At 40.2% G+C, this 114,482-nt stretch overlaps 3 protein-coding genes across 3 annotated transcripts; 2 read left to right on the top strand and 1 right to left on the bottom strand.

Annotated features, from left to right (window-relative positions):
* Positions 1–4,481: 4,481 nt before the first annotated feature.
* UBA6 (ubiquitin like modifier activating enzyme 6) lies at positions 4,482–34,729 on the top strand. The gene is made up of 33 exons (XM_069855467.1): positions 4,482–4,602; positions 6,821–6,883; positions 8,243–8,337; positions 9,128–9,156; positions 9,848–9,942; positions 10,468–10,579; positions 11,616–11,696; positions 12,247–12,369; positions 14,461–14,584; positions 15,769–15,872; positions 16,733–16,795; positions 17,851–17,927; positions 18,589–18,655; positions 19,043–19,186; positions 19,830–19,897; positions 20,205–20,283; positions 20,491–20,571; positions 20,933–21,010; positions 22,194–22,375; positions 22,968–23,073; positions 24,025–24,114; positions 24,224–24,304; positions 24,901–25,029; positions 25,935–25,986; positions 26,092–26,155; positions 26,683–26,752; positions 27,406–27,477; positions 28,665–28,782; positions 29,745–29,938; positions 30,920–31,047; positions 31,752–31,839; positions 32,157–32,251; positions 34,510–34,729. Exons 2-33 carry the CDS (start codon positions 6,843–6,845, stop codon positions 34,643–34,645), a joined length of 3,066 nt encoding a protein of 1,021 aa, XP_069711568.1. The 5' UTR covers positions 4,482–4,602; positions 6,821–6,842; the 3' UTR covers positions 34,646–34,729.
* Positions 34,730–37,792: 3,063 nt separating this feature from the next.
* Positions 37,793–44,099, bottom strand: STAP1 (signal transducing adaptor family member 1). Its single transcript, XM_069854975.1, is given in 7 exon segments — positions 37,793–37,921; positions 38,733–38,802; positions 39,442–39,570; positions 40,182–40,342; positions 41,256–41,312; positions 41,449–41,649; positions 43,962–44,099. Coding segments are annotated over 7 exon segments (885 nt in total).
* A 2,004-nt stretch (positions 44,100–46,103) lies between these two features.
* CENPC (centromere protein C) lies at positions 46,104–72,326 on the top strand. The gene is made up of 22 exons (XM_069854974.1): positions 46,104–46,118; positions 48,485–48,595; positions 49,695–49,782; positions 49,891–50,110; positions 50,918–51,088; positions 51,687–52,045; positions 52,679–53,513; positions 54,095–54,156; positions 54,477–54,574; positions 55,674–55,761; positions 55,870–56,089; positions 56,897–57,067; positions 57,666–58,024; positions 58,658–59,492; positions 61,216–61,280; positions 62,151–62,219; positions 63,416–63,520; positions 64,344–64,442; positions 66,166–66,261; positions 66,577–66,728; positions 67,213–67,303; positions 68,408–72,326. The coding sequence occupies exons 1-22, from the start codon at positions 46,104–46,106 to the stop codon at positions 68,482–68,484; spliced, it is 4,386 nt and encodes a 1,461-aa protein (XP_069711075.1). The 3' UTR covers positions 68,485–72,326.
* The last annotated feature ends 42,156 nt before the right edge of the window (positions 72,327–114,482 follow it).

Here is a 114,482-nt window from a genome sequence, read left to right as displayed (position 1 = left end):
GCAGATTTAAAGCATCAAGAAATGTGTTCCGAACTTCCAGCAGTTCAAATCAAGTTGTTTGAGGCTTGCCCCATGCTAATTTTTGGCTAGGAGCATGAGTACTGAAAACTACAAGAACTAGTTCTGTTCAAACCTCAGGAAGAAATTCATTTGTTGCTCGTTGATCGCTGTGCTGACTGGTCTAGGAACATATTAGAAATTCAGGGTTGGAAGGTGCTCGTGTACAGGCATCTGGGAAAAAAAAAATGACAGGTTTAATTATATTTATTTTTATTAACTACTTCTTCCAAGTTATAAAACAGCCCTTACTTCCTTGTATGTATGTGATGAGTAAGAAAGAAATAAGAGGCTGATTGCACAAGGCCTATTCATGTGAAGAGGTCTGATTGAATGACATCAATCTGTCACCAGGATTCCTTATGTAAGCAAAGCTTGTAGAAACTCCAATGCCATATCTGCTGCTTCTGTTAACAAATTAGAAGAGTTGGAGTCAAAAGTTATTATTTAACAATGAATATTTCTCTGGCAACTCACAGCCTGTGTTAGAGATGCACGTGCAGGGAAAAGCTGGCTCTTACTTTTGGAAATGCATTCATGCATATGTGAGTGTGGAATCAGCTTAAGTAATTGGTGTTCTTGTTTATCTGGATCAGGGCTTTGACAACATTGTTAACATGTTTTCTAGAAAGTTGTCACTTGCTAGAGCAGCCTTAAGTGAAAAGATCCTTTGGCCCACACCACTGGGAAGCTGGAGTCCTTTTAACCATGCCAGCAAGGCACTCCTACACCACATGTTAAGCCAAAAAAAGGAGGCAAAGCCTTCCCAGTCAGCACCTCACTTCTGCAAGAGCTGATGGCAAGCCACGGCCAATGGCAGGATGTTTGGAAACCTACTGCAGGATGTTGGTGTAAATTTATGGTCATTTCTGCACTGGCCTGTTTGCTAAATCAATTATGTTGGATTAAGACCTTAAAATAACACATTTTTAGGGAGAAAACTACATAGAGTTTTGTCTGCTAATTTGCTAATTAAATAAATAAATCAGGGAAACATGTGCACCCCCTCCAAATCCACACTTTGGAGTCCCCATTAAGAATGTTAAATAGTGCATGGAAATCAGGAAAATTAAAATCTGGAAATTAAAAGACTAAACAGAAATCAGCCAGTAATCAGCCAGTGGCTGGGATTGACTGATCGGATGGAAGAGATTAAAAGCTATATTAGCTTCAGCTGTGTTTCAAAATACTGGCTCTAAAGATCTTCAATACCTGCATGTGTAATGAATCTACAGGATTGCACATAAATTGAATTTATGGGGATTTTTGGCACTAATAGGCTCAAGTCCAGAGATGGTGGTGTTCTGACCACAGCCATGTACCATTCATTACTTCAGCAAATCAGTAAACTGACAGCCTTGCTTTATAAATTTTGCCAATCCCGAAAGCTACAAATGACTTTAACATAGAACAAATATGGAGTTGGGATTTCCTTTAAAATTAATTTATTTAACTAAATTTACTAAGAAAAATCAAATGGCTCCAGATGTTTCAAATTCTGCAGTACTAGAAAATAAGAGAAAACCCTGTATGTTTTTATATTTTGTACCATCAACCTAGAGGGCTCCTGAGTAGACCTACTAATTGATGCATTGGAGAACCAATTTCTCTGTCTTCTGGGGTAAGAGTATCTGTCCACTTTTATTTGGAAATTTATCTTAGAATGCCCATCACAGTTTCGCTGATGGTTAGTACCTGCTTAATTACAGCTAAACTGTTAAGTGAGAATTAACTGGATGTTGTTTTCTGTATTCACTGCAACTATGCAAAATCTGTTTTATGTGACATCACATTATATGAAAGTGACTGGTATTTTAAAAAATGGAATGACTGGGACAGAAAGATGGTAGGCAGCAGAAATATTTTTTTCCTCCATACATTTAATTAAGTTCTTAACGATAAGAACTGTTAGCTTAACCTTAAAAAAAAAAAAAAGAAAAAAGAAAAAACCAACCAAACAAACAAAACCCCCATCCATTTTCAAGGAAAGAAATCACAAAATTAAATGTAAAAATACTGACAGAAATAAAAATTACCAAAGTGACAAAGCTGAAGTTGACATTTTTTGCTGTCTTTGAACTCTCCACTTTTCCCCCACCTTTTACTGGCATGACTCACGGCTAATTCTGCTCATCAGGTATGTGCATTGCTCATTGAAATTACTTTAGTGAAATAATGGAAATAATCCCATTCTTGCATTTTCTGATTTTTATGTGGGAAAGCTACAAACCAAATACCAGCCTTAAATAACAATTTCTTTACTCGTCAGGATTGCATTTGTCATTCTCAAAAATTGAACTGCTTTCTGCCTTTAGCCCACCCTGCAGCCCAGGGTTTCAGACTGCTAGTGGCCCCTAGTGGTCCTTTGAAATTTGCCCACGTCTTTGATTATTTCTGTGTGTCACAAAAAGGCTGAGTAGGACTCAAGTACTTTCATCCTGATCCTGCCAAAGCACAGGCCATGTTTGAGCGAGAACAGTGTTGTCCAGTCTTTGTTACTAATTCAGCAGAAAAGCTGTGTGCATTGTTGGGCTGCGGTGTAAATCTTGAGGAAGACATGGAAAGTTGCTAGAACTCGGAGAGACATAAATGCTAGAATATTGCTCTGGACGCTCACGAAGAGGACAAAACTTGGGCTATATTGCCCCTAGAAGGTGCCCCAAACCCAATCAAGACAGAGAAAAGGCTTGCTTTTTCTTCTTCTCTGTACTATAGAATATAGATAATTGGTTTGTTGTTTGTGGGGTTTTTTTTTTTTCAAAGTGACAAATACAAACTATAAGGGAGTATTCTCTACTTACTGTATGCAATGATAGTTTTCAGTCGTTGCTTGTGCAGTAGTATAAATCCTTCCTATTCTACCTAAGATGTGCTCACAGCATCAAGAAAGGTTTAAACTTCTCTCCGACCACAGTGACTGGGGGTAACAAAAGGGAAGGTAGGGTTTAAGTTAAAGAGAGATGAAACTGCCTGATGGGGAGGCGGGTGGTGCTGGGGTCTTAATGAGACCTTGGGAAGCGGAAGAAACAATATTTATAGGAGGTGACGTAGAGCTGGTGGTGGAAGCTGAGTGACTGTTGCCACAGCTTGTTTTCTCCTGGGTAAAAGCCACCAAAAAAAAAAAAAAAGGTAAAAGGTTTCCATAAGCCTGTATATAACATTGGCATGAGATTGATGTTAGTTTTGACCACTTTTTTCCCCCCCAAACTGTGCTTCTCTGCAGCCTTGGATGCCCTTTGGCATTTTGCAGCTTTGCTTCCTAAAAGCAACAGGATGAGAGGGAATGGCCTCAGGTTGCACCAGGGAAGGTTCAGATTGATCACTGGGACAAGTTTCTTCTCCAAAGTGTTGCCGGGCACTGAAACATTTGCTGAGGGAGGTGGCCGAGTCCCCATCCCCGGAGGGAGTTTAAAAGACGGGAAGATCAGGCGCTCAGGGATGCGCTTTAGTAGTGGACACGCGCGGTTGGACTCCATGATCTCAAAGGTCTTTTCCAACGATCCTACGATTCCCTAGTGCCTTTTGATGGAAATTTGCCTGTTTTTGAGCTAGGCAGCACCTCGCAGGCGACTGAAAACTGCGAACCTCTGGACAGGGCTCAGAGTCGCTCTCGATCTTAAGCCTAACGGGGTTCTTTTTCCTTTCAACCCCGCCGAGCCTTCCTTCCGGGCCGGAACGCGCCGCTTCTCTCATTTTCCAGGAGCGGCTCCCCCCGCCCGGCCCTCAGCCCGGCCCCTAGCGTCGGCGCAGGCGGGGAAGCGCCTCCCGCCCCTTCCTGCCGCTCCCGGCAGCGACGCGGCCTCCATCGCCCGCACCGCGGGGCTCGGGGCGGCGCGGGGGGCGGCAGCCGGTCTGGCTCGGCGGGACGCGGGGCCCGGGACGGGCTGCAGCTGGTGCGGCTCTGCAGGACCCGGGGCATCGGGGCTGGGGTCGGGGGGAGGCGGCTGTAGCCCAGTCTGGCTCCGCGAGACCCGGGGCACTGGGGGGGGGGGGGGGGGGGGGGCTGCAGGACCCGGGGCATTGGGGGGGCTGCAGGACCTGAAGCATTGGAGGGGGCTGCAGGACCTGAAGCATTGAGGGGGCTGCAGGACCTGAAGCATTGAGGGGGCTGCAGGACCTGAAGCATTGCGAGGGCTGCAGGACCCTGGGGGCTGGAGGGTGCAGCCGGGTTTGGCTCTGTAGGACCTGGGGCATTGCGGGGGCTGCAGCCGGGTCTGGGTTTTTGGGGCATCGGGAGGCTCTGCGGGACCTGGGCCGTCGGGGTTGGGGGCTGGAAGCGGCTGCAGCCCGATCTGGCCCTGCGGGAGGTGGGGCCTTGGGGTGTTTGGGCTCCAGAGGGCTGTTTCTCGGTTCTCCTGTGTCTCCGTGGTGCTGTCCCCTGGGCACAGGGGCTGACCGTCATCCCTCTCTCCCCTGCCCGACAGGGAGCCTGTGTGGACTGGGATCTGCCTGTGGAAACCCTGGGGAGGGGGGATGAATCCAGGCCTCCCGGCCATTCCTGAACATTGAGGAATTAATACTGCTTCGGCCTGAGCTGTCTTGGAGGTAAGACACACCAAAACCTGCCTGCCGCTTCTATGCCTTCACCCGCTTCTATGCCTTCACCGCTCTTTGGAGCATCCTGATCCTTCTGATAAGCTTCCCAGTTTGTCCCTGGATTATATCCCACAAGCAGCTGAGGCCTTAAAAAATAAAGGACATTACTTACACAGTTAAGTAGAAGTTTGGAATTAAAACTGATAGCATTGGCTTGTAATGGGAAACAGGCAAGTGTATAGACGTTCAGGATCTGGTATAAACTAGGACATGATGTTGGAACCCTCCCCATAATATGTGCCTTTCTTTGAGACAGATTCAATACTGGTTGAGCTAAAATAAGAAATACAACTTGGCTGCAGAAATACATTAGTAAAACTTTGTCCTACAGCCTCTCGACAATAGTACCACTGAGTCCTCTTTTGGAAGGAAGTGTTTTGCCTTGCCTGATGGGAACACAGGCAGCAGCTCAGTGCCGAATGAAGATGGAGAACCGGGAATTGATAAATATATTGGAAGAACCACTGTCAAAAGAGTCTATGTGATATGGAGGGAGGGACAAGGTTCTTTCTTGAGTTGATCACACATCTTTGTTTACAAAAGGGAAGGCGTGCTGAGATGGTCATCAGCAGCCATAGCAGAGGAAGCTGGATGTTATTATCCGAGGGCAGATTGTCTTCCCATCTTAGTACCACAATCTGTTTACGTTGGACAGTCCCACAGTGCCTGTGCTGTTTGTGACGGGTGATCATGGAGGAGCAGGACAGCTCAGGGATGGTTGCTCTAGGCTGTTAAGAGATGGCACTGGCTTGGTTTGAGGGGAATTTCCAGTCTCGTGTCATGGGCAGTGGCTGAAATTAAGGCTTTTACCTAAGCAGGGACTGATGTGTTGCTCTCTGGCTTGAGATTGGTGTATTAGGATGATCTGCTAACACTGGCATTGCTTGTCTTCATGTCTTGTGTAAGGCCACAGGATCTGCAGTGAAGTGCCTGGTGGTGGAGGTCTTTCACCGTTGATTGTCTTGTGTGCTAGCTTACGTGTAAGAGTTAGTATGCACACTGTGGAAGAACTTAACTGGTTAGTTTTGTGGCCTGCTTTCAGTGCAACCGTCCCTTGCTCCACTACTTCAGCCCTTTTAAACTCAGCCTAAAAATATCAAAAGGACGAATTTCATGTCAGAATGTTGTAGTCTCCAAGTTATGACAGGCTGTGGGTGATGGACTTAAGAAATTTTAACATGCTTGCCAAAAACACTTGAACAGTAAATAGGAATTAACCTTTGAGCAGGATTGCCTTGAAAGCTGTTTTAAAGTGTATCTGTGCTCTCAGAGGAAAGTTCTTAGTATGTCTCAGCCTTTACTTTTCAGCCCCTTATGAGAAGGGACTAGCCATGGCTAGTTTCCAAAGCAGACAGCAAGGAGTGGAGGTGTGTACCTTTCTAGCAGTGATGGGAACTGATGGTGTGGGTCAAACATGGGATCTGTTTTACTTGTTCTGTATTTGGTGGCAGTCACCTACCAGGTCCCGGAAGCACCGATTCCAAGCCTGCATAAACTAAAGCAAGCTGCCCAGTGGCAGTTTGGTCCTAGTTCTAGTGCTTAGTTATCACTAAGGTAACTTAATGAGAAGAAAGTCTTTGGTAATGACTGAAGGCCTTAATAGCACAAATTATGCTTTTTCTTAAAATCCTATTGAGTTGTTTAACTTGATGTCTTACTTAAATGTTACATTAATTCAGATCTTTGGGTATTGATTTCTTTACTTAGTTAAAGCAGTAACTTGTTTCCTAAGGACTTTCAATTAACATAGAAATATTGCAGCATTAAGAATTATCCCTAGTCAGTCGGGAATCTTCTGTCTTCTCTTAATAAAAAAGCACCAGTCATGTAGATGCAAGTTAAACAGCTTGGAGCTGTTAATATAAAATGAAATTGTACTTTTAGTAAATCTAATTGTCACAGATACAAGAAGTCTTACATCTTGTCAGTGGAGAAATGGGTAGTATTTTGAAATCGTGTATTGAAGGTTTAGTCTCTGGCCTCCTTGTGTTTTAATTACTTAGCTGCTGCGGTGTTCTATAGGCTGCTTAACATTCAAAGTTATTCCTATGTAACACCACTTTTTGTGGTTTTCAGTTCTGTTGAAGAAATAAGTGGGGCATGAAGGGGGGCAACTGTGAAATTGCATCCAATGTAATCATGTTCTTTCTTTTTATAACCCTTCTAGTGTAAACAAACCACATTGCATCATGGCAGCAGACTCTATGGAAATTGATGATGCTTTGTATAGGTAAATATCTGGTTTTTAAGTGTTCCTTTTGAGTTTTCAGTGACATGTTCAGTAAAATGAAAGACAAGACTTGGTAATGCTAGGTACTGCTGGTTAGGTAAAGGTGTGTGTACATGGGCTACCATGTCCCTCCTTTGTAGGGCAAAAAACCCCTGAAGTGTTCAGCAAGTGAAACTAACTTTCTAGCAAAGTTAGTGATTGGAACCGGTTGAGTTGAAGATACGATCCATCTTTCTGTAAAACTCTTCCTTTGTTGGTCTCGTAACAGGTGTTTTCTGACCGTTATTAGTACTTGACCCATAAAAAGCATAGGTAAATACTATTTACTTGTGTACAAAGTTCCAACAGTATCAATAATGTGTGCTTTTTGGAAAAAAGGAATAATATTTCTGCTTGCAATATGGATTTTTGTTCTGCCTTCAAATTGCTTCCCCCTTGACAAAGCAGATATTCCTTTCTTGTCTTCTTTCACTATCTTCACCTTCCTTCTCAGCATTTGCTAATTTCTCCCCTTCATAATTTCATTTATTCCTCAGTCTTTGCCATACTTCTTAGTTTTCATGAACATCATTAGTATGTCCATTATCCACCAGATTTCAAGGCTGTTGGGTTTTAGGTTTTTTGGTTGATTTTATTATTATTATTTGGGGTTTTATTACTATTTTTGTTTTTAATTTGTTGTCTGGAAGTGGCTCGAGATCACTGGGCATGGCAGTAGTTCAGAGAGCCTATGCTGGAACAAATGGCAATGCTTCCTGTGTTGCATGCGTCATTTTAGTTTCTGGCACTAGTCTTATGAAAGTCATGGTGGTATTTAGAATGGTTTGAGTTTAATTAAAGAGTTTGAAACTAAGAGTGTTTCAGAGCTCAGGATCTGACTACAGAAGGTGCTGCACCCTCTGATTTGAAGAGTTCTGGTAACAAAGAAATTCTTTGGCTTGCTTGTATCTTCAGTATTTACTTCCAAAAGCCTACTATCCTGAATAGGTTTTACACTGGTTTAAAATTAAAAATTGTTTCTTTTCTCTAAAAAATGGCACTGAATGGCATTTCTATACTAAATGCATTTCACAATTTTGGTTGTGAGTACAAATAATACATGTGATATATGTTTATTTGCTAAAGCAGTATACAGTTTGAATACATGTGCATTATGTCCTTCGTTGCTTATTGAATGGGAGGCTGGTAAATAGAATGGTGGGACATGCTTATCTGTAGAACTTGGCATTGAAGATGGTGGGGATGATAGAATAACAGAAAATATTTCACCTTTTTTTGGAAATATCTGGGAATTCTTGTTTTCACATGCTTTTGACTTTATTTGTATCTTGTTTTGATCTGAATTTATCTTCGCCGTAGTCGCCAGAGGTATGTTCTTGGAGACACGGCAATGCAGAAGATGGCTCAGTCCCATGTGTTCCTGAGTGGTATAGGTGGTCTTGGTGTGGAGATCGGTAAGTTAGGTAGCATCTAGTTAAGCAGACACAAGACACAACTTGTAAAGCTTATTTTAGATGTTGTAAGCATGTCTGAAGTATCCAAGTGACTTTATATGTGCATGATGCGTATGAGTACGGTAGCAGATGCAGGAAAGATCCTGGACTTTTCTCTGAGCTGTTTACTACAGCACCTTTTCAAATTTTACTTTAAAATGTTCTTCCATGGGCCAGATTGCTTTACCCATAATCTTGTGTCTTGAGTGAAGTCTGAGCATAGTTAATCTAAGTTATCAATGAATGTAATACAGGAACATATGAATATAGGCATAACTTGAATTATCCCCATGTAGGAAGTGGGGAGGTGGGAGAACAGATGCAATTTGATGAAAAATGCATAACTGCTCTGGTGGAAGAATATCCTTAATAATTTCCCTTACTCTTTATGAACAAGGCTTGTCTTGGCTGCTTCTTACCTGGGATATTACCCTTTCAGTTGCCTTTAATGCTACCCTGCACCAGATGCCTGAACAGAGTCATGAAGTTTTGCAGTTTGTCCTTAGTATCTCTGTTTTCATGCATGTGGGATGAACAGCTGACAAATGTAGAGAGACTCTTTAACCTCGCTCTTGTTAGTCTGCTTTCAGTGGTGCTGTAAAATGCTTGAACTGAATTTAAAAAAGAACAAACCCTTAAGCTCTGAAGGTCTTAGCGATGATATACTGTTATTGTCCACCCACATAACTATTCAATTACAGACTTGCAAGAAATCTGCAACAGTCCCTCTCTCTCTTTTTTTTTTTTTCAGCCAAAAATATAATTCTGGCTGGGGTAAAGGTATGTAAAACATTTCTGTTCTTTGATATTCATGCGTGAGCAGGGGAAGGAGCAATACTACTAGCTAAGAAGTATTCTAATCTTAAGTTTATGAAACTGTCCTTCAGCAGAAGGACTGAGTACAGTCTGAGTCTCTCATTAATGTCCACTGCCCTCTGAAATACCTTATGTAAGAGTTTAGCCAGCTGCTGGTCAGACATGGAGTCCTTTTGTACAGAGTGGCCTCTCCTGAATGGTATAAACTCAAAAGCCATACTATTCAAAATATATTATCCTATTCATTTGTCTGTCAGAATCCTTTTGTGTAGATATTAGAATGGGTGGATGTTTTAATCCAATGACTGCTTTTGTACTGCCGGGATTAATTTTATTAGAGAAGTCTTTTAAATTTCTTCCAATCAAAAAACTCCCTTGTTTATAACTTTAGGAGTCCGTTAATTTACAGGTCTCAATTGCTTCTTAATGGCACTTTGGCAAAAATCATACTCAGTATTTAAATGGTCTCATCACTGCAAGATGGGAGGAAAATGCCTAATAAAATGCAGATTGCAGATGCACTTGTGTCTCAGTGGTACAACTGTCTTCTGCAGTGCTGGTCCTACAGCATTTTATATGGGGCTTAAGCCATCCTTTTGGGTGCTGTGACCATCTGTGCTTCTTTTAGTAAGTGTTTTTTGCTGTACTTTCTTAGGCTCTTACAGTTCATGACACCAAGCAGTGCACGAAATGGGATTTGGGGACCAATTTTTTTATCCATGAAGATGATATTACCAGTCAGAGGAACAGGTTAGTGAAGTCTTTGGAATGAGGAAGGACTGAACTTTGCTAGGAGTAACAGTTTTATCAGTGGTGGAAAAAACAGTTAATTGTCAGAGCTGCTAATACATACTAAATGCTTGTTAAACCCTTTCTCTGGAGGTATTGGCTTTGAACGCAGTGCCAGGTAGATATTAGAGGAACTCTAGATTGGGACTTGAGTTCTGTCTGAGTCAAACACCTCACTGCTTGCAGTTGGGAGCTTGTAACGTAAATTTAATAGTGGGGAAGGGTGCATTTCTTCCTTGGGCTTTCTCAGCCATCCATGTGAGAGTAGAAAACAGCCATGATGCCTGATCATCAATGAGTCCTGTTGTATATTGGACAGAGCTGTTTCCCTCAGACCTGCTAGGAACAAAAGTGTGAGCAATGGAGTTGGTGCTTGTTACCAGAAGACTTCTGAGAGACTCTTTTAGGACATGTGTGGCTTGAACTTCTGTATTGAAAATACAAATTTGTAGGTGCATGAAAATTTTAAATTTGCCATTCTTTCAGGGCTGAAGCAACACTTCATCGTATTGCAGAACTCAATCCATATGTCCATGTAGCTGCATCAACTGTGCCACTAGATGAAATGACAGATCTGTCTTTTCTAAAGCAGTACCAGGTATGTCACCCTTAAAGCAGTTGTATGTGGTATTTTGCTCAGAGCAAACACTTAGGGTTTTTTTTAATATATAAGTAAATAAAGTTAAGACAAACTTTAAAGTACATTTTGAGATGATGAAAGAAGTAGGTCTTATATTTGAATTAATTAAATAGTCATGCTTGTTTTTTTTCACAGCTGAAATAGTGGTTTTGGATTCCTAGCCCTTTCTTATGACTTTTTTTACTGTCATAGTAAATTCTATAATTAGCTAAGTGAGATTGGAATACAACTTTCTTGTTGTTCAAAGGTGAAACTGTGACTTTTTTGCAGCTATATAGAAACTCAGGCTATATAATTAGAAAGATCATTTATGTGTGGCTAATGAAATGTGAGCTCCTCTGTGGTGGAATAAGGATGTTTTCAGTTGTTCAGTCAGCTGTCTCCTGCCTGCATGCAGGGCTCAGTCTGAGTTGCAAACTTTTACTGTGTGGCTGTTGGTTATACCCAGGTTTCAGAATGTCCTATAATAAGCCATGTATAACTGAATGGGACACTGTGCATATACTTTGTAATCCAATATTATCATAAACTTTAGAAGAATGCTTGCAGAAATTTTAAGTCTGTAATTTGGTGAGTGCCAGTACTTGAAGCTTGTGTATACTTCTTGATATGCACTGATGACTGTCATTTGTATTTGTTTTGCTAACTTTAATATTCAAGATCTACATTTTCTCTGAGATAACATTTTTGTTCAATAACTTTTTTGCTAAGTATTCTAATCGGGTTTTATGTTTCACAGCCGCAGTAATTAAAATAATGAGAGTAAGAATTTGCTGTTCATGCTTTTGCTCGTCTTGTTTCCCAAACTTGTGGAGCAGTAACCTATCTGTTCTACTCTGTAGTGAGAAAACAGACTGAATGCTGCTTTCTCTATTTTGTGTCTGGGAAAGGAATTGGGTCACCTGAGTAACTTACTGTTAGCACTGCGTTTTCCATAGCCTGAAGATGTTGGTTGCTTTTGGTGTCTTATATTTATTTCTGTTCTTGTTCACAGTGCGTCATATTGACTGAAGTAAGTCTGTTGCTGCAGAAGAAGATTAATGAGTTCTGTCATGCTCAGCAGCCACCTATTAAGGTAACAGAAAGAATTAAACACACAAATAATCTGTACAGTGAGCATTCTGGACCTCCAACATGTTCTGTCCAGAATTTGAAAAAGCTAATTATGGGGAACATAGTTCTATGCATTTAGAACATTGACGGAACAGTATGAGTTTTGGGAGGATGACGATGCTACTTTGTGCGTGTGTCTGGTGTTATCTGGATACCAGCACAGACAACAATAGCTTTGTTCCTTAAAAAAAAAAAAAAAGAAATAGTTTTAATTTTTAACTCATGATGTTTTGAAACAATATGCTGAGACCAAATGTAACAGTAGTAGAAATGGCAGTATGTCACTGCGTTAAGGATGTGATTCTTGGGTTTTGTGTAAGGGTTCTGAAATGCTCATGCAGGTTCAAAGCCTGTCATGAATGCTGTGCTGTATAGTCAGTTGCCTGGGTGCACCTGACATGTTTCCCTTGTGGAAGTTAAACCTGCTAGCCTCGGACAAGGCCAGATTGAGAGATCATTCCTTTGGCTTGTGCTGTTTTAGAGATATTCATGATTTTTACTTTCTCTTGTAGTTCATTAGTGCAGATGTATATGGAATATGTTCACGTTTATTTTGTGACTTTGGTGATGAATTTGAAGTGCTGGATACAACAGGAGAGGAGCCAAAGGAGATCTTCATTTCAAATATAACACAGGTGAGGGATAGAAGATATTGTGCTGCTTTATTTATTTATTTTTCTGGAATGACTAATTATTTGCAATGTGACCAAACAGAGTGTTTCACTTAGCAGCCTACGAAGCAGTTGAAAATTGGCATCATAGCAGAGGAAGAGTTACTTTCGTCTTGTGTGTTCATCAAAAACAGTCATAACATGCTAACATTGTAGAGTGTACTAATGCCTCCTAGTTATTACTTACAATATAACATCACAATATTGAGTGGCTTTTTTTGAGAGAGAGAGAAATGGGGAGATGTAGAGAGAAGAGGACACAACCTTAGTGTGGAAATAGGTTAAGTCTTCTATGGAAGACCTGAAATAGCAATGAAAATAGCCCTTTTTTATCAAACTGCAGCATTACTGCAGGACTGCTGGAATGATCAAGGGAACTGAGAGCCTGTTTTGAAAAGAAATTTAAGGGTTGTCTTAACCTACCAAAGCAGAAGCAACGAGAGGTGGGTATTATTGCTAATACTTCCCAGTGCAGAATGTAAGAGAGGATGTTCATTTGATCTTATTGTTTTAGAAATGGAAATGACCGTAGTTCCTTCTCTCAGTTCTGGAAGTCCAGACTATAAACTCACTCATCCAGCAACAAGCATTTTGTTCTATCTCCAGTCTGGATGTAATAATAAGCAAACTGGAAGGAGTTGTGTAGCAAGCTGGGTTTGACCTGAGTTAAAACTCATAACGTGATGATTTGGGTAGCCTGTTCTTTGGTATCTTTAAAAAGGGAATGGATGACTTGATTGTTTGCAGTTATGTTTTATGGCTTGTGCTGATTGCCTGCCAAGTCAAAGAATGAATGTGTATCTGCATTAGTATCTTGTGATTCATAACCTGATAGTTGAGTTTAGTTCTATCTTGATTCCATTCTCTGAAGTGTAAAACTGACCAGAATTACAAATCAATACCAAACCCACTGTCAAGTGGTGGTTCTTATCCTGTGGACAGGGTCAAAGTGGCATTCTGTCCCTAAATCAGAGAATTTGTCATTCTTCATGCCTTAGAGAACATAGCCCACTGCAATTATGTTTTATGCTACTTAACCAAGATCTTCCTAATACTGGGAGTTCAGGAAGGGGTGACAGGAGACTTTACGGCGAAGGCTTGCTTGCAAGTCGCCTAAGTTCCAGCCTGAGCTACTCCACAAGGTCTTGATGAGCTGTTCTTAGACTGTAGAGGGCTCTCTGTATGAATAGGAAGTTGGCATGACACATGCTGTGACAGATTGAGATGATGACCAACGTGCCTGCAAGTGTAAGTTTGTTTGTGATCTGCTTGAGGCTGTGGCTTTCCTGTATTCAAAGATATGCAGCTTCGTAAGCTTCCTTGCTGTCAAGAATGAGTCTGAGGTATCCTTTTTAAGGAAATCAGATGAAAAGGAAACATGGAGTAATAAAGTTTATTCAGAAGACCTTACAGGCATACCTAATTTACTTATGCTTCACAGGTATTGCATTTTTTATTGCACCATTTTTTAGCCAGGAAGTATTTTTTAATTGAGGTGGGTACGTAGTTTTTTTTATGCATAGGGTTAATGCACCCTTAATAGACTACAGTATAGTTTAAACGTAGCTTCTGTATGCACTGGGAAACCAAAAAAGTCATGCGACTTCCTGAACTGTGATATTTGCTTTATTGCTTTGATCTGGATCTGAACCCACAATATCTCCAAGGTATGCTTGTATTTCTTAATGTCTAATAAAACGTATTTGTACCTATAGTCTGTTTTTTGGTTTGGAAAAAGGAGATACATTTCTTGCTACTTCAGAACAGAAGAGTGAATTTGTCTGCTAAGTACTCAGCATGTTAGCAAACTGAATTGTTAGAACTGGAAAAGGTAAAAATGAGAAAGTTTATGTTCTAAAAACACTGTTAAACTGAAAATAACAGGTCTGAAAAAGTTATCTTAGGGTTACCTCCTTGGTATGGCAGAACTGAGGTATTGCTGAAGGTGTTAGAAGCTGCAGTTTCAATAAACAGAAGCTACGTGTCTACAATAAAGCATGACTTCTTTACACAAGACACTTTCCTCCTTGCTAACATTGCCATTTTCCCTTTCAGTCAAATCCTGGTATTGTCACTTGCCTTGAAAATCATCCACACAGGCTTGAAACAGGACAGTTCTTAACCTTTCGAGAAGTTAATGGCATGTCCTGCTTAAATGGGTCCACTCACCAAATAACAGGTAAACTGTTGCTGACTCATTTGCAAGGTTTTTAATTTTTTGGACTTCTGTAGTGTTAGTTACTGTAGCCAAAGGAACTTTGAGTTTTGTAGACCTCTAGTGAGTTTGCACCAGAAAATTGCTTTCTGGTGGAAAGGTCTTCCTGGCTTTGTCTTGACTCCATTTCCACTTGAAGTCTTTCCAAACTCGTCTTGCTTCTTAAGGAGCAGTGGGAACTCTCAGCTAGTGGATACTGATTGTCAATCTCTGAGGTTCCCATTGTTACTGTGCTGATGAAACCATTTTGTTTTTTGGAGGGTATCATACTGCCTGTGCTTCTGTCATGGTTTTGGAGTAAATAAACACCATGTTGCCTGTCACCCTTTGCCTTGTAGTTTTTTGGGTGACAATTTAAGTGTTACAGCAATGTGTTGGCATTGCTTGCGTGCTTTTGAAATTATTCTCGCATGTACCCTGCTTTGATCTGCACCATACATGTCTCAAGACATAGTGCTTGGTTCCTTTTGGTTACTGGGGAGCTGCCCAGCTCCCAGGTCTGGAGGCCTGTTTGTCTGGAGCAGAAGAGGGAGTAGGTGGGTGGAGGTTGGTTTTTTAACTATTCTGTGATGTGAGACAAAAATGCTACCCTTGGAAGATGTGGTTGAGCCCATTTTCTTTAGACTTTCTTGTTTTGCTAGTGCTAATACCGTATTCACTTCCTTGTTCTTAATCATAGCCCAGTTTTTAGTTTCAGTTTTCTGTGGGTTTTAACAATTTTTGTGTCTTATTGCTTTATCTGAATGATGCTACAGGTGGTGTTAGAGGAAAGGAGTGACTTAAATGCTCTAGCTGCCCATTTTGGTTGCCTGTTGTTATAGTCACAGGGCTAAAATCCTTCTCTCAGCACTATATCGGACACTGCTGTGCACAGTGTGAGTAAAGCTGAGTGTGATTTAAATCTGCTGCCACTTTAAAAAGCTTATTTCATAACAGGTCATGTGAAACTAATACTTTAGCCCAGAAACTGGCAGAGAGGGACAATCCTGTTAGCAGGATCAGCTGTGTTTATGCTGTCAAAGCAAGGTTGCACACTACAAAATTACAGCATAAGAAGCATTGCCAAACTCCCACTTTGTTGTATACAGAACTGTAGTGTCCAGTAATGCTTTTAATTATCAGTCACTGTTTATTCTCTTCTTTTTCAGTGGTGTCCCCTTATTCCTTCAGCATTGGCGATACATCAGATATGGAGCCTTACCTACATGGAGGCATAGCTGTCCAAGTGAAAACACCCAAGATGTTTTATTTTGTAAGTGTGTGCTTGATGTAACCAGGTTCTTGAGTTTTAATGACCTGAGCACTGGAAGCAGAGTTCAGCAGGTGCTTGATTTGGTATCCTGCAATTTGGGTTTGTACTAATTTTATTGGGTAATAATAACAAAACTGATTTACTAAACTGTAAAGAATAGGAAACGTTTCAAAGTTACGCTGCCAGTGTAGAGGGAAAAAAAAAATTGTGGGCAGCCTATCCCTGTACTCCTGAGAACTCCATGAATGTCTACAAACATGAGGCTTCTTGGCAGCCTTCTGAGAGAAGAGGCAGTTGGATGAGTTTGTATAAGAGGGATTGCAAGGTACGTGGTGCCTTGTGCCTTTTTGGGCCTGTAGAAAGTAGATCCTAACTGCCCTCAACCATTCCCTGCCCATGGCAGGGGGGTTGGAACTGGGTGATCTTTCCAACCCTAACTATCTTATGATTCTATGATTCTCCTAAAAAGCTAGAAGCCAGAACCAACTCCTTCTGATATGAGAATGCACAGCTTAGTATCTTGTCTCTGTGAAGCAGTAGCTTTCTCTTCTCCCCGAGAAATTCTCCAAGCCAACAGCCAGTTGCCTATGAAATCTCTGACAGCCAACCTTGGAACAGCTTAAGAAATAAGTGTTGCCCCTAGAATATGAAATATCTCTCTGACCTTTTTGGTTGGCAAAACTTGTAGTAGATGACTATTTTATGTGTCTTTTGTATCATCAGTAATGGAGAGATTAATGGCAATGCTAGTAAGAAAGGATATTTGTTCTTGGTCTGTCCAAGACTATTGTTTTGTCAGGTAGCAGTGACTGTTGTGCCCTTAAGTGGGTGTGTTGTTATTATGAATTGTATTTTTCCAGGAACGATTGGAGAAGCAGATAACAAATCCATTATGCCTCGTTGCGGATTTTAGCAAGCCTGAGGTAATTGGCACGTGGGGGTTTGAGTGTAATTGCTTTTATGTTAAAAAGGCATGGAATGTAATCTGCAGCTTTATGTGTAGAGCTATATAATTTCCTAACTATTCTGTAGAAGTTAAATATAAGTTTAAAGTGAGAAGTAAGAGTGAGGTATCAGTTTATGTGGTCACACAGAGTATACATTGTGGTTTAGATCATCATAGAGGCTTGTTATGAGTGTTTTGCATGAAGTCAACTGTAAATACTTGGCTAATGTATTTCTGCTGTTTAATATCTTGGTTTCTGGTAAGTCTTTAATTCATGGGAGTGTAAATTTTGCAAGTAACACAATGATTTTTTCTGTATTTAATGATATTGCTTAGTAAAAATCATACTGGCATCAGAGTTGGAATAATCACAAAAGGTGATTGTAGGTTGGTTGGAAACTGGATTTAACAGTGTAAAACTATATATATACTTTTTTTTCCCAAAAAATGATTCAGATAATTTTAATATTAGAGGCAAATATTGCTAACTTCCTCTCCATCACAGTTTTAGTTAGGTGTTATGGACATGCAAGGCATCTAAGTTTCAGGCTCATTAAAATCTAAAACTAAAAATAATGTTGATCTAATGGGGTTTTTTTGTTTGTTTGTTTAATAATGTAAGGTCTGACTTGCCTGTTCATATTTTCTGCTTTTGACTCTTAATGTGGAGCTTTGGTATTGATGTTTGGCAAAATAAAATGCATTCTGATGTCTAGGTAAAAGAAGTTTACCACATTTTCCAATTTCAGTACTAAATTCTCTTGGGGACTTTTTAGTTTGACTTAGTAGGTGCTGAATGTGCATTAAGTATATTGCATCGCTACTACGCAATACTTTATAAACCCAGTTTGTAAAAATATTAGTGTAGGATATTTCAAGTTCACTTTTTAATGCTATTTAAAAATGTTTATGGACTGGTATGGTTAAGAGACAAGGGAGTAAAATGTAAAGGGATGTGTTCAAATAATTGCTTTTGTTTCCTTAAGTTTTCTCAAGTTTGTAACTGATCAACAGCTATTGTTTTCTTAATAGGCACCTTTACAGATCCATGTTGCCATGCTTGCCTTGGACAACTTTCAGGAGAAAGCTGGTCGCAGACCAAACATTGGGTAACGCAGCAGTCTTGTGTTTGCTAAGCTTTGAATCAGAGTGATCTCTCCTTTTAGTGTAGTTCCTCATCTGATGTGCAGGAGGGTACCTTGTCCATCTCATACCTAATAGATGACATAGAAATGAAAAGTTGAAATCTCTAGATGAAAAATGTTACTTAGCGCATGTTTGGGGTTTGTAACAGGGCTTTCCCAATACAGCAGTGTCACTTTCTGTGCCATTTCTGGTTAGACAGAAAATGCTTCTGGAGGAAGTCCTTCTCAGTTCCATTTTTTTCAGCTTATGATTTTAATACGGAAAAGTTGTTTCAGTGCCTTCTGAATTATCCTCTAGCTTATGACTGTAAAAAGAAAAAACATTCTAAAGCATTTTTCCTCTGCAGTATATTTTTTAGCTGTAGTTCTTGATGTGCATAATTTTGAGTTAAACGAGACAGAATTACTTATGAGCTATAAGTCCTAAGACTGAACTTGCACATGAGCTGCTCCACTGAGACTCTGTTCTTGAGCTAACTAACATTTAGAAGAGCTTGCTGTTAAAGCCAGTATACATTTCCAAACTCTTTGTACTGTATCCAGTACTTTTTCCTCTGTTGACTGTGTTTCTAGAAGGACTCTGGAATGTTTAAGCGATCATTACTGTTTCTACCCTGGTGTCTAGATGTCTTCAGGATGCTGAGGAAATGCTGAAAATAGCCATGTCTATAAGTGAAACACTGGAAAACAAAGTAAGGAATAATCATCATTATGAGTAATTTTTTATAAGCATATTATATGCCTAGAGGTCATGCTTTAGTTTATTTTGCTTGTTCTAGTCTTTGTATCCATCTTTAGATGGATCAGCTGGCTTTCTGAAGGCCATGTGCTGAAACGGAATCATGTTTCAGCACAGATTCAATTGAACATTAAGCTCACGTCAAGGCTTAATGGCTTGTGTGAATGCAGTTTTATATAAGTGCATATTACAAGTACAGGGTATGCAATGGTTCTATCTTGGCTGGAACTCTCTTTGCTAGAGTAAAATAATTTTTCGTCTACTGAAGAACAGGAATCTGTGACGCTGTCAAGCACTGATGAATGGATAAATATGTTGTTATTATGTCTTTATTTTTCAGCCTCAGGTGAACGGAGATGTAGTCAAATGGCTGTCTAGGACTGCTCAGGGGTTTCTGGCTCCCCTGGCTGCAGCAGTGGGTGGTGTTGCTAGCCAGGAAGTCTTGAAAGCAGTAACAGGAAAATTTTCTCCATTGCAGCAGTGGGTAATGCTATCTTTGGTTTTGGATCTTTATTTTGACAGCGGTGTTAGAAATGCATGGTTATGTGTAAATGCTGTGTGATCTAAATAGCCTGAAAAGCTTCTATAATGGGATGAAAGGGAGAGATTTGAGACTGAATTTAGGAAAAAATATAATGTTTCTATGGGTACGATAAAAACGCAGCCAAGCCGAGTTAAAATTTGAGGTTCAGACCTTTTCCTACAAGCAAGGAGAGCATTGGCCTGTTAGTGCATGGCTGCAAAGGTGTGATGTGGTCCAGATGAGAGCTTAAGTTACTGTACGTAAGAACAGTGCTTTCAGATTCTCAGGGTAAAGTTAGATTTTAAAACTTCACAGTCTAATCTGGAGAGGTTACATGCCAGTCAGAAGTTAAAAGCTTATGTCTCACGTTACAATGAGCCTTTTTCTCTTCTGTGTCCAAGTGCTTTTTACTCTCCACTAAAATTGTGAAGTGAACTGCAGGGAATTAATGCTATATGGTCTTCCACTGACTGTAAAAGCTTAATGCATCTGTATTTCTAGATTCCGCTGAACTTAGAAAATATTTACTTTGCTTTTTTAAGTGATGATGTGAATGTTCTTCACAAGTTTTTATTAGTTTTTTTTTCTTTTTTTTTTTTGACAGCTATATATAGATATGTTAGACATTGTAACACCTCTAGAAAAGATGGGCTCTGAAGAATTTCTCCCACGGTAAATATCACTGCAGTCTGTTGTTTTATATACTGTTCACATTTGAATCTCAAGCAGGCACAGAAGATGTCATAGAATCATTGTATGATCTATGGTTGTGTGTCTTTTAAAGTTAATTCAGTGCTGTTTGCTGGAGGGAAAGGTTTGGGGTTGAGAATGTCCTATTTGAGCATGGGAGGAATAGGAATTATAGGGGACTTGGTCTGATTTACTTAGTTCTTGTCAAAGTGCAGTTTGATATCAATGATACTACAGTGATAAATGGCAAATTACTAGTCTTCTGTTTTTATCCCCTATGCCTGCATAGGGGAGATAGGTATGATGCCTTGAGGGTTTGTGTTGGAGACTCTCTATGTCAGAAGCTGCATGATTTGAATGTTTTCTTGGTGAGTATGACTTGATGCTGTTATGCTTTTTGCACGTGCTTTATCGCTACAACTCAAGTCCACTGTCTTCAAAACAGTGAGGGCAGCCCTGATGCTATGTGCCGCTACAGAATAAATGGTCCAAATTAATAATGGGACTTGTCTGTTAAACTTGTCGTCTTCATGGTTTTCACTTAGGATTCTGACAGAAAATGTCATTTACTTTAGGTTGGCTGTGGGGCGATAGGCTGTGAGATGCTAAAAAACTTTGCACTTCTTGGTGTTGGTACTGGGCAAGACAAAGGATTGGTAAGTCACTTATTAATCTCATTTTGCTTGGTAAAAACTAATGTGACAAGTAATAAATAAATGGACTACTTAAAAATGTTAAAAGTCTATGCCTTGTTTCAAGTGGATCTCTGTGCAGAGGGTAAAATGGCTTCAGCATAGAGTGAAAATAGTGTGCAATTAGAAGCAGAACACACTTGGAGCAGTCCTGTTGTGTTTTGGTTTTGGAGCAAAGTTTAGTCAGTATAGGCTAACAGCCACAGTGGTTGCTACCAGCAGTACTTTGTTTTGACAAGTTTCTGTAGAGATTTCATCAAGATTGTCGCTCAGAACTGCATTTAAATTGTAACTTAAGCTGTTGCTTTTTCCCTTTCTGACTTAGGTTACAATTACAGATCCAGACTTGATAGAGAAATCCAACCTGAACAGGCAGTTTCTTTTTCGACCTCATCACATACAAGTAGGTTTTTCTTGTTCAATAAACTTTCTGGACTGTTTTTCTATTTCCCTGTCATGTCTACCCACCAAGAACTGAACTTGTGAATGTATGTACTTCTGTACAGAAAAGACATAAAGATGGAAGTGACAGCCAGTATCTTTTAAAACAATACCTAGAACTTTGTTGGCATCCCGCTTACCACTAGTATCAGCTCAGTAAAATTGGCTGGTCTGATGTTAATTTGTACTGGTGTATTTGACTAATGAATTCTCTTAAACTTGAGAATCGGATGTGGAATGCTGTATTGCATAAGAAACTGCCATTGGTTAATATCCCAGAAATGGTTTACTATACCACTGAAATTCAGGGAGAATAAAACTAAACCAAAAATAGACAGCACAAGCAGAAGTGTTCTCAGTCAAAGAGCTACCGCTAATGGAACTTAACCAAAGTTGCTGACTTCTGTCTTAATTCAGTCTTCATTAAGCTGCTAAGTTGCTCGTCAAAAAAAAACCATGTCCATTCAGTACATGCATGATATAGAAACTGTTAATTCCGTAGATGCAGGGAGAATATCCCTGTTCTTGTAAACACAGCAAAAATAAAAAAAGGTGGCTCAGATCTTGACAGCAGTGGGGAAAAGGGATTCCCCTGCCCAAAAGCCAGCTGAATTTTTTGCCTCCTGTTTATGGCTAGCAAATCTGGGAACAGATTACATTTTGGATGGATAGGTAAATGGCAGGTGAACTCTGCAAGCTTTCAGAAGCCACACTGTCTTGCGTTCTGCTGTTCTAAGTGCTGGTCCCTAGGTAATTGAATGTAGTATGACTTAAAGTGTCAGGTAGGTTAAGCTTCTGAAATAGGCTTTGTGTGGAATACCTTGCAGTAATATGATTATTCACAGGTGTTTGTCTATGCTGCATAGACATAGTCACAATAACTGTTGCGTTTATCCTCTGGCAGTCATGAACTGCTCCTTTCTTACAGCATTTTGAGAGCCTGAGAGGCAGCACATGACATCAGTTTCAGTTGCTCGATACAATTCTGCTGCACTATTTAAGCACTTTCACCTTGTGGTCTCTGATGCACTATTTTAAAGAAAACTAAACGTAAAATCAGATTGTGTGATCAGCAAATGTTTATTCTGTGTCACAGGTGCTCTTTATCTAATATTGATGGTATATGTATATATTTTTACTTTCAGAAACCTAAAAGCTATACTGCAGCAGAAGCAACTCTGAACATCAATCCTTGCTTAAAAATTGACTCGTATATTAATAAAGTTTGTCCAGCCACTGAGAACACTTACAGTGATGAATTCTTTACCAAGCAAGATGTGGTTGTGACTGCTTTGGACAATGTTGAGGCAAGGAGATACATTGATAGGTAGGTTGTGGAAAGGAAGCAAGGGCTTTTTTTCATGTTCTTATGCGAACTTGGCTTTTTCTATTCTTAATCTTCCTGATCTGCAACTGCTTATAAGATCTGATAACTAATTGCTCAGATCTGTCTTGCTCCTTTATAGGGATGCTGGCTTGGGGGAGAAAAGGCGTTTATACATGTAGTGGAAACCAACTCTACTGTTGTGTGGCTGCTACTGTTCTCATGGCAGAGATCCTTGGAGTGAGTTCTTGGAAACGAATAGCTGACAGGGTCTGATGCAGGGGAGAAGGCTGTGGCAGCCCTAAGATTGAATTACTTATGCGTAAGAATGTGTGTTTATATTTATAAGTAGGTATGTTTACGTTTATAAAGAATCACTAATGCTTCTAATCCAGGTAGGCTGAGGTTTATTGATCCTGATCTAAGTTGAAATAGCTCTTCTTGTTTAATCACTTTTCTTCCTGAGTTTGGTGTAAGCTTTCCACTCTTCTGGAAGTGCCTGGTTTCAATTCTGGAGTGTAACTCCAGTAATGTCTGCAAGGCAAGAGTGTAGTGATTACGCCGTGTTCTGATAGCCTGTGTCTTTCCATGTCAGTCGTTGTGTAGCAAACCTGCGTCCTCTTATAGACTCTGGAACTATGGGAACGAAAGGACACACAGAAGTTATTGTGCCCCATCTGACAGAGTCCTATAATAGTCATGTAAGTGTTTTAAGACCATTGCTTCTCCTCTGTAGCTAATCTCTTACTGCCCTCTTATTCTTTAAGCCTTTATGTATTTATCTAAAATAAATGATCTATTTGAGTACTTTTAGGAAACAATTACTTATTTGATTTCTGAAGAAAAGCTCACAGGAAATAAAATTTAAGCAGACTGGAGACATCATGTCTGCTGCGTAGCTGATGATTACACCTAGGCTAATAATTAAAAACAACTACTACATGAATCATGAAACATAAGCTTTGGGAAAAGTCCTAATTCTGAAGAATTTCCAAGGGACGGACTCTCCTTTTTTTTTTTTTTTTTGTTCCTTAAACTCCCTTCTAAATCAAAATCTAATCCCACAATGGCATTGCAAACTGTCTTTTGCAGGGGTTTCCTTAGAACTGCTTTCTGCCTACTTATTCTTTTCTTGGTGGGTATCACCGCCACAGGTAGATATGAGAAAGACAAGCCTCTGTAGCAGGAATTAGTCTGCTAGTTTTTACAAGTATACCCAAAAGTTCTGTTTGAATTGGAAAGGGGAAGGTGAACCTTCACATTCTTGCAGTATCCCTCTGTTTAAGTCCTTGTGAAACTCCCTTTACAGGGTCCGTAGAGAACAAAGTCTGTCTGGCCTTGAATGAAAGGGCCATGTTGAGAGTTTATCTGAATATGAACTGCACATCTCGGAGGAGATGGCCAGCAATTTCTTCTGTCGTTTGTGTTTCAGAGTTCAGCTTTGCTTTCCAGTGTTGAGTTTAGACTATTCTTCATAAAAAGGAAGTTATGTGTTAGTGTTTATAAAACAAATATTGTTCTAAGCATAAATAAACCACCTTGTGTTTTATAACAGTGGGGTTTTAAACTTCTGTAGTCCAGGAACTCTTTATGCTGTTATTAGCAATAAACTTAATAAGCCTACATTTACTCACAACTCTTCTTAATTATAGCGGGATCCACCAGAAGAAGAAATACCTTTTTGCACCTTGAAGTCTTTCCCAGCTGCCATTGAGCATACGATACAGTGGGCAAGAGATAAAGTAAGGGAATAAGCTTTCTGGCATTCACCTAAATTAATGTGTATTTGGAAAGGTGGGGGATCTGATTCACTTCTTCCAAAATGCCATGTTTGTTCTTTTCATTTTCTAGTTTGAAAGTTCATTTTCTCACAAGCCTTCGTTGTTTAACAAATTCTGGCAAACCTATTCATCTGCAGAAGAAGTTTTACAGGTAGGGGAATATTGCCAGGGTATAATACAGGGTTTAAACTAACGCTCTATGGATTTTGTTTCTATCTAAGTTCAGTGAGATTTGGGTTATTTCTGACTTTATTTGGCAAGCCTGAAGATTTCTGTGGCCAAGTCATTAGCAGATCTTTCATGGGAGCCAGCAGTATTCTTGGTGTGTCTCATAATTGAGGGCTGCTACTCTAGCTCGTGTGTGCTGTGTACACGATGTAGAAATAACCAAAACACTGAGGCATTGCTAGCAAGTCTATAATGAATGTCTCCCTCATGTGCAACCAACTAGGAAGAATGAAGGGAAGACCTGGTTTCAAGTGAATTCAACTATGTGATAAGTTAGACTCGATTGCTTAATATCTTTTCTTGTGAGTCTATAATGGCCTATGATCCATAGGGGTGGGTGAAAATAAATAGACCACAGCACCTGGGGAAGAACTCAGTGGAGAGGAGAACATAAAGGATAATGTTTCACAAAGCGACCCTTTGTTTCCTTTTGCCTATAATCTAGTAAAAAAGTATTTATTGTTTGACTACATTGGGGGGGATCTTGTCTAACGTTTTCATGTTTCCTTCTCTATCTAGAGAATAAAATCAGGAGAGAGCTTAGAAGGTTGTTTTCATGTTATTAAAACACTCAGTAGAAGACCCCGAAGTTGGACTCAATGTGTAGAACTAGCAAGAGTAAAATTTGAGAAGTATTTTAGCCATAAGGTAGGTAAGACCTGGAAATAGGGTGGCTCTAGACTAATAAGGGTTTTGGAACACTTGGTAGCCCTGATAAGTAGGTTTCCAAGTCTTTGCACTCACTTTCATCTGTTCATCAATAACGAACCATACTTGAAACGTAAAAAATGCTGCATACCTTCCTCTTCCTACGGTAGTGCTTTTAAGTCTGGTTTATTAACTTGTACTGGCTCAGTTCAGTAGTTTCCATGCAGTTTTCTTGGTACTTTTCTAGCTGACTAGGTATTATATTCTTTCAGAGCAGCAGGATGATCAGGTGTCTTTTACTAGAGGACAGGGGCTTTCGTTTCTCTCATTAAATTTTGTTACTGAACTCATCTTCACATCCCTGGTTTTCCCAAAGGTGTGAAAGGAAAGTTGTCTGAAATAAGAGCCAGTTATTCTGAGAATTGTTACTTAAAGTGTGTGTGTATCTGATCTTGTAGGAAAGATGTTAAGATGACGTTGTGTCATATCTGTGCTTATGGAAGCTCTGGTGGTAGCTGTCACATTGAGAAAATGTTGCATTCCCAATTGTGAACCAGCATGCAAGAATCCTAAAGTGACAAGGGGTGGGGAGTGGGGGGAAATGCTTTGTTTGTTGGATTAAGTGTCTTGGTTGGACTTTGAATGAGGTAACGTTGTCATCTTTGTCCTGTGAATGAATGGGTAGGTCACTCTGTCTAGTAGTAATTATATCTCATTAAGCTTCCCATCTTATCACAGGCGTCTTAGATTTTTCTTAATTCTTTATATTACCTCAACTACATATTAGACTGTCTTAAGAGCTGTATCAAGATTTCACATCATAACTAAAAGCAGGACTTGATTTAGTGTGATCATGACAATCTGTATATGATAGATTACAAAAGCTTCTCTGACTTTTCCTCTAGGCTCTTCAGCTCCTTCATTCATTTCCCCTTGATACACGATTAAAAGATGGAAGTAAGTACAAATGCCTCTTTGTTCCTGTTGTGCATTCATAATGTACCTCATGTGTTGCTCTTCTAGATTCCTTAGGATTTCATCTTAAGTCTGTCTTCTTACCAGGTTTGTTCTGGCAGTCACCAAAGAGGCCACCTTTCCCAGTGAAGTTTGAATTTAGTAATCCTTTGTAAGTATGGTACTGACGCTGATGTGTTTTATAGATTCCTTTAAAACTCCTGCTACGGCAGGAAAGCGCGAGGCTTTATAGCAGCAGATGCTGAACTGGTACTTGATAGGTACTAGGGCATAGTCTTACACTGTAGCAGGTTTGGTGAGCTACCTCATACTTTCACTGCAGGTAATTTAACTTTCACTGATGTGAAACTAAGATCATAGCAAATATAAAAGTATTTCTGAGGTGAAGCTTGTTATCATACTGATGTCACGTGAGTGTAGTTGTTTTCTTGATGGCAGAGGTTAAGGAAATGTAGTTTTCATTAAATGACTCATCACTCATCAAAGTTTGCTTAGTTTTGGGGAAGATTTCCGAGTCCCTCAAAATCTATCATCTCTTTTTGTACTGTGTACACTGAAGGGTGGAAAGTTGGTTTCTCTGTGTGTGTTTTCAAGACATCTTTGAATGTGATTGCAAACCTTTTTGCAGCTGAAGTAAAAACCAATCAATCCAAAATAATTATCTTGCTCTTTCTTCAGGCACTATGGTTTCATTGTGAGCGCAGCAAAGCTCTTTGCAACAGTGTACTGTGTTCCTTTCACAGAAAAGGTAATCCATGTATTTTAACTGTCCGTATTGCATAAATTGGATATATGTGTTCAGTTTTGGCCCAAGAACTTTCCAAGAACTGATTAAAGTGATTTTCAAAGTAATCCATCCTTCAGCACTGGCTGTTCAGCAACTGCTTACATTTAGTTGTCTTTTTATAAAGCCCCAACCTGGAGAAGAAATGACTTGTATATTGGATGTATTCAGTAAGCACTGAACTCAGGAATTCTTATTTTGGTGAACCTGTTTCCTGTGCAAGATAATAACTGAACTGAAAGAAGATCCGTTTAAGGCATTTGTTTTAATTAATTTTAATGAAGCTATGGTCTAGGAGTTTTATTTTTTACTACCTGCAGCCTCTGTATTGCTTATCCCTTTGCTTTTCTTGTTACCCTTTTTCTTATCTAATTGGATCTTTCTCTAAGTCATGTTTCCACTTCAGTTCTGTTGAGTTTTCAAGTGCTAGTCATTTCACACCACTCTGGTTCACTGTGGCAACTGAAATATCACTTGGTGTTTCAGTGATGACGTTTCACTGAAATGTCATTGAATATTTGTGGGATTTTTTGATTTTGGTATTCTTTGACATGCTGCTGTGGGTGCCTTTTTGAGTTGATGTGAATTTAAATTGTTTCTCTTAAAAACCATAATAGGATTTGTCAGAGGAAACTATCTGGAAGATCATTTCAGCTGTGAAGGTACCGGAGTTCAGGCCTTCAAACAAAGTAAGTGTGATACATAGTTTCAGGAGAAAAAGAAATCCACAGGCAGTATCCTACCTCTCCAGCTACTTCTTGCATTGATGCTGATGAAAAATACACACAAATTAAGATGTGGTTTGGGAAAACAAGAGTGTCCTGGCATACAGCGTTGCTTTAACTTGACATAGCTAAGGTATCTCTGTACTAGATGCTAAATGCAAGATGTGGGGTTTTTTTTGGCTTTTGCAAATCATCTGTTTTAACTTAGTTGTTCATGTATGAGCATGATTAAGTCTGCAGGCATTTAAAGTTTATATGAGTCTATACTATTTAAATAAAAATATTAAAAATTTTATTCGTAAACAACTTTAAAGCAATCCAAAACTAGTATCAATTTGTTATTTCTTCCTAGGCTATATAAAGGAATTGTCGTTACTTTTATGTTTATTTTTGAGATGTTAACTGCAAAACAGCTTAACTGTTATTGTACAGTGTCTAGCATTTGTAATCATTTAAAGTTATCAAATATTCCAGGGTATTTTCTTATTTTCTTGCCCAATGTTAACATTTGTCTCATGTCTGCTTACCTTGTGAGACAAAACTGATAATTTGACTTGGAATTGCTGAATGGTTGATGTTAGAGGGGACATCTAGAGACCATCTAGTCTCTATCTCAATCCCCTTTCTCAAGCAGGGGCAGCTAGAACAGGTCATCAAGGACTGTATCCCTTCGGGTTTTGAATATCTCTGAGAATGGAGACTCCACAGCCTCTCCCACCGTCCTCACAGTTTGGGTTGGGTGTTTTGTTTTTCTTTTTTTCTTTAAAGTATTTTCTTATGTTTCTGATAGAATGTTTTGCCCTTCAGTTTGTGCCCTTACCACCTTGTCTTGTCACTAGACACCAATGAGAAGGGTCTGGTTCTGCCTTCTGTACTTGCCCACCGTCAGATATTTACGCGCATTGATGTGATTCCACTGAACCTTCTCTTCTCTTGGCTGAATCGTCCTAACTCTCTCAGCTTCTCCTTGTATGAGATATGCTCCAGTCCTTTAATAGTCTTTGTGACCCTTGGCTGGACTTGCTCCAATAAGTCTGTCTCTTGAACTGGGGAGGAAAGACTGGAGGGAAGACAGGAAATCTAGTACGCTTCACACTGGTGCTGTACAAAATTCATGTATTTTATTGCTCAAGGACTGCATGCACTTGCAGGTTGTACAGACTGATGAAACTGCAAGAAAACCAGATCATATTCCAGTCAGCAGTGAGGACGAAAGAAATGCTATTTTCCAGCTGGAGAAGTCTATACTATGCAATGAAGCTCTGCAAAGTGAGTAGTGCAAACTAGCTTCGTAGCTTAGTAACGTCTTGCAGCTGCTCTGCCGGTAGCATGACATTTGGGTCTTGGGAAAGAAGCAGTTCTGTAATTTACAGAAAGCAGATAGCTGATCTCTAGAGCTTTCTAAAGTGCCATGCAGGTGACTGTCATTATTGCTGTACATTACCCTAGGCTTCCATATGTCTGAGATTCTTGCAAGTTTCAGGGCTCTCTGTAAGAGGTGCATGTAAGTACAACCTTGATGACAGTCAGCAGGCAGCAGGGAATTGAAATCTCAGGAGAGAAGTAGTGCTGCTCAGATCCCAAGTGAACCGAAAGTGATTCTGGTATGAGGATGTTGAGAGTTACTATTACAGGAATCAACCGTAAATTATCCTAAATTGTGAAAGCTGTTAGTTGTCTTCTGTGTCTTCTAGATACGTTAAAATGAGGATCTTCAAATCCCGTTTTTGTGCCTGGCCACATGGGAAGATCATTGTGCAACCACTACATGCATGCATTTTTAGACCATGAACACGGGGAAGAAAGATTAGCTTAGCTCTAACCCCGTCCCACAGAGTGTCACCCTAACCTCTGTCTCCCGTGCTATTGAGCCCATAGTCAGTTACAGATAAAGCTTAATAGAGGGAATTCTCACAGATGGAACTGTAGTGAGGTGGGGTGTATAAGAAGCATCCATAAGGCATCTGTCCAAAATCTGTTCCTGGTGCTGCAAAGAAAATAAGATTATGGAGCTTCATTGCTATTTCATTCATTACTCGCTTTCAACAACTGGGATTGGTAGTGACGTTTCTGCTTCTAGCATGGAAAAGCAAGTTGTAAGAAAGACAGTAGGCTCCAGAATGTGAAATTTTTAATTTATTAACGTTCTAGTCCCTTATAACATATGTTTAGGACAACTTCCATTTTCTAATAATAATTCTTTGCACTATTTTTTTTTTTCTTATGAGCAGATGACTTGCAAATGAAGCCCATCTCCTTTGAAAAAGATGATGATAGTAATGGACATATAGATTTCATAACAGCAGCTTCAAACTTGCGAGCTAAGATGTACAACATCGAACCAGCAGATCGCTTCAAAACAAAGCGCATTGCTGGAAAGATTATTCCTGCAATTGCAACAGCTACTGCTGCAGTATCAGGGCTAGTGAGTATACTTTTTAAAATGCATATTTCTTTCTCTTAATGTTCCTTGCCTAAAACAGCTGCTGTCTGGATATTGATTAATGTTACCCTGACAGAGCCTTGCTAAAGAAATGGGTTTATTTCACACTGAGTCTTCTTTTCTCATGTACCAATGCAAAAGGTCTGTCTTCGTTCTGGATTTGGTACGCCTTTAGTGTTTTATTTCTGGTTTGCTGACCAGAAGGAGGACTTGGAGATCAGCATTTTGGTTTGTTTTCTGCAATTAATAGTAACTTTCATCTGAGTGCCACTGCCAAGAGTGGAAAGGATGTATTCTCTAGTAGTTCACATTCCTGAAGCGTTCACATTCCTGAAACTCAACAGAACTGCATACTTTGTGGAGATTTCCAAAGTTGTTTAATTCAAGATGAGTCCTACATCAGGAACACTTGAACATTTTAAGTAATTCCGTTAGTGGCAGAAGAATTTATTTTTGTGGCACACTAGGTTGTGGAAAACCTCGGCTGGTCCAAGGAGTTAGATTGTGTGATCTTAAACATTGGCCTTGAATAGATGCCTGTGTATCCTTGGAGAAGCTGGAAAGTGCCAAGAGCCAAGTAAACAAGATTAGGAAGCTGCCAGGCTGCAGGTGGAATGACCCAATTATGAAGTTACAACTGAGAAGGAGTCATCCAATTATGAACTGTTGTTTTTTAGCTAAACCAATTGTGCATGGACGCGCAGCTCGGGAAGGGGTATAAAAAGTCTTGTAAAATCAATGAAGATGGTCTTTTGGCCCACAACTTCTACGTGTCGTGGATTGCCTCGACCACGACACTAGGTTGCGTTTCCAGGTGTCATTTATTCTGCTGTTGGACAAAGGCTGATCTCATTAACAACTTACTCTGTAGCTGTTGGTCTCTTAAGTAAGCTAGTGTGGATAATGCAGTACCTATAACCTGTGCTTGGTATCATGGAATTATGGGATTCTTATTTACTGCAGGTTGCACTGGAACTCATCAAAGTTGTGGGTGGCTACCCAGCTGATGCATACAAGAACTGTTTTCTGAATCTAGCTATTCCTATAGTGGTATTTACAGAAACTGCTGAAGTAAGAAGAACAGAAATCAGGTAGGAAGGACAGCGGCAGACAGGTGATATTTGGAAACCTGGTAATTGATGCTTAGAACTTGGTGAGCCATTAGAACGAGTGTGAAGTTTATACAGTTATTAAGGCCTTATGTGCTTGCATAGCAGAAATGTGACCACAGTTCATGGTCATACTCAAATGTTACACATATTCAAGGTTATTTTTTTGTTTTTCTTTAAACTTGGAAGATCATGAATCACTTAGTGCTTGCTATCAAACAATTATCCATTGACTCTGTACTGCATTGCTTGAGAACTTCGTGTTTGGAAAATGCAGCACATACTCTTCTGTCCTAATTTTAAAAATAGTGATTTTAAGGGCTTGGTTTTGGTTTCAGTGGAAGCTGTTGCTCATATAGATGAGTTAGGTTTGTGACATGGTTATTAATAAACATCCTGTCTATACAGACTAGACACACTTCTGCATCTTAGTCAATAAAAGAGCTATTTTTCAGTAAAACCGCCATAAGTTCATTTCCAGATACCGTGTTTACTCAGAGTTCTTACTGTGTCTTATGCTTAGCCAGGTCAAATGGCTGGAGAAGTGGCAGCAGAGAGGGAAGAGAGATTTGCTCAAGATAAAAGAGCAAGTCACTAGAAGACACAGCAGTTCATAATAGATGTTTAAAAGAAGTGCCTGAGTTCATGTTCTAAAGTAACAAACAGCCTTTCTCTTTTTAAAACAGAAATGGGATGTCATTTACAATCTGGGACAGGTGGACAATTTATGGGAAAGAGGATTTTACTCTGTTGGACTTCATAAATTCTGTCAGAGTAAGTTATATACTCTGCTGGGTTAATACACTACTAGAGTAAAGGGTTTTCCTGTTTTGGGTTGTTTCTAGAATTACTAGGGTAATTCTAGAAAGAATTAATGTCAGTGGGCATTCAAGCCTATTTTCAAATTCTTTGTTAATTCAATAGGCTCAAATGTATCTTAATAAAACTTCTGCCAATGTCCATGCATTAGCAAGTTTTCTGGTTGGGTTCTGTGGTTTTGTATAATTATTTGTAACATTAGCAGTAGTAATATCTGATGGCTTGTGCAGCTGTCCTAGTCCTTTAATAATTTTTTCATTTGTGAATTCCAGGAGAAATATGGTATTGAGCCAACTATGGTTGTACAGGGAGTCAAAATGCTGTATGTTCCTGTGATGCCAGGTCATATTAAAAGATTAAAGCTGACGTAAGTATAACTGGAAAATGGATTGAGAGGTGTGAGTGCATGTACAGATTTTGTTCATTGGGCATTTCATAAGGATGTGTGTCTGACAGCAATGTTTTCTCTCAAAGTGGTTTCTAGTCATTGATATTTGGGAAAGAAAAAGATAATGTCTTTCTTTGAAGAAAAAAAAAAGAGTAAGTGAATTAACCTCTGTGGTGAGGGCAGGGGACTTGCAAGAAGCTACTCTAACTGATGAATGCCAGAATGAGAAGCCCAAAGAAGTCTGACAGTAAAGTTTATTTGGCAGGGAATGTACCTTAGTTTGAGCAGAACAAGACTAATCGAACCTCTTAGAGCAGCTTAGCTCTGGAAGAATGAGAACTCTTATTCAGGAAGGAGTTAATGCATTAGTTGCAGATTGAGATTTCTGGGAAACTGCACAGGTTGTAATAATTCCTTCAGATTCTAGTTCGCTATAGCACTTTTAAAAAGATTATTCAGAAGGCTTTGCAGTGTCGTTCATTGGCAGGAAATTGAGGTATAACAAACAGTAAATTTGGAAGTATGTGAGGGCAGGGCATTGTTTTTTGACTGATAGACCTTTGCAAAGTAGCGGCCAGATGTCACCCAGATTTAGGTCTACTTCATGTGTTGATTGAACATCTTTAGCTCAGAATTTGTTCTTCACGGCTCCTGTGATGTTGGGCTCGGTGCTCACAGGCTCTGCTGGAGCAAGCAGATGCATCGATCAGTGCTGTTTCAGAGGTCTGACAGTAGTTAATGCCAGGCAAATTAGTATGGGTCACGGGTAAACTACTTAAAACTTGCAGGGAGAGAAGAGCCTTTACACTGGTACTGCCTTTGGTTTAGAGCACCTGGCATACAAATATGTGAATTTACAACCTATCGCAAAATAAGTTGTTTATATTCCTGCTGCTACAGCTCTATACATCATTTTGAATGTGTGGGGAGTGTAATGAAGGCAAAGGCATGGTATGAAACTGCCTTCTTGTGAATATCAGGATTTCTTATTACCCTGAGACTACGTTCAAGTTTTCCATGTAGTTACAGCAGTTTGGGGTTTGTTACAAACAGTCTCAAAAGCTTTATTAAATATTTGCACAGCAGACTCTGTTCTTGCTTATGTATTTATCTTTACTTCAGGTGTTTAAAATTTCTTTTGCTGTAATATGACAAGCATGGAAAAAATGTGCCTTCATTTCAGAATCACAGCATTGACTGTTAGCATACTCCTTAAAAGCAAGTTTTACAGACAGTTACCTGCTCTGCTCTGTAGTTTAGATCTTTCTCATGCAAATAGATACGACCTCAGTATCTGTGCTGAGAAGAGGCTACTGCTTTATGTTATTCCAAGAAGGGAACGCGTACTTTGGGGAAAGCAAAGCAGCTTTTGAACTTGTGTGCTAAAGCATATTCAGAAGGGAGACCTTTCTCTTTAAGTGACCTGTCAGGAATAGGAATGGGTGACTGTGTCCCCTCAGCCTCCTAGCATTTGACCTGGCCTCATCAACTAGTGCTCCGACTTGGCAAAAAAATAGTTTTGAGACATCCAAAGATACATAATGAAAGTGAGACTGATTGACATTCTACTTCGGTATTTTTCTGTGCAACTTCAAAGCAATAGCTGTAGCTTTTGAGGCTGTGGAGAGCAAAGGGGGAAAGTTGCACAAAGACATGACATGCTTACGTAGTTTAGGCTCACATTGTGGTCATGAAGGTAGCCTGGCTGGTTTTACCCCCTCATTGCTATTCAGCATCAAAATTCAAGGACTTAATAAGTCTTAACTCCAATAGAATTATTTCCATCAGAACTCTGTATCTAGTATCTGCACGGAGTGGTTCTCCATTAATGGTAGGCCAAGAACTTGCTCTTGCTAGTTCAACCAAAATCCCATAGAGAAAGCTAACTTTGCCTTGTGCCTCAGCAAGACGTGAAAGAGAAATTACATCAATGAGGAATCCCATCCAAAACTGGCCGTTTTCACTTCTCTTTTGTACTGAGCACTTGTTAGTGAACAATGTAATAGGTCACTAGTGAGCTATGTCTATCAAGAAAATGGAAAAAGATTTGCTGTACCTCTGGTAGAGGAACAACTTTTGTGTCAAAATTAAGAGGTGGCTTAGTCTCTATTTTAATCTGATTTCTAGTATGTTTGGCTTCATTGCTGGCAGTGAAATTCATCCCATTCTGGTCCTGAATCCCCAGTGCCAAATCTCCTTCTGGTACGTTTACAGACTGTCCTTCCATTTCCTTGTAGGATGCAGAAGCTTGTGAAACCATCAGCTGATAAGAAGTATGTGGATTTGACGGTATCGTTTGCCCCGGAGACTGATGGAGATGAAGACTTGCCAGGACCGCCAGTGAGATATTACTTTGTTCAGGAAGACAATTGATGGTAGAGACACACAAGTCGCTCCCAGACCATTTGTTCTGAAAGGAGTGTACTAATTTTCAGCTATTAAAGATGGTACTATCAATTTCTTTTTGGTGAAGCCTTAATTAAAACAAATGGTGAAAATCAGTGGCTTTGCACTGAAGACAAACTGGATTTATGTTTCTTCAGCTCCTGTTTTCTTCAAGCCTGTTTGCTCAAAAGAGGATTGGTCACTCCATGAGATGGAATGCCCAGTACTGTCCTTACCTTAAAGACAGGATTTGTATTAATTTCTGGGGAGCTGAAGAAAGCAAGAAGAATGGTGAACCTAACAAATGGTCCCCATGTGCAAATTAGCCGCTGTTTAGCAAAGAGTGCAAAAAATGGGGAAACTGCCATTTTATGACTCCTGGTGTTTTAAGAACATCTCAAATCCATTTCATATGTTATGTAATTCTCAAACAAGAATTTCATTCTTGCCATCTACACATGAGATATAATTCATCCAAAAGTTTTGAACTCCCACTTAAAAGCAGATGAACTGCTTTACTGTGGTGCCAATGCTCTCTTCTGAACAGTTAGTAATGCTGTGTGTCTTTAGCAGCTATCTAATGTCAGTCTCAACATGGAAACAGGGAGGCAGGTTTTGAGTAGGTGTAAATTGTCCTCTCCCCTGCAGTCAAGAGACCTGGAATTGCTGATTATCTGCACTTAGACTGTTCTTTGGGGAATACTGCAATATGGGAAAAGTGGAAACCTATCAGCTGAGTTAACACTTTAAATAATAAAACTTTGCCTTCCAGAAAGAGAAAATCTTTTGTGTGGTTGAGCCTTTCTGCCCTCACCAAATTAAAAACACTGTGGCCAATGATGTCTTTGAAAGGAGGAAATGGCAAATGGCTCTCGATATTTGTCACAGCAAAAAACGTTTCCTCAACTGCTCCTTTTGGCACCATTTCCTTACAGTGAATGGTTATGCTCTACACTTGTCCACTACACAAGCCTGAGTTGCACTGAACATGGAGGTTTTTATCAGTCAGTTACTAGGCTATCTAAGTATAAAGAATCCGGTTAATCAGAAATGGTTAAGGACTAGCTTTGCTGCTGTGGTTAGGCAGAAGTGCGTAACAAAAACATCTGTGAAGCCACCTTACTTTCTCTGTCATTTAAACACTGGATAGTTGAGCTGGTAGTTCTTTTATTCTCCCAACGATGATAGAGTGAAGTGAGGTTAGCATAAAACCCTATAAACTGGAAAACCTTTTAATGTATTTAAGCTTTAGAGATTGATAGCACATCTCCTGCAGCTGTTGCAAAAGCTATTGACTACTTAGCTATTTATCCTCGATTGTACTTTATTAAGCTTTAGGGGTATCTTAACACTTCAACATTTATTGGTCAGGAATTTTACCTCCGCTTTTTTACCTTCTCGGTTAAATGTATTCAGGAATAACAGTCATTAGTCTGTTTAGTCACCAAAATTTATGGAACTGAATAGCTGGAATCAACATAATTATGTCAATATTTGAGATTTAGTCTTACATTCAGTATATCTTCTGGAATGTGTATATAGTTATACAGTCAGTCTAGTTCATAGATAAAATTTTCTAGATTAATAATATTTTTAAACTACCTAACTTATTTTATTTTTTAAGAAATTAATTTAAAGAAAATTTTTGAAACAGGAGAAAAGATTACTAAAGTGCAGAGAAGGCACAAGCAGACAGTAACTTTCCACTTCTGAATAACTACTACAACATATTTCACTGTGCTAGTATGAGAATGTGACCTCTTAACTGGAATCACTAATTGGTGCTAAGGATCACTTAAAGGTTTGGATCAAATCGAAAACGCTGTCACCTCTCACAAATGGAGACTGGGAAATGAAACTACTAAGTACACTCTGGTACATTAGTGTGGTGTCAACATCATGCTTATGTTTTCAAAGTAAGTAGCATAGTAATTAGTAAAGTCTCAGTGCTTTGCTAGAATGCCATCTGATGGCCCTCAGCATTTAAAGTAAATGTTAAGATATAGTTAATAGAATGGCTTTTATTAATGACAATGCATACAGCTATGTGGAACCCTTGCCAAAATGTCCAGGTCGAGGTTAGCAGAGGTTGGGGCCAGAATTTACAGATGTTGCTTGTGTATCTGTACAGCTTTATGTGTATCTGTTGGATGGATGTCTGCTGTATGGGTGGGTTCTGCTCAGTTAAATAGTTGCTGGTGGAAAAACTGAAAATGCACAATGGCTCTAGATACTTATGAGCAGACCTTTAATCTTTCTGGATATAAGTAAACCTAGGAAAAATCTCACCTAAAGACTTTACGTGGAAGAACTGCGCATGTCAAGTGGCTCATTAAAATTGGTTTTTTGTGTTCTGAATTGCTCGTAGGGAATGTGTTTATACTGAAGGCTGTGCACAGTGGAGTGAGCAAATTCAGTGTGAATTTGCTTAATACAGCACACAATTTATTTTTGTTTACTTTTGGGAAGCAGCTTATTGCAGGGTCTGATGAACACTCCTGCTGACACATAGAAGGGGTGGGAATGTTCAGCTGGGCAGATGCGCCTTACTTGAGATGTTCCAGGTCCTGTAAGAGTTGTATGACCTTGCAGAAAACAAGGAATGCCCAGTTTAAATTACCCAGACTTGTATTTTCTGCTTTTTGGTCTATATTGCACCTCTCTGGCAGAGCTCAAAGAGCCAGCAGAGATGAAGCATTGCTGTTCTCGCATGGCATGTCATAAGTGGCACAGATACTGTTAAAAATAACAAGAACTGGGGTTTTTACATAGAGTTGGTTGCACTGTAAGCCAGTGACAGAATTGAGCCCGCAAATTCTGTCTGCCTAATTTCAATACAGTATTTTTGCATCACATTTTGCAGGGGCAGTATGTCCTTTATTTTCTGCTCTTGCCTGTTCTTCTTTTCCCGCATTTAATCTTTTTACAGGGATTTGGGTTATTTGCCCTCCACAAATCTCATCAGTTTTTCTGGGAGAAGCTGTGTCACATTCTTAGTTTTGAGCCAACAAAGCTGTTCCAGAAATTGAGAAAGAATAGCTCGGGGAATGCCTTCTGTTTATCTTCAATAGTGCAGAGTTCCCGTGCTGCTTCTTGTGCCTCTTTCTTTCAGTAGGACTGTTCCTGTGTGTGCCTTCAGCAAACAGCTTGCTTTCGGAATGCTGGGTCCTCTGCAGTGTGTGTCTGTAGGACAAATGGCTTCAGGTTCCCTCGGGTTTGGGTCACAAAGTAATTGACAACATCCTGAAGGCTTGGGAGCATCACCTGTTTCACCAAAACAAAAAACCAAACCATATAAAACTAACACAAACCCAAAACCTCCCGACCAAATAAGACATGCTAAGTGTGTTGAGAACACATTTTTAAAAATATGCAGGCAGGCAGTGTTTCCCAAAGAAGTGATACTGGATGCAGTGAGGTATAGGATGGCCTTCTGCAGTCTATGGTAATTTTGACCCTTGGACACAGAACTCCTTCCGCTCCATCAAATGAGTAAAGAAACCTCTCTGCTCTGTTGTGCTCTTCCGTGAGCACTGGTGCGTTTTCAGGAGTTGGTATAGCAGCAAATGCTTTTTCAAACCAATAGGATGTTTCTCAGGCCAAGTTAAAGGTGTCTTAAGAAAAGTGGAAGGAAACTCTTTAACTGAATAACAGGGTTCATAGAGCCTTGCTTAAGCTTCAACTAATTCAATTTTATTTCTCAGAGTTACATGAAGTGCATTTTGAACTTCTAGCTGCAATGAGAGCTCAGTTTTCTGGCTTAGCACTGAAGCCCGAGTTGAAAAAAAAAATTAGGTGATCTTGGGTGTTTTGTGAGTGGTTTCATTTTATTTTTATCAGAGAGAATATGCTCATGTGGCTTCCCCTTCCCCCATCCCCCCTTTTCTAGTTCTTTAGAACTAACTTATTCTCTGAGATTAGGTTAGCTGGACTAACAAGAGAGGTGAATGCTCTGCGTACTTTACTTTGAGTCACAAATTATAATTAAGAATTTAGTAGAGTTTTTCTTATTTTTTGTAAAATGATATTTTTTACACTTGCTTAAGTATCAGCAACAAGGGAATTGCTCACTTACCTGTCTTTCCAATTCAATAATGTAACTTGTTCCTTTGGACATCACTTTGTAGTGCTTTAAGCGTGGGGCACTGAAAGAAAATAAAAGTGGATATGCTGCCTGAAGTGAAATACGTTTTGATGGTTCATTGTCAATGTAAACTACTTTGCAGGAGTAGTGATTGTGCTTTGTAATAAATACCCCCAGAACTTCAAAACTGAAGGTGTGTGGCAGGGTTTGGCTTTTTCTGTTTTAGTTTAGAAACGCTGAAAATTGCAAATTTCATTCCTGGTATCTCGGATAGCTTCTGAAGATCCGTAAAAGCTAAAACATGACAAATCAGTTGGAATGTGGTATGTTTCTAGACTAAGTTACTGTTTTGAAAATACTTTTCTCTTTCATATTTCATTTTTCATTTTACAAAAGGGCTTGTTCCATTTTCATTTGCTGTAATAATTTTTTTAACTGAGTAGGGTTTCATGGCAAACAGGGGAAGTCTACTTAACCAAGGAAATGGGACCTTGCTGATTGATCTTTATTGCATCTTTGTTTAATCTAACTGGCTTTGGAGGAGAGAACCAAGAACTCTTGCTGCCTCATTTTTCTCTCTGAAAGCAGCCTCAAGGCAAGGCATGTGTTTCACATGCCAACTCTGGATATTAAGAATTCAGCTTTTTCATACAGTGCATACTACTTAAGAGTGGGGTAATATATTGTGGAATCAACCTACTCCAGCTCTTGTCAGGTAGTGATTGCATAGTTCTTGCTGTCACTGCCAGGACGCAGGATCAAATTCCCACATGAAGGATTCTTTTTTAACATCTCTATTGCTTCTTGCTGAGATACTGCATAGAGGCACCTGTGTAGAAGGGAGGAGAGAAGTGGCATGAATGTGGATTATGCTGGCAAGGCCACATCATTCTGTGTTATGCAGAAACACAGTCTACCAGGCTAACACCTCTTCATAATGCTGGGCTTATCCAGGGTAATTAGCCATGGCTGCCAAGAGGCACGACATCTGAAGGATTCTTCCTGATTAATGCTGCTATAATTCAGGACAGCAGTGCTTTGGCCTTCTTGGTGAGAAAGTGAAGCTTGCATACAGGTATGATGCTTTCTGGGCCCTTGGAAAGATTGTGAAAATAATATCTTGAACTCAGCTTGAATTTCTCAATGGTAATTGATATTTTCTCAAACAGCAGCCAAATGGCTTTCTGAAAAGTTTTTTAAGCATAGCAATTAGCTGCACTGAACCTTTTCAAAACAAATGGCATCATAGTGAAGATATAGGAGTAATCTTTCCATTAGGAAATCTCTGTAAAGGCCTTAAGATAGGTTTTGTTCACTGGCTATTATGCAACCCTTGTACAACAGCTAGATATTGAACCTGTGCATGGAAACAATACTGGAAAAGAAGAAAGGAAGGTTCTTTAGTCAAGTTAGGGTTCACACAGTTCAGTCAGAGCTTACACTGGCATAGTGGTCAGTGTACTGCTGGGAGGGCTTTTTCTGTTCAAGGATGTGCTGGAACCACTGTTAACTGTGAGCCTTCTTTTCTTTTCCTTTTCTAGCACTTCATGCATTCTTGTAAGTTGCCCAGGTTGTAATGACTCATCCAGTGGAACTGACATCTGAAAATGAACAGCATTAATGAAAATAAAATGAAGGAGTGTACAAATGCTGCAAGCAATGTTTCTGTCTGCTCATCATAGATAGCTGTCTGAGTGCAGCTACTGTGCAGAAATCTTTCTTACCTGCTTGGTTTAAGCAGCTGTGATAATCTGGAATGTTTGGATATGCCTCTGCTTTGATTAAAATGCTGTACATATATTTTTGTTAGAATAGTAAAATAAGGATATTTGTGTTCTGATTCAGGAGAAACGTACATTGATGGAAGAATTCATGATACTTTGCAGCTGCTATACTGCAAAAGGCTACATAAATGTAATTTAATCTACTTCAGCCATACTTAGCTTTCTAAGTGATTCAGCTAGGTAAATGTGAAGTCATTTGTGAACAAACTCAATTTATTTTTCCACTGGTCGTTATCAAAGAGGATCTTGCTATTTTCAAGTGCATTTAACTAAGAAGAATAGTAGAATGAAACACAGGGCTGAGGGGTTCTCTCAAGTATGCAGTTTGGCTACTTACTTGGTTATGTCTTTACCCCGTGATAAAGACGTAGGGAATTGTGTCTCTCGGAGCAGGCTTCCTTTTAAACAGATGTAGGGGATGGACTTGTGCTAGAAGTCTTTTCCTTCCTGGACAGCAAACAGTGAATTGGGAACTGTACTTGACTAGATACTGCGGTAGAGTGTGTATTGCAGATGACCTGATTTTAAATCAGCCTGAGTTTTGCTCTCCTCAGAAAAACAAAAATCAAACACAAAACAAAACAACACAACCCCTCAACAGTTTAGTGAGTGTAGACACCTTAGAAGTGAGCCTTTCTGCCTGTGGAAGTCAACTTCTGGCATGCATGAAGACAAAATCTCCTTATATAGACACTTTTGACATGAAGTGAGATATAAAACTCTTCCATACCTTTGTTAGAGTGAGAATGAACCCCTTCCATTCTTTTCCACATTCACAGTCATTAGCCTGAGAGAACAAAAAATGATGGTGCAAGAACAACTACAGTCACAAAAAAAATTATATTTCATAAGGAAGCCTCAAATAACTCTCTTCTAAAGGTATGGAAATGAGTTCCCTGCCAAGCTGCATCACACCCAAAAACCTGCACTTCCCTAGTTCTCTATGTTCAATTAGAGGGGAAGGTAGAGGTGGTAAGGTGACATATCATATGTTCTGTTGGACTAAAAGAAAGTTATGTGGATCCATATGTGCAATGTAGCACATTACTTACTGTTGGGGCTTTCTTATCGTCATAAAAGAAGAGCACAGTTCCTCTGAGTTCTGTCCAATACACTCTAAATTCCTGTTGGAAAGGAGGAAGTGTCAGTTTTTGAAGACTGTCTTTTTAGTTCCCACAAAATGCTGAAAGTGAAAGATCTGCTAAGAAAAAAATGTGTCATCATATGTTTGTTTTCAGTGTTTTAAAGATGGTTAAAGCACATGCACGTATTTTGTAGACAGTTTAAAATTATTTAAAGGGGATGCTTAAAAGAAGGAAGGAAAATCAATTCTAAATGCCGCTTTAAAGTCTTGCTCTCCCCAAAAGGTGTACAAGTAGAAAACAGTGTGACATGAACACGTAAAGACTCCAACACATGTAAAGACTCCAATCTTCTGAACACCATTCTCTTGAAGTGCTTATTTGCATTGAATTTTGATCCTGCCAGCTTACTTCGTCTAGGGAATTGATCATGGAACTTGATGGTAGCTTGACGTGTTAAGTGGACTTCTTAAATTTAAGTGGTACTTTACATGCTTTGTCTTTAAATTATGTGTAGTGGTGTTCATAAATCAACACCATGCCTAGGTAAATATGATAGTCTGACTCTTCTAATTGTTTCCTAATGCAGGCATGCCAGTGTGGTGGAAAAGGTTTTTGTTTCATTTGCCCCTGATATCCTGAGAAGTGTATAGCTGTTACAGGACACTGAATTGGAAGGCAACTTCTGTCAAAAAGAAACTCTGTTGTAGTTTTCAGTTTACTTACCTGTTTTGTGTTTGTTGCTTTGTTTTGGGGTTTTCCTGTTGTTTGCTTTTGGGTTTGGGGCCTGTTTTTTTGGGGTTTTTTTTGAGGCAGGGTTTTGAAACATGGCCACAAAAATTGAGAAGAGAAATAACTAGTGAGGTCTGATAGGTCATACAAATTAGGGTGAGAAATAGTCCCTGGAGTATCCTGCGGGCGATCTTTAGTTCTTACCCTGCTAGCTCCCAACTAGTCTTTCTGGTGGTTTCTGTTGAATTACTAATGTAAACTTTCTATAGCATTCAGTCTCTGGACCTGAACCTCTGAGCACTGCACTGTTGTGTCATGGTAAATGTCCTCATTAAAACATCTCTCCCTGGCAAGTTAATAAAGGCTGTGAATGCTTATGGTGGTACTGTGCTGGGTGTCATGGGAAATTTTGGAACTACACCTTATGAACTGGACTTTCTGCACTATAGAAATACAGTAATAGTAGTTGCCCAGGATCACGTGTTACGTTGGGCATCTGGTCTCTCAAAAGTGATAATATACCTTGCCAGTCTCACATAAGTCTCTTCAGATAGGCTGCATATTATCATTCTGCCTTGTTAGTTATTGTTACTCCAGTATGGCAGTTCCTGAATTTCAAAAAGAGGGATTGCTCTGGAGAAAAAAAAGGCTTTATATAAAAGGATAAATACAGGAATGTAATAGGGAGCTTTATTAAACCTGTAGGTGTTCTTCTGCTAGATACAACAAAGCAATGCATTTAATAATTTCTAGTGCTGCAGAAGAATTAATGGTAAGATTATTAGTCTGCTTTTAGTTTCTTTGAGGTCCTGTTTTCTGTGCTACCTGGTTGTTCCTGTGTTTGTGAACCACAATGGTATTTTCATCTTTCCATTGAATCTACCTTTAGCACTGCGTGACTCTCCATTTTCTATACTCTGTCTGTGCTTCTGTATCTAAAGAGATAATAAGTGTAGGTACGGTAAAAATGACTTTGTAAACCAAATTACAAGGATTCTCATTATCTAGCGTGGCAATCAGCTTAAGGACATGCCTGAACACATACACTATTGTAACATACACAAGCATGTCAGTGTTTACAGATTTCTGCCCTGAATAGTTACCTTGGATAAAAAAAATCACTTTTATTTTCACACTTAGTCCACATATGTTAAACCATCAGCCCTTACTAGCAAGAAAAAAAAAAAGATGTAGAGAATCTCACATAGACTTCATGTGGTGTGTCAGTGAAGACTTCAGGATGGACACTCTTCTCCAGTAAATAGAGGATGCGTCAGAGCTATATAATCATGTCACGCTTTGCCCTTGGTATTAAAAATACTGCATTATCTTTTCACCATGGTGGTAGCTGTGAAATCAGTCAAAATCAACCCAAATTTCAGTAGGTAATAGTAAATTACAAGGGGATCCTGGGGATATTGATTGTTGCCTTAGATAATTTCTTGTATTCCCCTCCACCCTCCAGTGGTATGAACAGAAGTAACTAGGTATCATTATTTCAGTGCAACCATTTGTGTCAGCCACTGCTAAGAAACATTTTGCCTTACAGTCCTGTAACTCCCAGAGATAAATGTTCAAAGAAATAGTTCAACATCTCCACCTCCCGGGACTGTGTGCCTTACCTGGCATCTTGAGTGTCGGACAGACAGGTAACCTTGGAAGTACAAAGGCAAACCAGTGATCCTCTGCCTCTCCAGGAAGATTCGCTGGGGGGCTGGCTGAGGAATTTCCTCAGGCTGTTCCTTGATGTCTCTCAGCATCCTTTGCATATCTCAGCAGGATATCTGGATATCCTCCATTGCTCTGCTTTCCCTCTGCCCTCCAAACCCTGTTCTCACTCTACTCTGTATCAGCATCAGCCAGAGAACTTGTGCTGGTTGCAGGGGGGAACAGCACCTCAATGAGGAAGTCTCTGAAATCGCTTTTAGGTCAGCGGGTGCTGCCGGCTCTTTGCTTGGGGTATGACCACGGGGGAACCAGACCATGGCGGGAAAGCTTGTTTTTTATAGCTTACAGCACTAGACTTTTCACGGGCTGCCTCCAGAGATGGGACTGCTCTCAGCTGCCTGTGAAATATCTAGTTTTTTTCATTGTGAGCATGGATTAACTTTGAGATGATGAGAGCTATCAAATGGCTAGGGTGGTTCCAGGACACTAAAAGTGTTGGAAATAAATCTGCCTATGGTTGTTTATAACTGGCAAAGATAAATCAACTTTGCAACATGCATGTAGGAAGATGACTTTCATTGTGAAACAGCTAATGTACAAAAGGCTTTAAAGAAATTGTGAAGGGAGATGGTAGGAATGAATTTCAGGAACGAAGCGTTGGGCCTGATAAAACAAGAGGTGAAATTTATATCAGTTTCATGGAATCATGAGGTTTGACTTTGTTTCTGGCCTTCCCCTTAGCTGTCAGGAACAGAGGTATGACAAGACTCGGTGTTTTGATGCTGGCTGCTACTAAATGAAAAGTAAATGCTATTAAAAAAAACTCAACATTTTTTGTTGTTGCTGAACATCTCCATGGCTATCCCTGTTTCTCAGCTGTGTGTAGGCATATGCTAAGGTAGTAATAACCCAGTAAGAAGGTGTTCTCTGATAGATAACATAGCTGCCAACCAGCTCAGGCAGAAGAGGGGCTCAGCCCTAAGCATGCAAGTAAATTCTCCGTGTCATCCGTAACTGCAGCTGGGGGCAGATAATGTTCTCAGATTATGACTAAATTCTGGACCTTTGTAGGTGATCTCTATTGAATGTGTTTAAATAGCAGAATTTGACTTTGCTGTTGAACGTTGCAGAAAAGCTGATGAATGTGGGGACTTGCACCTCTGCTTGGCAAAATGAATGGCAAGCCAGCACTTAGCCCACTGCTTATGTGATTAAAAACCTAATTTAAAATTTATATTTTTGGGCTGCAGATGCTGTAAGATCACACGGGTATCGTCCCAGTATGTTATCAAGCAGTTGTTTTCCTTGTTGTTGATTTAGTTCCTAATGATTGAAAGGAAAAACTGCATCCGTCTGCAGTGTCTGTGGATGTTTTGCAGGTGTAGAAACCCAAGGATTTGAACTGGTGCTTCTTGTTCAGCCTGGAGAAGAGCAGGCTCCAGGGTGACCTTACAGTGACCTTCCAGTACTTGAAGGGACTACAGGAAAACCGAGAAGGGACTTTCTACAAGGACATGGAGTGCTAGGATGAGGCAGAATGGCTTTAAATTGGAGAGAGGAAGGTTTAGAATCATAGAATAGTTTGGGTCAGAAAGGACCTTAAAGATCATCTAGTTCCAACCCCCCCCCCCCCACCTCGGGGGACAGGGACACATCCCACCACACCAGGCTTGTAGTGATAGGACTAGGGACAATGAGTATAAACTGGAGGGGGCAGATTGAACTAGACATAAGGAAGAATTTCTTCACTTTGAGGGTTGTGAGGCACTGACACAGGTTGCCCAGGGAAGCTGTGGCTGCCCCATCCCTGGAGGTGTCCAAGGCCAGGTTGGATGGGGCCTTAGGCAGCCTGGTCTGGTGGGATGAATCCCTGCCCAGGGCAGGGGAGTTGGAAATGGCTGATCTTTAAGATCCCTTCCAACCTAAACCATTCTAGGATTCTATGAAGGCACAAATTCCTCCGTGGGAGCGGGGGGGCAGACGGGGAGAGGAGGCCCCAGGGCGGGCTGGAAACGCCCCCGACGCGTTCAAACCGCGCGCGCGCGCGCGGTTTGAACGCGTCGGGGGCGTTTCCAGCCCGCCCTGGGGCCGCCGCGATGGATCGCGCCCTGGTGAGAGGGGGGGGGGGTTCCTTACCGAAACGAGCGGGGGGAGTGCCCCCTGTCCCGTCCCCCCCCCCCACTTCTCGAGCCCGCGGGGACGGAGCGGAGCCCCCGGGGGTCGCGGTTCCCTCTGCGATTGCGCGGGCGGTGCTGGGGTTGCCTGGACGTGCCCTTTTCCTTCCTGTTTTCATCCCCTGCCGCCTTCGCCTCTGCCCGCCTCCGCAGGCTTTATTCCATTTATCGATACAGAAAATATCGCTGGTGACGGACTTCGATTTGAGTTCTTGCTTCTGTGGGTTTGGCAGGAGATGGCGGGAGTCGTGGTGTCCTATTCAAAAGGCTTTGGAGGCGGCCTGGGCCGGTGGGAGGTGTCCCTGCCGGTCGCAGGGGGTTTGGAACTGCATGATCTTTCAGGTCCCTTCCAACCCAACCCATTCTATCATTATACTTGGGATTCGAGTACATGAAAAGGTGCTGGGGGTTACACGAGACTTTAGTTGTAACTTTATGTCCTGGCTTGTTTTGTGGTAGTTCTTATCTTTTCCTTAGTAAAAGATTATTTCTGTAGTTATTGCAGAAATGCTAACCAAATCCTTAGATTCTCTGTGATTTCTGTCATGCAAGTTTTCTGTAAGTCTCTCACTTTAAATGCAACAGGTGCTTGGTGGTTCATAGAATTATAGAATGGTTTGGGTTGGAAGGGACCTTAAAGATCATCCAGTTCCAACCCCCCTGCCATGGGCAGGGACACCTCCCACCAGACCAGGCTGCCCAAGGCCCCATCCAACCTGGCCTTGAACACCTCCAGGGAGGGAGCAGCCACAATTTCCCTGAGCAACCTGTGCCAGTGTCTCACCACCCTCATCCTGAAGAATTTCTTGAGGAAAGCTGAATTTCAAGCAGTTTTTAAAGGGGTTATAGCTTCTGTGATGTTCTAAGAAAAACAGGGCTGCAATAATTCCTAAAAGTTGCAGATGGATCCAGAATCCTCAAGACTTGCTTGCAAGAGGAGTAGGATGTTGATTTTTCTGTTGAGTGTCACCATGTTTAGTGAAAAATGATTCTTATTTCTTCACAGAATGACTTTAAAAAAGGCTACAGAGCAAGATTCTGCCACGGAGGACGGTAATTTACGCTTAAAATTTATTTTTAGATATGATTGTTTGGAAAAGATATGTTGGTTTTTGTCTAGGACTTTAATGTCAAATCACCTCTCTGGGCAGCTATTCCAATGCCCGACAACCCTTTCGGTGAAAAATTTCTTCCTAATGTCCAATCTGAACCTTCCCTGGTGCAACTTGAGGCCATTCCCCCTTGTCCTATCACCTGTCATAGAATAATAGAATTGTTTGGGTTGGAAGGAACCTCACCACTCTCATAGTGAAGAAATTCTTCCTTATGTCTAGTCTATATCTGCCTCTCTCCAGTTTATAGACATTGGCCCTACTCCTGTCGATACAAGCCTTTATAAACAGTCCCTCCCCAGCTTTCTTGTAGCCCGCTTTGGGTACTGGAAGGTCGCTATAAGGTCTCCTTGGAGACTTCTCTTCTCCAGGCTGAACAACCCCAACTTTCTCAGCCTGTCTTCGTATGGGAGGTGCTCCAGCTCTCTGATCATCTTTCTAGCCCTCCTTGGGACTCGTTCCAACAGTTCAATATCCTCCTTACGTTGAGGATTCCAGAACTGGGCACAATACTCCAGATGAGGACTCACAATAGAAGAATAGAGGGGCAGAATCACCTCCCTCGACATGCCGGCCACATTTCTTTTGATGCAGCCTCATCATATTCTGTGACGGTGGGACATTTTCTACGGGAATCCTTGTTTAGACAAGTTTCTTTGCAGATATCTGTGTATGGAAATAGTAGGTAAAATAGATAAGAGTTTAGATTAGTGGGAATAATAATCAAAAATATTAAGTAATAAGAACTTTACTATTTTTATATTGCTGGGATAGGAATATTTACCATTTTGGGTTGAAAATATTTTTTTTCTGCTTTTCTTTTCTAGAAATAAGATTGAGGTACAGCAAGGCCAGAATGTACTGCAACTCATCCAGGATTGTTTTGAATGTAAGCTTTTATTTGCTATTTTGCTTAATTTGCTGATTAAAGAAAAAATCCATTTCTTCCAGTATTATATTTACTGGTAAATAAATAGAAATGAAAGAGATAAAATGGTGAAAAATGAAGTATTTCTCACAGCCTTTAAAAGCACCCCCTTCCCAGATGCTTGAAACTGCCTTAGCTGTCTTATAGTCTTTTTCATGAGTAGATGGTTTGTTTCTTGTCTGGAATTACATGAACTTCATGATCCTTAGCAACTTGATAAAATAAATTAAACCTAGACAATTCCAAGAACCCCTTATTTATAGGTTTTTCTTATAGGTTGTGGCAGTGATCTTAAAATAAGTTCTCCAAGTGCAGGCCATTGCTTGAGTCCTGTTGTCAGAAGTGAGAAGGGAACATCAACACAGAGCCAAGGGGTAAGTTAGTTTTGGCAGTGTTAGTGTAACACTGGGTACTGTTTGATTTGGGTACAAGTTTAGTTCTGTAGGTTTTAGCTCTGTTTGAGTATTGAATGAATAAGCTCTATATATCACTTGTATTGTTATCTAGGCTATAATTCAACCTTCTGAAATAGTTGTTGGAAACGTTTTTTTTTTTCTTTGTTGAGCTCTAATATTAAATATTCTATAAATAGATTTATTGACTAGTTTAATTTCTTAGGATTTTTCTAATGAAAGCTTTTTTAGCTTTTTATCCAGGATATTTTTATTTCTAATGGTCTCAAGTTGAAGCGTGCTGCCTTATAAATGACAGTGGGTATGGCTGTCTTGAACTCCACTGGGTTTGGTTTCAATCGCTTTCCCAGATATACAGACGCAGTTCTTAGCTGTCTGATGCATAGTAAACTTGAAAGATGTTTCTTGTGTAAAAGCAGCTTGTCTACTCCTGATAAACAGTTATTTGTAGAGTAGCTTTGTATATCTGTAACTTTGTTGAAGATTAGAAACAAGGTGAAGGACTTGTTAGCGTGCTGTCTGAGAGAATGATGCCGATAATCTATTTTGTGTGTTTAGTTTTAATGTTTTGATTCTAGTAGGTTTTTTTGGTAAAAATAGAATATTGTATTAATGGCAGCCAGTGAGAACAGACAGCCTTTGTAATGGTGTTTTTTATTTATTTCCTTTATCTGATGTTAGAATGCCATATAATCTCAAAGTAAGTTTTGCAAAACTTCTGACTGACTTAATAAAGATAAGTTATGTTTTTAAAATTAATTCATTGTAATGAAAAGAGTAACTGACTTACCTGTGGACTAGCAGGATGTGTGTTCAAAGCGGCAAACGTTTTTTCCGTACACGCTGTTTTACCTGTTGTTTGAACCTTGTGGTTAGTTTTTGAAAGTCTTGCACAATAAAAAAATTGAAGTGTTAGTTAAAATAGAATTGCCGTTTAAATAAGTAAGAATTAAGGGAAGAAAATTATATCGTGTTCTGTAGAACTTTATATTCCTGTCAAAATGCTGTTGCTTTCTCTAATCTTTTACTTTGTCTCCTTGTTCCTTATTGACTATGACAGGCAAAGGCAGACACAAACTCTGTGAAAAGGTCCTGTAATTCTGGAGAGCCCTTACGTCTATCACCACGAAAACCAGTCAGCAGCACAGGTTGGTAGTACTATTATTGAATTGAGGATTTTTTTTTGGTAATCATTTTTGGATTTTTTCAAAGGTTTTGAGTAGAAGAATGAAACCTGTTCTATATATCTGTGGTAGGATGGTCACATGAAACGTGCCTGAAGCCTGCAGTATTTGATGACGTAGCTGATTTTGAAAAAACAAATTCTCCTGTGTCTAAAAGTAAAACAAATAATACATTAAAAGATGCTTATGCAGTGTGGAAACGTCCTACCATATCTTTGGACTCAGAGGATGATCAAAGGTCTGTTGGATCTCCTGTACTTATGGAAGAAGCAAAAATTTCTCCTGTGCATACGTAAGTAGAACTGAATATGGTAGGGGTATCACCTGGCCCCTTCTCCTCCTTAACCTTAGGATTAATTCCCAGAAGCACAGTATCCAAGTGCAGGAAGCCTGTCGCAATAGATTTGAACTCCTTTTTTGCCAGGAAGTGACCCAAGTTATTAGCTTCTCTGACAGCCTAGTTGTTTTTTTAGTGAATCCTATTGACAGCGTTGACCTTATAGGTTAAAAAGAAGTTTATTAAAGCCGAGATAAGCAGTCATTTTTGCTCTTGCTCTGAACACACAACTGTCTTATACAAAGCAGAACAACTTCAGTTCTGATCGTTAGCTCCTCTTTGGAAAATTTGAGGCTCAGCTGCAATAGTGGCCAATGGTCCCAGCCACAGTTCCGCCTTCCTGGCGGTCTGAATCTCTGGGGCAGATCATTGAGAGGGCCTGACACCGATCCCATTGATCCCCATTGATGAGAAGATGACCCCCGTTGATGGGAAGAGAGGTGCACCTAGGGTTGAGGAAACCCAACAGTTTCTGAAGCACTTTCTCCTAAAATTAAGACTTTGTCTTGCTGAGCAGTCCTCACTTTGCTCAGAAGCCACAAGCTGACTCCATGTTGCCTCTTTGATTTGGACGTTTGCTGCTTTGCTGGTAAGTAGTGCTGTTAACTTGTGTTCCAGCAAATTACCAAATGGAAACTCATGAATTCATAAGATGTGAGACACTGTCAGCAAGAGAAAATGAGAGCATATGTACATTCCTGTGATACTTTAATGTGCACTCGGGATTTATAGCATCCCATTTGAACACTTTGTCATACCTAGATTGCATTTTGATGACCAAAATAACCCTGCTGCAGTAAAGAGCCATATGGACGTTGAAAAATTGGAAGGACCTCAGACTTGGAGGGATGAGCAGGTTGTTCTGCAAACAGATCATACCGCTGCTTCTGTACAGAGAGAGAAGTCTGTAGCAAAGGGAACGCTTGGAAAAAGGTTTGTTTAGAGTCTTATCATGGAACATAATTTGCTAGTAAAATAACCCAATCGTGAGTACTGGAGCAACATCATTTTACCGATAAACATGATCTGTGGGAATGTTTTGGAATAGTCCAACATTACTGAAAAATGCCACTTGGGAAAGGGATTGAATAGTTGCTTCAACATTTTGTGCTGTTAGGATTTAACAGTGCTGTTGCTTTTGTCTGCCAGTAAAATAGTGTACAGCTGTTGGATAGTACTTCAGATGGGGCCTGAGATGTTTTAGTAGGTAGTCTGGAGGATTCGGGAAACCCTTACGTGATTTTGAAGTTAGCTGCAGTCAATCAGTCTTTGAGAGCTAATATGGATCTTACTAGTAAGGTAGGAAGTCAGCTATATAGCATGCGGTGTGTGACTATGACACCAAAGCAAGGAGAAGCAGGCCTCGTGCTCTTTTGGGAAGCTAAAGGGCAATGAATGATGAACTTGATAATAATTCTTCTGAGGAATGTCCCGTAGTGTGTTTTGATGTTGTAGAGTCACCACTAGGTTTGCAAGATTACAAGTCACTTCTCCAGAAATGATGTAAATAATTTGTCCGTCCTTTCTTTAGGCTGACTTCAGCAACTCCTGTGAAAGATGAAGATATAGAAATAGAATATGAATGTGAATTTTTAATTGATGAATCAGATGAATCTTTTAATTCCTGGCTTTCAATACCCCGTAAGAACAAAAAGTCAAAGAAAGATGGCTCAGCAACTCCAGTTTCTAAATCTCAACCCCCTGAAAAGAAGACGACTGAGAGTAAGAGAGGCGATAATAGAAAAACACAGGCTAAATCACTTACTAAACGGAAAATGGATGATTTGGATGTTGGAGTACGTGACTGCAAAGGAACGTCAGAATTGGATCCAGTCTCTAACAGTGAAGGAAAAGTCCTTAAATCTCAAAGACAAAGCAGTACTCGTATGAGTAAGTTATTTAAAAAGTCTTCAGAATTTTGCTTCCAGGTCACATTACTGGACTTTTTCCAATAAGCCAACCAAAAAAAGTAAGGATCAAGTTGATGAGAGAGAGTTATGGCTTCCTAATTGATATTTCAGCTGCATGGATGGGTTTGGGAGTATGTAAGGTAGTGAGATGGTGTCTTTGCTCTCTCTCCCTGACCCTCAGTGCTCCCTGCTAGGACATTAAAAGTTAAGTTAGCTGTGTTGCCTGTTCTTATGAGCAGACAAAGAAGGTAGGTATCCACGAGGTTTTGCTCCCCTCTCTGTAGAAAGGAAGTTAAGATATGTGTTTTTAACTGGTGGGAATCAGTTTTTAGGAATTGTTTGAGCAGATTTTGTAGCAGGAAGCACTAAAAACTGGAAAGCACGTTGAATGTAACATTTCTGCTTTTTTTTTAGCTAGGAAATACTGGGAGTACACCAAGAGTTTGAATGTTACATGCACTGTGTTTCAGAGAAAGCCTTTTCACTATCGGGCAAAAATGTGGCTTTTTAAATTTTTGATTCCTTGGTTTATTTTTATGTGCTCAATTGTCAACAAATATCTTCAGGTTTAATTGGGAAAATACTAATGTTTGAGTGTTTTTTGTATTGATAGGCAAGACTAAAAAGGGTGCACTTAGACAAGGATCTCCAAACAAGGAAAAGGACATGTCCTGGAAACCAGAAGCTGAAGAACTTACATTATCACGATCTGGATTGGAAACAGAAGCACCTGATGCAGAACAATGTAAAACAAGGGTGATGTCAAGTGTGGATTTGCCTGTGCACTCAACCGGGCATCAGCAAGAGCAAACTATATCTCCAAAGAAGAATCTCAAGTCTTCCAGGTGTCTGGAGTCGGCTTTGAAAGCTTCCCAGCCTTTAGCTTGCAAGAAACAAACTTCTAAGCAGAAACCTCCCAGTGGTAAAGTAGCCAAGAGACTGGCAGAAAGTCCAGAGAAGCAGCTTAAAAAGTCTGGCAAGACAAGTAGTAATAAAAAGTCTCGGCTACAAAGTGGGGAGAGTTCTGACAGTGAACGTGATGAAGAAGGGGTTGAAAGAGAGCCTGTCAAGTTGACTGAAGTCCATGAGAAATTCCAGACTTCCGTGATTCAGAAGCTGGCTGAGTCTGAAAAGCCAAAAGACGTTTTAGACACATTGGAGTCACTTGGTGGTGCAAGTAACAGAACTCCTGTAAAAGCACAGCAGCGTCGTGTGCGCTGTGTGAAGAATACTGAAAAGAAACAGTCATCAGCTATGTCTTCAAGGAAGATGCCCAAAAAGATTAATCTCAGAACCAGTAAGGGTGTTTGCTCAAACCCCAAGGACACTGAGTCTCAAGTGGACTCTGACAGCTCTACTGTGCAAGATACTGCAAGAAAAAGCCAGAAGTTATCAGATGTGAAAATAAAACAGAACGAAAGACAATGTGGCGTGCAGCATATACTACGGTAAGGCTTTTATGAAATTCCTTATAAGTGGGTATGACTTGGTAGATAATTAAACACATCCTGTTAATTTTTAGCAGTAACGGCCCGATTTGAACTGTGTGACGGTTTTGGACTGGTTGAATAGCTAATAGAAAAGGCAAGTGGTTGTGCAGCCTGCAGCTAATGTTTCTGGGTCTAATGAGACAGGATCACTATGCAGGCAGTATTACTTAAAGACTGATTCTTTTACGAAAAATATTTATTTTAAGCAAGAATCTCTGTTCATCTCAAAGCTCTCTTTGGGGTAGGCTATTGAAAGCTATTGCAGTAGTTTAATATAGTTTCTTTTATGTTGAAAGATTTCTTCATTCTCATCATATTCTGTGACAGTGGGGCATTTTCTACGGGAATCCTTGTTTAGACAAGTTTCTTTGCAGTTATCTGTGTGTGGAAATAGTAGGTAAAATAGATAAGAGTTTAGATTATTGGGAATAATAATCAAAAATATTAAGTAATAAGAACTTTACTATTTTTATATTGCTGGGATAGGAACATTTACCATTTTGGGTTGAAAATATTTTTTTTCTGCTTTTCTTTTCTAGAAATAAGATTGAGGTACAGCAAGGCCAGAATGTACTGCAACTCATTCAGGATTGTTTTGAATGTAAGCTTTTATTTGCTATTTTGCTTAATTTGCTGATTAAAGAAAAAATCCATTTCTTCCAGTATTATATTTACTGGTAAATAAATAGAAATGAAAGATAGAGATAAAATGGTGAAAAATGAAGTATTTCTCACAGCCTTTAAAAGCACCCCCTTCCCAGATGCTTGAAACTGCCTTAGCTGTCTTATAGTCTTTTTCATGAGTAGATGGTTTGTTTCTTGTTTGGAATTACATGAACTTCATGATCCTTAGCAACTTGATAAAATAAATAAAACCTAGACAATTCCGGAAACCCCTTGTTTATAGGTTTTTTCTTATAGGTTGTGGCAGTGATCTTAAAATAAGTTCTCCAAGTGCAGGCCATTGCTTGAGTCCTGTTGTCAGAAGTGAGAAGGGAACATCAACACAGAGCCAAGGGGTAAGTTAGTTTTGGCAGTGTTAGTGTAACACTGGGTACTGTTTGATTTGGGTACAAGTTTAGTTCTGTAGGTTTTAGCTCTGTTTGAGTATTGAATGAATAAGCTCTATATATCACTTGTATTGTTATCTAGGCTATAATTCAACCTTCTGAAATAGTTGTTGGAAATGTTTTTTTTTTTCTTTGTTGAGCTCTAATATTAAATATTCTATAAATAGATTTATTGACTAGTTTAATTTCTTAGGATTTTTCTAATGAAAGCTTTTTTAGCTTTTTATCCAGGATATTTTTATTTCTCATGGTCTCAAGTTGAAGCGTGCTGCCTTATAAATGACAGTGGGTATGGCTGTCTTGAACTCCACTGGGTTTGGTTTCAATCGCTTTCCCAGATATACAGACGCAGTTCTTAGCTGTCTGATGCATAGTAAACTTGAAAGATGTTTCTTGTGTAAAAGCAGCTTGTCTACTCCTGATAAACAGTTATTTGTAGAGTAGCTTTGTATATCTGTAACTTTGTTGAAGATTAGAAACAAGGTGAAGGACTTGTTAGCGTGCTGTCTGAGAGAATGATGCCGATAATCTATTTTGTGTGTTTAGTTTTAATGTTTTGATTCTAGTAGGTTTTTTTGGTAAAAATAGAATATTGTATTAATGGCAGCCAGTGAGAACAGACAGCCTTTGTAATGGTGTTTTTTATTTATTTCCTTTATCTGATGTTAGAATGCCATATAATCTCAAAGTAAGTTTTGCAAAACTTCTGACTGACTTAATAAAGATAAGTTATGTTTTTAAAATTAATTCATTGTAATGAAAAGAGTAACTGACTTACCTGTGGACTAGCAGGATGTATGTTCAAAGCGGCAAACGTTTTTTCCGTACACGCTGTTTTACCTGTTGTTTGAACCTTGTGGTTAGTTTTTGAAAGTCTTGCACAATAAAAAAATTGAAGTGTTAGTTAAAATAGAATTGCCGTTTAAATAAGTAAGAATTAAGGGAAGAAAATTATATCGTGTTCTGTAGAACTTTATATTCCTGTCAAAATGCTGTTGCTTTCTCTAATCTTTTACTTTGTCTCCTTGTTCCTTATTGACTATGACAGGCAAAGGCAGACACAAACTCTGTGAAAAGGTCCTGTAATTCTGGAGAGCCCTTACGTCTATCACCACGAAAACCAGTCAGCAGCACAGGTTGGTAGTACTATTATTGAATTGAGGATTTTTTTTTGGTAATCATTTTTGGATTTTTTCAAAGGTTTTGAGTAGAAGAATGAAACCTGTTCTATATATCTGTGGTAGGATGGTCACATGAAACGTGCCTGAAGCCTGCAGTATTTGATGACGTAGCTGATTTTGAAAAAACAAATTCTCCTGTGTCTAAAAGTAAAACAAATAATACATTAAAAGATGCTTATGCAGTGTGGAAACGTCCTACCATATCTTTGGACTCAGAGGATGATCAAAGGTCTGTTGGATCTCCTGTACTTATGGAAGAAGCAAAAATTTCTCCTGTGCATACGTAAGTAGAACTGAATATGGTAGGGGTATCACCTGGCCCCTTCTCCTCCTTAACCTTAGGATTAATTCCCAGAAGCACAGTATCCAAGTGCAGGAAGCCTGTCGCAATAGATTTGAACTCCTTTTTTGCCAGGAAGTGACCCAAGTTATTAGCTTCTCTGACAGCCTAGTTGTTTTTTTAGTGAATCCTATTGACAGCGTTGACCTTATAGGTTAAAAAGAAGTTTATTAAAGCCGAGATAAGCAGTCATTTTTGCTCTTGCTCTGAACACACAACTGTCTTATACAAAGCAGAACAACTTCAGTTCTGATCGTTAGCTCCTCTTTGGAAAATTTGAGGCTCAGCTGCAATAGTGGCCAATGGTCCCAGCCACAGTTCCGCCTTCCTGGCGGTCTGAATCTCTGGGGCAGATCATTGAGAGGGCCTGACACCGATCCCATTGATCCCCATTGATGAGAAGATGACCCCCGTTGATGGGAAGAGAGGTGCACCTAGGGTTGAGGAAACCCAACAGTTTCTGAAGCACTTTCTCCTAAAATTAAGACTTTGTCTTGCTGAGCAGTCCTCACTTTGCTCAGAAGCCACAAGCTGACTCCATGTTGCCTCTTTGATTTGGACGTTTGCTGCTTTGCTGGTAAGTAGTGCTGTTAACTTGTGTTCCAGCAAATTACCAAATGGAAACTCATGAATTCATAAGATGTGAGACACTGTCAGCAAGAGAAAATGAGAGCATATGTACATTCCTGTGATACTTTAATGTGCACTCGGGATTTATAGCATCCCATTTGAACACTTTGTCATACCTAGATTGCATTTTGATGACCAAAATAACCCTGCTGCAGTAAAGAGCCATATGGACGTTGAAAAATTGGAAGGACCTCAGACTTGGAGGGATGAGCAGGTTGTTCTGCAAACAGATCATACCGCTGCTTCTGTACAGAGAGAGAAGTCTGTAGCAAAGGGAACGCTTGGAAAAAGGTTTGTTTAGAGTCTTATCATGGAACATAATTTGCTAGTAAAATAACCCAATCGTGAGTACTGGAGCAACATCATTTTACCGATAAACATGATCTGTGGGAATGTTTTGGAATAGTCCAACATTACTGAAAAATGCCACTTGGGAAAGGGATTGAATAGTTGCTTCAACATTTTGTGCTGTTAGGATTTAACAGTGCTGTTGCTTTTGTCTGCCAGTAAAATAGTGTACAGCTGTTGGATAGTACTTCAGATGGGGCCTGAGATGTTTTAGTAGGTAGTCTGGAGGATTCGGGAAACCCTTACGTGATTTTGAAGTTAGCTGCAGTCAATCAGTCTTTGAGAGCTAATATGGATCTTACTAGTAAGGTAGGAAGTCAGCTATATAGCATGCGGTGTGTGACTATGACACCAAAGCAAGGAGAAGCAGGCCTCGTGCTCTTTTGGGAAGCTAAAGGGCAATGAATGATGAACTTGATAATAATTCTTCTGAGGAATGTCCCGTAGTGTGTTTTGATGTTGTAGAGTCACCACTAGGTTTGCAAGATTACAAGTCACTTCTCCAGAAATGATGTAAATAATTTGTCCGTCCTTTCTTTAGGCTGACTTCAGCAACTCCTGTGAAAGATGAAGATATAGAAATAGAATATGAATGTGAATTTTTAATTGATGAATCAGATGAATCTTTTAATTCCTGGCTTTCAATACCCCGTAAGAACAAAAAGTCAAAGAAAGATGGCTCAGCAACTCCAGTTTCTAAATCTCAACCCCCTGAAAAGAAGACGACTGAGAGTAAGAGAGGCGATAATAGAAAAACACAGGCTAAATCACTTACTAAACGGAAAATGGATGATTTGGATGTTGGAGTACGTGACTGCAAAGGAACGTCAGAATTGGATCCAGTCTCTAACAGTGAAGGAAAAGTCCTTAAATCTCAAAGACAAAGCAGTACTCGTATGAGTAAGTTATTTAAAAAGTCTTCAGAATTTTGCTTCCAGGTCACATTACTGGACTTTTTCCAATAAGCCAACCAAAAAAAGTAAGGATCAAGTTGATGAGAGAGAGTTATGGCTTCCTAATTGATATTTCAGCTGCATGGATGGGTTTGGGAGTATGTAAGGTAGTGAGATGGTGTCTTTGCTCTCTCTCCCTGACCCTCAGTGCTCCCTGCTAGGACATTAAAAGTTAAGTTAGCTGTGTTGCCTGTTCTTATGAGCAGACAAAGAAGGTAGGTATCCACGAGGTTTTGCTCCCCTCTCTGTAGAAAGGAAGTTAAGATATGTGTTTTTAACTGGTGGGAATCAGTTTTTAGGAATTGTTTGAGCAGATTTTGTAGCAGGAAGCACTAAAAACTGGAAAGCACGTTGAATGTAACATTTCTGCTTTTTTTTTAGCTAGGAAATACTGGGAGTACACCAAGAGTTTGAATGTTACATGCACTGTGTTTCAGAGAAAGCCTTTTCACTATCGGGCAAAAATGTGGCTTTTTAAATTTTTGATTCCTTGGTTTATTTTTATGTGCTCAATTGTCAACAAATATCTTCAGGTTTAATTGGGAAAATACTAATGTTTGAGTGTTTTTTGTATTGATAGGCAAGACTAAAAAGGGTGCACTTAGACAAGGATCTCCAAACAAGGAAAAGGACATGTCCTGGAAACCAGAAGCTGAAGAACTTACATTATCACGATCTGGATTGGAAACAGAAGCACCTGATGCAGAACAATGTAAAACAAGGGTGATGTCAAGTGTGGATTTGCCTGTGCACTCAACCGGGCATCAGCAAGAGCAAACTATATCTCCAAAGAAGAATCTCAAGTCTTCCAGGTGTCTGGAGTCGGCTTTGAAAGCTTCCCAGCCTTTAGCTTGCAAGAAACAAACTTCTAAGCAGAAACCTCCCAGTGGTAAAGTAGCCAAGAGACTGGCAGAAAGTCCAGAGAAGCAGCTTAAAAAGTCTGGCAAGACAAGTAGTAATAAAAAGTCTCGGCTACAAAGTGGGGAGAGTTCTGACAGTGAACGTGATGAAGAAGGGGTTGAAAGAGAGCCTGTCAAGTTGACTGAAGTCCATGAGAAATTCCAGACTTCCGTGATTCAGAAGCTGGCCGAGTCTGAAAAGCCAAAAGACGTTTTAGACACATTGGAGTCACTTGGTGGTGCAAGTAACAGAACTCCTGTAAAAGCACAGCAGCGTCGTGTGCGCTGTGTGAAGAATACTGAAAAGAAACAGTCATCAGCTATGTCTTCAAGGAAGATGCCCAAAAAGATTAATCTCAGAACCAGTAAGGGTGTTTGCTCAAACCCCAAGGACACTGAGTCTCAAGTGGACTCTGACAGCTCTACTGTGCAAGATACTGCAAGAAAAAGCCAGAAGTTATCAGATGTGAAAATAAAACAGAACGAAAGACAATGTGGCGTGCAGCATATACTACGGTAAGGCTTTTATGAAATTCCTTATAAGTGGGTATGACTTGGTAGATAATTAAACACATCCTGTTAATTTTTAGCAGTAACGGCCCGATTTGAACTGTGTGACGGTTTTGGACTGGTTGAATAGCTAATAGAAACCTTTACTCAAAGTCGGTACCAAATGTAGTGTCTGCTTGTATGTAAGGAAACCCGCACTAGAATTTTAAGTGTTCTTTTGAGGCTTGAGTAGCAGATCCAGTTTAAAAACAACAACAGAAAAGACACGCATGCACATACAACCCCACCATGGGCAGAATATCTGCACAATGAGGTTTGTTACTTTGTTTATAAATTGAGAAAATAGTGTTTAATTCTTCAGCTATCTTTATTTTTTGCAGAAGTAACTATCAGTGACTGTTAATCCGAAGAGGAATTTTCTTTAAGCAGTCTTTTATTTTAGAAATTTCATTTTTTTTATCATTCTTTTAAGTGCATAAAAATATTAACCTACAGGTTCCTTCGAATTTTTTCTCTTCCAGACGTTCCTTACCACTTGAGAAGGCCGTGAGTTGTGAAAGGTAGTTTAGTGAATTGTCTCTAAAACTTGAATTTAATCCCAATTCTACCCCACTGAGGCAGAAAAGCTGTGTGGTGCTACTACTGTGTTCTATGTCTGCTATGTCTGCTAGTAGAAAAGATATTGTGATTCATGCCTGAGGTATTTAAATACCATGCTAATAAAATTCTTCTTCCTGTCATGAATAAGGGACCATAGTAAGTTTCTTGCCTTTGGGGACTTTTTGAGGCTTGTTTCCACATTAATGTGATTTTTTTCAACAGAAATACCAGGGCTCCTAGAACTAGTAACTGTACTGATAAAATTGCTATTATGAATTGTGTCAACAATCCAAACTCTTATTTATGCATGTAGATATGCAAAGGATAGGAACTTAATAACAATGCAAACAGGAATTGCAATCTGTGATTTTATTAAATTCTTATGTTGTAACTACTGTATAATTTATTTTTTTATTATAAGTAAGCCTACTACAAACCTAATTGAGCAAATCTGCAGTGTAGGCTTGCTAATTTAGCATAGTAACGCATCTTCTGGAATTTAGATGGATCACTGCTGAATTTCACTGGCACAGTAGAAGTAGTGAAGCGCAGCCGCAGATAGGGGAAGGAGGAAAGGTGGTGGCTACTCATACTGAGGCTGTAAGAGAGGTCTGCTGCTAGGCATCTCTGGTGGAGTTACATATGTGTATATGTAACATATACATATTACAAAGCATGCAATACATATTACAAATTACAGTTACAAACTCTTTCACTGTCCTTTCTTTATGATATGCAAAACATTTCTTTAAAGCACTTTGATAATCATCATCTGTGGAAAGTTGTGTGGAAAGTAATGCTACAAGAAGAAAGGAGAAGGTCTGTTTCTTCTTGAAGGGAGAAAATAGAAAAAGAAGTTAAATGGTTTTTAGAAAACCTGCTTAGAGAGAAGCTGTGAACACTAGTTTGCCTGATGGCTAAGTAGAGGAGTAATCGATGAATTTCAGAGCTGTGATCTCTAGCAGTCCTTGCTTCAGTGTCTAATCTGTAAGATAGATCTTTAGAAGGGAAAAAGAATCTCACCCTGCATGATCTAAAAGAAACCGTAAATTTGCAGTTCTTGATAGTGCTGTAATGTTACTTTGACATTAAACATATTCAAGCAGGTGTATTTTTTTTTCCTTTGAAGTGGACCTGTTCAAGGATGTTGTGATGAACTTGCTTCCAGAAGTGAAGAGGTTTATGTATCTTCAGGTAATGTTTAAAGCTGGCATTTTCTTGCATTTTATACATAAGGTTCTTAAAAGCTGTAACCGATTGTACAGTATTTTCTGTTGTATTCTCCTTGTTCAAAGTAAGAAATGCAGATTGTATTGGCTGTGCTCACATTTCCGCCCAAGTACATGATACAGTATGCTGGATTTATGTTAACTTAGCTTTGGAAGGACAAGCACAAAGTCTGGCATTGAGCCTAAGCATGGTAAAGTTATCCTGCCAAAATAATTTGAACAAATGTTTTAGACTGGGTTTGTACCGGTTTGTTGTGTTGCCATGTGATGGTACTATATATGATCACTTCAGGCCACCCTAGAAAAATTTATACAGCCTTATGTAATTGTGGCCTGTTTGTCTAAAAATATTTTTAAGTTTTGCTGCACAAGTTGCACAAGTTGTCAGAATGTAAATGAACCCCAAGGATGGAAAGTCTTTTTGTTAGTGTTTAGAGACAGTTCTGCATGTTGTTAGTTCATGCAGTGCTTTCTTCAGAGACCTAGTTTTGTGTGTGTTCTGGTAAGAAGTTCTAAAGTTAGGCCTAAGTAATTATATGTGTGGTTATAATATGCCAGTGTTTAATTTAGCAGAGAAATTTAGAGAAATTAATTTAGAGAAAACTATGAATGTATAGTTTTCATGTAATTTTCATGCTTATGTTGTTTAAAAATTAATTGCTTATACTATTTTTCTATGTCAGGTTTCATATGTGTTTAAAGAAAATAATATTAGTGGGAACACTAACATTGAGACTTGTGTTTGATTTACCTTTGGTAGTTTCTAGTGGGTAAACAGAATAAAAGTCAGGAACACTTAATACCTATAGCAGTGGTTTTTTAATATATTTTTCAGATAGTTCTGAAGATGTCAATTATCAATTAAAACATCTGTTGTCAGACCACACAGCAAGGCATAAAATAGGTAAGATTATTTTAAAATATCTTAATGTAAGTGCATAAAACCAAATGCATTTCCAACTTGATGCAGACTTTACTGAAGGAGACACAGGAAGGAACTTAGAAATTGGTTCATATATTAGTAAGTATTTGCAGATAAGTATTGTTAATTCTTCAGGGTAATATAATCCTGCTCTAATTTTTAAGTTACTTTTAAAAACTTGTGCTTCTTTTTTTTTATTCAACAATTATCTTTTTAGCTGTCACAGTTCTATTTTTCATTTAATGTTGAGTTAAGACACGGCTTACAGTTCAGTGAGAACAGTAAGAGTTTGAATTAGTTTTATGCAGTATAATTGAGAGTGTAAATAACCTACCTTCTGTGGTGGTCCAAGTCTGGATAGGATAGAATAGTGAACATGCACTCAATTGTAGTCCCTTACTCGTCTGTTTTCATTGTTTTTTAATTCCCTTTATTTTATGCATAGCACTCTAGTTGTCTACCTCCAAAAACTATTTTACCAAGTTTTTTTTATTTACTAGTTCTATTTTTAGCATTTAAGTTTTCTTGACTACTTTGGTCTCAACTCTTAAGGAGCTTTTATTCTTTCTTTCAAACACTAAAGTACCAAATGTTACTGTATTCATATGTGGAAAGTTGAGACTATGTAATATGTCTGAAGATAAATATCTGTTAAGTCTTGGAAATGTGTGGGGTTTCTGTGACAAAAGTGCTGTTCTTCTGGACCCTGGAGATGGGACTTAAGAATCTGAAAAAGGAGGGGATGCTTGTGCATTCTCTGTTCTTTTCCTCTTGCCATAACTAAGGCTATGCCTTTTTACTATTGGTGATGAAATCCCTTAGATTTGGGCAGCGTTATAAGTCTTGTTGAGAGCTTTGTCTTCACAGTTATAGTGCATTTTCTGCCCCTTTTGATTGAGCCCCGAATGTCCATATCTCAGTGATTCACTGAGAATGAAATCTAATGTAAAGTCAGCTTGGTGAATGTTTAAGAAAAATTAGAGTGAAATATTGTTGTATGCAAAAGAACACTTTTGGCAACTAGAGTCCCTTTTCCTGTCATGAGAGCAATGTGAAATAAGTATCAGCTGGGAATTACTGACTCCCTAATGTGGAGCAACAGGAAAGGAGATATAATGCTTTCCATTTTCAAGTTTTCCTTTCATATCTAATGCAAATGATTTCATCCTTTAAATTAGTAATGCCTTCCAACACACCTAATGTTCGGCGGACGAAAAGGATACGACTAAGACCTCTGGAATATTGGAGAGGCGAGCGTGTAAATTATGTGATGAATCCTTCAGGTATTAGTTCCAAGATACCTATTTGCTTTCTCCTGGCAGGGCAGTAAAGAGAAATCTGCAGGATGTTCTTGTCCCATGAAGGCTTTGAGATATTTACTGTTTGGTAGTTTTTTTAAAGTGTAGATTATTTATGTTCCTCAGCTATTTAGTCATCTTTCCATGGAGTCTTTTTCTCTCTTGATATTCCTGTGTCAGGCAGAAATAGTATCAGCATAGCATGTTAAGTACCGTTGCCTTAACTGTTTAAGGAGGCACAAAAATGGTTTGCCTGTACTAGCAGGTTTCTTACATCAGAGATTCTTTATGATATCAGAAAGAGAGACGATCTATTGGATCATTTATCGGAGCTGTTATCATTGAGTGGGAATTGTTCTCCAGAGCAGATGCTATAATATTTTATCTGGTCTCAGTCTTAAATATCTTAAGTGATAGTCCCTTAAGTGATAATCCTTTATTCTCAGGGATTTTTTTCTGACAATCCAGCCTAATTTGGTCCTTTCCTAATGAATTAGTCTGCGTGAAAATAATATTTCCTTGTGTCCTTAAAATTGACATTTTGTCTTAAAAAGTGACTCTCACGTCATGGCTTTCTGAAATGCTCTTGGACTGAAATATGATCAGATTATTTTCAAAGAATGTCAAGTTGCATTGTACTCCAAAATACTTGATATTGAAAAGCTTTTTGGTTTCTTCTGGCTTTTTAAAGCTGTCTGAAAGTTCAGCACCAAGGAAATAAAATCGCACCTTGCTTGTTGGTTGTGCAAGTCTTCTTTCTTGTAAAATTACTACGAGTTAGTGAACTTTGGACTTCCTTTTCTTTCAGGAGGGCTTATGATTAGTGGAATAGCATGCCCCCAAACAGAACCTCACAGGGCCATTAAGCAGAGAAAGGATCGTCACAAGTGGAAGAGAGGTGAAACAAGTAGGAACGCACTTTTTTTCCCTTTTGATACTTAGAAAAAAATAAATCTGTCATCAATACTGTATTGCTGTTAAGATTTTTCTCCTGTAAAAATTTGTTTCTCTGGGTGAAAATAATTTATAATGAAATATGTTAATGTGATCTGATATGGAAAAACCTGTTTTGTTGTATATGTAGGAATGCTGTATAACTTCATTGTGAAACCTTTTAACTTCTCAGCATTAGAAAGGATGATATACAGAACATATCCAGAAACGTTGTGGTTCCTTTAATGCAGGGGTTGAAGAAAATAAGCAGAACTTCTGTCCCCGTTCAGCTTGTTGATTATTGATGGTAATGTGTTTAGTTGCATAATGCACAGTTAAGGTATAAAATCTGCTGGTTATTTTAGAGATACCACTAATATCACATTGGAAAAGGCAGCATGTAGCGTCAATGGATTTTTAAGCTATTGTAGGTTACATATGAAAACATAGCAAGGTAGGTGAAGAGAGACCTTTAAGAACAGTGCATAAAATGATTAGAAGGGGTACCTGCTTTTGACTGTTGATGGGAGACAGGATCCTGGTCTAGATAAACCTTTGGTCTAAGTACAGTTTATATTTGAATATAAATAATTTGCAATCCATGTAAACCTGAGCTGGTAGTGACTGTTCATACTGTATCTTACAAGAATTACTGGTTGCTTTAGTGGCATTTGAACTGTCTTCCAGAAGTGATGGATTTCCTCTTTAACAGGCATTAATCTTTTGATAGCATCCTTGAATTTAAATGATGCATTTAAGGACAATCAGTTGAGTAGGATTTCTAGGACACATTCTGTAGATTTGCACCTGTTGCTGCCTCTTTTTATAGAGCTGTTGTTGTGTTGGATCAAAGCTATTTCAAACACAGTAACTTTCTTCTTACCCCTGACTGTCTTGCATTAAGTGTGTTTAAGCAGCCACAAGTGCCTATGAAGTGCAATAGCTTGCCTTGTTCTGACTGTACTTGAAGAATTTTCCTGTGCACTTTGGAGCTAAAATTGTTTGCTTAAGAGGGTTCTGCAAGAGTGCTTTGGGATTTTTATTCTGTTGTGAACAGTGTCCAGCACCTATTTCTATTTGAAAAGCATAAGGTTGCCATCAACACTTGGGCTATTTCCTTCTCTAGAAAAGGCCTGTTTTTTATAGAAGTAGTCCTTGGATTTATGACTTATGGTGAGATTACTGTAATGGTATTTCTTGAGAAGAGGAAAATTGAAGATGTACTTATTCTTTTGAACACTATCTCTTAAGTCTCCTGATGCGCATCAGCAGTAGGTAAAAGGAAAACCTTGTTCTTCATACTTTGCTGTATTTTGTATCCTCTCTTAATATCCACTCAGCACCTGTTGCTAGAAGAGCACTTCTCTTATGATACAGATACTTCTGAGTGAATGCTGTCGTTAAAAGCATAGGATAAATAGTTTGCATTCCCCTGGAAAATTCTTTAGTATTTAGAGACTCTTAATCTATTACACACTAAAATAATTCCAATGAAAATTACATTTTCAAAAATTGTTATGGATGATTTCCTTTTATTTGAAGAAAGTGTCATCAGTTTGCTTAGTCACTTGATAGCACAAATTTAAGTGCTTATGTGTGAAATCAAAAGTTGTGGAAAAGTTGTGGTTAAATGATTAAACTTTTAAAATGTGGAGTCATTATTTTTGTGGTTTATTTTGGGGTTTTTGTCTCCTCAGGACATGAGATACCTGTATCTTTTTATCACAACCTAGGTGATGCTTCTAAGCCAAGTGTTGTATTGGACCCAAAAACGAATCAAGAAATACTTCTAGGTGAGTTGAAGGGAAGCGAGTAGGGACTTTTCTGAATTATGTAGTAATTGTTTAGACTGATAAGAAAAAAAAAATTGTTCATGCCACACTAGGCATAAAAAAGCGAGCTGTTGAGGGATTTGTTGCTCTTCTGGAGAAAATTCTGAGGCAGACACAAAAAGTGTCCTGATTTTTCCGCTAAACATTGAGTCTAGCACTTGGGAGTGTTGCGCTGAAACAATATGGTATGCAAATGATTTAATAAGTAGTTACTGAGCAAGTAACAAGACTAACTGTGTTAGCATTAATGTTAAATCTCGTGGACTTCTTTCATAGCATGTATTAGCACTGAAACAATGAACTCATTCTTCAACGATGAATCGGTAGAAGTATTTAAAAGTTTAAATACATCAGATTTTGCCATTGGTAGATTGGTTTTGAAACCATTGAAAGAAAAGGGACACCAATTTGTCTACATGGATACATTAGTAAGTATGCTTTTTTTCTTGTTGTTATAAAATGGACTATGTAAACAGAAAACTTTAGAATGGTTAGAAGTGGCATACGAAGTTGATAGTTTTTTCAGGTTTTTTTTCGCTTGTAGTGCAAATAAATACAGGAAACATGAATGAATTATTTTAGTTGTGGAAACTTGCTAGAAGTACTTTGCATGCATGTTACCCTGCTTTGCTTCATGTTAAACCTCCATGTCCCTGTATGCTTACTGTCTGGATCTTGCAGACAAGTTAGAAGTATCAAATAAATAAAATACAAAATAGGTTCCCACTTTTAAGTTTTGCACCTTATTATTCACCAGGGTAGGAAAAAGGTTGCAGCTTTGCTAGCTTATTTGTGGTTTTGATCTTCGTTAAAACATGTATATAAAACAAAGAGCTTGTTTTCTTGGATAACTCTCTTAAATGTTTGGAAAGGAAACATTGCTAATCTTGCAACCCTTTGGCTTTCGTTAAGGCTTTCTACGTTATCCATGGCAAAATTATTCTTACCTTACATGAGACACCATATTATCTAACTACAGGAGACTACTTCTACGTTCCAGCAGGTAAGTACATGTGTTTAAAACCAATTTGTTGGAGACATGTGAGACTGAATTAGCATGCTAGGAAGTAAAACTGAGCTGAATGATGGGAAAAAGGTAAGGAGAGAGTGGGAACGTAAAGGGGTATGAAGGAAGGAATGTGATCCAACACTGGATGTGGGCTGATGGCCTAAACTTTGCAGCAGTACAGACATGGCTTGTTTTTGTGAGTTTGTCATCAAAGTTCTGTTGTGAACTTCTCTAATTATTTTGATACTGCCCCTAGCTATAATGTTGGGAAAACTGCACAGATAGATAGCTTAATATAGTGGTGGTTAATATAATTGTTTTGGTCACCATCTGTTTGCTGGTTTTTCTGTGTAAAATTATGAAAATCCATTTGGATCAGTTCATATTTTGTGCTTTGTGCTTGATATATATAACGTCCACAATGTCTTGTTGAGGAGGTTGTAACTTCATGTGTGTAGTTGAGAATTTAGACACCTCTCATTTTGCCCTTCTGAGGTAAAAATGGAATGAATTCCATAGGGGAAGTTGTCCTTCAGAAGGTAAGATGCTAGTCCGGATAGTTTGTAGTAATTATAAAGCAGGCTGTTGATGAAGCTGTAAGCTTTTGTACCATTGTGAGGAGGCTATGTTAGAAAATTACAAGCTACCACTTGTCTTTCCATTTAACTTTTCACCATGATGCCCTGAATGAACAATCTTTGTTCAATTAATGCTTGGTGCTTTGAAGCTTTTTTTTTGTGTTTGTTTCAGCTTTAAAAATTTAAGGGTCTACATGCCAAGTGAAGATCTGCAGTGAGTTTCCATGTGCAGTTTTTATTCATAGGAATAAATGAAAGTAAATTTAGGCACCTTAGAGTTACATTGTATTCAGTAAAAATCTTCTCAGCAGAGATGCACTTTATTCCTGTCATGGTTTATAATAAATGACACCGTTTTCCTTGTTATCTTTGAAATGACAGTAAGAGTGGCATCCTATATTAGGGGCTAATATTTGTTCTGTTAAAATACATGAAATAAACGTATACTTGGCTGAAGACAGAACAGGACTTCAAGAATTGTTAGTGGCTTCTAAAGAAAACTTTCTGTTTTTATTTATAGGAAATAGATATAACTTACATAATCTTCTGAATGAAGAAAGTGTTCTTCTCTTCACACAACTCAAAAAAGACCCATGAAGAACTTTCTGCAGAAAACTTTGCTGGAACACTTTTCAAGCTTTTGTATGTTTTGCTTACAAAAAATGTTTGAGAGTGCCCAACTTAATATGACAAATTAATACAGAGAAGTGAAATCAATGTAAGAAGAATTAATGACAAAACTAGAAGAACTTTGGTTGTCTGCTCTTAAACTGAAATGACATACTGAAGGGTGTTGCTCTGCATTGGTTACTGTTCTTGTGTTGTCTAAAACCAGAAAGATATATGTATAAAATCTGTGGGTAGACCACAGTGTCGTTTGAAATTGTATTTGTGTACCTAATCTCCCTAAAGGTGTTTAGCACCTTAGTTTGTTGATGTTTTCAGCAAACGAGATGGTCTTAACGGCTGCCTGGTGCAAACTGCTTAGAATAATCTCGATTTAAATGTAAGACAATGCTGTTCACATTCCAGTAGTTATTGTCTAGGAGATGGGCTGCTGGAAACCTTAAGTGCTGTGGTCCGGCCTTCTTTTAATATGTTAATTACAGGTGTTTCTTCTGTGTCTAGCAGATGTATAAATAGTGCCTCAAATGCAAATTGTAAAACGGCAGCTCTTGAGTAGGAGTTTATTTGTTCTATCTTTTGTATGGAAGCTATGGCTTGATTAGCTCTGCACACTGTGGATAACTTTATTTTCTGTGGCAGCCATAGGTCATTGCCAAATATTTAACTTTAATATCTCCTTTTCTTTTGCTTGCTGTGTTCCTAGGTAATAATGAGGACCTTTGGGAAAATGTAATTATACTGTATACTCCAGAAGCCAAGTCTAGACAGCAGATGGTATACTTAGCATTTGTCTCCCATGCTCTTCAAGGTTCCTTCTGGTGAAGAAAAGGATAAGCTACAGCTATTCTGATAGGGTACTTTTTTCTGGGATAAGTGCTGTGCTAGAAGAGAAGGAGGTAGGGGAAAATCAAATTGGAATCATAAACTTTAAGGACCTGAGGACTGAATATTGGCCTTGTAAACAGTCTGCGCCATGATCTTTATGAGAAATCTAGGGTGTGTGTTCAAGTAGGAAAGACAAATTTGCTTCAGTGCTTCCCTTAAGCTTTCAGCTGCCAGCTAACTTTGTGTATATGTGAAAGGGCTTGGACACCAAGATTTCTGTGCCTCTGTGAAAGACCTTTTAGGTTGGGGAATTTGGGATAGTCTTTTTTTTGTCATTCTCTTTCAAGCAGTGGTTCCTGTGATTAGTGCATATATAGTCTGATGGTGGAAATAGTAGAAGTTATGTGGCGTCTTTGCATTCATGACTAGGTAATACTTAACTCTGGGAAGATGAAACAAAGGAACGTGCCTGTTGCTGTTACAGTTCTTCTCTGTCTTGATACCAGCTATTTGCTGTTAAAGTTCATACTGCATAGAAGGAGCTTTATTTTTTCCCTTTTGTAAACCGTTTGAGTTAAGCAAGAAAGTAATTTCATTGCGGCCAATAATTTAATGTTGGCAGCTTTTCTAAATTTTGGGCTTGGGTTGGTCTCTTCGAAGTCAGCAAGATTCAAATATTGTCCCTTGTGTTGAAGACATACCAGCTACCAGATGGCCACACATGCTGTCTCCACTGCTTGAGGGGATTTCAACAACTGAAGTGTTTAGTTTGTAAGTCTTTAGCTCCTCAGGCCTGCAGAAGTCTGGTAATTTGCCACTGGAAAACAGTAGAGGGCTAGCATTAGACCCAAGATCCTCTGCTTCTCACTCAAATATGTCTCCCAGCAGTCAAGTCATGGATGTGGTGGTCTCTAAGACAAAAGGTCAGAACAAGACTGCTTTTCAGTTGTGTTAAAGGACAGGGAGTTAAGAAGGAAGATACCCTGCAAATTTGCTTCTGCATTATCTGTCTGCAGTTTGGGTAGCAAAAGCATACTTAGTTAAGGGGTTAGCCAACATGTATGGACATGAGTGGTTCAAGAGCAGGTTAAAAGTCAGCATACCATGAATACCTGCTTGAGTTCTCCTAATTCTGTGCCTGGGAGGGTCAACAGAACAGGGTGGATTTCGTGAAGTATGTCACTTTTTAGGTTGGATGTTATTGTTACTTCCTGGCTTGTCAGTTTGTTGGGAGACATGTATAGTTTTCAGAGAACATTAGTAGTTGGACTACATCACAATGCTTTTTACTTTTTTTTTTAAAGAAGGAAAATAAATTGTTCTAAGCTTGGTGATGTAGCTGGGATGTTGCTTTTGTTTAGTGACAGTCCCACTGTTTGTCACTAGATGGTGCTGCAACCACAGCAGTTTGCCGTATGCTGTCATCTATGTTCACTAGGGTTGGGTTTTTGAAAGGGAGGAAGAAGAGTATGTCAGAAATGGAGTTAAAATCAGTTGAATTCTGTTGCAAGGAGATGTAAGTCAGTTTCTGTTGACATTGGGACTTGGCACTGAACCTTACTGAGCTTATTCTGTTAGCTTGTATGTTGTACTAGTTGCAGCAGCTTGCCAGAAGCTGTCTTTTAAATATTAGCGCACACAGGAGTTGATCTAAGTTGTTTGCCATTTCTCTGGGCTGCATTTTAGATTTGTTTTCTATAACTTGACACTTGTAAAATAGACTTGCTTCTGTGTCATTAGCCTCAGAAGGTGCATGAGAATGTTCTGAGTTTCAGGACTCCTGTGGGTGCCGAGTTGTGCAGTGTGGCAAACAAGAATTGGTTGTAGTCAGAAGCAGCAACTGATGCTTCACCTCTGCTTGGTCTTGCTTTGACTCCTGCTTCATACATATTTGTGTACATCAGGCTACTAGTGGGGCTTGGAGGGCTCATTTTTTCCTTTACCAAACATGATATTGCAAAGAAAGAAAAGAGTCTCTGAAATGTGAAAAGCTGGCATTCTTGTTCCTGTCTATGTGTGATTCTTTTTATCAGCGTGTTTGCTATTCTTTTGTCTAATCCAGCTACTACCACCTGCTGTGATGGTTTCAAATAGATATGCAGAAAGTTATACTTGGTTAAAGTGCTGAAGTAATAGCCCACACAGTTCATGTTGTGGACTGTAGTTCAAATAAATGTTCTTGGGGGTTCTGTAATGTTATTTGCCTGTTGTATCTTTTAAATAATTTCATTCACAGCTTATATATTCAGCTCAGGTGGCACAACTTTTTACTTGTGCTAGAGTACAGAACATCGCCTCTAGTAGCAGCAGAGACCTGAGCCAGGTGTGTGCTAATCTAGGCCAAAGTCATTTAGCCTGTGTTACCTGCCATGGAGTGAAGTTAGGATCATCATTGTGAAAAAAAAGGTGACCTTTTTTGTTGCCTGTGGGGTCCACCTACTGTCCCTGGAGGATATCACTACTTTAGTAAATTAAATAATTGCTTTCCATCAAGAGTAGTTGGGTGAGCTGGAAACAAAAACTGAGTCATCTATTTCCTCAGCTTCATGTTAGTAGGTTCTGTTGTAGGTACTGAAGTAACAACTAGAGGCTTATTTTAAGGAGGTTAACTGACAATGTCCCACCACAGGTTTTTGAAGGCTTTGGCTCTCTTTGAGAAAAGGATGACTGGTAACCAATAAAACAAACTGCTGGGGCACACATACCGTTTCTTCTGGTTTTCAAGTACATGACTGACTTGGTTATGTGCAGATGATTTTAAATTAACATTTGGAGACTACAATAAACCTAAAGAGCTGTTTCCTCATTTCATAACAGCTGAAAAGGCATTTCAGCATGAAGCAATATTTCTTACATTTCTATTGATGTATAGACTCTGTTGTATGATGTTTTTTGTAATAGAAGATTTACTTTAAGTGGGGATTGACTGCAGATGATACATCCAACTGAAGAATATGGAACATGCTTCTTTAATGGTATTGATATCTGTTGTAACTGAATATCTTTGTCTTCCAAGCTGGTAAGTTTCCTTTTCAGAATATCCTTTCACTTCGTGCACGTTCACAAATGTAGCCAAAAGAGGTCTTGGAGCCAAACGTTTCTCAGGCTGCATGAAAAATCTTCATTTAGAATTTGGCAACTAAAGTTATTCCTGCTGTCTTGTTCTAAGGAAAATGATAGCTGATCATCAGTCAAAACAGTTGGCTGCAGATTATCAAGGAATTAACTCATTAAAGAGAGTGTCTGCAGAGCTGCTCTACGTTAAGCCCACCCACAAGTTTCCTATTCTGGTTTCTTTTGTTTAAATTCCTGTGCCTGAGTAAAGGTGCACACAAAAGCCTGTAAGACAGCCTTTACTTTGCACTTCAGTCTTTTCTTGTTTGGGGCACAAGAGGGGCAACAGCTGAGACAAGGAGGTGAAAGATATAAAGCGTTTACTTTCTCAGTTCAGGTGAGATGTGAATCTAGAAGTGTTCACAGAAAAACATATTCATGTGCTCAGTAAGATTTTTTTTCTTTGCAGCTCGATAGGTAAGGGCTTCCAAATTTGCAGACTGGAGAATTGCAGTACTCTTGACAATGATATAGGAAGTTCACTAAGTGGGTACAATGCTGTTAAGAATGTTATTTTATTTAGCTTATTACATTTTTTCTTGGTGTTAAAAGTTGCTTTCTCTTGTTTTCAGTGACAGTAGCTGAAATGAGAATTGATCAAGATGGCAGATGCATTGTAGTGCTGCATGCATGTTTTCTGAAATCAATGTTCTGCAAAGAGGAAGAGGAAAGGAGTGATATGAGAGGTGTAAGCATATTGAAGAGCTGTATTAGTGTCCAAAGGCATTGCAGACTTGCTCATCTAGGTTGTAAAAAGGGTTTTCAGTGAAATTCAGTAACTTTTGGAAGAGCAGAAATGACCCTTCTGACCGGTAAGGGAAACCTTTCTGATGTCAGTGTCATTAAAACACAGCTGTCTGTGCTGGTAACCTACACTCTTGGATTGGGATTCTAGTAGTGCTATAATCACTTGCATTTAAGAGCATTAAGTTATCTAAAACTGCAGGTTTCAGCTAACGAACGTGATGTATAATCCACTGAACAAGAGGCCTGAACTTACAGAATGTTATCCTTCCTTTGTTATCACATTTGTGTTGTACAGAGGGGCAATTACTTGAAATAAAAGTTAATTATGAATCTGTTTTCAAACACAGTCTGAACTTGAAGTTTTATTGCTGACAAAGAGAGGCTCCCCTAGGATGCACTAGGCTGTCCGCTGAAGAAACGAAGCACTTCCCCTGTATTTCAGTTAGTGCCAAGTCAGCTCCAAGGCTAATTAATCAAAACAAATTTACAGTTAAGCTGAGGAAGGAAAACTAATTAAATAGCCAGTTAAGAAAAACTGCTGAAGGAGTGATCAACCTTAAGGGGAAAGTATGAGACTCCCAGTATTGGCCCATGAAGGACAATTAAGTGATAACTGCAGAGGTGGTTTTGCATCTACCAAATGCTCTCTGACTTTTATTAAGGCAGCTTTTTTCATCTTATTGGTAAAAGCAGGTGTTTGCCTGTTGAGCAACTCAGCTTTGCTGTGTGGTCTTAAGGTAATTCATATGTAATCATAGAATCATAGAATAACTAGGTTGGAAAAGACCTCTTGGATCATTGAATCCAACCATTCCTATCTGCCCCAAAACCATGTCCCCGGGCACTTTGTCTACCTGTCTTTTAAATACCTCCAGGGATGGTGACTTAACCACCTCCCTAGGCAGCCTGTTCCAGTGCCCAATGACCCTTTCTGTGAAATTTTTTTTCTTGATATCCAGTCTGAACCTCCCCGGGTGCAGCTTGAGGCCATTCCCTCTTGTCCTGTCCCGTCACTTTGGAGAAGAGGCCAGCACTGTCCTCTCTACACCCTCCTTTCAGGTAGTTGTAGAGAGCAACAAAGTCTCCCCTCAGCCTCCTCTCCTCAAGACTAAGCAACCCCAGCTCTCCTAGCCGTTCCTCATAAGGCCTGTTCTCCAGCCTCTTCACCAGCTTCGTCGCTCTTCTCTGGACTCGTTCCAGAGCCTCAACATCCTTCTTGTGGTGAGGGGCCCAGAGCTGAGCACAGGATTCAAGGAGCGGTCTCACCAGTGCCGAGTACAGACAGAATAACCTCCCTGGACCTGCTGGTCACGCTGTTTCTGATACAAGCCAAGATGCCATTGGCCTTCTTGGCCACCTGGGCACACTGCTGGCTCATGTTCAGTCACTGTCAACCAACACCCCCAGGTCTTTCTCCTCCAGGCAGCTTTCTAGAGAGACTTCTCCTATTCTGTAGCTCTGCAAAGGTTGTTGTGCCCCAAGTGCAGGACCCGGTATTTGGCCTTGTTAAACCTCATGCCATTGGTCTCAGCCCACTGGAAATGCACAGATGTCACTGCAGGGGTGAATTGGAACACAGCTGCCAGACTTGAATGTTCACTAGCAAGTCTTAGTAGAAGTCTTCATTCTGTTTGAGGGCTTTAAACAGGCTTGGAAATCTGATATCTTGTACAGTCCAGGCTATCAAGTGGCTACTTTTTCCACCTAACTCTACCTCCAGAGAAACAGTTCTCAGCTGTCACTTGATGTGGTGAGTTGCATCAGACATAATTCTCTCAGTTGACAACAGTTTCAGTTTTCAGGCTTTCACTATCAGCAGGTTTGTGTGGCTTTGGGACTGTAAATCATAGGTTGTGGACCATTTGTCTGAATATGAGCTTAAGTGAGTTAAAATGCACACAAGATTTTTGTAAAAATAGCATGAAACTCACATGCACGTTAACTACTGAGGCCTCTTGGTCCTGCACAAAATACATCTCATATTAGAGGTAGTGTAGGAAAATACATGCGAAACAAGTGTTGGGGTCACAACTACGTGTAGTTTTGACAACACCAAACTTATCACAGAGGAGCATATTTGTTAGAGACCACTATTAGTTAAATTAAATTAGACTAATGTGCTCTTTTGAGCATAATTGAAATGATTGTAATATTTTTATTGATTTGCCACTGAAGCAGGCAAATGCTCCATTGTCCTTGCTGCTGTGAGTACAATTTGCAGTTGTTCCACTTTACTGGCTAGTAACTCCCTAATATTATGGCACAGTCACACAGCCTTTTTTTAATCTATATTAATTTCAACTTCTTTTTATTATTCCGATCATCTAGACCAAAAGCAAGAGGCATGTTGTTGGAATCCTCTTCACCATAACTTCGCCTGCAAATTGAAGATCGTGTAATGCTTTGGAGTTCTAAAGAACACTGCAACTACCATCCAGCTGGAAATAGACCCTAGTTTTAGGGCCGTATTCTTTCATTAATCTTAAAATATCCTTTTTATGGTGTAAATTATAAATACAATTACAATTAATTGTTAACAATTGTTGCAAATTAATTTTTCTTTTGTATTAATAAATGTTAAATAATGCAAATCAGTTCTGATGTCTTAAATTATTTAGAAATCAAAAAAAAAATTTTGTAGTAGTCTGTGTTGTTTTGAAAATGCAGGTAATAGTATGAGTTTGACTATAAATAATGTGAGTTTCCTCACATGGCTTCGAGGATGCTGATGGCTTAATCTTAAAAGAACCTTGGAAGTAAAATATTTTTCATAGAGTAGAATCATAGAATCATTTAGGTTGGAAAGACCCTCAAGATCATCAGGTGCAACTGTAAACCTAACACTGCCAAATCCACCACTAACGCATGTCCCTATGCACCACATCTACCTGTCTTTTAAATACAAGATCTGACAAAAAAACCCCAGGAATAATCCTATAGCTCAGGAACCAAGAGTGGGGGGGAGGGACAGAGATGGCTATAGAACACGTTCTAACCTGTTACACTGAGACAAGGCTCAGATCAATTGCTTCATTCATTGCAGGTGGATGCATGTACAAATACAGATTTTTTCTTACCCTGGGTCAGAAAATGTCAGTGTGCGCCAGCCAACAACACTTTGTGAAGCAGTTTCTAGCTAATAACATCACTGCGCTTGAGCACCCACCCTAGTCGCCAGACCTGGCTCCCTCTTCCAAAGACCAAGTTGGCAGAGGATGTGAAAGCAAAAGAGAGGAATATCTGCAGCAGCCTTTCAGAAAATGATCTGTGGAATTTGCTTTGAAAGTTGGCAGCATCGTATGCAGCTGTGTGTCACCTCAGAAGGGAACTATTTTGATGATTGCCACTGATTTTTCCTAATGTGTTTTTAAAAAAGTGTTACAAGCACCATCTTGGGTTTTTTCATGTTGGACCTCGCACCTCCAGGGATGGTGACTCTACCACTTCTCTGGGCAGCCTGTTCCAATGCTTGACAACCCATTTGGTGAAGTAATATTTCTCAATGTCAAATCTAAACCTCCTATGGTGCAACTTGGGACAATTTCCTCTTGTACTATCAGTTGTTACCTGGGAAAAGAGATCAACGCCACCTTGCTGCAAGGTCTTTTCTAATAGTTGTAGAGAGCAATAAGGACTCCCCTCAGCTTCCTCTTCTCCAGGCTAAACAACCCCAGTTCCCTCAGCTGCTCCCCATAAGACTTATTCTCCATCCCCTTCACCAGCTTTGTTTGCCCTTCTCTGGACACATTCCAGACCCTCAATGTCTTTCTTGTAGCGAGGGGCCCAAAACTGAACACAGGATTTGAGATGTGGCGTCACCAGTGCCGATTACAGGGGGACAATCACTTCCCTGCTCCTACTGGCCCCACTATTTCTGACACAAGTGAGGATGCTGTTGACCTTCTTGGCCACCTGGGCCACTGCTGACTCATGTTCAGGCAGCTATCAACCAACACCCCCAAATCCTTTTCTACAGGGCAGCTTTCTAGGCACTCTTTCCCCAAGCCTGTAGCATTTTGTGTGGCATTGTTGTGTTGCAAGTGCAGGACCCAACACTCGGCCTTGTTGAATCTCAGATGCCATTGAAAAAACAATGTTCCTTTTTGATAGTGTCTTTGTTTCCAATTCGAATCCCTGCTGTTCCTTCCACAGTTCCACAGACACTCTGGGTGTACAAGCATTTGTTACAGAATTCTTCGCTTTTCAGGTAAATCATAAACAGAGCTCTGTTCTCCTGCAGTGCTGTAATCATTCAGTGCTGTTCCGATTTGGGGTGTGATGACTTACACTCTCCTCCGCATTGTCTATGAAATTTTCAGGGTGTTTCCATTCAGCTGGAGCTGGTGCTCCCTGAGTGTTATCTATTATGGCAAGTCTCACATAGTCATCAGAGTGAAATAAAATGAAAGCACCTCCCATACCTTTGGGAAAATATGGTCCATTAGTTTTTCATTTGCCAGGAGCATCAGTTTTTAATATTTTTCCCTTTCACTTAATCTCCTGGGAATATCAATCTGCATAGATCTATTATTAATTCCACAGCAACGAGCTCATTTTCTCAAAAATCTTTACTGTGGATAGTAAAAGTAGGTCTCCCTAGGAATGATTTAAAATCCAGATTGGACTCATGTATACTATGCATAGTGCTGGGTGGTTGTTGTTTGGTTTCTTTTTGGTGGTGGTGGTTGGTTGCTTAGTTTTTTTGAAAGTGTCTTTGCTTCATCTGAACTCTTTCTTTTTACTATATGATGCATTGTAGGGAGGTCCAGAGTTTAAAACTTGGGAGTCTGGATTAGTATTAAAACAATTCTGGAACCAAAACAATTTTTGGAGGAAAATATTTTGTCCTGAACAACAGTGTACTATGCTATGAATGATACAGTATTAAGTTATTTAAATGTTGCAGAAAAGGGAGCAAGTGGGGTTTTGCACTCCTGGAAGGTTCTATAAGCTCCACTTATAACATTCATTCCCGTCATGTCTGCCCAAGCAGCACTTGGTAGCATTTTGCTGGCGAGAGCCTTGCTGACGTGCAGGATTTCGACTGGCAGTTCTCATGATTCTTGAAACACTGTCTCAGTTCTGGTAGGTATTTACCATTAAATATAGCAGCAGAGAATCCAGCCCTGACACTCACCTGTCTGCTGTCTCTGCTGCACACCTAGGTAATCGCGTGCACCTCTACAACACTTGTACCCCTGGGCTGTGCAAAACAGGGAGGGGAGTGCAGTGCTGCCTTCTTGCAGAGGGCGCAAACCTGATGCAACTTGAGTGCTTCTCTCTTCTAGTCAGCTGCTCTGTACGCTGCTTTGTGGGATTCCTTGAGCAGGACGTGGATCTGGGAACCCTCTTTCCTCATCCTGACTGTTCTGATGGGGTTGTGCTTTCGTGCTAGGGGTCCAACATAAGGGTTTGTTACTTCTTTTCATCACTGATGTGTGTTGGGGATGCCTTCATCCAGAAGACTGGCATGGTTTCTTGTTAATTGGATCCGATCAGTACATTGGACAGAAATAGAGCAATGGCTATGTATTTCATGTACTGTATTTTCATAAGCAGGAAGGTTGCTAATGCATCTTTTTCTTTAACCTGCCTTAACCTGGAAGAATCAGAAGATGTGCCCTTCCTGTGCCAATTATACTCCACTGTAACTTCACAGAAGGAGGCAGTTCCAGTAAAGACTGTACAGTGACCCAATACTCACTTTTAGGAAGCAGAGATCTTCTTTATCTTGTGTCTTTGTATCCATTCTTCCTTTTGGGGAGTGGTGTGGGGTGGTGTTTTTTTCAATTCTATTAAGCCATCATAGAAGTACTGTTTCAAGTTTGTCATGTCACTGGAAGGTCTAAAAAGTTTCAGGTGTTGTAAGAAGTGACAAGTAGTTAAGGTGCACAACTAATAGGGGGCACAAAAGAAGATGAGGCCGATCTTCTCTTGCATGTGAAGGAGTTCATCTTAAATGTTTTTATCTTAGTGAATAAAAAGCAAAGTACTGGTCCTGAAAGTTAGAGCTTTCTCTGCTGCACAGCATGAGAAGGCAGGTTATCCAGTGCTGGTGGTTATACTTTAGCCCAGCTGCAGGCATGGCATGTGAGTTACTTGCCTGGCATGTGCCACAGGCACAGAATCACTGCTTGGAGTACGCCAAACCAGTTCTGAGCTTGTGTGCTCATTTGTGCCTTGAGATGTGGTGGATCTAAAGGCAAATGCTTGTACCTGGAACTTGAGAGCAGCCTCAGAAGCTCCACGTTAATTTAAAGTCACATTTATTACATGTCTTTGTTAGCTCAGGGTTGGTTTTACCATAACAGTCTTGTGTATTTTCTGTATCCTGAGTTAAAAGGATCCTCCTCTCCTATAAGAAACTATTGGTCACACTGGTTTGTGGTCTGCAAGTGCACAACTATGCTTTCTCATGCAATTCAGCTGTTTCTAAAATCAGACTTTCAGTCCTGTGCAGATAAGCAGGTTTAACTTGACTGTTAAGGATCTTTTTATTTGTTGGGGTTTTTTTTTCTCTTTTCTCTTTTGAACAGGGTATTAGCCATACACGTGCTTAACTTAAAGAATATACGTGAAACCTTCTCCAGCCTGAGGAATTAAGACTGCAAAATGGAATTCATTATGTTGTGCAAAGAAAGACCAAGGATGAGATGTGCAAAGCTCTCCTGCTGCCTTTCTTGACAGTGGGGAAATCTTTCCTGCAACACAATAGCCTCACTTTGCTTCTGGTGCTGCCCCATCCTGGTGAAGCTCTGCCACACAGCAGTTCTATCTGTCAATTCTATCATATCTGCTTTCCACTGCTCCTTCTGAGATCCCAGTCTGTGCAAGAGCTCAGACTGATTGCATTTAATCTTTCCCCCCACCTTTCCTTGTGAAGGAAATGAAATAATCCTAACACAACTAATCTATAGGATTTACAGGTGGGAGGTCAATCAACCCCAAGGATTTGGGGGCTCAAAGTCCTGTGCTTGATTATTTTATATTTATTGCATAAAAATCAGGCTGCATTAAGTTCCTCTGCTAAATGTTGCAGGAAAAAACAGCAAAAAATATTAATGTGGTAGCTTTTAGCCACTAGCGTCTCTTCCCTTCTCTCCTTCTAGGCAAACAGTGAATGCAAGAAATTTGACCAGAACAAAGAAGTCAGAAGTCTGCATTTGGCTTTCAAAAATGATTTCTTTTTTTCAGATTTGTTAGGTAGCTCACATCATCTCACTCTGAATGAATGAAATCTGTGTTGTTTCACCATTTTTTTTTGTTTGTTTGTTTCTGTTTTTTTCTTTTTGTGGCAATTCATCTTCCAAAGAAGCTTCTAATGGCATATTCTTGTACCCTAGTCTAGCATAGAGGCTGGTAAAATGAATGCAGCAGCAAACAGACAGAAAACCCAGTCAAAATACACCAAAAATATGTTTTGAATATTTTTTTTCCCCAGCTTTGAGAGTGATTGTTGCTCTTTTCCCTTTTCCTGTGCACCAAGGGTACTGAGTGCCAAGCTGCTGCAGAGGATCGAAGGCACATCCTTGGAACTGGATGCAGGGCTGTGGCTCTTCTGAACACCAGCCAAGTGGTCCGCTCAGAGTACGGTGCTGCCATCTGCCTTCAACCATCTCAAGGCTGCTGTGATGGATGCTCTTTCCCAGGGAGCGAAGCTTGCCGTGCCACCCTGGGCTCCAGAAGGCAGGCACTGGAGGAGAGAGGAAACTAAGCCAAGATTACAGAGCTGTTGGAGGGATGCATAGATATTTATACACAGCCAAAGGAGGCCAGCATCTGCCAGCAATCAGCGTCCTTTCTCTGCTCAGGAGGTATCTGCTCATTGTTGGTGCACACGGTTCTGCTGGGGGCAGTGTTTTCTTTTTAGCTGGCTCTGGTTTTGAGATCTCTGCTCTGTCTGGCAGATGACTCTGTCTTCTGTGTTATCCAATATCTCTGCACTGAGCCTACTACCCTCAGCTGACCTACCTTTTCACTGGTTAGCGCCTGTGATCCTATTTAGTGCTTTCTTGTGATCATGGTTTGTATTTTTGAATAATTGAGGAGGGTTGTTGTCTTGTTTATATCCATGGAAACTGGAGCCATGGGTTTTGAATCACTAAATTTACATGTAGGCAGAACTTCTGTCACAATCACTGTCTGCTCCATAGAGGCATATGTTTTCATTTTGAGAGCTTGTGTTTACAAAAGATAGTAACTGAACTCCATATTTTAGAGTTTACTTTGTAGCAAAACTGCTGCAGTCTGAGTGCTACAAGGGTTAACATGCAGTGGGGCAGATACAATGGCTGGGAGCTTCTAGCCCAGATATGAACAAAAATTCATGCCTCTGCAGGTGAGATTTTCTTTCTTTCATGGCAGAGAGTTAGGAGGTGCACCTGAATGGGAACATACCTACAAAAGAACTCACGTTTTACTCAACATCTTTCCTGAATGACAGCAACACCAAGACCGTGCACGCAGCTTATGCAGAACAGTCATCCTTTTCAGTCACATGCTGTGCATTCCTTTGTCAGGTATGCATTCGAACTGTGTATGGGGAGTGGTATTTTTTCCCCTGTGCACTGTAAATGAAGTTTAGTGATCGCAAGACATAGCTTTTGTTTTCCACTAGAGGTCAATAAAGTGCAGGACAAGGCGGCTGCAAGGCTTCCAGCAGAAATTCCCATCTTTTTTCCCTTCTAGACCTGTTGATCAACAACTGTATTGCCATTTTTATGATTATTTTTCTTTTAGAAATTGTGGTCCCTCTAGTGAAGTGGAATTTGATTTCTAAGTCTTCCTTTCAGTGTCTTGTTCCCCCAAAATTCAAGAAGAATTATGCTCTTGACTTGCACATATGTATTCATAGAATCACAGAATCACTAGGTTGGAAAAGACCCACAGGATCATTGAGTCCAACCATTCCTATCAGTCACTAAGCCATGACCCTCAGCACCTTGTCCACCCGTCCTTTAAACACCTCCAGGGAAGGTGACTCAACCACCTCCCTGGGCAGCCTGTGCCAGTGCCCAATGACCTTTTCTGTGAATTTTTTTTCCTGATGTCAAGCCTGAACCTCCCCCGGTGGAGCTTGAGGCCATTCCCTCTTGTCCTGTCCCCTGTCACTTGGAAGAAGGGGCCAGCTCCTTCCTCTCCACGACCTCTCTACCTCCTTTCAGGTAGTTGTAGAGAGCAATAAGGTCTCCACTCAGCCTTCTCTTCTCCAGGCTGAACAACCCCAGTTCCCTCAGCTGTTACTTGTAAGACTTGTTCTCCAGCCCCTTCACCAGCTTTGTTGCTCTTTGGACTCGCTCCAGAGCTTCAACATCCTTCTTGTGGTGAGGGGCCCAGAACACAGTATTCGAGGAGCGGTCTCACCGGTGCTGAGTACAGAGGGAGAATAACCTCCCTTGAATCTGCTGGCCATGGCATTTCTGATACAAGCCAAGATGCCATTGGCCTTCTTGGCCACCTGGGCACCCTGCTGGCTCATGTTCAGTCGCTGTCAACCAACACCCCCAGGTCCTTCTCCTCCAGGCAGCTTTCTAGACAGACCTCTCCTAGTCTGTAGCACTGCACAGGGTTGTTGTGCCCCAAGTGCAGGACCTGGCATTTGGCCCTGTTAAACCTCATGCCATTGGTCTCAGCCCACTGGTCCAGCCTGTTCAGATCCCTTTGCAGAGCCCCCATGTTTTCAATTCCTAGCTGTTAACTCTGTAGCAACCTCCATGGAACAAAAGGGACATAAAAATGGTAATGGAAACAGAGCGGGTAACACCAGTGCTTTGGTCTTTTAAGAGTTTCAGGAAATTGTATGCCTTTAGGTACTACAATTCACTGGGAATCTTCCTAAATTTTGTGCTTACCAGCAACCAAGACACTGGCATCCAATTCCAGCTGAGATGCAGGGTCCTGTCGACACTTTGTCATCTGCCTGCTTGAGTGCCTTTACCTCCTGACTCCTTGGGTCCTATCTCAGACCTGGGTGACAGCACTGCTCTATTGCACAGCTGTTAGGAGGGTGGGGACAGCAAAAGTCCTCTGATATGAGAATGGTGGTGCCAACTCTGTGTCACAGAGAGGAGAAGCCATCTGGGACAGTGCTTGTTGGCCTGGGAATTACCCCATGTTTCCTGGCTCAGATCAGCAAGGAATGACTTTGCCTAATATGTTGGTTAAAGCCAGAACTGTTCACAGCAAGACAAAGCACTACTCAGAGCATTAGTTTGCAAGATTATTTAGGATTCTGTTGCTGCCTAGCAGGGGTCTCATATGAGCAGCACATACATGTAAGCTCCCCCCCACTGCCGCGCTGCTGGGCCTGGTTATAGCACTGGGCTTTGGCTGCTTCTAAACCTGCAGGATTTCTCTGGGGATCACAGAAAACTTGACTTTATAGGGAGTTGGGCTTCTCATTTTGGAGGATATGCTGCTTTTAATAGGAAACAAAACTGAGATGGGATTGCAGGAACGTTTCCCGAGCCAGCTCTAATTGTGTGGCAGCAAGGCTTAATGCAACCCCTTCAGCCAGAGTGTCCCCCCCCGCCCCAGTTTAGGATTTATCTACATCTGCTAGCTCCTGACCCACCCCACAAGCCAGAACGGCTCTGCTGCAGCGGTTCTTTGGTTAGTTAGGTGACATCAAGCCCAGGCACAGGCTGTAACCCATGAGGGCAAGTGTCGCCTCCAGCTTCATTCATCTGCCATCTGCAGAGGATCTCCTAATCCGGCAGGATGGGGTGCTTTGAAGTTTAGAGTTGCTCTTGAGAAAATATAATGTTTGCAGTACTGCAATGTGTGCTAGGCAGGGGCCTCTGGAAACCAACCCTGAGTTGCCAGTGGCTTCAGCAAATATTGAACGCTTTACCGTCAACTGAAGAAAGCCAATCCATTATTATTATTTATTCCTCATTAACACTGGTGTAACATAGCAGGGAATCGAGAGCAGCAGCAGCTTCCTGGCCATTATCTGATGCTGCTGGTGGCTGCGTGTATGCAGTGCTATGGTGTTATGCTCACGCAGGACCTATGATCAGAGGGAGGTACCAGCTGGCAAAAACAGTGAAAAAGAGAAGCTAAGGGAATCTGACTTGGCTTTATTTATCCCCTGGTGTGAGTAGTGTCACAAACACTCATACGGTAAATAATATAAAATGAAAAAGAATTAGGAGGTGAGACTGACAAAACAGCTTTCAGTCTAAAGGAATCTACTTATATTTTTTCAAAATGAGCAATTTTGTGTGTTACCGGTCACACATGCTGTTTGACTTCCCCTGCTTTCCTGCTGTTCATATTCTCTTCCTCTCTTATATGGATATCAAATGAAGTGTTGCTGAGAATCAGCATTAATGTTAAATGTTCAGTACCTGTTTTGGTCTTCTTTGTGTGTGTTCAGGTATGCCTGGAAGGCATACAGGTATGCCTGTACCTTGATGGTACAAGGTACTGTGAAAACAAAATGAAAGAATCTCTGCTCTACAGTGTTTATGTTCTGATTGACAAGGGGAAAAAGAAGCATGTAAGTGTAATTTTTCTGGTGTTTCTATGATGCTTGAAACAATGCAGCCAGGGCTTCTAGTCACTCTTATAAACCAATTCAATATTAATAATTCTACATTTTCTGGAAGAATAGTGTTACAGAGTGACTTTCTTGCTGCATCTCAAGCAGAGCAAAACAGGCACATAGTCTAAACTGTGAGCCCCAATTTCCTTGGTGGAGTTTCAAGACAAGTACGTCTCTTGCTGCTGAGGCTTGCATGCCAGAAATGCTCAGATGAAAAATGGGACTTGAGGTCTTTTCCTAGGTTCAACCCCAAAGCACTGTTTCTCTTGGCAAGTGGCAGTCCCTTTCTGGCCAATAGTTTTGCCTTCATGTAAAATAGTCAAGCTGGAAATCAGCACTTTAGCCCTGGTAATGCAAGAGCCCTGGTTAAGGGCAGGTGCCACAAGCCCAAGAGGTGCTGAGCAGAAGCGGTTACTTTCACTTTGTTCATGCACAAATGGAGGACGTTCTAAATACTTTTTAATATGGTAAATTAGAGGAATGTTCAGCCCTGTTTGTTTGGAAGGTATTAACTCTGGAGACTGATTACGTCCAGGGAATAAGTTCCTGCTCCCTGCAGCATGGGCTAATTTTGAGTGCTCATGGCAGCCCTCTGCCCATACTCAGGTCATGGCACGTGGAGGCAGAAGCTCTGCCTTGTGTCAAGTCAGAGACTTACACTGGCACTGAACCTCAGCTCCCATTTGCCTAAAACCAGCCATTGCACTGGGGCTCATTTCAAGATGCTCTGACAGAGGAAAATACTATTAGATCAGTGCACATAGAGTTTAATAATAAGCCTTTTATGCCATCCCTAATATTCCAAGTCAGCAGGACACTTGTGAGCAAGCAGGAATGTTTGATCTGATCCTGTAATTTTGTTAATCGCTTCTCCTTATGTTAATTTACATTTGGGTGATTCTGGAAGAAACTATAGCACAATTTAATAACAGCAATGTAAAAAAAACAATATCAGGTCTGCATATTTCCATCTGATTAGTAGTTTTTCTCTTGATTAAATTATGCATTTTTAATACAAGCCCTTACTTGTCTGCAGTAACATGGAACTGTAGCCCCTCTGCAAAGCAAGCACATTTCAGTACCCTCTTCACTGCTGCTGGTGCTGGATGCAAATTTCCACGTTTCTCAGTAATTTTTTTTCTGTATCCGTCATACCCTTAGCATTTGCTTGCATAGAGTAAAAGGTCATTGTAAATCCTGATTATTCTTGGAAGTTGCTCACACACTTATTTCCTAGACTTGATGTGTTTCATACTCAAGCACATCAGAAATAGATTTAATCAAAAATGAATTTTTTTCTAGGAGAAACTGTTGATGATTCTTTCTGTTTGTGAGGGTTTTTTTCCTCCTCGTATAAATTGGTTTTGACAAATACACAAAAAACCCTTGAATTTAAACTGTTTTTCAGTTTGGTGTGGAGAGCTGAAATGGAATAAAGTTCTTCCTCTTTCAAAACTTTCCATTTTTCTTTTTACAAGAGAGGTAGAAGAGAACTCACTTTTCACCTAACTGTGATCTTTAAGTGATTCTTGAAAGCCAGACCCAGCAAAGTGGGGTTAAAATGGTAACGAGAAAGCTCAGGATCTCATTGAAGTCAACAGCAAAGTTTGTGTTGAATTCAGTGAAGCCAGGGCATCATGCTACTGGGGTTATAGAGTAAGTACACCTAATTCCTGATGCCCTCAAGGCTTATTTGGTGTATATTTTTAGTGTGTGCCAGCCTGTACACACAGCTGTGCATGATTTTAGAGTTCAAGGTGTGGTTGGGTCCAGTTCAATGAGGCCTGTCAATGTTTCAGGGGAGAGTGGTGGAGGACATGCTGTGAAATTCAGCTCTTGCTTTCCATCCATCAAAAAGCAGTTGTAATCACTGCAATCCAAATAGCCCCAACATTTGTTATGAGAAGAAAATTAAAGCAGATGGATTTGCTAAACTCCAGTTTAGACAGGTACAGTCTGAGTAGATTCAGGAGGGGAAAAAAAAGACCTCAAAATGTTTTGATGGAAAAAAGGGCAAAATAAAGCTTTGAAGCTCTGAATCTTCCATGAACCAATGCTGTATTTATGTGATTTCAGAGGAAAAGATAATGTAAAAAAGTTTAATTTAAACATTTTTCACGAGAGAACATGTGGAAGATATAAGAAGTCATTTTCTGGCCCTGATTCTGAGCACACGCAAATATTTCTATTGCTTTTTCTTTAAGTGGGACAGATTTTTCTGATATACTTCAAGTGATGCCTCTAAGGTGGTTGTTTACAGCACTGATGCTATCCTAAAGCAAATTGAAATGATAGTGAAAGTGGTCTGACTTTGCTGCCTTAGTGTCTCTCCCCTTTTGGGGAGCAATATGTTATTACTGGGCTTTGCTTTCCCATGGGCTTTCCTTGACTATGGTTCAGAAAATCCACACACGCAGGTTGCCTGATTAATTAGCAAATGCCAATTACTTTTTAGTCAGAGTTCTTCTTCAACCTTAACTAAGAATGATCTCTGCTTTTTGACCGTGATGAAGCAGCTGCCAGGGGGCTGCAGTTTGGTTTCAAGGCAGGGAGTGGAGCAGCAGTTAAGTTTTGGAAGAAAACTCTTGCTGGGTGTTGTATGAATCTCCCTCTTAAGTAAGACCAGGTACTGAGCACATTGCCCTTTCTGCATCCCCTTCAGTGCTGTGCCAATGGGATCACATGTTGTACGATTGCTTGCTGAGATTTTGCAAAAAAATGTATAGGACATGGTGTGCCAAATCTTGAAAAGAATCCCAGTATAGAGAAATTTCCAGAGTCAGCTCTGTTTTGGGGTATTTGTCCCAAAAGATGCTGTTTTGCGTGCTGATCCTTTCCCATGATTAGAGTCAAAGCAGGGACAATATGCTTGTTAAAGATGGATATAAGTGATGAGCTCTCGGTGTGAGTTTGAAGGCTTGGAGGAGCACAGTAGGATGGGCACAGCTCCAAACTGCTGCTACAAACAAGAATTCAGCTCTCACTGCATCCACCTACGTCCTCAAGCAGGCCTTGCATGGTAAATACCAGTGTTTTTCTCCAAAGCATTGACCCTTTTCATCTCACAACCTTGCAGCTCTTAAGTGGAAATTGGTATGTTTCTTTGGTTATTAAATCTGGCAAAATTCATCGTACTCTGCAAGAACTGTAGGGAAAAGATAGGGAACCACTGTATCCTGAAGATTATAGTTAAGATTGTTCAGCTCGAAGTAATATGTTGCTTGTCTCAGCATATGCCATGTGTAGGTAGCAAAAGCTGGGAAAAAAAATATAAAAAGATCTAGAATATAAAAATATCTTGTATGATAACATAAAATCAGATAAGAAAACAATGCACTGGGGAGGAAAAAAACACAACTGTTTATCAAATCTTAAATACTTAAGTAGGAAGGCTTGGTCTTAGGTGATACCTGTGGTCCCGCCTGAAGAGATGGTGCTGGAGGACTTACCTGGGGCTCGTACAAAATTCTGTGCTCACCAGTATCCTCAGTGCCAGCAAGCAGGAGCTGGAGCCATGCTTTAATTGAAACCTTAGATAGAGAGCATGTTTCTCCACGGGGAAATTTGGGTAGCATAAATCTGTACTCTTAACGGGTTTGAGTCTCGGGGGCAGGCATGCTCTGGTTGCGAGTGCTTTTCCTAGGGGTAGATAAAAGCCTCCCATAAATAAAGCTTTGAAATCTTCCAGGAGATGTTAGCAATACAAATATGGGCACATGAAGCTCAGCATAAGCAATAATTCCACAGATTTTTATTAGAAAGTAGATATATGGGAGCAGCAATGCATGATAAATCAACCTATCTGCCTTCCTCCTGGCTTTTATGATAGGCATTAGCAGTAGTGACTGTCACAGAGATCATAACTGCTTTATTTCAACTGTCTCTATAAGGCGTATTAAAATACAAGCAGTGTTTATTTTTTAAGTATAAACGCTATTTCCCTGTGTTGAATTGATGACAAAAGCATTCCTGGTAAACATCAAACCTGGGGGGAGAAGGGGAGGAAACAAACAGCGCTCTCATTTCTTTGGTTTGGTTTGGTAGGGCTTTCTTGGAGCCTTGGAGGCAGCTGACATGCATTGTCCAGTGCACCAGGGCACGGCTAGTGCAGCGTCTCCCTGCTGATGGGTGGTTTGGGGCTGCTGACGAGAGCACAAGGACCCACTGACCTCTCCTTTAGGGTTCTGGAGTGAGTTTTGCTGCTGCAATACTGATGCAACCAGTGACAATGTTTAATCTTTCTCACTTGTCTCCTTGGGTAAATCAGCTTATGTATAATCTGATTGTGCATACAGTAGAGATGTATAAATTAGGTAGTTAATTATTAAATAATGGCATTGCTAACAAAATGATTTTAATACAGGGATGCAAAGGCTGTTCTACCTACAAAATTTTTCTCTATTTATAGGGTAGGCTTTCATAGGCAACTAAAGGAGTTTTGCATCTAAAGCTCTGCCTGTAAAGGTTAATAACTGATATTGACTTAAAATACCTGTGGCAAACCAGGCACTCAGCTTGATTGGAAACTCCCTGGGGCCCTTTATGAGCTTTAGGAAGAGGAGGCTGTTATGTTGATATCAAAGTAATGTGTCATTGCACCTTTCTTAACTACTTGTTCAACATATACCATGCAGTGGGCAACCTGGTGAATTGAATGCCAAATAGATTTTTTTCTTTATCATAGTTTTATTTTGGAGCTGCCTTTTTTGAATTATATTGTAGGCAAGACTGGAAGCAGTGATGTGTAAGATGGTAGCGGTGTTGAAGATGGGGTAGTTTTATCTGCTGTTTCATCTTCTGCTGGCTGTCTTCCTCCTCTTAGCCACATCTGTGGCAATCCCACTCCTTTCACATTCTCCTGCCTTTCATAAGACAACTCCTGGCTGCCCTGGAGAAAAATCAGACACATAATTGCAATCTTCAGACTCTGTGGTTAGCCCTGCAAAATAGTGTTTGGTCCATATGGTGCTGCTAACACTATAGAAATGATGCTATGGACTAATTACAACTGGGGACACTAGGAGGGGGAGCTTTGCATGCATTACTCTCCCACGAGGTATGCAGTTGCGAAGCAACCTGACACATCTGCCAGGGCTGTCTAAGAAACTATTAGCCAGTTGCTACCTCCTGTGCTCAAGAGCTGCAGGCAATTTCACAGTAATAGTTTCTCGGTTTCTTTCACGCAGGCAACCGTGGTGCCGAGATACTGACTTAAATATGTATCATGGAATGGCATCCTTAATGGAGGCTTTACAGGAACAAAACGTATATGGGTAATCCACAAAGGCTGGTTGCCACTGACAGCTTCATTATTGCTCTGAAGACGCGTAGCAGGCGCCGCGGGCCAGGAGCAGGGAGCAGCCACAGGAATGGACAGCTTTAACCTGGGAATGATTCCTCGGCCCACCTGCATGGGATCATGGGTAAAATTAGTAGGAACTATGCGGGGAGTCCCCAAAAGTGCATTATTATTATTGTGCTGTAGATAAGTGGAGGTGAGTTACCGGGAGGCTGGAGCACTCTGGCTTGCGGAAAGGGCCACAAGCTGGTTTCCTCTGCAAACATAAAAAGAAGGGAGACTTTTATGCAGCAAAGCTGGGCCAAGTATGTTAGTCATCTAGCGTGATCTGACATTGAAGTGAATATTTTGGCTTTTTGTTTTTTTCAGTAAAAGGGAAGCTGAACTTGAAAGCAAAGGCAGTGTGGGTAGGTACCTATGCAGAAGTGGGTTTAAGGTTCGTTTCAGGTGAACGAGCTGGGAGACCATTGTGATACATCTTGGGAACTTGATTTAAAGCATTTGAAAGCTTAAATGGCATTTAGTGCCTTCAGAAAACCACCTGAACCCTCAGAGCAAGGGCAAGCTCTAAATTTTGAGAATACCGTTGAGATGTGTACCCAGCGCCTGGAGACATCTCCTCCTGTTGCACTGCTTCTCCTTAGCAGTATTCCTTGCCCAAATGGATTAAAAAAAAAAAAAAAATCCACTAAAGGTCTTGGCCCTGGAGGGAGGCATTAGCTAGCATTATTTTCTTAGTCGTCAAGTTTCAGTGATTCAGAACAAGTAGCAATGCCTCTCTGTATGGCTTTAATGATGTTTGCCGTCAGAGGCGTGAGCCATAGGAAAGGACAGAGCTATAAAGCTATAACTTTATTTTAAGCTGGATAGACTGTAGCTAAATCTCCTGAATCCCTCTCAGCTTTGGAAATGGCTTTCCCCTATCTCCACCTTCTACCTGGTGCTGTCACATTGTTTGCACTAAAAGGGGTATGATACTTTTAATCTCCAAAATGCTTTTAGAGCGGATCATTTTAAAGTTAACAGTGTTTAAAGGACATTAATGAGGGTATTCACCATAAGCCAGTTATTTCTGTGCATAACTGATAAACATGAATGTGAGAGAATACGAGGGAAAACAGCTGTGCTTGGAAAAGCAAATTGTCAATCCACAGTGAAAAGGGTATCATATTATAGCACTAAAGCAGGTTGTGAATTTTTCAGTGAAATGTCTTCCCCCCTGCTCCCTTCCCCAAGGAGAACACTTCTCTCAACTGAACCGAATATCCTCAAAGGTTTTAATGACATTTTGCTGGAAAACAGGCAAGCTTTTTGCTGGAGCACCCACCTGTCTCCTGAGTGATCCTCCAGAGCTGAGGGCTGGGTGGCAACACTGTCCTGTCCCGGGGGTGCTGGCTGCTGCTGTTCCCCTTACTATCCCATGGCCCCTGTTTCTCACTTCTGGGTAGTGATAGAGGAGGAGATACACAGGGAGAATTTTGTCATAAAATGACAATAAGGATTTGTTTTGGGCATAATTAAAAAAAAATATTTAATGGGCAAAACAAATTTCTACCTGGATCTCGGTGACAATTTTGTGGCACGTAGTATATGCTTTTCTTAAACTGTATTTTCCTACCTATTAATTCTGAGTGTCAGTTTGCAGCCCAACATTTTGCCTTGTGTTTGAAAAACGATGACTGGTTGGACTACACTGGGAGAATAGCATTACCTTATTGGAGAAGCTTTTAAAACAACAATGGTAGCTGATCCTCATCATCCTGGCTTATTCCTTTTCAGACACAGAGTAATGGAAGATAGATGAGAGCAGAAGCAAACAGGTCTCTTGCCCTCTAGAAGACAGAAAAAATAAAGAAAAACAAATCTTAAACAATTTAAAAATTAAGAAAAATCAGGTCAGGTGGATTCTCAGACATCATTCCCTTTTACTTTGACATTTTCCTTGATCACAGTAGAGGACTGGAAAGCCCAAATGTAAATTGTACGTCTGTTAATGGCGATAGGTAAGTGCTATCACCCTTTGTTAAAATGAATGGAGGGGGAAAAAAAAAATCAAACCAATCGTTTAAATCGGCCACTTGTTCAGCTCTTAAGCATGTACAATATGATTATAAAACAAATCAATAAGCTTTCAGACTTTCTGAATGTCATCAAAACTGGTTAGGTTACATGGATGGGTCTGATCCCTTCCCTGTTTGGCCCCAGGGAAGTCCAAATTGCCACATTTGGACCGAATGAGGTGCACCTCACTCAGAAATGTGAATTTCTGTCATCGCTGCTGTCCCCACAAGGATACGTATTAAGAGAAAAAGTGGTTAGAGCTGTAACACAGTATGCAACTGTAGCGATACTCTTCTTGTAACAGGGGTGGAAATCAACTTCTACGAGCCATTAAGATGTGCATGAAAACGTATTACCTCTATTGGATGTTTCTGTGGATTTGAGGCTTGTGTAAATGGCATCCCCTAATAGGCACACTGAGAAAGGGAGCCACGCTCAGCCTTGCAGCTTACTTTTTGGAGGTGCTCATCATCCTCACGTGGATACTTAAAGCTTAAAGGCAGAGTAGAGAAACTCATCATAAGTGGCAGGACCTGATGAATGTTGATGATTTATTGCAGATCTAGCTTTGCAGGTTTGAGCCTGCACTGCCTGGGTCCCCTATGACTATTCAGGCCTGCGTGAGGCCAAATTGGACAGGTTTTATGGAGGAGAAATCCCACTTTTCCCCATCCAACTGCATGGTGGTGCTGAGGGGCTTAAAGATGTCAAAATGAGAAGTCAAAAAAAAAAATTAAAGAAAAAATCATATAATAACGCATTTACATTACCACTGTTCTCTGGGCTCCACAACAATTTTAACTTGGTCCCTATGAGGCTACAGAGTAGTTTTGACCGTGGACATGTTTACTTTAATATTGTAATAGCTGTATGTAAAGTAATTGATTTGTAGTCACTATGGCAACTATAACCTCATATTTTCTAATGCTGAGGTTCAAAATGTTAACCTGAACGTCGTTTTTGCCACAGAGGTTGCTTTCCACTTCTTTCATTTCTGGGATGTGTCTTTTTTTCCTTCTGTCAGCAAGAAACATTGTTCCAACTGATGGATTTGAGAATGCATTTTCAAGACAAAAGGTTTTAAAGCAACCAGCTTTTCTTACTATGATGCCTCATTCCCCAGCACTGGTGGCAGGTTAACTACATCTCTAATCATAGTAAACTGTAAGAAATGTTAGCTTCTAAAAGGAGTAATTTTCATGATTGCCTGGTTCTTTACTCTGTACTGGTTCAGCTACAACATTTGGAAATGTCAAAATAGAAATAAGTACCCTTGATCAAACTGAGTAGCAGGCTTGAAAACTCCCTCTAGTTAGCATCATCTGTGTTTTGTTAGGGCTCATTTTGGAGGAGACTGGAGGCAGCCTCTAAATCCAGTAGCTTTATGCTCAAAAGCGGGGGCTCCCCTGCTGGTGCTAACAGGAAGGGCTGGGAGATCAGTTTCTCTGAAAACCTGGCTTTTTCTGTCAATTAACTCACTCTGTGGGCCATCCTGCCAGGTAAGCCCTGAAAAAGTGTGTAATTCTGCCTTGTGGCTGCAAAAAGAAATCCTCGTTCTCTGTCTTCTTTACATTAATCCTCCCATCCAGCTCTGGTTGGACCAGAAGATTAATATTCATTCTCTGCCTCTCTTTTGAGGGCTTTCTGAAATGGCCTGTGTTTTTCTTACCCCTGCATCCCCTCTTTTTTTTTGTGAGCCTGCTACTGAAGTGAGAGTTAGCCCACTTCATAGGTTCAAGAAAACATAAGGGAAAAAAAAGTTTGGTAGAGAACTTTCAAAAAAACCCAGGAACTTACCCATCACCCAGCCTGCTTTAGAATGAAGATTTCAAACCAGTTTTGCTCTCAGCATTGAAACTTTGCTGCTCTTTCTCTGAACTACGTAGTTTTCATCTCCAAGTTCATTCCAACATTCTTTCTAAAGATAGAGAGATGATCTTCAGCACTAATAAGTTAGTGGAGTAATCAATGAAAAGAAAAGGTTTGACTCTCCAGGTGAATCCAGTCTGAGCTAGTTAAATATTTATAGGTGGAGAAAGCAAAGCCATCCTTACTTCTGTGTCACTTCTGTAGCAGGATTGTTGGGGTGAGCACAATGCTTGTTATAAAAGTGGAGTTTGAGCTGATGTTCTATTTGCAAGAGTCTGAGGAGTTTTGAATGAAAGAAAGAAGGACAGATATTTTCAAGTAGTATGTGAAAAAACAAAAATTTGGAAATAAAGAAACATCACAATTTTTAATTTTGGGAGCATTAATTTTACTTCCAGCAAGGTGAAAAGCCTATTCTCAAACATGAAATGAAAGTTTCATTTTGAGTCAAATCGTTTTGGTTAACCTGAAGCATGTTCTATGGTACTGCTCACATCCTTAATAACATGAAATAATTTGGAGGATTATTTTACAAGTAGAATAGATTTTGGAAAATATTTGCTGCCATATGTGGCTTCCATTTATGGGAAGCATGCAATGAAGGAAAGGCAACCTGAGCTGCCTCATGCAATTTTCACTCAGCGTTGTTTTCTTTGAAGAAAACAATCTCTCACAATATAACCATAGGTGTAAAAATATTCAAGCAAGTGGTATATTGGTAAAAGTACTCCATGGGAAGCAGTGTGGGTGCCAGGGGGTGCTGATGAGAGATTGATGGGGAAAGTTTATTTTTTTTGCCAATTCTTGTCCTTTGCAAGGCAGAGTTCCAGCTGAATTACACCTAGGTAGTGCTTCCCATTCTAGAGATGAGGAAGGCTGCTTCCATGGGTCTAATGGGGCTGCAGAAAAACCTTTTGATACCTTGTCTCAGATGGTGTTTAGTTTAAAGGAAAGAAGTCTTTCTGGTCAGAACGGATGTATCCCTCCCCTTGGGCCAGGGTTCAGTGATGGTATCAGATGCTGCTTAAGAGGTGTGGATGTAAAAGCCATCTGTAGTCACAGATATATGACCTAGTGGTTAAGTAATGGAGTTACATGCCAACACAGCCGGCTGCTCCCGAAACGTGTAGCCAGAAAATGTTTGATTTCATTTTTTAATTGCTTTGCGGGTGCTAAGTGGAGCTATTGTATTTCCAGCAATTAAGGCACTTTCCCCTGAGGCTGCTCGGGTGCTACTTGGCCTCAATGTGTAAGGCAATGCAGTTTCACTTAGCATGTGGGCTGACCTGTCACAGAGGATGGGAGTAATGGAAAGGTTTCCTTATCTTGAGGAAAAATGAGCCTTTTCAGAACATGTTGCAAAAGAGTCTCTGTATGCTGGGGGGCTACACCCTCTGTGGAAAGCTTTATAGGAAGGGTGGGAAGAATCATAGAATAGTTTGAGTTTGAAAGTACCTTCAAAGGTCATCTAGTCCAACACCCTGCAGTGAGCAGGGACATCTTCAATTAGATCTAGTTCCTCAGAGCCACATCCAGCCTGACTTTGAATATTTCCAGGGGTGGCACATCTACCACCTCTATGGGAAACCTTTTCCAGTGTTTCACCACCCTCTCACAAAAGAATGTCTTCCTTATATCTAGTCTAAATCTACCCTCCTTTAGTTTAAAACCATCACCTCTTGTCCTATCACAACAGGCTCTGCTAAAGGCTTGCCACCACAGGCTGGCTCGTTCCTCAGCTTCAGTTACAACCAGGCTTTCTTCAGTCAGTTCATAGCATCTGCAACACTAATTGTAATCATTATTATTATGGTTTTTTTTTTTCAAAGACATCCCCTTCTCTCTAGCAGGAGATAGTAGGAATTACTTAGATTTACATGTAATGAACGTGGTATTTCATATGTGCCTCAGAGAGATGAGAAAAAGGGCTAGGTAGAATAACCTGTGGGTAAGCAGCTTTTAATAAGGCATATTCATGTGCTAAAGTGAATCATTATGGTCCATTGGGTAAATATGTGTTAAAGTAATTTTCAAAACTCTTTTCTGCAGCAAATGAGCTGGAAAGGGTCAATCCAACCATGCATTATTTTTCAATGCATATGCTTATATATAAAATAGAAGGAGAAATGCATGATATTTCCACTTTCCTGCCTGGCCAAAGGCAACTTAAATCTCTTCAATCATGTTTATACTATTTGGAATAAGGGTCAGAGATGCTCTCTCCCAGTGTTCGGTTTGCTCAGTGAAGGGATCCAGATCCAGCACAGCAGGACAAGGACTCTAACGGCATCTTGCTCTCTTCATTTTTCACTGCATTTGGCACATAATCCCAGGAGATGCGTGACCTCAGAGCTAGCCCAAAGGAAACGGGTGAAGCTTCCCTTGTTTTGATTCTGTTATTAGGATTGTGTGTGAGCAGAAAACCAGCAGCTTAACTTCAATTTTTCTAGCATACAGAGTGAGATCAGAGCATCTGGCAACTTTCTGGCAACCCAACATGGTATCTGATGGATTTAGATGAGCTGTATGTAGGTAATAGCTGTATGATGTTTTTTTCAGAATCACAGTTAAGCTTTGATGGCTTAAATTCCAGCTAGGTAACACCTAGGCACCTAAGTTTGGTTTAGGATGCAGACAAAATGTGGGCAGAAACGCTCTTTTTGAAGGTGTGCAACAGGGAAGTTAGAACCAGTAGCAGAAGTGTGATTAACCTTGGATTCATTCACATGCTTTTAGATTGATTTTCATTTTGCAACAGTAAATCATAAAACGTCTGAGACAGTCTGACATGCACATGCAGGCAGCAATTAGTGCAGGTATTATCTAGACTAGGGGCAAGGGGAGTGGGAGGGTTTTGTGTCAAGGTCTCGACCATTTGTGGATTGCTTCATCTTCATTGCCCATGTGTGGGCTTAGCACCTAGGAATGGAGGCAGAACAGCAGAAATGTCTGGTTTCCACTTCAAGCACTTAAACAAAAAAACCCAGTTAGTCATTTGTTTCCCTTGTAGAAGACGAGCGTATTAAAAATATCCCCCAAGCAGGAATGTGTGTGTGTGCGCCATGTCCCATCATTAATGTATCTCCAACCAGAGTACTTTATAAGTATGCACAGATGGTTCTTGTTCCTGGTTAAGATTTACAATTCAGTGGTTTGTACTTTTAAATAAAACCTCAAGTGCTAAATAAAGAAAATGTCACAACTCTTTAACAATGGAAAAAAGTCTAGTTCAAAGGCACAGCTGTGAGACATCATGGGAGCAGAATAAAACAGGAGGCTTTTCCCTGGAGGAGCTGGATATCATATATTTAAGCCATTAATTTTGCCCTTATAAAGAGAAGTCTCTGGGCCAGAGACTTGTCTTGCCTTATGGAGCCCTACTGCCCCCTTGGATGACCCGAGGGGTGGAGATTCGCGTGTCGCATCTGTTGTGTCCCCTGAGTGTTGATGGGGACGTTACAAGGGCAATCAGCAGCTCAAAGAGGGTTGGGACCGTGGTGCTGCAGTTTGCAGAGCAGAGACCAGCTCTGTCCTGAAGAATCTGCTGTCTGGGGGTGGTTATATTCAGAATTGTGTGTATGTATGCATATATATTAAAAAAAATATTAGGAAATATAAATAATAAACTCACTGGCATACATGGGTGATGACAGATGGTGTTAATGGTTGTAATAATTATGCATCATTTACTTCTATCTGCATTTTTACTCACTTATTGCAGTGAAATGGACATCAAACAGTTCCAGTCTGTGCTTCCCTTCCTACCCACAGCTAGGAGGGAAACCTTCATTTTTGTTTTTTTTTTTAAGCAAAATATTAGTGAGTTAGTGAGTTAAGATTAAAGGGGAAAACCCCCAGGCACTAAATGAGGCAGTATTTTCAAGTGAGTGGAGTTTTTTGTGTTGGGTATTTGAATATTTTTGATTATTTGATCTCTTTTTCCTAGTGCTGCTATCAATTTACTTACCGGTATAGAAGGCAATGAGCAATGTGGATGTGCTGAGCATCCTCAGCCCAAGTCCTTGCTTGCTTTGTAGCTGAAAGGCTCTTAATCACCTTTCATCAATTCTTGCTTTTCTCAGCACCTGTGAAAACAGTGCTAACCAATCTTTTGTTATGGAAAGCTGCAGCAAGGCGAACACCTAGGGATAAAATGTCTTTTTTTTTTTTCTTTTTTACTCCCCTTGATAGGCTCTCTTTGTTTCCTTAGCGCTATTCCTTCTTTTTTTTCCTGTCTATCGTAATCTTCCTTCTTTCCATGGACCGAGACAGATACAGGGGTAACTGGGTGATGGATTTTGATCAGTAGTGTTAATCCCCATCTTGTCAGTGTGCAAGCTGCCCTGAATTTGCAGTATGCAAGATACAGATCTGGGAAATAGCTGGCATCTTATGTCAATCATCTTGGGGAATGCCTAGCTTCGTGGTTTTGGTGTGATTATTCGTCCTGAACAAGATACTGCTGTGTAAATATAATGTTCTTTAAAAGAGGTAGGGACAAGAGAATAAGGTCTGTATTGAGCCCTTGTGATGCTGCTCTTGGAATAACACCTTGTGTTTCCCATGACTGCCCTTCAAATGAAAGACGTGGGAGTTGCCCAGAGGTTCCGCCTGTTCAGCTTGACAAAAAGCAAACAAAAAAAAATTATTTGATCAAAGACAGAACGTATCCATGTTTTCTTTAGCTAAAGAGCTCTTCAGTCGAGCACACAAGGTGTGATGAGATCTGGAGGCTGAAAGCTGAAGGCTACAAAACAAAGGGCAGTTTTTAACGAGGGAATTAACTGTTGAAATAGCTCACTGAGAGATGTGGTGTGTGTCCTTTTGCAAAACTGTATGCCTTGCTCTGAAGTATGTGTTATGACTCAGATTAAAAGTTTCCAGTCAAGCTGCAGGCATAAATGGGTAAAAAGTTTTCTGCTTGCTGTTTGTAGCTTTCTGAGTCTTTAATTTTTTCCTAGCTGAGCTTTAGTTTGGGATCTGTATGAGGAAAAGACGCAAAATTTCCTTTCAATCTGCTACTGTAAAATACTTCCAGAAGTCCTTTGCAATCTATTGCTAATTATTTTTGTGTAGTTCATGATGGTTTTTCTTCACAATCTGAGATGTGCTGAGCTGACTGAAGTCCAGGAAAGCTGAGCTATACTGAATTTAGCAAATCCCGTTCTTCCTCTAGATTTGCTCCCCTTTACACTTCTTAATTGCCAGTTGATAGCAGACACCCTATTAAGCAGCTGCTGGACAGTCAGAACATTCTTACTTTATTAACTTCCACAAACTAACTTTTTATTTTCTTAAACTACTCTCATCATACATATTTCACATCTTAAGTGAAATTCATTTTTGGTAGCAATAATGCTGAAAATCTAATTTTCATGGCTCTTGGGTGTCTTTAGTTGTCAGGAATAATCTTTTGATTGTTTCTCATCTCTCAATAATCAGGAAATACCTCTCAGCTCAGGCATGGGACCTGTCCTCCACAGGGCACGGAGGCATCCGCACCAGTGTGTGCAGCATCTCCTCCCCTTCTTCCTTTTTCTCTCCACTCAGTGCTCGAAGCACTGGGTTGTTTATTTTTTTGGGTTTTTTTGGTTTTTTTTTGTTTTTTTTTCTCCCTGGCTCCTGCCCAGTTGCAGCTTTTTGTCCTGACTTGAATGCATTTTCCCCTAAGAGACAGCCAAGGGGCTGTGCAGCACCCAGCTGTGGGGCTACTGCAAAACCATCCAGAAAACAGCAGGTAGTGCCTTTTCTCATACCGGTGCCTGGTGCTGACACCTTGCCACACCCATGGCAGTGCCAGGGCAATGTAAACACAGTGCTTTTTTCGATAGGTTTGGTCAAAAAATGTCCTCTGAGAGCAGAGCTTCTCCTTCAAGTCGCCTGGTTTCAGGTCACTTGTCTCTGGGACCAGTGTGCAGCCTGAGCCTTGGCTTGAGGCAGCAGTCTGGCTTTAAAGGAGGGAAGGGTTTGCTGATCTTAATCGCCAAAGTCAGACTTCAGACCATGTGTTATCATGGATACTATTGTTATTAGTATTTTAAATGACTAAATTTTTTTTTTTTTTAGCAAGCTCTTGTTCATATTGTCAAACCAATGGTTTAAGAAAAAAACAAAAAAACTGGGATTTTCTCAAGGCCTGCAGTGTTGGGGACAGCTACACCTTCAACTGCTTTTAATAGTGTCATAATTGCAATTCAGGCATCTCCTACAAATGGTCTCACTAAAAGCTAAGTGCAGTCAGGTTTTATTTCATTTTTATTTCTCTGATATCTGGTTTGGCCCTCAGTGTCTTGGCATTAGTTTATCTTAATCTCAGTTTACTAGGAAGGAAAGAGAGAAATGTACACACATTGGAAAAAGCACATTATGGCAGCAGAGTTTTTCCCTGTGATAGGAAGAGCAGCATCCCATCCCATCATTGATGGTGAAGGGCTCTTGCTCATCTCTGGACACTCTCCTCCATGTGTAACTTGAGCTTTTTCGTTCTCTGCACCGATGTTTTACCCATGTTTCTATAAGGGCTGGGAGTAATGTTTTTAGCCAAAGGGGAGTGATTCTGATCCACAAAATTATTTGCTTGGTTAGAGGGTTTCAATAATGCACAGAAGAATTAAAACAATTGTACTGCTGTGAATGGTATAGGGAAGGGAAGCTGCCTTAAGGGCACACTCAGTAGGCTGTGGGAGCTGGGGCATGCTTGGACATCTTGGAATAACCATCTGAAAAAAAAGATGTCTCACCCTGACTCCCTTCATGTAGTGAATAAGCAGCGGCCACTGGAGCCAATACGCAATAGGAATGCAGTCATTTTTCTGATCTGCATTTCAAGGGGCCCAGGTGTTGAGAGTTTTGCTGCAAACAGAGGATTTCAACTGAGCAAAAGTAAGTTGCAGAGAAAACAGGGCAGTTGAAAATACATTGCCTTTTGCAAGGTGATGTTCACTTCATATTTTGCTACCTCATGTTGTGTTCTGGGTATGGGAAGGAGCCATATGTGATCCACCCAGCCCTCGTGTGCCTAGTGTTTATCATGGTCAATGTATATGTGTTGAAAGCCTTCTCTGTGTGCATCTGTTTTTTTTTTTAGATATGATAGGACTTCATTTCACACAAGAATCCTTCACCTCTGCTTTGTCTATGCATATCTGTTTCATAGTAAGCATTTGCACTGTGGCTTTACAGTAAACCAAATCTCTACTCTGTGTTTGTGTGTCATCCAGTATAGGAAGTTTATGAGAAAGTTATCCATTTAAAATCATGGTTCCTAGATTTTGATCTTTGATCAAGATTTTTCAGCATTGACACTCTGTAGAAGTTACCTTCATTTTCAGACAAAATTCTTACTGAAATAAGAAAAAAAGAAATAAATAAAGAAAACCAAAGTGGTTATTTAGATGGCTGAGTACAAAGTCAGCTTTAAGCACTGAGCTTTGCCAGTGTTGTCTCTCATGGAGAGTGTGCTCAGTTGCACCCACTGCTAATTGCATAATAAATCAGTGTAAATTGCAGTGTTGTGGTGCTCCAGAGCAGCCTTTGCAAACCTGTGTCTTCTGCTCACCAAGCAGCCACTGCCCCATGTGAACTCAGTGTCCTGCTGCTTCTGGATGCGTCAGCTAAAATCAATTATAAGCAGAAAGGAAAAAGTATATGCTGGTAGATTGATGAACCAAGGATCCTCGGGGTTTAAGAGCATTAATCCTCTTGATTTCAAGTGCAGCAAAACTTCTTAATTGTTTAGATGCTCTTCCAAACTTTACCTAAGGAAAAAGCTAGTCTTCCACCATTGAGGTTTGCTGTCTCCCTTAGAATAGGTGGAGGCTGTGGAAACTAAAGGCAAGGAGTGGACTGGAGCTTGAGTAAAATTGTCCAGTATGTTACACCAACACCCTTACTGTGTTGGAAAATCCTCTAGCAAATGATGAAACTAATTCATATGAGCATCAGCTGCTGCTTGCTGAGCCCTAAAGTCTTCAGGGCAAAGTATGCTGACCTTGTCCTGTGTCAGGATGGGATGGGGGTATGGTGTGTTGCAGCACACTTGCAGCTAGATTTCATTTGCAGATTATTTAGGAAGACTGTTCTGGTTTTCCTTATTTATTCTTGAAGGGCAGGTCTTCCCTGCTGGGTTGTCATTTGGCAGGCATCTAGGGATGTTTCTGTGCATTGATGGTGATCAGAGGAAAAAAGGAGAAGAGGGATTGCAGCAATGGTTGTGTGTGTCAGTCCTTGGGGATACAGTCCTTGGTGTGTAATGTATGAAGATCTTTTTATATGATAAATCACTGCAGGGACAGGCACGTTTGTCACAGACAGGTTCCTACTCCACAAGATGTTGAACAAACAGGAAACAAAAACATGGCTGTTGTCCTAGCCAGGTCACTGGAATGGTAGGTATGGAACCTGAAATCTATGTGCACTGCTCCTTGCACTGGTGCCAAACACTGAACTGTTTTCCACTCCATGTAAATTTTCTGAGTTTAAAAGAAGATCCTAAACACAGCCAAATTCTGTTCCAAGATTGCAGAAATGGGTTTTTAAAAAAATAAAATTAAATCAATTTAAATACATTCTTTGATAAATTTAAAATTGTGCTTTGGAATTTCCATATTTTAAGAACATTTTTTTTGATTATAAATTGAAATTTCAAAACAGATGAAATTATAAAATAGGAAATTTCGTGAGGTTAAAAATATCTTGCTTTTTTCTTCCTGATTTCTGGTTTTCAGTAAAAAATTCATCACAAATGATCCTTCCATACAAATGGCTTTAATCTTGACAAACTATTTGCTTCCTAAGGAAAAACTGGTTTGGTAGAAAATCTCCAGTATTGAGCAAGGATGCAGGTTCTGTAACTTAAATAACTTAAATATTGTTAGTGTATCAGGAACCTGAATTTAACTTAAGTGTTCAGATTTCTTTTTGTTCAAAATGAAGAAAATCCAAAGCTGAAAAAGCTGTTTTAACTTTATCTGCACATGGCTCTGCCCTGTTTGTTTGTTTGCTCTGAGAATGAGTATATTTTTGTGTGTGTGTTTAATTTAGGGTTTTATATAAGGACAGGCAAAATATTTTAGAAGGTGACTTTTGAACAAGCAAGTTGGAGAAATACTGTTTCTCCATGACTTTCAGACTGAAGCATAACCTGATTTATTAGAGTTTTTCCTTATTTGTAACAAATGTTTTTCTATTGCCTCTGTTAGCTGGTGACACTGTTTCTGTGGTAAATGGACTGACATGTGAAGGTAATGATGACAAGGGGCTGATAATGGATGGTGAAGGGAAAGGGGGGCTTGGTGCAACAACATGCCCTACCGAGGTTGATCCAAGGACACCTATCAATCAAAATGGTGACAGCAGTCAGGGAAATTTAATTGGAGATTCATTGAACCCTTAATGATGTGACAAAGAAAAATAAGGAGGCTAAAAAAGGCTTCTGGGCTTTTCTTCCCCCTCATTCTGCCAGTTCTCAGAAGGAGAAGGAGACTGTGGGATTGCCAAAGGCGCCTCTTGTCATTGCATCTGTAAGAGGTAATCATCATGCTTTGAAAGAGAGCAAAGTGTTTGGAGCCTTGTGTATATATTTTCCATTGCTTCGGTATAGAAAGGAGGTTGTCAAAGGCTTTTTCTTTAACTCATGTGGCAGGCCTACCTGCCTCTTGATCGTAATTGTAAGGATTAAAATAAATGCTAACAAGGTGTGTGTGCCTTGCATGAAAATAGGGTAAAGCCATGTAGTTGCTTGGGCAGTGTTCCCCACAAGAAGGCTTTATTCAACCCCCCCTTTCTCCTAATCTTGTTTTATCACCAACAAACATGATCAGTTACTTTTGGGAGCGTACAATCTGTTGGAACTTAAGAGCGGAGTTACATGGCTTGTAAATGACAGGATAGATAAAATGCTACCGGTTTTGTTTTTCTGAGATGTCTTTCAAAATTAGCATGGGTGCTTAGTGCATATGGATAGCTTCTCTTGTTCAGCTTTTGCATATATTTCCATAAATAATATGCTGATACTATTTTAGTGGCAATGCCCACTATATGGAGGATATTCTCTACAGATGCAGGGAACTTGTTCATTTTTTTCCTTCTGGAAATTCTCCCTTCCTTTTGAATATGCCATGTAAGACCTTGCATTTTGGGTTGAGAGGAATCTGCTGGGAAAATATTTACTGCACTTGAGATCTTACTCATGTTTTCTATTGATTAGGAAAACCACCCTTCCCCCTGTTTTTCTGCAGTTTACTTATTTCAGTGTTGAGACTGGGTAAAAAGACAGTGAATGGTGAATTTTATCTGAGAATGATAAATTTTGTCTACAACTTTAGGTTCTCTTTAGTCTGATCGGGTCCTACCAAATGAGACTAAGCCATTTCTTTGTGACGTGACCCGTGAAGTCCTAAACTACTACAACAGCTCCTGCAGGCACATCTAAATATATGAGTTTCTCAAGAGATAAATACCTTAGTATTTGGATATCTAAAGAGCTAAATATAAAGCCAAGCCCCGCGGCAGGTGTTGCCATTAATGTGACAGTCAGAATTTGTTTTGGCCAAATTTATACAGATGTGGGCAAAATGAAAATGTAAATAGGAGACCTCCTTGCTTCCCCTCCCCTTCCACAGTAAGCTGAGAAAGGCTGATAGGAACCCATCTGGATGTAGAGTGTATGATAACACACAGCATGAGATGGGATTCAGTAATCCTCATCTTATCTCTTCTTATTTCTCAAGCTGGTGATGTGCATCAATAATTAAAGTGAATGGCAAGCTGCAGTGCCACCTTGACCTCTAGGGTACCAGTTGCTGTCAAACAATACAAGGTATTAGCACTACATTAATACAGATAGGATGAGAAAAGGTGGATAAAGCCAAAAGGTTAAGACAACCCTGTTGTATTCACCTAGATATCTTTTCATGCAGATCTTTCCCTTTATGCTGTTTAATTCCAGTTATTCGTTTATTTTTTACAAACAGAAATATTTTTGTTAATTATGCTGTGGGATGGGAAGGGAAAGGAAGAGCAAATTTGGATTTAACTATCTGGCTCTTCTGTAGTTGCATTGGGTCTGTAGAAAACAGTACTTGCCTTGGCAAAGCCTGTATTTGGACACCTCGCATGCCTGACTCTGGACTTGCAGCTCACCTCTACCTAGCTTTTGTCACAAGCTGAAGGGCCCCTGCTGGAAAATTCAGGCACAACTTTTCTCCGGCCAACTGAGAGCATAGTTTACCGTACCTCTGAGCTGATGCCAAAGCTTTCAGGGAAGAGCAGCCCTCTGATATGCTACTATATGCATACTGAAAAATTAGCCTGGCTTTATCACTGTGTGGAGTTTTCCCAGTGTAAAATGAGAGTATCTTTATGCCTCAGCCTTTCTGGGCCTGCCATAGGTCCCACAGACACATGCAAGGTGTAACACTAGAAAAGTCTACATCAGACCCTGCATGTTATTCCTAGGCAAAAAAATAGAGGGTGGAAGGATTTCAAAAAGTCTTCAACATTGCCCAGGCTCTGCAGTTTCTCAAGTCAAGTGAAGCTTTGCCATCACTTTTGGTGATTGCTAGGCTTGGAGCTCATGGTCAACCCTGCACCAGTGTCCTCTGCTGTCCCTCTCTGTTCCACAGTTCAAACAAAAGCCGTAAACCTTTCATATTGCAGAGGTAGAAATGGAAATTTTCTGTCAGATAATAATGCATTTTTATGAAAAATTGTTGCTATCAGAACTGGAGCTGGAGATTTCTTTGCCCTGTCCAGGAAAGGGTTTCACAGTAGCATCCTCCATGAACACAGATTGCAAGGAGATTTTATGTTTCACTTCGACTTTTCTAGGACACCCTGTGCACAGCCAATGAGACCGCACAAGTTGTTGTCTGTTAGCTGTCCAAGTAGTCTTACCATCCATGCATAATCCAACCAGCCTCTGGAAAAAGTATTCACAGTCATTTTTGTGTCATAAAGGACTGGTCCTTCTCTCCTTCCCCATTTAGTCATGAGTGCACAGTAGTTTCTCTTCTATTTGACTTACAGCCTTTCTGTGCCTCTCTTGATATTGTTTCCCTCCTCTCATTGCATTCTCAGTTTGACAATGCTTCCTACTGCCAGCACACATTCTCCGAAGTTTAACAGCTGCCCTTGAAATGGGATTAGGCTTTTATATGCATCTGGCCTCGGATAGATTTGTGAAGAGATTTAGGGTATTACAGGGTGTTTAGGGCCACACAGGGTTGTGCTGTGTCTATGGGAGCCTGTTATTAAGCAACTGATGTTAATCTGTGCTACAAGTTGTATGCATTTCATCTGCTTTTGCTGCTTTGATTAACACTCAGAAACTCAGATTGACACTAATCTTAAAACTGCTTTTTTGAAGAGCATTTGCCGCGGCTCCTTCATTGTCTGGGTAGCTTTGCCCTTTGGGGCAGCAATGTTGGCACAACATTTTTGCTTATGGATGATCTTATAGCCATAACCTAGATGCAGTCACTGGTGCTACAGCTGGCCTTGTGTGTTATTTTCCCCCTTATATTTGTACTGCAGGAAAAATATGCACAAAGAAGGATAAATCTGGGGAAACCATCTGTTTGGAAAAGGTACCCCCCGACATTTATTTCAGAAATGGCTTTGCCCCAGAGCTCCATGTCCCAACAGTCCTGCAGACTTGGGAGAAATGAGGATCCTCTTCCCTCCTTTGCCATTTCACCCTTTCTCTAGTTAATTTGATCTCTATCTGAAAGCACCAGGGACAGAACATCTATTAAACAATAAAATAGACCAATTGTGATGTATTTTCAACTGCTTTGGGGGAATTCTACAAAATTAAGTATCAGAATTGTTTTTCTTATTGGCATCTATTGATCTCTAGCTGTGCCAGTTTCTCTCATTAACACTTTTATTACCTTGTCAATCACAGCACAACCTGCACTAACCAGAGGCTAAAAGGATTTACTGTTATTAACAAAACTGTCTGGTGCCTCAGAGCAATAAAAACAGCTCAAACCATTGAAGAAGGGAGAAGTCTGCAGAGATTTTGGTAGCGTTTTAGTCTGGAGACTGTGTTTTGGAGGAAAAAAAAATCCATGAAGCAGGAGCCAGTTTCTCAGCCGATGCAAGTGATCGAAACATGTAAGAAGCATCAGAGCCAGAGGGCTGTCTGTCTGCAAGGAAAGGTCTGGCCAGAAATTCCGGATAATATCTGAAAATAGAGTAATACTGAAAATGCTGTTTGTGGGCCAGAAGCCTGATAAGCGAGACAGTCTGCAAACACTGAATGAGATGATGTCTTCCCAAACAAACACATGGTTCAAGGGCCATGACTGGTTTCCCCAAGCTAGGAGTCCAGTTTAGGGCATTCAGTAACTTTGTAGACCAATCTCTTTAGGTCTCCTTACAGACTAAAAAAGGATGTGCTAGGCTTTTGCAAGTCACAAAAATGCCTTGCTGTGAGTAAACATGGGAATGACTGTTGGAAGGGGCTAGTGTTTCACTGTAATGAAGTTGGGGGAATCTGTTGTGCGTATGATAACATGGTGACAGCAAATGAGATACTGAGATTGCTGCTGGCACCTTTCTGTAATAATAATAATAATAAAAAATCTCTTTTTTCCCAGAAGCATCCCAAAGTTGGCAGTTTGAAGGGCTTGGTCCTTGGTGTGGTGGGAAACAATTCTGTTCTTTCAGGGCAAGTTGTCCCAGCACTTTGAAATCTAACAATAAAAATGCAATACAGCATGTTATCAAGTCTTTAATGACTCAGGCCCTTCTTGATAACCTCTAGGGTAGGGTACTCAGCTTCTGACAAGAAAAAAAATGTTGCTTTCAGTACCTAGGTCTTCTCTCAGGCTTTCGCCCCTTCAAAGGCACTGTGTAGTCAGTGGTGCTACAACATTTATAAAGAGAAGGTTCATCTTTATTCTCAATTTACAGGTGACAGAATAGAAGCCTTGAATGTGAAGAGATTGAGAGTAACCTTTCCAAGAGTACCTCGGGTCCTGGTGGTCCAAAGTGGCTGTGGGAGAGATGTATGTCAGGAGGAATGGAGAATCCCATCTTGTATATTTAGAATCCCTCAATATTTGAGCACTCAGTTTGCTTGCTTTCTTAGAGCAATGTTTCCAACAGCATTTGTTTTAAGAGAGCAAACTACTGCCTTGCATGCTTGCAAGGCAGACACAGCCCTGCTGTGAATATGTGTGGAGGAGCAGACTCTCTGTCTGTGTCAGACAATAGGACAGGCTGGACCACAGGATATATGCTCCTATATGCACCCATCTCCTCTCCCTGTGCTCCTCCAGACCAGGTTGTGTGACGAGGGCACATCTTGATCTTGGCATCACTTCTAATCTCTGCAGTGTGGCAATGAGTTTCTTGCTTATGAGTGTCTTGGTTTTCAGGGCATCCCCTTGCTATTGCTCCTGAATGGCAAGGGTCCAAGGTCTTATATTCTTTTACATTTTTTTTTAAATAATAGGTTTCCTTTTGACAGTGTCTATGCAACACAGTGGGGTTTATATATATTTTTTTTTTCGTTACTACTATGGTAACATAGTCCAGAATTTTTGCCATTTCTCCTAACTTACAATGTCACCTAGACATGCACTTCAGAGACGCAAGGCTGCTCACCAGAGTATGGAAGCAATTGACTAAAGGCTCAAGATAGGTGAAGACAGCCATTAGAATCCTGCTCTGGATCTAAATATAGCAACCTTTCCATGCCAGTCTCCTGTAATTTGCATGTTGAATTAACATCTCATTAATATCTTATTAAGGACAGTGGAAACCTAATGACAAAAACAAATGCAGCATGTGCAAAGAAGAATAATAGGAGGAATAAACTGAATAAAAGAGCTTTTTCCACCCCTTGTGAGTATTCAAATGAAGACTCACTTGCACTCTGTCAGCTGGGCTGTGGCTCCTGACCACCTTGGTGTCAGCAGCACCAGGAGGCTGGAGGTGACGCCATCACACAGATGAGACCAAGGGATAAAGCCCCAAAATATGTCAGCAGACCCTCAGTGGTTGGTGCACCCTGGCAATGCCTTGCACTGATTTATGCTTTGGTGAAGGCTCCCCAAACCCTGTCAGCTCCTCAAATTGTCTCAGCTCCCCAGGATGTTCAGAAATTAAATATTGGGATCAGACGTCCTAAGCGGCAGGTTTTGGACCCAAATAATCCCAAAAGATGAGGAATAAAAGAGGAAATAAACTAAGCTTTTCTAGGATCCAAATAGAGCTCAGCTCAGTTCAGAAATACCTCTTTCTTAATTCACCTCCATATAATTTTCTCAGAGTACCTGGCAGTAAACCCAGCCACCACAGCTCATTTCAACTCGCCCCAAATGACCGAGCACTTCAGTGCGCACGTTCCTGTCCCTGTTAAAGTTCTCCAGTAATATGGTACCAATTTGATTATCTCCCTCTAGAAGAAGCATATTGCAGCTGCAAAATGTGTGTCATACCTTTAGCACCTTCCCTTCCATTGTCCCAGGGGAGGAAACACCAAGCAATGGGAGCAGCTTACTGCCAGCAGCCCCTCACAGTTTTGATGGAGAAAAGACTTTCTGGAAAACAAGAGAAGTGGGTTTAAGGGATGCTGCTCATGCTTTCTGCAAATTATGATAGGGAAATGGTGCTGGGACCTGTAAGGTAGATGTCTTGAGCCTTGAAGTCAGAGACCATCTGATACAGAAAAGGGACACTGGAAAATGAGAAGCTCAAAGCTAAAGCTGGGAATTTTAAGGGAGAGACACGGTAGAACTGTGTGCATCAAAATGTAAAGCATAAGATTCTATAGACCACAAGTGGGCTTTGCTATAAGGACAGGATCAGGCTGCAGAGCAGGTGAGGGAAGGGACTTTTGAGTCTATTGATCTGTTAACTAGCAGTGAGTGGCATGTGGGCTGGAAGTTGGATATAGTTAGGTTGCATTTAGAAATCCAGCACATGAAAGTGAAATCAAACAGTCATAAATCACAGAACATATGAAAACAATCCTTCAGGGGCTTTAGTGAGCTGTTTCCTAATCAGATTTAGCTATAGTGTATTGGATTGTATTAAAAACAACTACCGGTAATGCAAACCATGCAAGGCGTGGAAATGCTCTTCAGTTCCTCTCTATAAGCATGTTACAAGAGGTAATTTGAGTCTGTATTTACATGGACTGTTGAGTTCCTGGGTGCTGGCATTGTACAGCTGTAAATGAGTTAGTCTAAACCTGTTTTGTAGCCTTATGCTGAAAGAAGAAGAAATTATGTGTTCCACATAGCTCCCTGACCAAATGCACGGAGGCTCAAATGGTGATTTAGCTCTCCTTGTGCCCCCCAAGCCATCATGTAGGTCCAGTGCCAACCCTAGAAAATCCTTTGGCTTTTGTTTCACAGAGAAAAGATGGCAAAAAAAGAGAGGTAGTTTAGCAGAGCGTGTAAGGGTTTGTGAACCTATGTGATACTGCTTGGGGTGCTTATCATTCTTGGCATCATCACTTGATGTCACCTAGTGCGTTCAAAGCATGAGATCAAGAGAAATGATAATTTGGTAATAGATAATGCTCACATAGAGGAGGTTTTCACCTTTTCTGCACACTGTCATTGCACAGTACCCTTGCTGGGTACTGTAAACAGAGTTTACTTGCTTTTTTTTCTTACTCTGAACCACCTTATAAGTTTGTTCCTCTCTCTGCAGAGGCTGTGCAGCCTCGAGAGACAAGGTTCCTCTGCAACACCAAAGGCTCACCCCTATGTACCTGCCCAAGCATGGGAAACCTGCTCACTTAAAAATGTGTCCCCCATGTAGTGGGACAACTGTATACAAGACGTTGCTAATAGGTTTTGCCATTTTCTGGATAGGTGCATGGATTGTTTCAGTCAATCAGAAATCCAGCTGGGAATCTTGATCTTTCCTTTCTGGATTTTTAATACAGTGTGACCCAAATACTGAAGAGGCTATACTGTCACTCATAGCCCTACCTTCCCTCATGTCGACAAACTCCAAAATGTATCAGCACATTGGCTTTTGGCATCTGTCTCTCCACAACTATTCTTTACAGAGGCAAAGTGATTTATCCTTTAAGCAGGGATTCGTTAATTGGATTAATTTATTCTGGCACTGCCCTGCTGCATGCTCTGAGAGAACAGAGCTGCCTTTCCAAATGTATTTTTAACGACTCTTTAACAACTTAAAAGCAGTAGTCTGCAGGGGAGGGAGGATGTGTCTATCAGTTAAAAACATGAAGGAAAGAAGGTGCAGTGAGTTTTGTTGCACAAGTGGCATCATATGAGGTCAGGGCAAGATGAATGTACAACATATACTATCTTAGTGCATTGAATATGCAGAGAGATGACATTTTGGACATTTTGTTTTGGTCCAAAGTGATATTGACATGATGCATTGACACACAATTGGCTAGATGTCCTCAACAACAAGCACAGTTATGGTTTTCCACTGTGCAAGGTTAGAAGTCCATACCAATGCACATCATCTCTGCTCCACTGCCATCTCCCATGACTTCAGCGTTCATTATAGTAAGATGGACAAGATTTTGGCATACACTGTACTCCTTTTTCTAGCAAAAAATAAAGTTATCTTGCCTGTCATTTGTGGTTGATGGCGTTCCTCTCGTTTTGGAGTATTGTGACTACCACCATTCCTACGTTGAACCTCACTGCTCCAAGAGCTTGTTGAAGCATTCCTCTATCTGCTGTCGTTGCTTTTCCTGATTGCAATGAAGAGATGTCCTTAATAAAAAGGAGACTTAGTGCTGAAGTGCTAGTTATGAATATCTGCCTTGCTGAAAATCCTTTGGTCTGATTCTAAGTATCACCTGACCTTGGATGTCGACTAGTGTTTAGTCTTTGAGGCTGTCGCTTCCTGCATGATAAGATAATCATAACAGAGCCAGAGCTGACGAGTGGTGTTTTGATGTAAGCAATGAGCAAACAGACAGATCAATAAGTGCTGAGCAAGGCACGCTTCGCCTCATATTGTATCGACTTACTGCAAAAATAATGGGGCAACAAAATGAAAATGTGTTGTGTTCTATCTGAGTTATGGTCAGTGGTTATATATAATATAACACAATATATTAACTCAGATGGGACTTGCTGTTGAAAAAAATACAAATGGGCAGGAACAAAATGTACTGTCTCTAAACGTACATGGCAACACATCAAGATTAATTACACAGAATATGGGAGGAAACAAAAGCAACAATAAATTTCTGTTATTACAACCATAGAAACAACATGAGAAAGATTTATGGCACTAAGAGAAAAATTTCTGTGATGTGTTAGTCTGACTGTCTAATGTGTCAGAGATTTATGAGGCCAGAGAGTAACGATCAAAAGTGTTTATAAAAGTTTATCATTCTTAGCTTTTATTTTTGCTCTTATTGAGCCTGTTTATGAGCAGTAGCAGGATGACACTGGACTGACTGGGTGTTGGTGGGAAGAGTGCTGTAGGTTGGCTATGAATGTTTTGATTTTGGAAGCTCTGGTCTCCAAAAGCCAGATGACAGCCAAGGTAAGGAAAAACACAAGGTTTTACTGAAGGAAATTTGATATGTTTAGAGGCTTTCAGCTCATGGAGGTATAAGTGTAGGTGCACTGAAGCAGGGAGGTGCTGTTGTGCACTAAGGTTGCTTTTTATGCACTGGAGAGCCTCCCACTTTGCTCTTTCTTGCCCCTGCTGATCAATCACAATGGGAACCCCTGAGAGGCGTACATTCATGTATTGGTGCATGATTTCTCCAAGTGCAGCCAGGTGCTTCCTTATCTCCTACAGAATGCCCACACTTGGAGAAATGATGGACAAGTGTATAAACAGGGCAGCTTAGGAGAGGATGGCAGAATCCCTGTGATAATCAGGTTGCAGAGAGAGAAAGGTTATGAGACAGAACAGAACACTGTTGGGCATTTATTTGCTCTGAAAAGGATTGTTTATATATAGAAAATGGGACATTTCTCACAGTCATATGGGCATCTATCTTACCTCCCAACAGCAGGTAGCAAACTGCCTGCTCAGGGACTTAGCAAGATAGAAGATGATTATGGCTGCTTGGTTAATTGTGATATGACATGACAGAATATAATTTACTTTGATGATAATCATCATTGACTCAGGTAGTTTTGCAAAGACTGTGCTGAGTGTAGAGAGTGACTCTGATGGATCATCCTGGAAGGCTCTTCCACAGCTGCGTAGCATCACATGCACTCCCTGTGTGTGCTGGAGTATTTTTCATGTTTAATGTGGGAATCCACATATGAAAAGAACATAAAGCCAAGGTAATCCTGTCAAAAATACCCTTGAAAATAAGCATGGTAGTTCTGGAATGCGTTTACAGTGGATTTGGTGTCAGTAAATGCCATAGATATTTGCAGAATTAAATAGCCATTTGGGTCACAATATTGAATCCAAATGCTCTGTCCTTCAGGACTCACCAGGGTTGCTGTCCTCTCATTTCTTTTTCCTTGTGAAGCTGGGAAAATTGGACTTTTTGTCTTTGCTGCAATCATAGGTCAGGGATGTAATAAGACATCCAAGCACAGACTGGAGAAGGGGATCATTTTAAACCAGAGTGTAGAGTATCAAATAGTTAACTAGGTTATTCCTCAGTTGTTGCCCAAATTTATCAGGAAATTTTAAGATTTGGAATAAGCAAAAAGCTGACAGTATCATTCAAACAATTACCAAAATAATTTTGCCACCAAAAGGGACTATGAAGATAGTTAAGAGCAGCAAAATCTTAATACACTACAAAAAAAGATGTGCAAGAATATCCTAGGCCATTTAAAAAGAAATAGATCTGTATTTTGGACATTTAATTGCTAAAGAAAACGTCTTTTTTCAGAGAAAAAAATACTGGAAAATGCTTGAATAGCTGTTACTCAAAAAGAATATCAGCCAGACAAGCCCAAAATTAGCCAGATAAGAGAAGTGACTCTGTTATTACAAGTACCTCTTGGTAGAAATGGGAGCAGAATTTGGCATAGTGACTAGCTTTTTAGTGTAAAAATGAGAGTATTCAGGCAATTCATCATGATGCTTGATTTTACAAAAACATGTGGAGCTCCTAGCAGCAACCACTGCAGCTGAAAGGAAAGCCTGTTATTTAGATGTGAAATTTCATTTGAGGCTCCTATCACTGAAAAGCTTTTGTCTTAAAAAGTGCTAAGTGTTATGTACTTCGGGGACCTCTGATTGTATTTTTGGACTTTTCCATTACTGTTATGGGAATTTTGGAAGGAACTTTGTTTCAGACGCACTACAGATGGTGTGAGTGGTTGCAAAAGCCTTTAGCTCATGGGAATTTTGTGACGCTCATGGACTTCAGCAGGGTCTGGCAATTTGCATTTTTTTTTAGGATTTGGCTTTGTGTCTGTGAGGGGACTGTGGTGTTTTCTTCTTCTTGCAGATTTCCCCCTACCATTTCCCCGATGCGATGCTGCTGCATGCAGCTGTGGGTCAGAGTGGAGTGGCACTAGCCAGCAAAGCTCTGTTGCTTGCGTACCCTCCCTG

This window comes from Phaenicophaeus curvirostris, chromosome 4, assembly GCF_032191515.1.
Source record: "Phaenicophaeus curvirostris isolate KB17595 chromosome 4, BPBGC_Pcur_1.0, whole genome shotgun sequence".
Classification (NCBI taxonomy): Eukaryota; Metazoa; Chordata; class Aves; order Cuculiformes; family Cuculidae; genus Phaenicophaeus; species Phaenicophaeus curvirostris.
The sequence above is the reverse complement of the archived record's forward strand: the minus strand, read 5'-3'. Positions and strand labels throughout refer to the sequence as shown.

Coding starts and splice junctions, on each gene's coding strand:
- UBA6 (XM_069855467.1), top strand. CDS start 6,843: ATGGCAGCAGACTCTATGGAAATTGATGATGCTTTGTATAG. Junction 19,898..20,204: donor TCTGAAGAATTTCTCCCACG/GTAAATATCACT, acceptor ATGCCTGCATAG/GGGAGATAGGTATGATGCCT. Junction 29,939..30,919: donor CTGCTGCAGTATCAGGGCTA/GTGAGTATACTT, acceptor TATTTACTGCAG/GTTGCACTGGAACTCATCAA.
- CENPC (XM_069854974.1), top strand. Junction 57,068..57,665: donor AAGGGAACGCTTGGAAAAAG/GTTTGTTTAGAG, acceptor TCCTTTCTTTAG/GCTGACTTCAGCAACTCCTG. Junction 66,729..67,212: donor TTGTCTACATGGATACATTA/GTAAGTATGCTT, acceptor GCTTTCGTTAAG/GCTTTCTACGTTATCCATGG.